The sequence below is a fragment of the Amblyomma mixtum genome, chromosome 4, assembly GCF_055824585.1.
Source record: "Amblyomma mixtum isolate Tamu chromosome 4, ASM5582458v1, whole genome shotgun sequence".
Taxonomy (NCBI): domain Eukaryota; kingdom Metazoa; phylum Arthropoda; class Arachnida; order Ixodida; family Ixodidae; genus Amblyomma; species Amblyomma mixtum.
In genome coordinates, this window is record NC_143015.1 from 24,709,773 (window position 1) to 24,853,951 (window position 144,179).

Genomic DNA, 144,179 nt, shown 5'->3' on the forward strand with positions numbered 1-144,179 from the left:
TGTCTGCCATTTTTCTGAACGAGGACCGCTCCTAAGCCCACACTGCTTGCATCGGTATGAACTTCGGTTTCGGCGTTTTCATCAAAGTGCCCGAGCACAGGAGGGGACTGTAAGCGGCGCTTCAGTTCGTTGAAAGCTTCCTCTTGCGGCCTTTCCCATTTAAAAGGCACGTCAGCCTTGGTAAGTTGGGTCAAAGGTTCAGCGATGCGCGAAAAGTTCTTGACGAATCGCCGGTAATAAGCGCATAATCCAAGGAATCTGCGTATAGCCTTCTTGTCATTAGGCTGTGGAAACTCTGCGATCGCAGCCGTCTTCTTGGGGTCTGGGCGAACTCCATCCTTGCTTACGACGTGACCAAGGAACAGCAGCTCCTCGTAGGCGAAGTGGCACTTCTCTCGTTTCAGTGTCAGGCCTGAAGACTTGATCGTTTCCAGCACTATCCGAAGCCTTCTGAGGTGGTCTTCAAAGCTTGAGGAGAAGACAACAACGTCATCTAAGTAGACTAGGCAAATCTGCCATTTCAAGCCTGCGAGCACCGTATCCATTACTCGCTGGAACGTCGCTGGGGCAGAGCAGAGGCCGAATGGCATCACCTTGAACTCGAAGAGTCCGTCTGGCGTGATGAACGCAGTCTTCTCGCGATCTCTTTCGTCGACTTCAATTTGCCAGTAGCCGCTCTTCAGGTCCATCGATGAGAAGTACTTAGCGTTGCACAGCCGGTCCAGTGTATCGTCGATGCGGGGGAGGGGGTAGACATCCTTCTTCGTAATGTTGTTCAGGCGGCGGTAATCGACGCAAAAGCGAAGGGTGCCATCTTTCTTTTTCACTAGGACGACCGGTGCTGCCCAGGGGCTCCTCGATGGCTGGATGACGTCGTCACGAAGCATTTCCTCAACTTGCTTGCGGATAGCTTGGCGTTCTAACGGCGATACGCGGTAGGGGCTCTGTCGCAGTGGTCGTGCGTGTTCGTCTGTGACAATGCGGTGCTTGGCAAGCCGGGTTCGTCGCACATTCGATGCTGATGAGAAGCAATCGGTGTACCTTTGAAGAAGACTGCGTATTTGGTCTTGTCTGCTCCGGGGTAATGCTGGGTTGATGTCGAACGTGGGTTGATGGCCTTGTTCAGATAGTTCTGCAGGTTGGTCGGGTAGGGCAAATACGTCTCTGATGTCTGCCAGCTCGTCGAGGAAAGCGATCGTCGTACCTTTGTTTAGATGCCGGTATTCTTCGGTGAAGTTGGTTAGCAACACCTGGGCTCGGCCATTTCGGATTTCGGCGACTCCCCTCGCGACGCCCAATCCTCGATCCAGGAGTAACTGGGTGTTCCCCTCGATGACACCTTCGGCATTTTCGATGTCTCCAGTACCTATGCCGACGAGAACACTTGATCGGGGCGGCACGCTCAATGCTTCATCGAGGACGTTTAAGGCAACGTGATGAGTCGCGCTCGTCGCAACAGGTATGGCTTTTTCCGTGGAAAGCTTGATCGACTTAGATCGAAGGTCGATGATCGCCCGATGTTCGTTCAGGAAGTCCATTCCCAAAATCACGTCTCTCGAGCATTGCTGTAGGATCAGGAAGGTTGTCGCATAGGTTCTCCCATTTACAGTAACTCTCGCGGTGCAGCGTCCTGACGGCGTAATCAGGTTGCCACCTGCGGTGCGGATCAGCGGGCCATCCCAGGTTGTTGTCACCTTCCTGAGTCGGACAGCGAGTGGGCCACTCATGACAGAGTAGTCAGCTCCCGTGTCCACCAAGGCAGTAACCGCGTGACCGTCGACCGTAACTTGAAGGTCACTTGTTCGCGTTCTGGTATTGTACGTTGTCTTCGGTGTCCGATCTCGGCTTCGTCGAGTAGTGAGGCTGCGGTGGGCGTACTGCGACGTTACTTCACTGGGCAGCGGTAAAAGCTTCAAGTCTGGCCGCGTCGTCGTCGGTGTCGTCGTCGTCGGTGTCGTCGTCGTCGGCGTTGTCGTCGTCGGTGTTGTCGTCGTCGGTGTTGTCGTCGTCGGTGTTGTCGTCGTCGGTGTTGTCGTCGTAGTTGAGGCATGGTCTTGAGTACTCGTCGATGGAGGATCTTTGTCATTGCGCTTAGAAGCAACCTCACCTCCAGAGGCTGCTTTATTTAGTTTAACCTTCGTGGGCTGGGGGAGCGTCCACGCACGGCGTAACCTCGGCTAGGAGAAACAAGGCGCGGGGACGATGGCGACGGGGAACGTGATAGGCGGCTCGGCGATGAGTATTCTTCCCGACGTAAAAACTCCTCGATTTCGGCTGGTCGCTGGCCGGGTCGGGGTCATGGAGCGTCGTAAGAGAACCCTCGGATGCCCAGTCTTCTGTATGGGCAGTGCCGGAGGACGTGACCGGCTTCTCCACAGTGGAAGCATAGTGGGCGGCGCTGGTCGGGAGTTCTCCACTCGTCGCATTTCCTCGGCTGCGCGCGTCGCTCGTAGGACGGGCGGGTTGGGGCGAGTGGGCGGCGGTCCAACGCAGCTGGCTGAGGGCGATAGGGGCTTGGGTCCCGTCGTCGAGGTGCAGGACGGCGCACAGCTGCGGCGTAAGTCATGGCTGGGGGCTGCAGAGGCTGCGTGGGTGTCGGCGTCACACCCAAGGCCTGTTGAACCTCGTCCCGGATGACGTCAGTGAGCGATGAAAGTTGCGGCTGCGTTCCCGTTGGCAGCAACCGTCGGAGCTCCTCTCGCACAACTTCACGTATAACCTCCCGCAGGTTATCATTGTTAGCGGTGTCCATGCAGCTTGCTGACAAAAAGCGCTGCTGGCGGTCATACTGGCGGGCTCGGGCGTCGAGAGTTTTCTCCATTGTGGATGCCTCTTCTACGAATTCAGCGACGGTTTTCGGTGGGTTGCGAACGAGGCCGGCAAATAGTTGCTCTTTAACTCCTCGCATAAGCAACTTCACCTTCTCTTCTTCCTTCAAGTTCATGTCGGCACGCCGGAAGAGACGCTTCATCTCCTCAGTATACACTGCAACGGTCTCGTTTGGGTGCTGTATGCGAGACTGTAGCAGCTGCTGGGCTCTCTCCTTTCGCACGACGTTTGTGAAGGTCTTCAGAAGCTGTTCCTTGAAGGTTTCCCAGTTGGCAAGGCTGGCTTCCTCATTCTCGAACCAGACTCTTGCTGGTCCCTCCAGGGCGAAGAAGACGTACCTAAATTTCATGGCGTCGTCCCAGTTGTTGAAGACAGCCACACGGTCGAACTGCTCCAGCCATTCCTCGGGGTCGGCGCCAGGCGAAGCGTCGAAGGTTGGTGACACCCGGGGCTGCTGCAGAATGATTGGAGTGGTCGTCTGGGGCAAGGTCATGATGGACGTTGGTACTTGCTTTCGCTTCCGGGTAGGGTCCGGCAGGGTCCCGAACTCAGGTGCGTCCCCTTGCAGGCGTCGGCTTGCGCGGTGGACTGGACTCAGGTCCTGCGGTAGATGACTCAAAGGGCTGGCGTCTCGACTTGTAGGGGGTGTCCGGAACATGGGAGGCTACCCCGCACCTCCACCAGATGTCACGTTGTAGTGACGGCAGTCCAGCGGTCAGGAAGACACCAGAAATACTTGCAAACGACGCTCTTTATTTGGGCTGACTTGCGCCCTCAAAAGAACTGAATCACTCGGCGGCGGCGTAAGCAACAGGCGTGCTCGGCGGTTTTCGAACTACGAATGTCCGCCGCTCGCGGCATCGCTCAATTTAAAGGCGGCAAGGAAACTTCCAGATAACAGGACAAGATCATCTACAGTAATCTAGAAAAACCTAGATGCAGCCCTTCATGGCTGCGATCAATCGAGATTAGTCTGGTCGCTTCTCGCGCCACGAACAAAAGTGATAACAACCCTTTCCTGCAGCCTTGAGCGTGAACGAACAAACACTACAATGATACGTGGCAATATATATATATTAAAAAAAACAAATGCCAATCGCTAGCGGGCAGCATCGTCACGCTGTTCTCAGATTGCTGCATCTTGAATACTCTGACGGGCGGCTTATATCTGCCTCTCGCTGCCGCACATGACGGAAGCCAACAATAACCGTAACACCGTGACCGTAACCAAGGAGCATAGGGGAAGTATGTTTTTTAAATAATTTGTGGTGTCCATCAATAGGAGCTTAAAGAGTAATTATTTTTAACGATAATTGATTAAACTGAAAAAAAAAACGCATGCCGCCAGTAGGATCCTAACCCTCGAATTTTGCGTCCGGTGCTCTACCAATTTAGCTACGGCGACGATTTTTTTTTCTTTATTGCATGGAAATAGGGCCGAAAAGGAAACTCGGAGTCAGCCCATGCCACAAAACACCAGTCTGTGCAATACGAGCCCACCGTACCCCTGCACGTCGCCACCTCTCTAAACAAAAAGTCTGAGAGGCACACCCATGCATAGATAGGGGAGCCAGCAAGGCGACCCTTCCAGGGCAACATATAGTCCCCGTATCAAAGCGCACTAATCACGAAACAAAGGTTTCGACGACCGCGATGATTCGGCGTGGCGGTCCATCATGCGGCTCTTCCAGAGACTAAACAGTCCCCTCAACATAATTAGATTGCACGGCACAACACTGTTTTTCTCCACTGGAAGAAAACGGGCACTAATCCGTGTGATTTCAATGTCCTTCTCAAGTGTACGTTCGCCGTAATTATGTCCCAGAAGAGCGTAGCATCATTGCACAGAATAAAAAAATGGTCAGTGGTCTTTGGCGCATTGCATAAGCGCCAATTCACCGTACATGACACAAACATCTCAGCATGAAGTCATGCCTTGGCAGGCAGCGTCTATGTGTGCACTTAAGAGAAGAACGATTTTGCAGAAGAAGAAATACATGTACATTCGCTTAACGCACTTTATAACACTGGTGTTAAGGAACTCCAGAAAAGGTTGCCAATACAACGGTACAGGAAACAAATACCCTGTAACTACCTGAGTCATCTGCATTCTGTAGAGGCTATATAGGTAGTCTAAAGAAAATAGCACAATGAGGAAATTTAAGGTTCCGCTATTTCCGCGCTGCGGCGACGCCTGTCTAATCGTTTTGGCTTTCGGGGGTATTTATGTGTAGTGCAACCGAACTATGACAATGTTCACCAGCGTCACCCTCGTCAATAGCAGCGAACGTAATGCGTCTTCTTTTACCGAGAGTGCCACATAAAAAACGTGGTCGAACGGTGAGGGCGGGAGCTGTGCGAGAACCCTCGCTTCGTGTTGTTTGTGTCTGAGGTTTGTGTTGGTTCACATGCAAGCGAATTGGTGACTGAGCGGCGCGTTCGTCCCAGCGAAAATTTCCAACTTGGAACCTCGCCGCTCACCACCGCGACGACTCAAAAACAAGTTTTTGCACTGCGGCGGCAGGATTCACTAGCGTTTTCGTTTGCATATGCAAGAGGCTTCATGTTTGTTGACGTTCGTTCTTTTGTGGAACGCTTTGCGACGGCACACGTCCAGCATTCACAGCATTCTACCTCAGGTAGATCGGCTGCAGATAGATGGGCCATTTTAGACCGCAGGTCTTATGCACCCGTACCCGCGTTCCGCGTCGTAGTCGGCGTAGTCGGCGTAACCGGTTGTCCAAGTAGCAGAGCGAATTAAACGCCACCTGGAAGGTGGCTGCCACGGGAGGACCCCAAGAGTGGCTATAGCAGCGTAATACGCCACATGCCAGGTGACGTGTGATGAGTTGCGCTTAAACCTCGCATTACCGACAATTGCAACCGTCTGTCAATTTTTTGCCAGTGAGTGCCCGGATGTGCGCTCACCAAATTATACACGCGTGTGCATACACATGCTCAGGCGCACGCATGCATGGACGCACGCACGCAAGCACACACACACACGCACGCGCACACGCACACCACAGAAATTTTTGAATTTCTGAGAAAGGAGACTAAACTGCTAACGCAGTAAAGAAAAACAACTACACTACTCTAACCCTGAGTGGAAATCGAGCCAGTGGCGGCGGGCGCAACAAAGAAGCTTCGTTTACTGATGTCTTAGGCTACTCGGCCATCCTCGAAGATTCTTTTTATTGTTGCCTCATGGAATATCAGGAACCTCCTTGACCTCGTCTTGCTTTATTTGACTGGGTCGAATTCTGCGACCTCGGCATAGGGCCTCATGCAGCTATCACTCCCTTACACTGCCCGCACATAAAGGTGCGCACGTCAAGAAAGGGCGATCAGTCACGAGTTTGAACTTTCGCAGCATATATGTTCTGAGCTAAAATGAACTGTTCTCTAAACAGTGACTTCGCTGAAAGTGTCGATTGTGCGTGTTTATTAAGCATGTAGCTTCTTCATACGCTAAGCAGTCTTATTAACAGAAAAAGTTCACACAGAATTCCGGTGTCCTTCATTACTGGCACACATCTTATAGTGTAAGGCATGACCTCAATGTCCTTTTTAAGAGACTGCTGAAGTGAGCTATGTCTCAAACTAACATAGCGTCATAAATAATTTCGTTGTTTAATAGTTCCTCGTTACTTGCAGATGTAGCAATTCACTGATCACGGCACAAACATCCAATTGGCCTTAAGTTTGTTAATGCCATTATTTTGGGAGTTGGTGCTACACGTCCACATTTAATGCCATTATCGAAAGTGACGATGACGATAACGCTTGCAAGGTAGTCAAAAGTTTCATCTGAATATAAACATTGCTAATGAGCACAATATATGGGAAATGTTGTTCAAATGCAATATAAAAGCGATTTTCCAGAAAATACGGCTGTTCGTGCTTTACAAATCGAAAAAGTAGCCATACACTCGCATGTCAGCACACAAGTCGAGAGTACCTGTCAATAAGGCTGGTTAAAATGGCGCTCTTCGCATCAAAAATGCGGTATAGTTGCCTCATCTGACTGAAAGTTAAGAATTAACTATTTCCTACAGGTTAGGAAGTTGTTACTAACAAAGCTGCATGATTTTCTGCGTGTGGAATGAAAACGAGAGTACTCATTGCACGGGCGAATGAGTTGTGGCCAACTCAGTAGGTCGCGAACGGCAGTAAGGCTAATGCCATTAAATTTATGCGTGTGGCCCCGCACGAATGCCATTAAAACTTAAGGCATTAAGCACTTAATGGCATTAAATCTGTCCATGTGGCACGGGTATAAGGAAGCTTTTTGTGGACTATTGAACGTACATTCTCTGAACTCGCCTTAACACAAGGCCGTCAAGAAAGGCTAGATAAGGCTGCACGTAGAGGAAGTAATGACCGATCAGAATCTTTGTCAGCTGCCTTCTGGAGAAGCCGTACTAAGGAAAAGCGAAAATCTAGGAAATATAATTTGTCAGCACAAAATTCCCTCGCGACTATGTACCTAAAAGACAGATGAGCATTTAGTCACCTAATATGCACAGCTGCCAGGAAGCTGTGGTTTTCGGTTTCCAAAAATTAAAATCATGAAACAGGTTATTGAACAAAAACTGCACGGAAGACTCACCAGACTGTATCAAGGTAGCAAGAAATTCTGCCCGCGCATGGGCTCCCTTTGAAAGCTCCCCAAAAAAGTCACAAAAATTATATTTAACGAATTTACAGTCCTCCTCTCGCAATGCACCAATTGCAACATTGTCACAACGTAACGTCGCATCGAAGACGTCCCAAGTGTGTGTCCGTACATGCACGAAGTGCCCCCAACCAATGCCTGCCTGCTTTTTTATCATTCTTTTCGTCAGAACAAGAGATGGCGACGACATCAGCATAGGCCAAAATCTAAATTTTACACTTTATTAGAGAGAAGCCATGAGTAGCTGTGTTTACGAAGAAACTGAGCTGTAGGTGGTCGAGATATATAACACCAGTCACAAAGGCGATGTAGAACAGGTGATGCAATTAAAATATTTTAAATATTTAGATGCATGCTGCAGGTATGCCGCCAGAGGGGGGGGGGGACTGGCTAGCCGTTTTTGGGGTGACAGAAAGATGTATTGGCTGTATTACCTGCAAATACAAGGCAACCTCCGCTCACAGTGGGCGCATGCAGCAGTCCTGACGGCGCCCGCGTAAGCACTTTGCGCCGGAGAAATTCCCGACTAGTGCTCTGCACGGGCTCGGGCCGGCCCGAAAGCCCGGGCCCGGCCGGTACATGGTTTGTTTTGCCGGGCCTGGGCCGGGCCCGGGCCTGAAGTTGCGGGCCCGGACCGGGCTCGGGCTTAAAGCTGCGGACCCGAGTCAGGCTTGGGTCCGTACGGAAACGGCTGGTGTCCGACTATTCACTCACTGTTGCACACTGAAGTACACAACTGCGGCATTGGAGCAGCGACGCGGATGAGCTATGGGCCATGGTATGCGCTGAGAAGCTTTGTTCATTGACTTATCTATTTTCTTATTTCCACTCCGCGGTGGTTTAGTGGTCAAAGCGCTTGATTACTGAGCCGGGTAACCACGGTTTGCTCCTAACCTCGACGGCCGCATTTCTATTTAGGCGGCAAGCATGACAGCCATGTATTTTTGTAGTATCATTGCTCGTTGAAGAAGTTCAGGTGGTCGAAATGATCCGGAGCCCTCTGCTTCGGTGTCTAGATCTCACAGCCTGACTTCCCTTGTGCCCTTAAGCACCAAAAACATAGCTTTTTGATCACCTGACCGGAACGTCTCGTAAATGAAATAGCCACAAAATCTCGTGAGAGTTTGTAAATCTCATCTCATAAGTCTATCCCTCCTCGCTTCTTCATCCTGATTGTCATGGCAAGTGTTATCACGCGCGGTTCGCGCGTTATCTTCTGTTCCACTAATAAGAGTAAAATTCAACCAGTCTTAATTGGCAATTTGATCGTTCGTCATCCCAAAACATGCTTATACACTAATAAAATGCATTCGGGAAGAACATATTAGTTTAGGACGCTAGTCTTCAAAACACACACCGTGAAATACCTTTCAGCATTTCGTTTCTGCTGAAAGGTGACCAGTTCGGCTATGAGTTCAGCCTCTGAGATCGCGTCCACTAAAAAAATGTCACCCACTCCTTGCTTTAATGCTTTAATGTTTATACATCCGGGCGGCAAAATATAACTGATTAAAATCATGGGGGAATGCAAAGTAGTCTACTGCGCGCGTATGCAGCCCTTTTTGTTTGGCTCTCGGAACTCCCCGAATTTATCATTGCGCACCTACACGAGATCACTGTCCAAAAGACGGGCCTGCCGAGCACAACTCTTAATCACTTCCTTCTGGGTTAAAAATAACCATCTTTCTGCAAGCCAAACTGTGGTTTCAGAACCTTTGTCGGCCAGTTTCTTATCGGTCCAGTAGCAGTCTACTTGCTCGAGTGAGCGGTATACCTCAAGCGTTACTCTGAAACGGGCCGGGCCGGGCCCGGGCTGGGCCTCACTCTGGGATTCACGGGCCGGGCCGGGCTCGCTACAGCGATAATTTAGCGGGCCTGGGCCGGGCCCGGGCTTGAAGCCGCGGGCCTGGGCCGGGCTCGGGCTTCAGGTCGCGGGCCCGGGCCGGGCTTGGGCCTCAGATTGAGGCCCGTGCAGTGCTCTATTCCCGACTGACACGACTTTCAAGAGAGACCTATTACTCGCCTGACGGGGACTCCGAAACTGCAGAAGCCGAAAGGTTTTGTAGATGAAAAATCCATCAGCTTTCCTTTTTATGTATCGCATAAGATAGTCTAGTATACATAGCCGGTGTACACAATTCTGAGTTCATTTGATTTCGCGGCTCTTGCGTAAATTTAAATCTTTTTTGCCGCGAACAGTAAAACATCGTGCATTGAGTAAATTTTGCAGTGCTGTTTTATATGCTGATATCACAAACAAAAGTGAACAGCAAGACAAGGTTGAATAAAAACCTACGTTCATAATTTTTTATAGTCTGAACCCGTTTGAACCCGTTTGAACCGGTTCGACGCGACCCGGAGCGGTTCGAACCGGAACGGAATGTCCCTCCGGAGCCGAACCCGGAACTGAACCCGAAAAGCGTGAACCCGAACCTGAACCGGACCCGAAAAAATTTCGGTTCGACACCCTGGTTTGCGGACGCTGAGTTGTGCGTTGGTGTCTCTGGCGAGGAATGCGAAACGAGTCCCGTGCTTTCGCACTGCTCTGAGCTTTGCGACTTCCCAGAAAGCAGCTGCAGTAGCGGGAACACCGCGACTGAGTGCAGAGCCAACCCTCATCCGAAATTGGCTGAAACGCGTCAGGAGCATGACGAGAGCTGCGTGTCAGCAGTAATGTCAGTAGAAAATACTGGTTCGTCTGCGCCTGAAGAAACTAAGGTGCTGGGCGACAGTGGAGAACACAACGTTCCAGACGATATAGGGGCGGTAGACGTCAACCCGTCCGGAAAAGATGAGGACGAATGCGCACTCAAAGACGCTGAGCAGGAAGAGCGTAGCTTTGAGGGACTTAGTAAAGGCGCCAAAGACAGGCCTGATCTAGGCAGCACATATGAATCGGCTGACAATCAGAGTGATATTGTCAGAGAACAGGAACCTAGGCGACAGAAGCAGCACGTGCTTCCTCAGGAGAAAATGATAGGAAAGCACGAGAAAGAAAGCTGCAACCAGAAGGAAAGTAACAGCCAGTTCCGAAAAGTGAGCTATCACCACAAGGTGACCGACAAACAGTGCTGCCGCCGAAAGGTCAGTAAAGGCAAGCTCAAGAGAGAGAGCTGTCACCGAAAGACGATGAAAGGTAGGCAAAAGAAAGAGTGGTGCCGCCGAACGATGAAAGGCAGGCAGAAGAAAGACGGGCGCCGCCGAAAAGAGAGAAAGGGCAAACGCGCGAAAACGGGTTTCCACCATCGGAAGCGCCAGCGTCGCCGGCAAAATGACTTCAGTAAAGTCAGTCACGTTGTCAGCCCTGAAACTAGCGTCAGAACCACAGCTAAAGAAAAGTGCGAGGCATTACTATCGCGCAAAGCGAAGCGCATAAGTGTGTCGGGGCACATAGGTCTGGGCAGTAGAATAAACTGCAAAAAGAAAGCATACAAGCATTCACGCGAGAAAGAGTATCTTGGGAGGAAACCGAGATACAAGAGAGCGCTGCCCGTGAGACGAAAAATTAAGGAGCGGGATAAGTGTGAATCTTGCCGCCAGCACAGAAAGAGCGAGACGCGCAAAGTCGCGTGTTCTCAGGACGGCTCTCTCTTTGCGCTGCAGTCACGGGAGCAACCGCGCTCCCACAGAAAGCGGCGCGCGCGCGCAAGGAAAACACGAGAACGGCTCAAAGAGCGAGAGATAGTACGAGGCCGCAGTGACAGGGGCAAGAAAATTGCCAAGAAGAAACCGTCGAAGCGCTCGGCCAAGCACAGTTATCGCGATAGAAAGCCGCGATTCGAAATGACGCCACTTAGTAGGCGTAAAATCAAAAGGCCGTGTAGAGGCGAGCTACACACCGAGCGGAAAGGCAAACGGATGCGCGAGAAAGTCAAGACTCGTGCAAGGTCTGACTTGCCCCCACGAACAGAGAGAAAGAAAGAACGGTCCCATCGGAAGCGTTGCGCACTCGCTATGGGACGTCGCGACTGGCGCGCGAAGCGCAAAGAAAGGGACAAGTTGCCAGTCTATGACAGCGAATCGCTCTCGTACTGTAGCTCCCGTAGAAACTGGAAAGACAAGTACAGAGAGAAAGAAAAGCGCGTCTACCGCGAAAGAGGCAGAAACGTTAGCTACCACGGTAGTAGAGAGAGAGAGGGAGAAAAGCGCAGCACAGCGAAAGAGGCAGAGTCACTAGTTTCCGCTGTAGCGGGTGTCGTTTACCGTCCGTTAGAAGCGAGGAAAACGCGAACGTAGACGCACTAAGCCGTGTGTTCTAAGCAAGGCTGGCTTCGCCTCCTCGTGACCTACATTTTGTCTCTTCGCGAACAGCTGTTAAGTTCGCTCGTAGATCCGGGAAAAATTATGTCCTCATTTGTGGCCTCAGCTGTGTGTTCTGGCCGAGTGATCTCAAGAGAGCGAATTTATTTTGCATTCATTTCATTCCGAGTGTTTCATGTGTTTGACACTTTGTTTGAGTTAATTACTTTGGAGTTCCTGTATCCCACATGTGTCTCTTGTAGAAGAGGGAACAAAAAGGGGACAGAAATATAGCCAGCAGAGTTTTTTTTTACTTGAAGTCTGGTGTATTGACGGGTGACAGAGGGCACTTGCTCGTGTTGGGTGTTGCCTGTTGTCGGTCGGTTCTTCGCAACATGCAGAAAGATCAACGACCGATGCTGAGAAGCAAGCTCTTCCGAAGGACCGAGCGAAGCTGATCCAGTCACCTGGGCGACTAAGCTGCGGAGCAGTGATCCTGTCCTGACGAGCCGGACCTGTTCATGGAGAGGAACCTGGAGCTACCTGCGGCTGAACACCGGACGAGAACTTGGAGGAGCCTGGCGTACGAGCGCGCCCCGCATCCGAGCCACGCGGAAGTAGCTCGTCTTCGTGGCGCATTGTCTGGCGGCGGTGGTGCTGTCGTGCCGGCGCCCACATTTCGCTGGCGGGCCTGTCTAAACAAGCGCTGCGCGCTCGCCGACGCTCAAAGCAGGCCCAGACTTTCTCGGACAAGTCGCGACATGCAGCGTGACTCATCCCGACGCCGCGGCGCCGACACGGACCCTTCCTCCTCTCCTCCTCTCCGTCGGTGCGAACTACTCCGCCGCTCGCTGGCTCTCGACCATTGGTCTAATTTGAAAGGTGGCCAGTGATTGGAGGATTTGAACGGCTGGCTGCCGTAACCGTTTCCAGCGGCTTTAAAAGCGGAGCCGCGCTGAACCCGAGCAGCAGACGGGCAGCAGAAGAGCCATCACGCCGGAGCTACGCTCGCCGCCGGGGCCGCCCTTCTTCTTTGTGCCTGCCCGTGGTGCTCTTGACTCTTGTATCATGTAAAAGCCCTTGTACATACTGTACATAAAGTTCATTTGACTCACCGTCGCCTCGACCGTTTCCTGGCTCGGACCACCAGTCCCAACATGGCTCTTCTGCTGCCCGTCTGCTGCTCGGGTTCAGCGCGGCTCCGTTTTTATAGCCGCTGGTAACGGTTACGGCAGCCAGCCGTTCAAATCCTCTAATCACTGGCCACCGTTCAATTTAGACCAATGGTCGAGAGCCGGCGAGCGGCGGAGGAGTTCGCACCGACGGAGAGGAGGAAGGGTCCGTGTCGGCGCCGCGGCGTCGGGAGGAGTCGCGCTGCATGTCGCGACTTGTCCGAGAAAGTCTGGGCCTGCTTTGAGTGTCGGCGAGCGCGCAGCGCTTGTTTAGACAGGCCCGCCAGCGAAATGTGGGCGCCGGCACGACAGTAGTTAAGAAGAACTTCTTGTTGGGCGAGTTGGTGCATACTGTTGTAGGTACGAATTGCGCACAAAAGACACACACAGGAAAGACACGAGGGAGACTGAAAGAGCGCAAACTATCATAGTTGATAGTTTGCGCTCTTTCAGTCTCCCTCGTGTACCTACAACGGGAAATCGTACCTACAACGGGAAATCATTTGGGCTGCAAGAAACTGTCTCCACGGATGCATCAGTGTCGTCGGCATGTTCTCTCGTGGATTACGTTTGAAACAAAATACAACTTAATTGTCGACTCATGGTAACTCCACACGATTATGTTGTATTGATTTGGTGTCCTAAACCACTGTATGCATATGTGTGTGTTTGTGTGTGTGTGTGTGTGTGTGTGTGTGTGTGTGTGTGTGTGTGTGTGTGTGTGTGTAAGAGATTATTAGCGCAGCGACAAACTTCCTATCCTCGTTTGTAAGCGGTGTTATAAACACCTAAGCCAACCCGCTATAGACTAACGGCGCCGATTTATGTGGTTCCTAAAGGGCGGAAAAGTCAGTCGCTAAGAAACCTGTCAGGTTAGCCGCTCCTCGTGAGCTGTGTGCTGGCGTATTCGTGCTGCAAGGTAGGCGCGCGGTGAGAAATATCGCTTGGCCCGTGGGTGAGAACAGAAATGGAAATATGCGCTTTAATTTGCGCCGTGTGAGCTCGATTTACTTGGCGCGTTGTGAGGTGGATTACGTATATTTTTTAAAATAACCTCTTTTTTATCACCTGTTTGTACCATGAAGTGCTATTCATTGAGAGGCGTGCATCGCTTGTCACGTTTAGACGCTAGCTTGGCCCGCATCGTGGAAAGTGACGTCTGACCAGAGCTGTTTTGTAACGCTATAGACTGGAGTACGGCACGTGAGCACGGCCCGTATGTCGAAGCTGCTGTCAAGCAGCACTGGAGGATTGATAATTGTTTGATGGTGGAATGAAGGTCGCTGCTGGCGCAAACTGTCAGCGTGTAGATATTTCTGTATTCACTGTCTACAAATGTCTACTAACAGTGCATGGCGATTAATTTATAGATAGTCTATAGACTAGTTCATCGGATCCGTCTATATAAAGTCTATAGACTTCATGGACGAAAGCCTATGGCACTATACGGACTGTCTAAAGAAATTTTTATAAGGGGAGTGTGCATACGCATGTCATAGTCATAACTCAAGACTCAATCATTCTGCAATGTAGCATCACTTAGCACTTTATAACTAACCTAAGCTAATGTGTGGAGTTTGTAAAAGGTATGCGTAGTCATGACTCGCAACAATATTCAAGACTCATGACTAATAATTATTGCGCAATGTAGTTTGACACTTGCACTTTACTTCTGCGACGCAGCTTGACAGCGCGTTACAAGTAACCAAAGGTAAGCCGTATAGAGTTTGTGTAACGTATGCATAGACTTGACGCGTAGTTTAAGTGATGGCGCATGAATTTGCACTTCTGCAATGCAGCATAACTCAGCACTTTACAGGCAACGTAATGCAGGGTGCATAGACTTTTTACAAACATGCATAGTCACGCTTCGCAGTTATAGTCATGACTCAGTCATTCTACAGTGTATCATGACTGAGGAACTTGCAGGGAACGTAACGTAGGGATCGATTTATTGGTTTGGTTTATGCGGCTTAACGTCTCAAAGCGGCTCAGGCTATGAGGGACGCCGTTGTGAAGGGCTCCGGAAATTTCGACCACCTGGGATTCTTTAACGTGCACTGACATCGCACAGTACACGGGCCTCTAGCATTTTACCACCATCGAAATGCGGCCACCACAGTCAGGATTGAACCCGCTTCTTTCGAGTCAACATCCGAGCTCCTATAAACACTGAGCCACCGCGGCGGCAAATATAAGAAGTACAGAGTTTGTGCAAAGTGTGCATATTCCTAACTCCTAGTCATTCTGCAACGTATCATAGTTCAGCACTCTAATGCTTTCGCATTATCTCACATAAGTGTTCCGAATTCTCCGTGCCTAATTTTTTGCGCCTCGCCTCCACTGAAACGCGGCCGCCGCAGCCGGGTTCGATCCTGGGTACTCCGACTCAGTAGCCGTGCGCCCTAGCAACTGAGGAACGGCAGCAAGTTCCATTCCTTAGGAGGTTTGTAAAACAGCCGTCAGAGGAGCTGCTGCTTAAATAAAGAGAAATAATCTGATGTACAGAAGTTCCACAAAGAAAAAAAACAATTTCGGTTCCACGATGCTGACATTTATATGCACACTAAATGGCATATGATGGGGATGATGACAGTTAAAAAATTAGTAAACAGGTTCATAAATATTGAAGCGGGTAGACGACGACGACAAAGAGCGATGCCACGAGTGGGAAGAGTAGAAGACGACAACGAAGTTCGGACTGTGTTCTCGGTGCCGCTCGCAGCTGTTCTTTTCTATTTGTAAATAGGTCTCTTCGATTTGGCTTGCACTGGCTGCACCAGTTCTGATAAGTGCCGCAGCGGTGCCGCCAGCGTGCAGCGCCAGTTCAAGTGCAGCGGCGACACCAGCAACACCAGCGCTGCCAAAACGAGGACTCAAGTGTAGGCCTAGCACACGCTCGGTCAGGGTGCGTGCGTCGATTCGTCGGTATCGCTTGCCGTAGCACCACCGTAATGGCCCTTTTTGAAGCCGCTTTGGAGCTGCTCGACGATGAAAGCGACGACGATGACTACAGTGACTTTCATGACGACTCCAACGACGACTGCGACGATGAGTTTGACGAAGTGTGCATTTTGGTTGCGTGCGCGTTGGTGCGGCAAGATGCCACTTGTGTGCCTGGCTACGAGGACGTTATCAATAGGTACCACGAGTACGAGTGCAAAAAGCTCTTCAGGCTATCTAGAGAGACTTTTGACTGGATCAGTGGTAAATTCACGGTTTCGGCCTTCTATCCAAGCGCAGTGCAAGGTCGTAAACAAATATCTGCCGAAAAAACGTGCCTCGTTGCAATGGTATACATCGGGTCACAGATGTCAATGTATGCCATAGGCGACAAGTTCGATGTTACGTAGTCATCCGTACACGCTTGCGTGACACGGGTCATCCACTTCCTGCACGCCATTAGCGGTGAAGTTATATGCTGGCCCAGTAGTGCGGAGATGGACCGCCTCGCCAAGAGCGGTGGCAAGGGCCCCAAGAACGCCATCGGCTGCATAGACGGGTCGCACATCCAGATCCTAACCCCCAGCGAATCTGCGCAGTCGTACTTCAACCGCAAGAAGTGGCCATCCATCATCCTACAGGCAATATGTGACGACAGGAACAAGTTCCTGAATGTGTTCATCGGCTTTCCGGGATCAGTGCACGACGCCCGCGTATTAAGGGAAAGCCCGTTTTTCGCACGTGCAGCCCTGGAATGCGGTGAACACTACATTCTCGGGGACAGTGCGTACCCCTTGATGCATTGGTTAATGACACCGTTCAGGGATAATGAGGGCTCTTTTCCATCATGGAAAAGGAACTTTAACAGACGACACAGCCAACAAAGAGTGGCAATCGAAAACACGTTCGGGTTGCTGAAGCAGCGTTTTAGAAGACTCTATCTTGTGGACGCCAAAAGTGTTGCGCAGTGCTGCTATATTGCCATGGCTGCATGTGTGCTGCATAACTTATGCAATGATGAGAGGGACTTCTTTCTGGAGATGACATCATTGCCACAGGAAGAAGACGTGGGCAACGATAACTCTGAAGGGAACTTTGACAGCAGTCTGCGAGACTACAGCCGGTCTCTCTGCGAGTTCATCGCCAAAGAGCAGTGCTAGACTTATGATTATGGGTGTGTTTTATCACATATTGCCCCATATATGAGCAATGTTTTCAAAATGAAACTTTAGCGTGCAGTGCTGTTGGAATAAATTTATTGTTTGTCAAATGTTTTAGGGGAATCCCCCAAGGTGAACAATAAATTTGTAATAAGGGAGTAATTACTCATTGACATCCACCCGAGCGCAGCCATACGGCTACAAAGGAAAGCTATACAGCTTTCTCAGAAACTTCGTAGTCAAAGAAAAATTCGTCCTGATCCGGGAAAATTCGTCCCCGTACCAGGACGAATTTTTCTTTAACTACGAAGTTTCTGAGAAAGCTGTATAGCTTTCCTTTGTAGCCGTAAGGCTGCCCTCGGGTGGATGTCAATGAGTAATTACTCCCTTATTACAAATTTATTGTTCACCTGATGTGCCTTGCTGTCGAGCCAATAAATCGGCTAGGCGGTCAAAACGATTCATGCGTTCTTCGTGTCGCTTCGCCTTCGCCTCTTCCCACTTCTTCCGAGCTTCAAATTGCTCGGCTCTCGCCTGTTGTTTTTTTCCGCGCTTCCCCAATCTTTTCCAGGGCTTCTAAGAGGGGAGCAAGCTGAGAGTGGCTGCGCCGCTTCCTCTTCGGTGTTTTGCCACCCTCAGTTGGCACTGGCAGGTGGTCGGGCATCTCCTCCGTCCTTCAACAGGAAAATGGCGCAAAAGACGTGGACAAAAGAGACAAACACGACAGGACCAGCGCCATCCTGGCGCTGGTCCTGTCGTGTTTGTCTCTTTTGTCCACGTCTTTTGCGCCATTTTCCTGTTGAATCATGAACCAACTAGCCCAAACTAGAGTTCATCTCCTCCGTCGTGCTTTCCCTGTTTAAAATGTACACAACCACCAGGTACCACATCACTTAAAGGATTCTGCGCAAACTATGTCATTTTAGCTCACCTTGGGCTTCCACTTGGAAGAATTGTTGCCCCAGGCTCCAAGAGCAATGTGGGATTCACACTATGCTGTTTATCCAGAATGTCGGCCAGCTCTCTGTGTGATGCACAAATTATTAAACCACTGAACAGGTCAAGAAACAAGTTCAACTTACTGCTCATATTCACAGGTGACACGGTTGTGCCCGGACGAACTGTTATGTTTCTTGAATTTTTTGTATGCTCTGTCGAGTGACTTCCACTTGTTCTCCACTTGAGTTGCGGTGACGTTGCATTGGAACTCCTGGTTCACTAGTTCAGCGAGCTTTTGCCACAGCTGTTTTCGTGTTCTAAACATGAAAGGGAATCATAGAGGAAAAAATGTAATTCAACTTTTCTGCAGCAACACTTGACATGTCTTGCATGCCAGTGCTGCAGTGTTTCTTTAGTATTTTTATGCTAGAAATCTACTGCTGTCAGGTACTCTTATCAGAATATTCGCATTTCGGCTGCCACACATTAAACGTACTGTGTGGGATGAAAAGTCGTGTACTAAGCTGCAAGGCACACACCGCGGGGTAATCTGGAAAACATTGCAGCAACATTGAGACTAGAAATCCGAGAAACTATGCCCAGTGCCACCGTACATTTCTCTCTTGCTCGAACTTATTTTGAACATGAAGGATATCATACCTGAGGGCTCTAGTTTTATGCGAAGCATATTACAATAGGTAACCCAAGCCCTTCGTGTCGGTTACACGCCGTGCACACCACGTGACACAATGACGTCACGACAGACGAGAGACAGGGCTCCAACTCATGCCGTCGCTGCGGTTGCACGCCGTGCAGACCACGTGGTATGGTGACGTCACACCACGTGACACAATGACGTCACGACAGATGAGAGACGGGGCTCCAACTTGTGCCGTCACTGCGGTTGCACGCCGTGCAGATTACGTGGTATGGTGACGTCACACCACGTGACACAATGACGTCACGACAGATGAGAGACGGGGCTGCAACTTGTGCCGTCGCTGCGGTTGCACGCCGTGCAGACCACGTGGTATGGTGACGTCACACCACGTGACGCAATGACGTCACGACAGATGAGAGACGGAGCTCCAACTTGTGCCGTCGCTGCGGTTGCACGCCGTGTGAATCACGTGGTATGGTGACGTCACACTCTCGCGCATTTCGAACGCGCGTTCACATTCGGTGTAGGTGAAACGCTCGCTCCACCGGGCAGGCGGACGCGGCTTCTGTGGCAATCCAGGCGCTCACCCAACGCGCGTCTCGGGGTTAGTCGGCGTTCCGCTGTAGCCATGCCGTTGTCTTCCCCCACGACGAAGGATTCTAGTGGTTGTATTAAAATGACCAAGGAAAGCCATGTCAACCAAGGAAAGCCATGTATTACCAAGCCTAGCCATCAATATGCTTCGCATCTGACTAGGCTTAACCTTAGCTAAGCCTCAGCCATTTTTTTCCAACCAAGTCCTTCATCTCCGAGTATTTGGAGAGGAAGAACTTGGTTTTTGGTCTAGCGCATAATTCTGCGTCTTCTGCGGCTGCTGCAAGACAAAGAGGGGCTAGCGGGCGCCCATCACAACTGGCGGTGGCGGAAACAGGTGTCGGAGGCTGCGTCGGAGGCTGCGCTGGAGGAAGCAAGTCCTCATCGCTGGCCGCGAACCGCAGCGTGACACAGTGCCCGTCTGCAAAGACCAATATTTCAAGTGTGTAAGCAGCACAACATGACGCCTCAGAATGACAAATGGTACCTAGCTAAAATAAGCGACAATAGCGATCTACTGCTACGCTTGGCTATTAAAAAAAAAGCCCTTCTGACCGCTAACCACGTGTTTATCATCAGCCTGCAGCCAGCTTCACTTACCTGAAGCCTGGTACACATAACCGTCCGAGTTCTCGGTCTTGGTTGCGAAGCAGCTGCACTTCTTTCTCAACACCCTGCAGAACGACGTTCAGCGTCGTCTGCTCGGGGCTGGGCGGTATGTAGCGCGCCATGTTTGCACTATCTGGCACCTCTCCTAGATACGGTGCGCGGAGGCCGAGAACTAGTGCAGCACTAGGCCTGCATCCTGACAAAACGAGGAAAAAAGTGCAGGGGCGCGCGCGGCACCGGAAAAACGAGGACGACGGTGCTGCACCCCTTGAACTGGTGCAGCTAGTGCAGCCAAATCGAAGAGACCTAATATTTGTAAATATATTCTTTCCCGCAACATATTTGGTGGAGGTGCGGTTTTCCCCTACGTCTACCGACGACGGAGCTCCGCAGCGGCCGCCAATTGCCTTCACTCATCATTACCCAAGAGGCCTCCCAGCAAACCTCAGCCCCGGCCATGACATCACTCGTTCTTTTTCCCCCTCGTGACCCTGGGACATTTTCTGGTACCGACAACACTGACGTCGACGACTGGAGCAACATGTACGAACGAGTCAGTACCTACAACCGCTGGGATCCGACCCTTATGCTCGCAAATGTAATATTCTATCTAAAAGACACCGCCCGGGTGTGGTATGAGACCCACGAAGACCATCTGACCAGCTGGGACGTGTGCAAAGAGAAACTCCGCAAATTGTTTGGACGGCCGCTCGGCCGAACGCTTGCCACTAAGAAGGACCTCGCCTCCCGAGCTCAAACATCTACGGAGTCCTATGTGTCGTACATTCAAGATGTGCTGGCCCTCTGTCACAAAGTTGACGCCAACATGCCCGAGTCTGACAAAGTCGGCCACGTGTTGAAGGGAATCGCCGACGATGCCTTCAGCTTGCTCGTATACAAGAACTGCACTACAGTCGACGGAATTATTAAGGAATGTCGACGCTTCGAGGAAGCCAAAAGCAGGCGTATTAGCCAGCCGTACACACGCCTCCCCAACAAGGCTGCGACTTCCTCATGTGAAGACCTGCGACACCGGGAATCTCCAGCGCCCCCAGAAAATGTGACCCGCATCATCCGACGCGAGCTCGAAGCTATGTCCCCCCCCCCCTACATCTACATGATGGCGACAACCGCTTGCCTACCATCTCTCTGGTACAAGCCGTCGTCCGCCAAGAGCTTGCAAACCTTGGTTTCCAGCCCGTCAGCCCTGTACGGTATTCACCACCTCCCGAAATCACTGCGATTGCTCCTGGACGACCTTCGTACTTCACTCCACGTCGGCGAAACCCTAACGACTGGCGGACAACCGACAACCGGCCCATTTGTTTCCATTGCCACCGCATTGGCCACATCTTCCGCCACTGTCGAAATTATTGGTCCCGTCGCAGCACATACCGTCCTCTCAGCTCCCACCGCGACGACGAACAGCCCAGCCACTACACGCCCCCTCCAGCCCAGCACAGTGCTACAGTCGACGGCCAGATTTCCCGCTCCAGCCGCTCCCCGTCACCCCTACGTCGACAGTCTCGTTCGCCCCAACGCCGTCGCTCCTCTCCTGGCCCCTACGGACGCTCGCAAGCGGAAAACTAGACGCTGCAGTGTCTGGAGGTGATGCTGCAGTACAGCCCCAGTCCCAAAATCCTCGATTAGCCCTTCGCGCACACCATAATTTGCTCGCCATTCATGTCGATGAAGTGCCTGTGAGAGCCCTGATCGATCCAGGCGCGCACGTATCCGTCATGAGTTCAACCCTACGACTCCGCCTCCGAAAAGTACTGATCCCTGCACCCAAAGCCGTTCTCCGCGTTGCAGACGGCGGAACGCCTCCTGTTGTTGGACTATGCACAGCCCGTGTGACCATATCCGGCCGCCATACAGCCGTTCTGTTCTCTGTTCTGGACCAGTGACCTCATGAAGTCATTCTTGGCGTCGACTTCCTGTCGGAGCATTCAGCCCTCATTGACTGTGCCACTAATGTTGTTCAGCTTGACCTTCCTCTTTCTGCTGAGTCGCCGTTCCCAGTTATACACCGTCTTTGTGCTGTCGACTTTGTCCGTCTACCGCCTCAAGCCGCAATTTACATTTCTTTCTCATCTGTTCCCCCTGTACCTGATGGTCACTACGTAGTCACTCCGGAACTTGACGTCGCCCTGACGCGCAGCATTCCTCTTCCACACACTGTATTTACAATGTCGGCCAACCGAGCGTACCTTCCGGTCCTGAACTTTGGTTCATCCATCCAACCGCTCCCGCAAGGCATCTCACTCGCCATGCTGTGCCCTGCTGTGCCCTGCTGCCGAATGTGTGATATCAGTGGTGGACAGCTGCTTACCTTCCACTCAGAAATGCCGGTTGCCTGCGGCCCCATCAACAGAGAACCCAACGGACGACTACGCCGACATGATCGCTTCTGACCTACCGCCGATGCAAGCTCGCGATCTTAGGTGCCTCTTATCATCTTTCCGCGACCCCTTCGACTTTGATAGCCGTGTTTTGGCTCGGACCTCTGTGGTGACGCATCACATGAACACCGGTGATTCCGCTCCTCTCCGCAGACGTCCGTACCGAGTGTCCAGCGCCGAACGCACCGTCATAAATCAAGAGGTGGACAAGATGCTCGCAAAAGACATCATCGAGCCCTCGTCAAGTCCTTGGGCTTCCCCAGTCGTCCTGGTGAAAAAGAAGGACGGCAGCTGGCGCTTCTGCGTTGATTATCGGCACCTCAACCTCATCACAAAAAAAGACGTATATCCACTCCCAAGAATCGATGATGCCTTAGATTGCCTCCACAGCGCCAAATATTTCTCTTCAATTGATCTTCGATCGGGGTACTGGCAAATTGCCGTTGATGAAAAGGACCGCGAGAAGACCGCCTTCGTGACGCCTGATGGCTTATACCAGTTTAAAGTCATGCCATTCGGCCTCTGTAACGCCCCGGCTACCTTCGAACGAATGATCGACTCCCTTCTTCGCGGCTTTAAATGGTCTACTTGCCTCTGTTACCTTGACGATGTTGTGGTTTTCTCGCCTACTTTTGCCACGCACCTCGAGCGCCTCTCCAATATTCTGACAGTGTTTCGTAACGCCGGACTTCAGCTGAACTCATCGAAATGCAAGTTCGGTCGTCGCCAACTGACTATTCTCGGACACCTCGTTGACGCTTCTGGTGTACGCTCAGATCCCATCAAAATTCAAGCTGTGAAGGACTTTCCTCTTCCAATGTCGTCGAAAGATGTGCGCAGCTTTGTCGGCTTGTGCTCGTATTTTCGCCGTTTTATCAAAGATTTCGCCGGCATCGCTCGTCCCCTCACCGATATTCTGAAGAACGACACCCCCTTTACCTGGGGCCCTGCTCAAGAGAACTCATTTTCATCCCTCGTCCATTTGCTAACCACTCCGCCCATCTTAGCACATTTTGACCCGTCGTCTCCCACAGAGGTTCGCACCGACGCCTCCGGATATGGCATCGGCGCCGTGCTAGCCCAACGTCAACAGGGTGAAGATCGAGTCATCGCTTATGCCAGCCGCGTACTTTCAGCCGCAGAGCAAAATTACTCCATTACTGAGCGCGAGTGTCTTGCCCTTGTCTGGGCAGTAGCTAAATTCAGACCCTACCTGTTCGGCCGTTCATTCGCTTTTGTCACTGATCACCACGCTCTCTGTTGGCTGTCTTCACTAAAAGATCCCACCGGTCGCCTTGGTCGCTGGGCTTTGCGCCTCCAAGAATACTCCTACTTCGTCGTGTACAAGTCAGGGCGCCATCACCAGGACGCTGACTGTTTATCCCGATACCCTGTGGAACCACCTGACCTAGAGGATGCTGAGACCCTGCCCTGCCTCTTAGCTATCTCTGATTTTGCCGATATTGCGAACGAACAGCGCCACGACTCATCTTTACGTCTGTAAGGAGATAGCGCCACCCAGCGGCATTCGTGAGGAGAAGAAGACAAAGCACGAGGAGCGCGTGCGGAGGGGAACGCGGGGCAGGTCGAAGAGGATTACGTGGCAGAGAAGAGAAGAGCGCGGTGGGCGACGGACGTGGACGAGTTCTGCTGGCTCCCCGAGTTCCGGGCTAGGGCCTTAGCCGCAGACGTCCGGGCCACCAGACCTGGACATCCATCGTCGAGAGCCTCAACCACCAGGCTCAGGCGCTACTCTCCTCCGTCCATCCGTCAGCTGCTCTACACAGGCCGCTTCTGGCGCCTACGTGACTTTTCCGGGATACCAGACCTGGAAACCGTGCCGGGAGCCCACGGACGCCGACGCTGCGGTAGCATTGCATCGACGTTGGAACGCCAATGGACTCCTTGACTGCCCGACACCTAGCCAGTCCTCTCCGCTCGTTGCTCGAATAAGACAAGTAGTGTGACTTTCCTCTTTGACTTTCTTTTTTCTGCATTTGTCGTAAGCACTTTGTTCTGTTCCCCCGTGTGTTTTTCCCGTGCGTTCCTGCCTTGCTCTCTTGTTCCTTTCCTTTTTTCACTCTCACTTTCCTTTTTTCACTCTCATATTGAAATTGGTTTCCTTTCCGATAAAAGCCGCCTCGTTTATTGTTTGTACTTTTGTGTTTGTTGAAAATAAGACCTGCAATCTTCACACAGATCCTCACAACGTCCTATCTTTGATGGCATCCGTTCTGCAAACCGATCTCCGTCTGTGAACCTTTATGTGCTCCAGAACGGCATTTTGTATCGCCGAAACCTACGCTCCGATGGCCCTCCGCTCCTGCTCGTGATACCCCAACGTCTACGCTCTTCTGTCCTTGAAGAACTGCACGATCTGCCGACAGCCGGTCACCTTGGCGTGTCCCGCACGTACGCTCGGGTGCGGCATCGCTTCTTTTGGCCTGGTCTCTATCGTTCCGTCAAGCGTTACTCGGCCGCTTGCGACCTGTGTCAACGTCGGGAAAGGCCCTCCACTTTGCCTGCCGGTCTTCCGCAACCCATCGACATACCTCCGGAACCTTTTCACCGTGTTGGTCTCGACCTTCTTGGCCCTTTTCCGACGTCTCTCTTCGACAAGTGGATCGCTGTCGCAACTGATTATAGGACTCGGTACGCCATCACGCGTGCTTTGCCGTCCAGCTGCGCTACCGATGTCGCCGATTTTCTTCTGCAAGACGTCATCCTTCACCACGGCGCCCCTCGTGAACTGCTCACCGACCGCGGTCGTTATTTTCTATCCAGAGTAGTTCACGACATTCTTCGTTCGTGTGACATGCAGCACCAGCTCGCGACAGCTTACCACCCACAAACCAGTGGGCTTACGGAAAGGTTCAACCACAGGCTCACCGACATGTTAGCAATGTACGTATCGCCAGACCACCGATATTGGGACGCAGCCTTGCCTTATGTGACATTTGCATATAACTCTTCCCTTCATGACAGAACAGGCTATTCTCCTTTCTACCTTTTGTTTGGTAGGCATCCCACCTTGCCTTTGGACACACTCATGCCGCCTTCTTCAGTCCCTACCACTACTTACGCTTGGGACGCCATCTCCCAGGCCACGCTGGCGCGCCAAATAGCACGTAGTAGGCTCCAAGCCTCTCAAGTTTCCCAGAAGTCAGCCTTCGACCGCCGTGACCAGGCCGTCGAATTTACCCCAGGATCACTCGTCCTTCTCTGGACGCCCTCTCGCAGCGTCGGTCTCTCCGAGAAGCTCCTTTCGCACTACCATGGCCCTTACCGTGTCGCGCGCCGTGTTACCGATGTGAACTATGAAATTGCCCCCCTTGAAACCTCGCCACGTCCTCTGGCGCCACCACCGACATTGTCCACGTCTGTCGCCTTAAACCTTATCACGACGCTCATACGTCGCCGCCCTAACGCCCAGACGGCGTTTCAGCAGCCGGGGGTCCTGAAGCGGGTAGACGACGACGACAAAGAGCGATGCCACGAGTGGGAAGAGTAGAAGACGACAACGAAGTTCGGACTGTGTTCTCGGTGCCGCTCGCAGCTGTTCTTTTCTATTTGTAAATATTTGTAAATATATTCTTTCCCGCAACAATATTGTTAAAATTTTTTATCAAATCTAGATGTAATAACTTGATGTACCCGTTTTATATGCGAGCCGTAGTTAAGTGGACAATTTTTCTCCAGATTTTTCTTTTAGTTTCTTTAGATATCTGCTTGCAAGTTTAGGAATGTGCATTTTTTATGTTGTACGAAGGTCTCGGATCACGGGAGCACGCACTTAGAAAGATAGCCTTCTGTCAATTTCATAAAGGCTCGACCAGCATGGAAGAATCATGAGTTCTTACCGAGCTCCAGCTCCAGCTCGAAGATCAAGCCCAACTTGCATTGAAGGTAAAAGGGCAGGTACGCATATTTTTTCTAATTAGATGAATATTTGATATCTTTTGGATTGAGATGCGGTCCTTTGTGTTGATATCGTCGTCATGTCAGACGGCTCGAGAAACGAAGGTCATTAATGGGTCGGTTGTCAAGATTTCCTGCTCTGCAGGTGGCTGAAAATTATTTCAAGCAATATCTTTATGCAAGAAGCACACGAAATATTAGAAAAGCCCCAGTCGGCCTTCAGTGGCAGTAAGTGGTGGTGCTGCGAGTGAAGTCGGTTACATTGTGAAAAGATCGTTGTCTGTTTCCTATTTTTGTATAGTACCGGGGAAAAATAATACCTTAACGACTGTTTAATTTACTCGAAAAATATAATGTAATAACAACTAAACTGTTTGCATTTAGAGAAAAGTTTTCTACCGAGATTGCTTTCATGAAGCAAATGGAAATGTTTATAAATAGACTTGAGTGTAGACGAGTAACTCTTGGAGTATCTGTTCTCGCTTCGACGAGCGCGGCTTCGGCCGCTTATCTGTTTTTTGAGCAGCGTCCGCTCCGGCGGACGCAGTTGTTGCTGCGACGCGCGTCGTTTCTTTCCTTTTTCTCTTTCCTCTGATCTTTTAACTCTCCTCTATCTGCACGTGGCAGCGGTGGTGGCTTGGCAAGAGCCAGTAGCAGGCCCGTGCAATTTCCTTTTCATACTTCTCTCAGTCACAACAACAACAACGAGTAACTCTAGGAATATTCATAAATTTCTGCAATGAATTAGAATTATTCATCGGACTCTTCTGAAACTTTCTGTATACGGTGCTCGAAACAAAGCATGGACCTTAATCATCTGCTCTTTTACTGACCGACGTCAGTATTTTGCCATAGATGACCATTGGTCAATGTTTAAAGAAATAAAGCCTTGTGTACCATAAGAAAATATTCTTAGTAACATATAATTTGTGCTGAAGACAAAGCTCTATTCCTGGCAGGCGCGAACGCCAACTTTACCCCTGGTCTGAAAAAAACTCCTTACTGATAAACTCATGCGAAGGGAAGCCGGTAATTTGCAGACTGAAAATTGTAAAATGCGCATTTGATACCGATTTAGTACTGAGTGCTATTATAATGAAAACAACTAATGTTCCAAAGACAACAGGCGTTCTCTGTAATGAATTTCCATTATGGTAAGATGATATCGAGGAATTCGAGGATAAACTTGCTCGCGCTGTTTGCATGCATTCTCCGAGGGATAAAGTTGTGGGTTTAAGGCTAAAAAGAAACTTTCAATGTACCATTCTCTGCTTAAACTACATGTTTAGTATTGCCATTTGGTCTAGGGAACAGCAACTCAAACTAATATTTAGAAAGTTTTAATGTTTAAAAAAACGCATTGAGGGCAATAGCAGGCGCTCCATATTTATCACATAAAAGACCATTATTTTTAAAATAATGCATAATGAAGGTGAGGATCACTAATGAATACCAGGTGACTCAATTATAGAAAGCTCCGGTACACAGGCAAACTGCATTTTTAATAGACTTTGCTAATTTACGTGAAAATACCAATCTTCACAATACAAGACGCAATTAACACTAATTTGTGCCTTGTCCGCCCAAAGGTTATGGACTTCTGGCATTAAGATACGTATCACAGTTATACCTGAACGGATACACATTCAATAATCTATCCATTCAATCCGCTCGTATAAGTTCCTGCAAGTTGATGAATAAATTGAGATCATAAAATAACGCCCCTCTATCTTAGTGATAAAGTAGCTTATAGTTTTTGTATGTGTATGTAAACTGTACAGAGACTGTACTTGCGAGTTATTGCAATGATAATGTGTGTATTGCTTAAATTTCTTCCCTTTTATTTATTTTTTTACTGCAACCTACCATAGCCACCTCGAACTGCTACGGGAGATGGGAGCGTTGTCATGCCACATGCGCGGCTTTTTGGTCTCCTTGGGCATTTTACATAACTGGACTAAAAGCCTGAGCTGAGCCATATTAGTAAGGTCTTCAGGAAAATAGCCAAGGTAGAGTAGATTTATAGTGAGTCATTACACAATTTAATGCACCCAAGCGCAGCTAATCGTTATAAGGAAAATCTATGGCGTGTTCACAGAAATACCACAGTTATTGAAAAAATCATCCTGATCCGGGTCTCGAACCCCTAACCAGGACGAATTTTTCTTCACCACAAAGTTTCTGTGAACGCTCCATAGCTTTCCATTATACAGGTGTGTATGGCTGCCGTGGGGTGGATGCAATTGAACAATGCCTCCCTCATCTCTTCAATTCATATAAGCAACATCTCAATGCTTATTCAGCCATCATTAATGACTAGCTTGGGAATCTGAACGGCTTCTTAATCTCAGCAACTTTGTATTTGCTTGTCCTAAAGTGACCGCTGCGCTCTGAAGTGCTAACAAGTGTCACCAAGGTCAGAATATAAATGCCTAATTGAAAAACACCTATAAAAACTCATTTGACACTTTGCTGAAGAGGGAGCCATTTTTATATTTTCTTGGCAATATTAAACACACTATTGGCCGTTCAAAGAACTCAGTGCCTAGGTATATTGTTCTACTGAACAGCTCCACAGCATTCTTTCTGCATCACTTCGTAGACCAAGGCGGGTTCCAAAATATGCTTGAGCAGATACCCCTCGCCACGCAGTGCACTGTGCAGCGACCAAAAAAGCATAGAGTGGCGAGGTATTTATGGCGGGAGTTGACACTTATTCGGGAGTTTTGGATGCTTCCTCTGTCCGAGAAACTGCACAGAACTTGAGCCATGGAGGGATGGAAAACAACACTGAGGGCAACCGGTGCAGCGGGAAAAAGCAACAGCGAAAATAACGGCCGTTCTAAAAGATTTGCAGCGAGAGGTGGACGCAGATGCGTAATATAGATAGAGATGGCCGTGCACAATTCCTTCTGCTAGAAGTTAATGATATAGAAAGAAGCGCCCTTCTTTCTCGTGGGGACGCCTGCTCCGTGCTGTAGTTATTTTGGACGGTTACGGGACAGCAGCAGGATCAGTTGTAAACAGTGGACCAGTATGTACATGAATGATAAACTCACTGTCAGTGGGGCAGCGCTATATTCAGAATGACAGGAAGACTGCGTCAGTAGCATTTATAGGTTGCCGATTCACATTAAAAGGGCATCCACGGACAGCTGCCGTGGCTTGCTGCTGATATATGTAGCCCCTAAATATCAAGCTGCGAAATGTCCGAGCACTTACGTCCTACTCCACGCTGACGGCAGTCGGGAAATAGCCAGGCAAAATGTCACTCGTCGCGCAAGGTATCTCGGCTGGCTTTAACAAGAAAGGTCAAATAGAGATTAAAATTCATTCAAACCTACGTGTCAGATAGATTGCTAAATATACAATAAATTAAGCGCTTTCATCACTGGAATTTCCACACTGTTTTTCCGAACGGCTGTAAGGAACTAATGCAGAACGCTGGACGAATGATGGACTCCCTGGCTTTCCTTTTAAAAGGAGAACAGGCTACGCGTAATAGCGGCATTGTGTAAAGTAGTTATGTTATTGTTTAACGCTTTGTGTAAACAATAGTAATCTTACACTATGTTTGAGCCTTGAATGTGTTTCGGTCTTCACGCATGAGACTGTAGCCGCAAAGAACTTTTTCTATTTGAGCGACGCGGGGGATAGACGCATCCTTGATGAGCTCACACGTCTTTACTATTGAGCACGTGCAAACTGTGCCAGTTTGTCAGAACTACTGCCGCGACGCAAAGTAATGGTGTGCATGAAGCAGCAACGCGACACTCTAAAAATCGTTCAATATTAAAATTCTCCTGCGGGACTTGCAGACCTTAAACTAACGCCCTTATTCCAAAAAAACTGACAGCCTTAGTTATTTTTTTTTTCCGAAAATGTAATTTCCAGTGTTCAGCCCTTACAGAGCTTCAGTAGTAGGGGCCCCGATCTTCAATGCGCGTAAGGCACCTTTGCGGAGTGTACCCTCTTCAGAAAAGGGGTCGGATGCTTCTGGACTATATGTTAGCCGTTCGCAGCGCCATTTTGGTTTAAAATTGACACGCTAAGAGCTCAACCTCAATAATTTATTTTCCTTACACTATTCCAGTTCAGAAATTAGCCATTAGAAATGATAAAATAACATATTACGTTAAATTCAGTAGTATCGAACATTTTATTTATTTATTTGCACCTGCCAGGCCGCAGTGATCATTGGGGGAGGGGACATATCAAGAAAGAAATATGCGGAATTAATAAATCCCAAATAAGGGTACAACGGACGCAGTACAAGGAAAATGCACTGAAGAAACACGCTAATCATTTATAACTTCTTGCTTGCAATAGAGGCCTCGTTTGTGCAAACTGCCCGCTGCGATGAAAACGTCTTCTCGAAGAAGCAACACGGTCCGTATGCTTCAATTGCGAACGTTATAAGTGCGTCGCAGCCCATTTATATTCATCGTGCCGACTCAAAGCATAGTAGAAAGAATCCTTAAGCAACGCATTTACTGTCTCGAAACATAAAACTGATAATGAGAAACAAACATGATTCAGGTATCACTGGCAAAGAGCCAATTCCTACGTTGTACCTGGATAAATAGCCATCAGCGTGTCTGCGTTGGCATTCCCAAAGTGGGACCTCATTGTATTAGCTCTCATCAGCCCCGCACAGTTTCAATGGGGTTCAAGTCTGCCCCCATTGGAGACCATGCCAGCTGCCGCACGCCACGAGCTTCGAAAACAGCGCTCACTCTTCGAGACATGTGTACGGGGCCCTTATCTTGTCGAAACAAGTCGAAGCCCTCCGGGAATTGCCAGTCATAGACGTATATCATTAACAGGTTCTCAATCATGCCGACGTAAGACTGCCATACGAAGGGTCCGTCAATTTTCACTAGAGGCCCGAGCCCATTCCTTGATATGACGCCTCACAAAGTCACAGAGCAGCAAACGCTTGCTGTCGAACACGTCTTGCGTGTGTCCACGTAGCTCCTGGTCCCACTGGTGATTTCCGTCAATATTCAAGGCATACTACAAAGGAGCTGAAATATTACACTTCCCAGTATGACATTTCTCTTTACGGCCTTCGGTCCCCACGTGATAATAATGACACGCACATGCTTGCTTCGCCTCATCGTACAAGGCGACGTTGCGCGGGCACTATTTCCACATAACGCCTATCGATTCTGCTTAGCGATCACCGCTCCTCGATTTATTATTGGCTAGTGATGTCCAGGATAACATCTACAACTTTATCCCAATTTTTTTTTTCCTGAAAAATGTCTTCGAGTGTGCCGATCGACGACAGGAGACTAATTGCGCGCCTGTCCGTAGGAGGTGTTCCCCAGAGAGAAATAGCCCGCCGGACTGGCCGTTCCAAATCCGCTGTAGCCCGCACCCTTCGAGGTTTCCGCAATGAAGGCAGCCTGGTTGACTCCAAGCGCCCAGCTCGATCGAGAGTCACACGAGAAGATGATGGCCTCCTCAATATAGGTAAATCGGTGGTCGACTCCTTCATGACTGCGGACAAAAAACGCATGGGACTGAAAAAAATTGGTCTGCGATCATTTAACAGCAAAACAGCGCCGGGAACGGCTTGAGTTTACCAACTCTCCGAAAGAGTGCACTCTGAGCCATTGGTGATTCCCGGACAACTCCTCATCCGCTATGACAAAACGTGCGGAATTTGGAGACCAGATAAATGCAGGTATGTTTATCTTTTGGGGTTAAACGTAAATCCTGATCTTTTATGCGTAGCGTATTGCAATCACTCAGTTCAGCCCTTGGGCGCGGCCGAGCAGCCACCAAACCACGTGACGTGACGTCACCAAACCACTTAAAAAACAAAAAACAAAAAGAAAATAAAAAAAGGAAAAAAAAGAAAAAAGAAAACGAAAAAAAGAACGGCTGAGCATGGTGGCGGTAGCCACCGCCCCGTTTCAAAGGGGGCGCTCCTATCCATCTATCCATCAATCCATACGTTACGGAGGAAAAGCTGCTGAGAAAATCGAGTGCCGCCAAGCATACCTCGCGCAAAAAGACCGCGCAATATGCAACGCATTCTTGGCTTAGCCAAGCTAAGCCTGGGCATCTTTTTTGTATGAAGAATACGATATGCAGACTTTGGCCCGCTTATCCTCTGTGGTTTCTTTCTCCGCGCTGCGTCTTGACAGTTATTTACCTTAACCGACAAAGTAGGGCGCAGGCCTTACTGCGACACGAACTCCGCGGACGGCATGGTTGCTGCGTGCAAGACGACTCACTCTTCTCCCCCACAAATGGCACATCTCTTCCACGTATAGCGCCCAATGTGGGGCTTGCTCTTGGAACAGTGGACGACAGTCTGTTCGGTGGTTCAAGGATCGCTCTTCGTCCAGACATGGCAAGTGTTAGGCCTAGCGTGAATTTTGATCGCTAGAACCTGCGGCATGTTTTCTTGAGTGCGAGGTGGATTCCGCTGCAGCACATTTGAACTCTTTTAACATGCTTATCACATTTCCTGTTGAAATTTTTCCCTGGAGGTTGTTCAGTACAAGAACCACTTGGTCCACATCGAGGGAGTGTGAGGTCTAGCGCCCGCGGATTTACCGCGCCCGAAGCGAATGAGTACGGAAGCCGCGTTTGTGGTCCGAGTTTTCAAGCATGAAATGCTTTTAGCTCCCGTTGTCGGCAGTGTGGTGACGTCACGCCAAGACCGAGAGCCAACATCCGGGCACTGAAACGAGAGCATCCGGGCACCGTAGAGATTTAACGAGACTCTCTAAGCCCTCCTACAGGACCGGCATACAAGCGCCGGTAGCTTCGCGCCGAGCGGGAGGTGGCGTTCCTCCCTTCCTGTACGGTGCGGTTCGGGTGTCCGCCGAGATGACAGAGAATTACTGCGCCATTTCCTTTCCTCAAAAATCGTTGCGTTCAAAGGGCGAGGTATCACGCCGAACAGGTGGTGGCGTACCTCCCTTCCTGTACGGTGCTGTTCGGGTGTCCACCGAGATGACAGAGAATTACTGCGCCATTTCCTTTCCTCAAAAAGCGTTGCGTTCAAAGGGCGAGGTATCACGCCGAACAGGTGGTGGCGTACCTCCCTTCCTGTAAGGTGCGGTTCGGGTGTCCACCGAGATGACAGAGAATTACTGCTCCATTTCCTTTCCTCAAAAAGGCTTGCGTTCAAAGGGCAAGGCATCACGCCGAAGGGGTGGTGGCGTACCTCCCTTCCTGTACGGTGCGGTTCGGGTCAACGTTCATGGAACTAAACTCAGTTGCCAAACCGAGAGCGGTTTCGCGGCGCCGCCACCACTGGCTGCTTTGAGTGGCGCTGCAGTCGTACCAAGCTTCAGCCGGTCCGATCAGTTGCTGTACTGCGCGCATGTCGTAGAGTGCTTTCGCGACGCGATTGCTGCTGTGATCGTTGTCTTTGTGCTACGTGCGCTTGCATGCAGAGTTTCAGGTGCTGTATCTGCCATGCCGACGTGCTGTGCGCCGGGCTGCACGAGCGGTTACAGAAACAACAAGACTGCGAGGCATTTTTTCTCAGCTCCTCGTGACGCGGATTTCCGTGCGGCATGGCATCGAGCCATTCCCCGTTTTGACAGAAAACTCAAATCACGTGTGTGCGATCTTCATTTCCATTTTGAAAGGAGCGTGGTTATAAGAGTTTCTTCACCAAAGTAGCATATTAGACATCTACTTTAAAGGTGGAGATCAGATCATCACAAGGCTCATCGTAAGTTCACTTACCAGCTTATCTAAATGCGAATGTCTGGCAGACATTGGTGCAGTGTGTTTTAAACATAAATTAACAATAGCTTTAGAGCGCAAAGCCCCGCATTTATGGCACTCCAAAGCAGACCACAAGTACCTACGATTTCTGTGGTGCAGTTTTCCAAAATAATTATTTTACGCACAGCGTTCACTTCGTGAATGACTCCGCGCGCTGCTCACAACCCGAGCTGCGAAGGCAGTGAACTTCCTCGGGTTCCTGAGTCGTCAGTTTCTCTTTCCCTGCAACAGCGAGGATGCCTGACGCCAACTCCAGACAAGAAATTTCAGAGTTTACCGCTCTCCGTGTTTTGTTCCTAGCGTGCGCTACCGTCCCAACAATATTTTTCGATCCTTCACGCAGTGCACTACAGCTAGACACAAATACCGAGATACTTTTACATTTTGTTCCCAACACATTTTGCGCACGCATCCCTCGACGAGGCTCCACTTACTCCTCTCGATTTTTGCTTCTTCCCCATTAATAACATGGGTGTACGTCTTCAGTACGTCTTCTTCGTGAAAATGAAGGTCGCACACACGCGATTTGTCGGGGAGTTTTCTGTCAACACGGGGAATGGCTCGATGCCATGCCGCACGGAGATCCGCGTCACGAGGAGCTGAGAAAAAATGCCTCGCAGTCTTGTAACCGCTCGTGCAGCCCGGCGCACAGCACGCCGGCATGGCAGATACAGCACCTGAAACTCTGCATGTAAGCGTACGTAGCACAAAGACAACGATCACAGCAGCAATCGCGTCGCGAAAGCAGTCTACGACATGCGCGCACAGTAGCAGGCAGACATTCGCGTTTAGATAAGCTGGTAAGTGAACTTTCGATGAGCCTTGCGATGATCTGATCTCCACCTTTAAAGTAGATGTCTAATATGCTACTTTGGTGAAGAAACTCTTATAACCACGCTCCTTTCAAAAATCATGACCGCCCGCAATTTCGGCCAACGGTAGCATTGGCTAGGCAGCGATTATATATCACTCGAATTGCTGCAGCAAAGATTTGTGGCATACTCGCCGCACAGGGTTCAGAACTGACTGGTTCTATGATAAACATCGGTAAGTGCGATATATGGGACGCCAGTTACTCAACATTCCCGAAGGCTGCGTGCTACGACGCTGGGCGGCCGGGCCTGCGGCGTCTGCTAGCGGCGGCCAGCGGGAGCCTGTTTCGACGGCAGCGCCCCCTCGCGCTAAAATTTGCGGGCCGCTTCTGCCGCATGGAGAAGGCGGAGAGTTTGGCAACTTAGTTTAGTTCCATTAGCGTTGGTTCGGGTGTCCACCGAGATGACAGAGCATTACTGCGTAATTTCCTTTCCTCAAAAAGCGTCGCGTTCAAAGGGCAAGGCATCGCGCCGAACCGGTGGTGGCGTTTCGTGGACTGCCTGTCAGCGCTACAACACGCGGTCGCGTTCCACTCCTAAAGGCGAAGCTTAAGCGTCATTAATTAGCAGTTAGTATTTAGTCATTAATCAGTAGTTAGTCACTAATTAGTAATTTGTCATTACTTCGTCATCAGTTATGTGTGACGTAATCCAGTGGTGACGTCGCCAGTCTCACATAGGAAAAGCGATTCAAATAACCGAGGAATGAAAACAACGATTACAAAGATGAAAGGCAAACAGAAACCGGATACAGCTGACGAGGCAGGGCGGAAGAGATTCGCCAGACACTCACAGGAAATGATTGCTTCCACATGGACCAGTACACAGTATGTGTGGTGGGTTGAACACTAGACCCATTTCTAGATTTTGACTAGTACCACCATCTACAACCAATGTGTTATGCCCGTAAACATTTCATGTTCACTCTACTCTCGGTTACGGGAGCGGCAGAGTTTTTTTTTTTGATGTGGGCACCATATTGATTAGACTAATTCCAACTGTGGGTGATCGAATGTAACATATGCAAGTTTCGAACGGAGCTAGGCGAGTTACAAAGGTTCCGGCGTATGAGACCTAACTTCCTCTGCCTTGTTGCAGACTGTAGAAATGTGAGAACATAAAAGATTGGGTGTGAACTAAACTGCGAGGTATGTGTACGACATAATCCTAGATAGGAATGTATTTAGAGAGTATTTGAAGTACTGTGTATATATATCTTGCAATAAAATTCCTATATGTATGTATGTATGTATAAGTAACACGCTTGTGGCTAAAATTATTACTTTACATTTATTAGGGTTAAGAATCATGTGCCAGGTTTTAAACAACCAACAATAGTGTCAAGATCAGGCGAGAAACAACAACCTGTTAGAAGATCTTGCGTTGTTGAGGCCGTGTACTTAATGGACTACAAACAGCGCGCAATTGGTGAGCCTGACAAATGTCGAAATACCGAAGTGACCTTAACAGTTGCGCCATTTTATGGCGACATTTTCTGGTGTGGGCATCCGGACAGAAATAGAAATCCTCATGCACCATATTTTAGCCGCAAATTCAGGATACTGCGAAGCGGAAATGACGAATTGTTCCTGAGGCGAGCGGCGACCTTATCCTGCGTTAAGGGGCCACGATATTGCGCCAATTCTGGGTTAGTGTCACCCGCTTGCGCAAAGACTCAAGGTGCGTTTGAGCACTGCACCTGCTCACTAGCGCTGCGCTATACCTGAACAGATAGAGTAACTCTTTTCTAAATATCTTTGTTATGTAACAGCCAGGCGTTTACCCAAGAAATGAAATGGGGGGATGGGGGGCAGTTAAATCTCAAGGATCAGGGAAGGATTCATGATACTGTTCACAGCGCAACAAGAACGGGAAGAAACGAAAGACGAAAGAGTAACACAAACAAGCGCTGACTATTAAATAGTTTTTATTGAAGAACACAAGGGGTATATATAGAAACACTTATCAAGCACCGATACGTTTTCTGGAAGGCACGTGGGAGTTCAGATACCTCAACTCCCTCTCTGATAAGGCGATCGAAGGGCTGCTGATACATAGACTGCCTTTCTGATGAATATAAAAGGCCTCCATAATCTCTCGTGTGGCCTTATCGCCGTGTCGGAACAGGATGCGCGTGTTACCATAATCCGGTAGGCATTTGCATTCCTTGCACAGAAACGTAGACTGTGCAAGGGGGTCACCTCTTGCCCTCCTTTCAGCATGAGCTTTCATATGCTCGCATTGGCAGTTCCTGCAATGGGCGCCTGTGTGGGAAAGGGGTTCATTTTTTCTCGTATTTTCATGCTCCAACAGGCGCTTGTTCACACACCTGCCAGTTTGGCCGATGTACATAGCACCGCATGAAAAGGGAATCTGGTACACCACCCCCACTTCGCAGGGTACCGCCGGGGACAAATGCCGCACCTGGCAGGCACCCCTCTTGCCTTCTAGCCTCTGGCTGATCTGTTTGCACATCGTGCTTAGCTTCCTGGGCGCAGAAAAGACGACGTCAATGTCGTATCTGCCTGCCACTCTCTTCAGCCCATGTGATAAGCAGTGTGCATATGGGACCACAGCCGGCCTTTTCCTCTTTTGGCCTTCTTTCGCCTGAACGCCATTCTTAAGCTGCCTGAGAAGCTTCTCCGCTGTTCTAGAAATGAGTCGATCAGGGTACCCATTCACACGTAACCTGCTTGCTTGCGCCAAAATGCTCTCTCCCATTCTTTCATGGCAAGATTTCCGGAGAGCCGATTGCAAGCAAGAAATGGCAATACCCGCTTTTATGAGCTTCGAATGACCAGACCAGAAGTTTAGCAAGGGTTTCGCTGTCCTCGGGCGATACCACCAGCACAAGTGTTTTCCCTCCCCACACAGTGCCAAATCCAAAAACTGCAGTTCACTATTGCTTGGAACCTCAGTTGTGAACTCAAGCCCGCGTCCACACTCCTTAAAAATCTTAAGAACATCGACCATACTTCTAGTCAAGCTGCCTGTTCGGGTGAACACCAAGTAGTCATCGACATATCGAAACACCCGAATAACTGACTCATCCAATGCCCTTTCAATTGCCTTATCAACCCTACCTAAAAAGATGTTGGCCAACACCGGAGCAACTCTGGAGCCTATGCAAACCCCCGACGCTTGCACAAAAGCCTGGCCCTCCCAATCAACCACTGTTGCAGACAGATAAAAAGACAATATTTCTAAAAAACTGCCAACTGAAACACCGCATTTATCTATAAAGGCACTTTCGTCATTGTCCTGTGTAATGCAAATTTTAACAGCTTCCATGAGTTCAGAATGTGGCAAGGAATAATACAGGTCCACCACATCAATGCTGAAAAACATGCAGTTACCGGGGTTATCTGCCTTCAGAAGTTCAACCAGCAATTCCGAATTGGGAATAACGAACGGGTCCGACACGCACAAAGAAGCCAGTTGTCTCTGAAGATACCCTGAGACGACATGCTGCCAAGTCCCCCGTTCAGAGACAATGGAACGAAAAGGATAGCCTGGCTTGTGCGTTTTAGCGGTGAAAAAGGCTTCCAGCTGCTGAACCGTTGACTTGCCGACAGCCTCAGCCTGCTTGTTCAAGCTGTGGCGTCTCAGCAATTCCACTGCCTGCTTCTTCACCTTGGAAGCCTTGAAGGTATGCTGCCTGAAGTTCCTCCGCAGGGCCTCCGACGCTTTCTCCGCAAAGGCCCCCGCAGGAAGAACAACAAAACACCCCTCCTTATCAGATGTCATCAACCTCAAACCGCTTTCCGCCAAGAATACAACGACATCCTTCATGCTCCCGCTGTTTCGCTGCTTACCATGTGTTCTCTCCAGCACGTCAACGCAATCCACGGTACAACGGGGGCGCATGTCCTCTGGTGCCATGCGAACAATGTTCCTCGAACACGCCAACTTCTCTGCGGGCCTCAGACTTGGGTCCCATCCTCAACACTTCCTTGTGTCTTTCCGGTATGTCCTTGCCGCTGAGGTCGATGAACCTTCCTTGCTCCCCGTTGGCCTGTTTACCCCTAGGCAGTGTTGGCCGAACGACGTTCCATAAGAAATCAGCGACGCTTTCCGACGTTGCACACCACTGATGAAAATCCCGTCCACGCTTGCAGGCCACACGCAGCTGGTCCTTGAAAATAAGTGCTTGCCGCCACAACTCGGACTTATAGATCCTACACAATCTTCTCGTGTGACTGCTTGAAGGCTCAAAGAACCCGACCGCAGCCTGCACGTCTAGGGGGCATGAGGCATGTCTAATGTGCCAAGAAAGGACCCTAGCCCTACACACGCAGAGGGCCATAAGGGATACTAAGACGGAGGGGTTAGATAGATCACAACTTCTACACACATTGTTAGAGCCCAATGTACTAGAAATAACGTTCAGCAAGGCAGAAATTTGGGCGAGTTGGTACGTATTCATGATATTGTTCACAGCGCAACAAGAACGGGAAGAAACGAAAGACGAAAGAGTAACACAAACAAGCGCTGACTATCAACTAGTTCTTATTGAAGAACACAAGGGGTATATATAGAAACACTTATCAAGCACCGATACGTTTTCTGGAAGGCACGTGGGAGTTCAGATACCTCAACTCCCTCTCTGATAAGGCGATCGAAGGGCTGCTGATACATAGACTGCCTTTCTGATGAATATAAAAGGCCTCCATAATCTCTCGTGTTACCTTATCGCCGTGTCGGAACAGGATACGCGTGTTCTTATAATCCGGTGCGCATTTGCATTCCTTGCACAGAAACGTAGACTGTGCAAGGGGGTCGCCTCTTGCCCTCCTTTCAGCATGATCTTTCATATGCTCGCATTGGCTGTTCCTGCAATGGACGCCTGTGTGGGAAAGGGGTTCATTTTTTCTCGTATTTTCATGCTCCAACAGGCGCTTGTTCACACACCTGCCAGTTTGGCCGATGTACATATCATGAATCATGATATCATGAATACGTACCAACTAGCCCAAATTTCTGCCTTGCTGAACGTTATTTCTAGTACATTGGGCTCTAATAATGTGTGTAGAAGTTGTGATCTATCTAACCCCTCCGTCTTAGTATCCCTTATGGCCCTCTGCGTGTGTAGGGCTAGGGTTCTTTCTTGGCACATTAGACATGCCTCATGCCCCCTAGACGTGCAGGCTGCGGTCGGGTTCTTTGAGCCTTCAAGCAGTCACACGAGAAGATTGTGTAGGATCTATAAGTCCGAGTTGTGGCGGCAAGCACGAATCTTCAAGGACCAGCTGCGTGTGGCCTGCAAGCGTGGACGGGATTTTCGGGAGTGGTGTGCAACGTCGGAAAGCGTCACTGATTTCTTATGGAACGTCGTTCGGCCAACACTGCCTAGGGGGAAACAGGCCAACAGGGAGCAAGGAAGGTTCAACGACCTCAGCGGCAAGGACATACCGGAAAGACACAAGGAAGTGTTGAGGATGGGACCTAAGTTCGCCTTCCAACCTCGTCTGAGGCCCGCAGAGAAGTTGGCGTGTTCGAGGAACATTGTTCGCATGGCACCAGAGGACATGCGCCCCCGTTGTACCGTGGATTGCGTTGACGTGCTGGAGAGAACACATGGTAAGCAGCGAAACAGCGGGAGCATGAAGGATGTCGTTGTATTCTTGGCGGAAAGCGGTTTGAGGTTGATGACATCTGATAAGGAGGGGTGTTTTGTTGTTCTTCCTGCGGGGGCCTTTGCGGAGAAAGCGTCGGAGGCCCTGCGGAGGAACTTCAGGCAGCATACCTTCAAGGCTTCCAAGGTGAAGAAGCAGGCAGTGGAATTGCTGAGACGCCACAGCTTGAACAAGCAGGCTGAGGCTGTCGGCAAGTCAACGGTTCAGCAGCTGGAAGCCTTTTTCACCGCTAAAACGCACAAGCCAGGCTATCCTTTTCGTTCCATTGTCTCTGAACGGGGGACTTGGCAGCATGTCGTCTCAGGGTATCTTCAGAGACAACTGGCTTTTTTGTGCGTGTCGGACCCGTTCGTTATTCCCAATTCGGAATTGCTGGTTGAACTTCTGAAGGCAGATAACCCCGGTAACTGCATGTTTTTCAGCATTGATGTGGTGGACCTGTATTATTCCTTGCCACATTCTGAACTCATGGAAGCTGTTAAAATTTGCATTACACAGGACAATGAGGAAAGTGCCTTTATAGATAAATGCGGTGTTTCAGTTGACAGTTTTTTAGAAATAATGTCTTTTTATCTGTCTGCAACAGTGGTTGCAGACAGTGGTTGCATCTGTCTGCAACAGTGGCCTTGAGAAAAATGAGGTTGTGTGTACACTGTATATACGAATTACACCATACATAACTGAACAGGTAATAAACAGTCCTCTTGAACACTCCCTAACAGAGGAAGGGCATTTTGCCCAAGTCCAGAGTTAGAATTCCATCACTAAAATTACAGACTGATACTTTTTTCAAGCGCAGCAGTTTTTCAAAAAATTTTTTTTTCAAAAAATCTAAAACCTGCAAACTATTTTTTGAAAAAACTGCTGTGCGTGCAAAAAATAGGGACATGACCACGCGAATAATAATTGATGCTGAAAGGATAAATTCTTCGGGAGAGACATGTGTAAGCACTCCCTCTATCTTTTTGTGATAAAGAACTCTCGTTTCTCATGCAACGTTACTGTTAGCACAAGTGATGACGTGTTTTTGGTGTATAAATATGTTGCATGTGTGAAATAAAATTTGTTGGAAGTTAGCGCTCGTGTTGTTCGTGTCTTCTTTTATCCTGTCCTACTCTGCGCTATATTCTCTCGCTTTGATCATGCACCAACAAGGCCTAAAAGCTACGCTTTAGAACCAGTTCTATCGCGAGAACAGGCAACTTCGCAATACTACAGAAAAATCTGTCGCAACATACAGGACTATAAAAAAAATTTTTATCGTATTTTGGGACCAGTTCGTCCAGTGTTTCTCGTCCTGTTCCCTTACTCGTCCGTGTTGGCATTTTGCGCTCTCATATCTTTCACGAAAAAAAAGAGCGACACCAAGGGAGGAATTTCTAGCATAGCGAAGTTAAATGTTAGTGCGACCTTAAAAGTTTATCACGAATGACCACCATATAAGGGCTCCTTAGATACTTAAATTTCACACGCCCGACTATCCGCCTATAGACTTACCCTTAAGTTCATTATTTCTATTCCAGCAGCAGCGACGGCAGCAGCGACGGTGGTGATCGGACGCCCCCTTATCTGCTTTGTTTTCGTCTTACAGATTTCAGCGACGAACCCTGCTGCGCTGGCCTCAAGACAGCTCTAAGTGTGACGTCACAGACTTCTGCGCCACCGCGCTTCTACCGGCCAAGCTGTAAACGGGTCACACGGGCAGCAGCGACGGTGGTGATCGGACGCCCCCTTATCTGCTTTGTTTTCGTCTTACAGGTTGGTGAAAAAACTACTTTTCTGCTTGCCATTTTTTTCTTTCACCACCGCTGCTGCTGCCGTGTTGCTCGCTGCCGCCTTGTTTCCTACCGTGCTCTCGGTTGTAGTGTTAGGAGAAGGATTTCTCGAAAGATTCTTTTTTTTTTCTAAACTACTGTCTGCAACGCACGATGTCGACAGACTTTTGTTCCTCGTGTGATAACAAGTTTACGCCCGATGAAATTTCTGTCACCTGTGTTGAATGTGACCAGTTGTACCATCTCGGAACCTGTGCCGGGCTGACCCCAAAGCAGTACAAAAGTAAATCTGAGTCAGCCAAGCAGAAATGGGTATGTCCCACATGCAAAGATGGAAAGAGCAAAGGAGACAATCAAGGTGACAAGCTGGCTAGTGACGAGATAGCTGACATTAAAGCCCTACTCGTTACTATAAATGGAAAATTAGATGAGCTGATGCCGCTTAAAGAAACTGTAGCTGGCATTGAAACTGCTGTGGAGCTAATGTCCGAAAAGTATGATGAAGTACTAGAAAGACTAACTACTCAGGAAAAAGACACAAAGGACATTCAAAAGAGATTGGAAGTTTTGGAGCAAAAGATCCAAAATAACGAAGAAGAAAATGAAACGTTGCGAAATGAAGTAAATGATCTAGAATGGAGGAGCAGAAAGCTGAATCTAGAATTCCATGGAATTCAGGTCAGTGAACCTGAAAATCTGCTAGATAAAGTAAACGCAGTGGCCGACACGATAGGAGTCCCAAGGCTTTCGAGCGCAGACGTCGATGCAATTCACCGCCTACCTGCAAGGGCCGATAAGATCCAAGGAATATTAGTCAGATACACCAGGCAAGCTGTCAGAGATGAGTGGCTCGACAAAAGGTCTAAACTGAGGGATGAAAAAAGCGACATTGCCATTATGGAAAACATGACTGGTCATAACCGACATCTGCTGCGACTGGCAAAGGACTGGGCAAAACAAAATGCATATCAGTATGTCTGGCACAGGAATGGAAAGGTATTCCTGCGCAAAGCAAATGGCCAGTCGGCAATCGTCGTGCGCAATATGCGTGACTTTCCGTCATAGCATGTTCCAATCTGTCCAACAAATGGGTTTAAAATGTGTTGTCGGAGTTTGAAATGGCTAATGACAGTTACTTTCTTCCAAAAGATGTAAACGTAGTTGCAACGAACCACCACCAAAGTTCACTAAAATGCCTTCATTTAAACGTTCGCTCACTTTGCAACAAAGAGGCAGAATTGGATTGTTTTATCTCTAGTTTTTCCTTTTTGTTTGACGCTGTCATGTTGACTGAAACTTGGTGTAAAGACGATCAAGACAACTTTCGGTTTTCCTGTTATCAGTCCTTCGGCTTAAATCGAAAAAATCGTCGTGGTGGTGGAGTCATGCTGTTGATGAAACCGAATGTAAACTGTGAACTGCTTCCTTCTTTTTGTGTGCTATGTGATGATTTTGAAATATTATCAGTTCGTGTAAATAAGCATGTGTTTTCTGTTTGTTATCGGCCCCCAGATGGAAATGTGTCAAGTTTTTTCTCATTTTACGGGCAGTTTCTCGATTTTATTTCTGCAAATAGTTACTTTGTCACCTCGGCCGGCGACTTTAATATAGATATGTTGGCTAACACTAACGAACAAAAAAACATGCAAATGCTTATTACATCAAACGGTTTCGATAATGCAATCACATTACCAACTCGAATTACGAAAGACAATAAAACACTACTAGACCTTTTTGTGACAAATTTTGACAACACAAACATCACAGCGGGAGCTATATCATGCAGTCTTAGCGACCATCTTCCGATATTTGTTATGGTAAAGAAGCAGAATTTAGGAGGGTGCAAAAGCCGACCACCCATTTTTTTTCAGCCTATCACTATGTCAAATTTAGACAGCTTCAAAACTGAAGTACTGAAGTCAGATTTTACATGGGTAATGGAGATAAAGAATGCCGATGAAGGGTACGAGAGGTTTATGAACCAATTCCTGGAAATTTACAAGCGACATTTTCCAATAAAAACTTTTAAGCTAGGTAAAAAAATCCGAAAGCCTTGGATAACTCCCACCCTGCGCCGAAAGATCAACGAAAAAAATAGGCTTTACCACCAGTTTATCAAAACAAAAGATCCTGATACCTTAAAGAAATTTAAGACGTACCGAAATAAGTTAAACAAGGAGGTTAAAATAAGCAGATCTAGTTACATTCACTCTGAATTCCAGAGTTGCCTAAAGAAAAGTGACCTCGTATGGAAAAAGTTTAACACTATTTTCAAACGCACGAAACTGTCACCTAGGATCGAGAAGTTGTCAATAAATGACTGTGAAGTGTCTGGTTGCGCCCTAGCAGAATCTTTCAATGAGCATTTACTTCATTATTCTGATCATGGTATACTTGAAGATATTTACAATTTTATGCCAGTTAGAAATAATTCCTCTGCTTTCCTAAGCCCTGTAACAGAAGATCAAGTTACATCAGTTTTTTCTTCTCTAAATAATAGTTCAAGTTGCGATGCTGAAGGAGTTCAGACACGTCCGGTGAAATATGTGTTGGATGTCTTATGTCCATATTTAACTCATATTTTTAACCTTTGCTTGACAAGTGCATGTTTTCCAAAACGAATGCAAATCGCCAAAGTAACTATGCTCTTTAAAAAGGGTGATCCCAATGATATGAATAATTACCGACCCATATCCGTCTTACCCATATTTTCGAAAGGCTTGGAGAAGCTTATCCATAATCAGCTCTGCTCGTTCTTTGATGTACACAAACTAATTTCAGATGCTCAATATGGATTTAGGAAGAATAAATCGACCGAATTAGCTTTGCTGGAACAGAAAGAGTTTATTTTGTCCGAATTTGAAAAAAAGAACTTTATACTTGGTATTTATGTCGACTTTTCTAAAGCATTCGATTGTATTCATCACTTAAATTTGCTGAAGAAACTGGAAATCTATGGAATCCGAGGACATTTTCTCGAACTTATTAAATCATATCTCAGTCTTCGGCAGCAGTTCGTCCAAATTGAACAGTATCGTTCTGAATTAAAATCCATAATCAAAGGTGTTCCTCAGGGCAGCATTCTTGGTCCGCTTCTTTTTAACATTTACATCAATGATCTCACTAACCTCTCTACTGAGCCTAAGTATGTTTTATATGCCGACGACGCTAGCATATTTCTTTCCGCTCCAGATTGCCACATCTTACACAGGGACGCGAACTCTCTCCTTACCAAGCTTAATACGTGGTCAATAGCGAACCATTTAAGCATAAATGTTAATAAGACGAAAGCTGTAATATTTAGACCTAAATCTAGGCAGTTAAATTTTCAAGTAAGCTTAATTTATAGTGGAGCACCAATACAAATCACAAATAATATCAAAATTCTGGGTGTTACATTTTCTCAGAGTATGCTATGGGATGGTCACATTGATGCTGTTTTAACCAAGTTATCTCGAGCAGTTGGCATTATTTCCCGTTACAGAGCTTTTCTTCCGTATCAAGTAAAGATTTTGCTTTATAATTCCCTGTTTTACTCTCATCTTAATTACTGTTTTTTAATCTGGGGCACAACCACGTATACAAATTTGCAAAAGATCTTCATACTTCAAAAAAAACTTATCAGAATACTTTTCAATCAATCATACAACAGTCACTCGCAAGGTCTTTTCCCAAAAGCAAACATAATACCAGTATTCAATCTATACAATTATAAGCTACCACTTGCATTCCAGCGCGAATTAAAAAGTCATCTTGAATCTTTGCATGAGTTGTCTTTACTGGAAAAAAGAACTGTTTGTTACCCTACACGTCATAAAGAGGAGTGGATTGTACCAACTCCTAGAACCAACTATGCAATGGAAAAATTATCCTTCACCCTTCCAACACTATTAAATAACTATAAAAAATCCGGGACTGACCTGTTTAATATATCTAAACGCGAATTACGACAGCTTCACTGCATAAACTCCTAAAAATTGTACCTGTGTTCCTATGATATGTATATTTAATCTTTTGTTTATTGTACCTCTTTGTGCCCTCTGTATTTATTGCATTGTTGTTGTTTTTTCTTTTTTCTTTCTACTGTATTTTATTTTGGCTCTGCTAAATCGCGAAGAGTTTAGATGTGTATATTTGTTGTTCCATGCCTTGCTGCTGTTGCCCTGTACAGGGGGGCTGTGGGCCTTTGTCAAGCTGCCGTTTACGAGCAGCTTTTACCCACAACCTCCTCCATCATACCGATGGAAATAAAGATTATTATTATTATTATAAGTGGGACAACACCACCACCACGTCATCTCTGTCGTCTCCTCTCCTTCATCTATTCCAGGCGCTTTATTAAGGGTAGCGTACGGGAGATGTGTACAATGAACCGCAGTGCCTTTCCTTCCTCTCCTCTCTCACTCTAAGAAGGCACCCTAGCTTCACAGAATGATGGATCAATCATTTATTTTTATTCCGGCTTCTGCCCTGCACACACGATACCACCTCCTAGACAGATTAAGCAGTGAATTACAGCTCAATAAATACATCATGATTGTGGGGGAGATGAAGGGACAGAATGATCACAACCGCAATTTCGGTGCGTCGCTGTCCGATGGTGGCGCTCAGGGCAGCGGTATAATAAACTTTATGAGCTGCGCTTCTTGAAAACACAGCCTTGCGAAATGCAGAGATGCAGAGTCGGCGGCGGACAGGCATCTTTGCATTGAAACAGAATAACGTAGAAAACAATGTTTGAATTTATTTATTGATGCGACAAACCATGAGCCGGCAGCGTTTGATGATGATGACGTCCTTGGGCTTAGTGCGTATGTGCCATTAAGCCTGAGGACATCATCATCACCATCATCATATGCGACGGGCTCATGGTTTGTTATCGCTGATCCGTGCCGAGTGAATCACAAGCCACGGATGAAGGTGCCAAATAAACATTTTTCGGCTTCGCACAGCGGCTTATTTCCATGATGTTGGAAACACTTGCGTTTATGTTTCTGCAGCTGGCGCAGTGAGTGCCCTGAAAACAAATTAGCTGTGATATCCACCTATTTGTCATCCACAGGGCCCTTTAGGGTGTTGCAGCCCGCACTGCGCATTGACAGCAATAAGTTCAGAACGTGTAAACGCTGCCATCTCTTTGTTCTCAAGCGTGCTCTTTGCTTTGATGTTTCGTCCTTAAAGAGATATTCACAACACTGATAACTCGTGGATGAATTCTTCATATCACGCCAACGTAACGGACCATACTCCTCAAAGCAAAATTGCTCGAGGGATCAAACAGCTTACGACAGAGCAGTGGAACAGTATGAGAAAAACGGCACAGCCCGTGGGACAAACTCGGCTGACTTGGATAAAAGTATGAACGATTTCTGGACGCCGAATTACCACAGCCTTTCTAATGCGACAATAAAAAACGTAGACAATACAAATTATGTTTATTTAGAATAATTTGAGCAATTTTTTGCTTCTGGCATCGTCGTACATTTCTGAACGAATTCCTCGTCTTGCCTCTTTTCATCCCTTCATAACATAGCAAAGGCTTAAGTTTTTGGCCAGAGCTGTGGCACAGAAGTTCGAGTAGCCACCTCTTATTCGGGTATGGTAGGGGCTGAGGTGCACGTTAACGAACTCCAGATGGTGGAAATTTAACGAGCCCATCATTAAGGCGTCCCTCATAGCCTGAGTCGCTTTGGGACGTTAAACCCCCATAAAACCAGAAAACCATAAATCATTACCAAGCGACGCTGGGCACCATAGGTTTGCAATGGGTACAATTGCTCTCCGTCGGCCCTGTTCTCGGCTTTTTTCTTAGGCGAAACGCTTGGGCAAATAGTATTCGACGTAACCTTTGCTGTGATGGGTCTTTAGTTTATAGAATTTGAATCCACCGGTTCGTTAAAGCCCAGCTGTGGTCATTTCTCGTTGCCTATTGGGCTGTGGGGAAATTCAAGGCACAGACAACCTTCCACATGTGGCGCTTCTCTGAAGAGACTAAATGGTAGCCTGGGAGACCGCCTGTTAACCCTGCGGAGATCTGCCAACACTCCACCAGCCGAGACGTGCGCTCGCACAGAAGTTCGTACACTTGACCGCTCATTACTTTGCACGTTGCATTTTCGGTATAAAAGAGGTACTACGTCAAACTTAAGGAATGAGTGCACCATATATGTGATCGGTCTCCAGGTCCGACTACATGTAAATAACGTAAAATCCTTCCAATGCAGAAGGGCAGAGAACTGCCACTGGAGGGCATTGAAAGAAAGCCGCACGTGACATGAAATAGCCATGCGTACCCCTCCCGGAAATGGTAGGCTCTCTTTTTTTTTCTTCGTTAACGGCTCTCCTATCTAAAACAGATCGGTTTCGCCCTTGCATGGGCAGTACAAGTACTGAGTTGTCGAAGATGATGGAAACCGTGAGCAAGAGCTTGGGGACCTGCATCACGTGTGAAATATAGAACCTCAATAAAGCTGTAAAAGTAAGGTTTTAATAAAGGTGACTGGTTCAGGCTTGTGCACAGAAGTCCACATGATCGTGTGTTGCAACGCTAAGAAGGTGCAGGTCACGTGTCCTAGAGTGACCGCACCTCTACTTCACAGACCAACAGGCCTTCAACCATGTAAGCCAGCAGGAGAAAACACCAATGGCGTAACAGCAGTAGGAAAAAAGCAGTGGACCAATACAAATAGGACAATAGCGATAGGCCAATACCACTAGATCGGCACCAGTAGGCCGACGCCATCAGGGTGACACCATCAGGACGGCAAAAGCAGGTCGGCGCTAAAATGGTCCCAGAGTAAACAAAAAGTCAGTGCACGTACAGCCAACAGACCGATAGCCTGTCGGATTTTATGATGGGGATTCTGTTCTGACTGCTTTCTTGCTATGTAAAAGGTTACGCAGGACAGAAAAAGAAACATATAGGAGCAGTTCTGGCAAAATATGTTCACAGGCTGTCTTCTTGGCGTGTATTCTGAATATTTTGCTCCGCATACAAGGCAGTTTGTTGTGTGTTATTAGATTTGGCGACATTATGAGCTCATCCAACACTACTACTGGCATTCATGCCTAATATATTTATAGCCGCTTATTGTTGTTGGGTTACTGGCGCCTATGACCAAAAGACTACCAGTCAGAATATCTGCCATTCAAATCACTCCATTGCTCTCGGCATACTTCCCTGTTTCACCAACGCAACATCTGTCAGGAATCTATTGGTGTTGGCTACTAACTTGTTCGAGAAACAGTGTCAAGAACCATTCTTTTTTGCCACCCAAGAGCGAACTGGGAGAGACTAGTTGATTATTTTTATGGGGTTGGAAATTTAGGGCGCTCATCAGGTTTAGTTTTATAACAACCTAGACTCAATCAACAACCATGCAGCTCAATCCATCTTTAACGACTATTATTAAATTATTGCCGCGGCACCTAAATCTAATGCTCATCTGCTCAACCTAGATGAAAAACGAAAATAACCAGCCGCTGTGCCGTGAGTTTAATCATGTTTCAAGCTGTAATACCGTATCATTGGCAGCTCACCGCCACTTTTCGAACTGATGTCATGCAAGAGTCAATACACCTTCCGCACTAGAGAACATCAGCGCATTTTGCCAGAGGAAGCTGAAGAATAAGATGGCCGACCTGAATTGTCGGTCACCATACCAGTGGTTCTCTATGGAATCATCGTGCGTGTATATTTTAGCTTGAACGGTACGAGCTTTGTAAGCAAACATTAGGGTGTGCCGGATACCAACGAGCGTGATTGTTTTCCCTTTTTTATAGGACCACAGTTTATGAGACAATGACGCCAGGCTGGTCGATATTTGTGCTGACCGGCCTCCATGCTGTCGAACTGAGCATGATCACAATAAGCGCAAGGACTATCCACAGTCGACTACATGCACAAAGAACGACACCAGCGTATGCGTGAGTGCTATTGAGAACTTATGTGCCGGCAAATGAAGAGCAGAAGTTTCCTGCTTTCGAGGCAGAAGCCACTTAGTCAAAGCCCTGAGACACGGAATGGCTGGGTATAGATCGCGAGTCAACAATGAAAGGGTACGAATCAAAGCCCAAGTACTTAGTGTCAACGGGTACATGTATGGTGTTCATACAGTGTGCAAAGAATTCGTAACTCTGGTTTTCATAGAGCGTTTCACCTAAAACCGTTCGGCAATACATTTATGGAAGCTGCTAGGAATCGCTAGTTGCAGTAGCTGATCATGTTTTTTAAATAATAATTTCTGGCACAGATCACACTTGGCCTGATAATTATGCTGGTGAAACAAGAAGAAATCGAACTTTCTTTCAAAAACGCTAAACTATCAAGCTCACAAAGAGCTCCTTGCATCAGGAAAGTTTGTCTCTTTCCATGCAGTACATGTTGAGTTTTGTACAAAGCAGGAAGAGGAGTTCAACCATTTATTAAAGCATGTGTTGTGCGCACAGCGCTGCCTTTGTTCGCGGCCTTGCGGAGCAGGTACGCGTCAAGGCCCAAGATTAGGCCTCGTCGCAACTTCGGTCTTGCTCCTGAAAGCACCATCACGGCCCCCTTGCGTAGTGTACTGAAGGCAACCTCTCCGGCTCCAGAGTGACGTCCTTCTCAGATGGAGTAGTCACATTCACAGACGCCAGGCCCATTCTCGGGCTCCACGTTCAGGCCACGCCTGCATACACACAATGCACATAGTCATGTTTTCTCCTTTCCCTTTTATTGCGAAAGCAAATACTACTCGCACTTCCAAGCCTTCGCGTGACCCGGCCGCAGTTACGTTTGACCTTTATCGGAGTGAATACGGGCGACAAACTCGCTCCTTCAGATAGCCCGGCTGCAGTTACGGTGTGTGTTTGCCGCGCTGCGCACCTGTGGTGCTACTGCCGCTGTGACGTCATACCAGACGATACACATTCATTAAGAAAATTACCGAAGACGCTTTGAGTCGTCGCGCAGCGCCGGCCGGTAGCCACGCGTGACCTGTAGACGCGGCGCACTGCGTTCCTTCAGTTGGAGGCGCTGCGCTTTTGCTTTCGCAACCTACCAGGCTTAACCAAAGCCAAGCCCCTGCCAATTTTTTTTCCCCCATTTCCTATACCTTGAGAGATAAGTAGCTCTCTTCACTAACCGCTTCCGCAAGCAAAACCTTTCGTGAGTGTAGTCTGGCGCATGAAATGAGCGGGGCGATAGTAGCGGAGCGACATTCATGGTCCGAACGCTGATGACTTAGACCCCAGGAAGCAAGCAGCGTACATGATACAGTTGCTTACAGGGACGTACGCGGCCCTAAAAGAGGGCTAAACCTCTCCATTCTTAATAACTTTCGATTAAGCAACATTTATACTGGTAGAGACGCTAGCCGTGCCAAATACATCAAGCTACAAGTAGCTATACGTACATGCACACCGTATTCAGCTTGGTGCCACTGTTGGTTGACTGTGGCTGTTTTCTATGACTCGAGAAAGCGCGAGAGCGCCAGTAGAACAGCCACGTAATGCAGAATTGCCTTGCAACCGACGAGGTAGCGCGCACGAAATCGCGCTGCTGTCATAGTCGCTATTCCCTTGCCCCAGTAGCTCCATTGTTAGGTTCTGCATTTGTGCGGTACGTTGAAAACCTGGAATTTTCTTTATAAGACACCATAATAGAGGTTCTAGAAAATGAGGAGCATTTTGACGCGGTGGTAACTCTTTATCGCAAATATTCCGATTACCCAGCAAAAAAGCATCTTTAATATTAATTTCGTAACAAACGGATTGATACAGAATGAAAGCTACAGCCATTCGCTGGCAGCTCGTTCCAGAAAGAAGTGTTTTCAATTTCGTAACATTCTCCTTGTTCTGCATTAACCCCTGTCGCACCCTCAGTGACAAGGAATGACATATCAGTGACAGCTACAAATACCTCAGCGACCTGACTTTCTTATTTTGCAGATATATTATGCAGGCCGAGCCCGCACTACACATGGGAATTACGCAATCCTTTATTAAGAGCAAGTGGGCTACAAAATGCAACTGCGCCGCCGGACAGTAACTATTACGGGCAAATGTGAAGTTCGCATTTGAAACTTCGACAGCAAGCGCAAAATCTGTCCTTTGTTTTATTCGGACGCAACGAAAAAAAATACTAACAAACTACGGATCAAGGGTTTCTTATTCTACTGAGTTTATTGGATTAAAATAACTTGCTGTTGGGCTAGTTGGTTTAGGTTCATATTTAAATGTTTAACGGCGCAAAAAAAAGAACAGACAAAACACATAAGTACACGACTAGAAAAAGCGCCAACTCCCAACTGCAAACTTCCAGTTGGAAGTAGGCGCTTCGTTTGCTCGTCTACTCATGTGTTTTGTCTTTTTTTGCGCCGTTAAATATTTAAATATGAGTTTATTGAACGTCAAAATAAGGAAACACTGATCAGACACGCTGTTATCGTTTGCAGCAGCACCCCATGCACTTCAGTAATACGCATGCGCACAGACTGAGAGTGAAAACTACAGCTGTGCAAATGATGACGTAATGACAATGCAATTAACTGGGGCTTGAGGCAAGCCAGAACATTTTGCGGTAATTTGCGAGCTTATGATTTAAGGAGGATCGATTGGCCGCAGTGGGCAGCGCCTTCCTTTCTTTAGTACTGATCAGTTACCTACGATTGAGAACAGAGTATAGAAATACTCACCAGACAGCACCGAGTTTAAAAACAAGCTGTTAAAATTGATTAATTTGGGCTGGCTTTACCGCCATTTTATAGAAATACTCACCAGACAGCACCAAGTTGAAAAACAAGCTGTTCAAATGTATTAATTTGGGCTGGCTTTACCGCCATTTTATAGAAATACTCACCAGACAGCACAGAGTTGAAAAACAAGCTGTTCAAATTTATTAATTTGGGCTGGCTTTACCGCCATTGGGTACGCAAATAATAATTTTGCTAAAAATTTACTTACTGCCTGCACGTTGTCTGCTTTGTTTTTTTAGAACGATGAAAAAATACAGAAAGCCCGCTGCCGCACGTAGGTTATGCGGCTGGGTGGACAAAGAGTGAACGACTAAGTGGGGCCCTTAATCGGTTAATTAGTTTCTGAAATATCTAAAAACTTTAAAGCCATTGAGATTATCATGAAATATTTATATTCGAATTTAGTGGCAGTCACGCTCCTACCAAAATATTTTGTAGAAATCTCTTAGGACACGCGTGTTTCTAGAAATTCCTCTCAAATGATTCAATAAAACACTACTACTTATACAAGTTACTTGGTGGTGATCGACGCGGAAATCCTCCCCATAGTGACGGAGCGGTTGCGGATGGCGTATCCAAGATTTTTCAAGCCTACACTTAAACTGAAGAATTTGTCGCCTTCGCTTACTGTTGCATGTTATTGGCAGAAAAAACAAACACGAATCTTCCCCACGCCAGTATTGTTACGTCGGCCAAACGTCCAGTATTAGCAGTTACGTGGACTGGTTTTAATATGGGGAGCCAAATGCCTCAGAACACGCAGGTGTTATCGCAGGATTCTTGAGAATGGATTGGTGTAGAAACGCGACCGCCTCCAAATGTGCATTACAAATATGCATGCTGGTGGAATGTGCAAAAACTTTTTATTTCATTTTAGGTAATTACTCGGTTCACGACAAGGCTTCACCATTCTGTTTGTGTCCATCTACCTGGAGGAACAAATTACGCACGAAAACGTCTTTCAGGCACTGCCCGTCGCATGTTTTTTTTTTTATGAGTCAAGAACCACCAATTATAAACCGTCTTTACATCACAAAGATGTCATAGTTGAAGCGTACGTTGACCCCTTAATGAGATAGTCACAACGTTATTTCGAAAAGCAGTTGCTCATAACTTTTGCAATGTCTGATTGGTTATGTAGAGAATTAGAATTGCAGTTAAGGCACAATTTATAGTGTTCAATAGCCTTGATATATCTAGCTAAGCTAGAAATTTGTTTCATTCTATTTACACGCGTCCTCAAATTTGTTTATTTTTGAATAGTCTTAGAGCTGCCGTGTTTTTCTTTATATTCATATATATATCTGCTGCACACTTTATTTATCACAGTATTGCAGTTCTTCAAAGAAATGTGCTCTCTCCTCTTCTCTACGCAACATGTTATTCTATTCACACTTCTATCTTTACAGACTACTGTCTGCACAGTTATTTATTCCGCACAGTTCGATTAAAATTGTCCACACTAGGCACATATATTGAAGGTGCCATCCCTAGAACATGTTAGCTGCATCATTCGCAGAAGACCATAGAGGTTTGAATGCTCTTCCTTTCAAAGGCATCACAGCCGTTTTCCTACTGACATATTTCAGTGTTTTCTTGATTCCTGAACGAAACACACAACTGGACGAGAATTACAAGTGAGACGCCTATGATCAGCCGCGTGCAACATTGTTTTTAGGACATGTCAGGTGAAAAATAATGTAAACATAAAAGCCGTCAGCTATGGAAATGCGACTTATTTATTTATTTATATGTGACGCTGAGTGTGCCGAGCGGCATAAAAGGTGGTGTTAGTGACGAACGGTATAATACGTTACAAAAACGCATGAAGCCCGGTTGCGCGTAAAAGTCACATAAGCTTCGGGCGTAAATGTTTTTAGTTAGCCACACGTGCAAAGTAGAGTCATTGTTTGAAGACAGGCCTGCCTCTAGAAGAACAGGAGCACGCACCAGCGAAGTTCCTGGGCATGTCCACAGTAGGTGGTGGACATTAGTGTCGGAAGCGGGTGCTTCGCAGTGAGGGCATTTTTGCGGTGACTTAAAATCAGTGCAAGTTTGCTGGCGAAAAAAAGATAGTGAGGATTATGGTGGAAAGGACATGTCATGATAGTCAAGTATGGAAACATGATCTACTCCTTCACATAGACCGCAAAGCACAAGAACGTATTCCTCGTATTTTATACCCAGCAAACGCCAATAATATTAGATTATAGAATACTATTTCTTAATTTAATTTCTGTTTCTTTCATTTCATTCAGTGTAATTACATCTTTATTGCTGTATCTAGCGGTGACAGGGCTACAGTGTAGTACATTTTTAAGATCGTAAAGAAATTGCACCTTGTAAATAAACCTTTCCGCCTGCAAGCCCTTCGTCCTGCGCACATAACGCTGAGACATTTAAATGTTAAATAAGCGTCGTCACCTCAGCATCCGGCACCGCTGCTCCTCAAACCTCGCCGCTGCCTTCGCAGGGCTCTTCACGGAGGCGGGGCTCCAGAGTTTTTCAGCCGGGGCACTCGCTCGGGGCCTGCGATGTACAAGAGTACCTCATTTAGAGATGCTGACGAGAAATTCAAAGTACAAGTGTCTAATCAGGTGCTACAATATGCCTTTTACCAAGCTCCTGAGGCAGGATATTCGCCAGTTATGTAAGTAAGTATACATGCGTTCGCATTCCTTTAGTCTGTCGAAATGCATAACCGAATAATGAAACGCAAATATGATGCCGCATAGCACACTTGTGAACATGAGTGCATTCTAGAGGAATCATACCTGGTTTCAAATAATTGAGAAATTCGCTGTTTATAATTCATCAGTAGCGTAAGCCTTCTGAGGCCCGTATCAGCACGAGAACTGGGTTGCGGGAGCTCGTAACCCGCAGCTTGACGAAACTTATGAATGCAAATAAACCCACATAAGTAAGAAGAGCACACTATGTCACAAGAGGAAAACAGCATGTCAGGCATTCAAAACAGTATTTGAAAATGAATATTTGCATTGCGTGATCCTGCCTTTCCGGTGATACTGTCCCAATACATGTTCAGCAGTGGGACAGTGACGACACCGGCTAGAACGTTTTGTTCCGTAAAGCATACACACCCCGGTGTAGTTTACACATCACAGTCTCTTCCGCCACTAGTCAAGGTCCTAGCATTGCCACTTCACATGGGAATGCCCCTGTCCTCCCTCAGTACCTACTATACCCACCCCTACCCATCCCAGTGGGAAGCCGTCCTGTCTAGCGCAGCCTTGGACGACCATCGTAACGAGATAGCCCAGGCCATCGATATAGTTATGGCAAATAAGGGCTCCACGCTCTAAGGGCTTCCTCCCTTTTCATTGCTCAAAATAAATAGTTTTTTCTCTTTTACTGCGTCACCATAGCCATCACTTTATTGTAGAAATCCGTCTTCTTCATCCCCAGATTTCAGGTGAGAAAAGCGCCTAAATTATGCATGACTAGAACAGTCTTAATGCCACTGAGGCTAGTGCCGTTCAATACTGCTGCGCTTAGATGCTCCAGACGTTGTTCGTAACAAGAAAGAGCAAAACGTATCGCTGAATAGCGCACTTTAGCCGAAGTGGTCGCGGCTCATTAAGGACCAAGTATCCTACGGTATTTAAATGCGTCCATAATACTGTCATGGTATTGATTTCGGTTTTCACTGAACTTCAGCTGGCAAAGAGTAATCTTGCAGGCCCGCTGAACAGAAGTGGTGCCCGGGGTAAAAGAGGAAGAACGATGTCAGGTCGTTCCTCTAAGCAAATGTTGGCGGTATTCAGTTAACCTCGATCGGTACCCATCGTTCGCCGCCCCCTTTTTAAAACGTATATCGCTTGCTGAAATATCAAACCAGCTTAATGTTATTATAAGTGCGTAATTTCGCCCTCATAATTCATCACAGATCATAAAAGAGCACTGAAAAGCCTTTGGAGGAGAAAATAGAAGCAGAACATAGGGGCATGAAGCGGTAAAACGACAAGATTGCAGCGAATACACGCCGCCTGCCGTGCCTCGAAGGAAAAAAACAAGTGCTCGCGATAAACACAAATGTATCGTTAACTGCGGGGGATTCGTTCTGTAATTTTGTTCTCAGTTATAGTTTATAACACTGCCGGAACATCCTTACTAAACTCTATGTATTCATCTGTGTTCAGTGATCTTGTTTTGCCTAATGAAGCTCAGAATCTACTAGCCCAACATAAATCTTTATCAATTTAAGAGCACAAAACTCTGTATGATTTTACCAGTACTGTGGAGACTGGTGATCAGCGTTTCCAACTCACCACGTGCGACTAATTAGATTTGTTCCATCCACGAACTCTCCCCATATGCAAGCTTCTCCACCAAGGACAAGAGCCTTCTGCTCGGGTGTACCTGCAAAGATGTCAGAAAGACATTGCTATGAATGTTATGCGAGGTAACTGCTAACATTTTACACAGTCATTTATTCTGTGCACATCTATCAAGTTGTTAAGAACTCATGATATAACAATTCGCACATCTGTATTCACGCTGTTTCAGAGCATTTAATCGCAAAAGTTACGTTATGGTTTGTAGCATCCTGACTGTTCCTAGTACCGCACAATGTGCAGGATTGTGTTCCTATCATCCAGCATAATGGCGGTAAGGAATATACACGAGATGAGATGAATGCGTGAATGGTGTTATGTACTCTCGGGGGCAAGAGTCTCCAGGACGTGTCATCGGGAACCGCTGCTTATAGCTCTGTGATTAGCCACTGGCTGGAGGTCGTACTTGTCGAGATGCGAGTCGGAACCGCGTGCTGTTATATATGCTGGTGACAGCCGGTGATCGCTGAGAAACTAACAATCATAACAGCTATTACCGAAAATCCCTTGTCGCGCGTCCTGGAGAATTTTGTTCCAATTTGTACATGGTTTCAGGGGCTGTCTCATTTTTCTTCCATTTTCGATCCAGAACTAATGCGATATAGACTTGTCTAGGGTATACAAAAGCATGAGGACATGAGAAATGTTCCGTATATAGAAAGCCTTCTAGTGTGTTTAGTTCCTTAGACATATTTTTTTCCCACCCAAAGTAACCTTCACAAAACGAAGATTATTTAATTTGATTTGATCTTTATTCAACATCAGGTAATATTAGGTGCACCGGCAAAACGCTAGAAATGCTTGACTATGCCTGTGCATCCAATGCCAGCATCTAATCTTCGGTGACAGTCCAGACCATTGCGCCATGGCTGCAATTCGGACTATCAGAGATATCTGAATGTTAAGTAGAGAAAGCCCAATTCTGCATATATGAGCATTAAGTCATTAGCTATCGCATCATATCCATAAGGCGGATCGAGGTCCGCGGTTAGCATGCAGATCAGAAGGGATGTGGCAGCGTCGCGGCAGCGGCTTCGTAGAGCCATGCAGAGGTAGAATTGCCAACTGCGTGGCATCGGGTTACGTAGAGCCGCAGAGCACGGCGACTGCGTTCAAAAAGTTAGCAGGCAGACTTACGCGCTCTCGAGCGAGCAGTCTTAAGTGTTTCTGCCGAATTTCATTTTCTTATTGGCTGCCTGTAACCGAGAAGGTGCCTGTACCACGTTATTCTAGACGAAATGTGAGGCGCTGTGCCTCACACTTCTCATAGTGCTCTCCGCTCAAGAGAACACATTTCCTTCTGTTTACATCATAACCGTGGCAAAAATTGCAGTTCTTTCACCAGGGTGTGTACCAGAAAAAAAAAACCAAAAAGCTTTAAATGTTTGATCATGTCCTGAAATAAACCCTTCTTCCGCCATTGAGCTGAAGACATCCTGGTATCGATTGAGTACCCATTTGTGCTTTGCTCTCCATGCGATGATTATGTGGTTGGTCATGCCGGTAAAATATTTGCGCGACCGGCGTCTCGAACCAGGTTTTTGTAGAACTCCACATTTAATAGCAGCACTGAATGGTAACAAGGGCATAGACATTTTTCGTTGCTGCCGCCTGTTTCGCATCGTCTTAAGTACGACTCCTAGTCAATTACGCCCACTTCTTATTTTTCCACTTCTTATATGAAAAGTCCGTTCAAGAAGACCTGCTGTCACCTGTGAAGTTGAGCGGGTCACAGTCATAATAGATCTTCCAGTCGGCGCCGTAATCAATGTAGTCAAGGTACCAGCAGCTTGACAGCAGGGTCTGGAAACCGGCCGCTGTGACGGCTTTCAACTCGGGCAAGTACGGCTGCTTCCACACGTGCACTACTGTGTCTGGCGCCACCTGCATCAAATGCATCAAAAACATTTTTCTTGTCTGTCGAGAGCTGTGGGACTAAATGCGTTTGTGTTTGGTTTTGTACATTTCACAATATGTTTTGTTTTTCAGAATACGTTTGCGCTTTACGTATTTGCCATGCCGCGATTGTAGTATCTCACGCCCTTTTGTACATGTAGTTCGAATGACTGCCATTTCTTTTGTGAATATCTTGAATTTGGCCCTTTCACTAGCCGAGCTGGTTATGGGTCCAATCAAGTTCTGATGCATTGGTTTCACAAAATAAAATGATGATGATGATTAAAAAAAATACGAACTGGGTGATTCAGAAGAGTGTTGCTGGCAATGGGTTATGTGAGGGCTACCAAGCTGAGTGCTGACCTTATTAGGGGAATAGCAATTTGAATTGTCGGGAAGCAGGGGCGAATTTTTGCAACCAGTTTTACAGCTGCAGTAAACATCCTTTATGTCGTGGCACGACCAGACGCACAAGGAGAATGGAAATAGGTAGTGCTGTCTTCATGTCAGTCTTGTGTATCCGCAAAATAATTCAACCTAACCTAGTCGTCCAAATTTTCACCCTTTGTGAACATCCTCATCTGTAGAAGAAGGGGCTCCTTAAATTTTGGCACATTTTGTGGCGTGAAGAAGCTTCTAAGTATCGGAGGATGAATCGAGTTAATAGCAGAGGAGAAGGGTGGTGGTAGGCCGGGTTAAAAATTTCACCCGCAGTTTCGCTTGCCCAATGAATGGTGAAAAAATGCATCTCTCGTGAGCAGAACCTGATGGTAAGGCCTCCTTATATCATAAGCTTAGCTCTATTTACTTGAAAACATTGCGTTTCGCCTCTTGGGGCCACAAATAGAGGCCCTTCTTTTCCCATATCGTGCAAATTGTTTTCGCTAACGAGTGACGGAGATAGCAGATGGGAACCTCCTTTAAATGAATATCTGTGTCGGCTCTTTGCGGGCGCTGAAACAGCAGTGAAGTGTTGGCGCTGTGTTTGTCACAAGTGCTGCTAACGTCCGAATACTGTAGACGGGCCAGCGTATTTTTTGAACGGAACAATGCCACATGATAATCCCCTCTTCTCGGTGCTTGCTATGGTTTGGGCTTCGTAAAGTTGACGTTCCCGCAGTCTTCATGCCGGGATGCGTAAACACGTAGTTTGAATGAGGGTGTCACTACACAGCTTATCGCGGATTGCAGAAAAATGAAGGTCTAAGGTGGTTCGATATGGGATCACGTTTTCAGGTGATCCTTGATGTACAGGCTACACCGGCTGTTAAAGTAGTGCCGGTAAGCTGCAGGCCCAATGCCTAGGCCGCCTCCAAGTAGCAGCTCGGTTACGGCTGCGACAAACTCGCACGTTATTAGAGCAGCTTCGCGGTTTATGCAAATATTCGCGTTCCTCTACGTGATGCTGGCATATTTTAGAGCGTAAATGATTGCAGTCAGCTGCAACTGACGTGCTGAATGTGCTCATTGCGGTAAAGGCCTCTAGGTCGCTGCGGAGTCGCGACAATGTCCTTGGTATTTCTGTGACTTGTGGCAGGGACTGTGTTAGTGGCTCTATGTGGACCTTTGTCCAGTTCTTTCACACAGATGCTTTCACTAGCATCTGTTTTCACTCTACCTAGCACTCGCCAGGTCGAGAGTAGAGCGTAATAGTCTTAAACCAAATATGTGCTGAATGGGAAATTAAGGGACGATTCGATAGTTAGCAGCGCGATCGGTATAGGATGTGCCTCTCGGGCTCTGTTGCCTCTAAACCTTGACTCTCATAACGATATTAATTTCTGCGCAATCTGCGATAGTATCACATAGGAAGTGCAAGTAAAAGTGGTGTGTTTTACCGTAATTGCGAAGAAAGGAAATTAGTCACAGTACCTCCGCTTGAGCTTTTTACCTACGAGCTATTGCCATTTCTAGGCCTTTCGTAATACGCTGCTGAGATTCGGAGAGAGAATAAGTACTTTAGAAGTGCTCTGCAGAATTTTTTCAATCGGTTTCAGCAACATGAAAAAAGCCACAATAAACTTGATAAAACATGTGTTTTCGGCGCTTACGTGTTTCAATTATGCAATACTTTTTTCATTGCCTTTGAAGGTGGAGAATGCGCCGTATTCTGACGCTATGCGGCTTTTAATTGCTATGAATATTTATGTCGAGCTTTACTATAGAGTAAGCTGTGCAAACTGAAGCAGTTACATTACAAACATCCAAATTTCTGTTCTTATGAAACAGTCTCAGTAGTGTTCTAGGCATTTTTTGTGATCTAACGATTGCTGACGAATGCTATCTTCGTTCATGGAGTGACATCGTTGACGAAGATTTACTTTAAAAGCTCTCTGCTGCACTCTCTAAATGCGGTGGAAGGTGTGAAGTGATCATAAAACTTTGTGTTCTATTTGCTCAGCGACAGCAGCTGCAAACATGAAATGCATCCCAAGAAAGGCATAGCATTATCAAGGATGCGTCAGAGATGTTAGCCCCACTTAGTTTTCGGCCAGTCTTTGGGTTCTTCCCAAACCATCGCCTTCATCAAATGTTCAAGAGTCATCGAAGGAGGCCAGCAAGCTTCCTGAGTCGCAAGCAGAACTGAACGACCTTATAAGTATAATATACATCCATACCATCTGCCGCACCACTCGGACGCCAAATGCAATGCCGGACCGCATAATTTTTGGTCCCTGTCTCCCCCCTCCCCACCATCCATTACTTTTGCAGACACCCTGCGTCTGTTCTTTGTTGAGCCCATAAGCTCAGGCGTCACGAATTGCCAGAAATGGCGAGATCGAGTTTTTGAACACACCGTGGCATGTGCTGCCTCAGCTAATCCGATCTTGGCTGTGAATACACAGCCTTCGGAGATCGACGCGAAGCGCCTGTTCCATTAAGACGCATACCATTGGGAAAAAAAAACTTCCCTGAGTGCGTTTTAGGTTTACCTCGCATTATCTGCCGTTTCAGCGTGATGTGCTTTGGATCGAGGTCACGTACTCCCTCCATTTTACCGCTGCTCCCGGATGGCATTCGGCCGAGTTTTCCGAGAACGGAAGTTGAAGCATTTCGCACCCATTACGTTTGTAGATAGGATGGCTACCCTAAGAACTTCGAGGCACATTGGCACCCTTTGACGTAAGGTATTGCATATTTGCGATCTCCATGGTCAGTCTTTGACGAGCACATCTATAAAATATAGCACTGGGTGATCAGACTGGACAGGGAACGTAGAAAAGAAAATGACAGTTGTCCTATCTGATTAGCGCAGGCCTACCGTTTATTTTAATTTCTGCAGGGATCCAAAGTAATGATTTTGCGAAAAAGCAAAATATACATTTCCAGCCTAGTGTGATACACGATCTATATAAAAAAAAATTTACAGCGTTTCTTGAAAAACTAAATACGGTTCCTTTGTGGCCCATCTCATATAAAAATTTCGGTTTGGTTTGGTTTGGTTTATTGGGGTTTAACGTCCGAAAGTAACTCAGGCTATGAGGGACGCCGTAGTGAAGGGCTCCGGGAATTTCGACCACCTGGGATTCTTTAACGTGCACCGACATCGCACAGCACACGGGCCTATATAAAAATTTCATTGAAAAAAAAGTAGTTATGGGGACCTCGATTAATGTTCTTATCTGAACGCACCCATGTCCATTTTGTAACACATTAACAGCCACACTTCTAGCGCATGATCCGTCGAGTCCATAACAGACTCGTTTAGACTCGCCATATGCCCATGAGCCACTAACTGTCGCTACATCTGGCCTTCAACGCTGTAGTCGCTTCAACTCCCTCTCGAAAATTCTTTCTCTCTTCTTCCTTCCTTTTTCTCCTTGGCACTCTTGGCGCAGGTTTCAAAATAATCATCATCATCCTGAGTGTGCCCACTGCAGGACAAAGGCCTCTCTCATATCTTTCCAGTTAAACCTGTCCTCTGCCAGCTGCGGCCTGACTATCCCCGAAAACTAAATCTCTTCTGCTAACCTAATAGTTTGCCGTCTCCTGCTACGCTTCCCGCCACTTGGAATCGAATCTGTTACCCTTAAAGACCATTGGCTATCTTGCATGCAAGGCTGCGCGAATCAGACATAACGAAAGACGGCACTACGGGCGCAGACTTTCGATTGCTTATTCATGAGTGAAAGCACATGCTATATAAGCGAGAGACCGAAGCGCTCAACTACCTTTGTCGTTCGCAGAGGTATGGTTATTAGATAGCACACAGTGATCATACGTTTCCTTTATTAGGTAAACAAAAGCACAAACGCATCATTACAGGACGCCAAATTAATCGCCTCACCTTTAATTGCGGTGAGATGTTTTTCTTTCACTTGTTTATTCTATGCTCCAGCAATGATATGATTTTGCTATTTTTTTACCAAAGAAAAGTCCGACCAGTGTGTGCCGTCTCTTAATAGTATCTGTGTCAACGGCAAAGGTGATTGCGCGCGTTAGTTTCGCGCTTATATAGCATGTACATTCACTCATGAACAAGCAAGTCCGTGCAGTCATTTTCGTTTTTATGTGTCCGGTGCTGTCTGATTCGCGCAGTTATACCTTTTATTGAAATGAACCAACTCGCCCACAGGAGCGTTCTACTTTGCGCATCCGTTTCCACTTCTCTCTTTCGTTCTCTTTTCTTCGCTCGTTCTTACCTTCTGTACATCCTTGGCGAGGGCTTACTCGAGGGCCGTTTATGGCCGTCATGGGGCTTCTACTGCTTCACAGCATAAAAAGCAGCAATACAGGCTGACCAAAAGTAGTGGTGACATATCGTTGCTCTGTAAAGTATTCCTAACGGTTTTGTTTTGACATGCTTACCACACCAGAGTTTTGGTCGCATGGTGGAGTGGTTGTATGCTTTATGGACGGGTAAATGTCCATATACAATTTGATTTCCTGTGTTGCAATAATTTTAATCCCTGAAGTGCCGACTTGCGAATCACACTCTGATGCCATCTGTGCTGGGGAACTTTGACCTCTTCAGCCTCACCGCCTTTAGTGATGACTTTCTGTTCGCTTTGAGAATGAAAAAAAACTAAAATATTATTCAGGGTAAACTTAGCCGGCACGCTAAGGTCTTTAAAGAGTAGTTTGCTTTTATCCCCCTAAAGAGAAAAATACAATACAGTTGTATCGTGCTACCACTCACATAGAGGAACGAAATTCTAGCCCATCAGCAGCTTTTTGAAATGAACTGTGGATGGCATAGAAGCCCATTGGCGGAAATATAAGTGAACTGAAGTTAGTAGATGCAATATCTCCAGCAGGAGTTGCTGGTGAAATTCAAGTTTATCGTATATAGTTGTTCAAGAGGCAAATGTGAAAGAGGGACAACATGGGAAGGGTGAACCTAAAAACATGTAGAATAGGTTATCTTAGCTTCTCTGGTCTCCGTGCCAGAGGTATGAGAGATGAAATAGGACGAAATTGAGTTAGCAGGGACCACTCTTCGAAAAATAATGCCCTTATTGCGAAAGTACCGACTAAATGAATTAGTCCAACACGGCGTGGCTGAAAATGCCCACGCTGTCTTAAGCCGAAAAGTTGAAAATTCTTGCGGTCGCCATGGTCTTGCTTCGCGCTAGTTGCGAAGAAGTTCTCATTGGACTTAAATGAGATGTAGCGGCCTGTTTCTGCTTTGAAAAGATTTCTATTAAATATAAGCTTTGGTGCAAAAGTTTTAGTATACGGTTTCTTTTCGTTTAACGACTGATGCAAAGTCAAGTACAGGTTCATCCGAAGTCATGTAAGAAAAGCATTGGCTCCCCTCTCTTCCTGCCGATGTCTCCATTTGGCGCTTGGCTTGGCTTTCTTGGCTATCCCCGGAATAGCAAGGCGCACACATGGGAGCCGCAGACACCACAGTGGAGAGGGAGGTAGTGCTGCCGGGGTGAACTGTTTTGGGATCGACGACTGTTGCATTGCTATTATCTTTGCAAATGCAGAGTGAGGTCTCTGCAGTGGCACAGGCGCAAGGTGATGCTGTGTAACCCTTGAAATAGGACGTATGTGCATTCGCAAGTAGTCTGGGGCAATTTACGTCCATATCGTGTAGTATTCGGAGAGTGCATTTCTTCCCAGTGTTGATGCGCTCCGAGGGAGACCCAGGCATGTGCGAAGGGCCTGACCCCGCACTCTCAGGAGGGAACGCATATTAGCCTTGCACGTGTTTGAAAGTACAGGCGTACTGCACCACAAGAATCCCAGAAATAGATCTCTGTATAACTCCTGCATTAGTGGACCGACGAGGCCCATAATTTTCCAAGAGAAGGAAAATGTAGCAAGGAGCAGCAAAAAGTTAGGTGGGCGGATGAGATTAAGAAGTTGGCGGGGGTACAGTGGCCGCAACTGGCCAAGGACAGGGTTATCTGGAGAGATATGAGAGAGGCCTTTGCCGTGCAGTGGGCGTATTCAGGCTGATGGTGATGAAACAAAATAAAAAGGAGATCTCTACTGGGGGGGCACCAATCATTGTGGGTGAATGAGAATACGAATAGAAGATTCCGTGGTATAAAGAAGCCTCGGGCAGGCGCGCGACTAATCTCAAAGCAGAACAGAAAACGGTGCAGTGCGCGACGGATATACAATGAGCGCAAGTAAACGTTTTGTGGGAGCAGTAAACATTTATTTTGGGGAGATAAGCCAAGCACTGATACTTCAGTTCACTCACCTCCACCTTGTTGTCGAACACCTCTTGCCACACCATGTAGCTCTTGCCGGTGCGCCGTACAATTCCAAGCAACCTGCGAACACAGCGAACGGTCAGTTTGAGGCTCTCAGGGAGGTAAAAACTGTAGCTGTAATTGCCATGGGATCGTATACTATATACAGGAAAAAGTATCGGTACGTTTTCGAAGCCGTTCGCTAATGGAGTTCGCAAAGAAAACTAGTGCTTGTCGTGTGAAATATAACGGGCGTGCTGTGTTTTCTTCATGTGAAAGCGGCATGCTATATCACAGAATATTTCATTCACTGCAGAGATCTTCATGACAAAGGCTTCTACGGTACCTGTTCTAATTGAAGCAACATCCAAGAAAGTGTTCCAAGCGCCTATAGCCATTGCGCTGGCAGGCAGAACGGTGCGACGGGTTACTCTAGAAAATTCTTCAGAATTTTAGAGGTCGTATCGTGCCACAGTGATCTTCATCCACTTTCAAGAGAAAATGAGATTCTTGGTTGTCGAGCACATGTCGCCACGCCCTGCTTGCGGGCAAAGTAGCAGATGCGCAGTGTCGATTAAAAAAATAGCTTTGCATTGCTTTCTAACTACTGCAGAAAAAATGAGCCCCGTGACCTACTTAACTCTTTTTATGTGTGTTATAGCCAGTCTTCTGCGCCCCATGAGCCGGCCAAACTGACTGCCGTGTTACGTGCCAAGGTCTCTAGGTGCCAAGTAAGCTAGGCCTCGTGTCTCTTACGGGGGAAAAAAAACCAGTCACAAAAGACAAGGGACAAGAGAAGGAGTGTTTACGCCACAACGACTGGACTATCAACGGAAGTTTATTAGAAAAAACATAGTCTCAGCAAGGCCAGCAGAGCATGCGCCCCAGCAGCATCACAAATCACAGTGCAAAGGAGACACAAGAAATCACGTCTACCGTGACCGACCAAAAAAAGGGAATTCTTTCTCGATTACGCGCACCGAGGTTGTGCTAATACAATCAGCGCCTGACAAACCGATATCATACGCTTCCAAGGTTTCTCGCTCTTGTTTTTCCTTGCCTCTGCCAAGAATCGCGACAGTGCTGAACAAAGGATAGCAGCCACATTCATTGCAATGGCGGGGCAAGTTTGCACCGCCATCGGACCCCAGGGAGGAGTGGTGCTCACGCAGCCGGTCATTGATACACCGACCAATGTGACCTATGTATACTCCCTCGTATGTGAGGGGAAACTTGTAAACGACCTGTCCGACACACGCCGTGAAACGGTTCTCGTGCTGCGTTGTGCAAACGTGGTTCCATTCCCTGCCTCGAGAAATGCGCGAGCACAGACCCGAAAGCTTGCTAGGAGCAGAAAACACCACACTCAGTCCCTGCTTGGCCGCAACTTTTTTGATGCTATGGCTCACTTTATGCACGTACGGAATGACCTCTGATTATGTATTTTCTAATAAATTTCAGTTGATAGTCCAGTCGTTGTGGCGTGAACACCATTCTCTTGCCTCTTGTAATTTGTGACTTTTTTTTTTTCAAATTACAACGTACCAACTGGCCCACATTTCAACCCTTCTCCCAAGTGTTCTGATCTGAAATGAATTTAAACGACCTAATTAGCACGCGGCTCACATATGCATGCCAGAAGCCTAGCTGAGGAAGTAAGTAAACAAAAGAAAAATGTAATGGTGGAACAGAGAGATAATTCGAGAAATAAGGAAAAAGCTGAAAGGAGGGCTGAGAGAGAAAATAGAGGCTTTTACAAGCACCTAAAAGTGGAAAAGGCTCAGAGAGCAAGAGAACTAGGAGTGTGGTGAGAAAGCAGAACTCGGCAGATCACCCTTTTGTGGTATGCTATGTGGTAACTTAGAGCGTGATCAATATCCTTCACCTGTTGTTTGGACTACCACGTTTAAACAACGATCCAACTTTATTCCGCCGCGATAGAGAAGAAAGCAGCACATTGAGGTTGGCACACACGGTGAAAGGGAAGAAAGTCTAGAGGCTAATACCCTGCGCTTCAGAGGGACCACACACAGCCAAAATTGGCGACAAGAACGGTTCGCTACCGCTTTTCCCGCCTCCTTTTCGTCCTATCCTTAAGTTTCTCATGGTACGCTGCCCTTTTTGGCACCAGAAAATGAGTAAGGAAGAATCGCTACTTTTCACTACATTAAATAATCTGGACACCAGAAGAATCAGTACTTTAAAGAATCTACAACTTTTAGCAGACCCAGATGTTTTTAATGTCCGACCACAGCTACGGAAGCACTAGCTACCCAGGCAACATGGAATCTCATGATATTTGCGGTTACCAGATGAGATAGCTGCAGGGCTACTGTGCAATGTCAGCGCACATTAAAGAACCCGAGGTGGTCGAAATTTCTGGAGCCCTTTACTACGGCGTCCCTCGTAGCCTGAGTCGCTTTGGGACATTAAACTCCTATAAACCATAAACCATACAGCTCCACACAACTTGGCACCGGGACGAGAGTAGGACAGAACGTTTGCAAATTATCGTTAATGCAGGCCATCATCTGACATCGTGAAGTAAAGATAGCCGACAAGCTGCGGCCACACCTCCTTAGAGAAGTGTAATATGCATTCTACAATAAGTACTTTCTTCTGGGCGAGTTGGTTCATAATTTCCAAAGGTAAAAACTTGCGCAAACAGTAGAAGAACTGTTTGCGCAAGTTTTTACCTTTGGAAATGCATTCTACGCTGAGGTGAGATGAGGTAGCGCCCCACATTTGTTTCCGTCTACTGCAGCGCCAGGCACGATGGAATTGCTGACAGGTGCTTACCGCCAGTGCCAACGTTTGCACTTGTCTGCTGCGTGACTGGCGACAATTAAGGGCCTACATACCGAACGTGTAGTGTTTTCGAGCCGTTATCACTCGGCGCAGTGAGAAAACAGACATCTAGAAGCGTAGACTCGTTGAGGAGTCTAGTTAAACTCACTTCTGGATGTAGTAGTCTTCCAGCTTCTTGTATTTGCCAGCGATGCCCATTTTCCGCATGAAGCTAGTGATGTTCGGGTTGGACTTCCTGAAACAAGAACGCGCCTTTTTAGCATTTCAAAAACTTAAAACATTCAGCAAAAGGCTATCGGACGTGCCTTGTTAGGTGCCGTTTCACAAAAGGTTGTTCTAGAATAGAAGTTCTTTTTTTTTAACGAAAGTACAGATATCGCGCATGTTACGCGAACTGGCGGAAGAAATATGAGAGAATAATTGTTGTGGCCTCTAATGTCTGACAAAACTAAGTCCGATAACATCAAAAGATGTCACTGCATTTAGTGTACATGCTTGTAAGGAAATTTTTGGTTTTGAGCCCCCTTAAAGTATTTGATTTTCTAGAATAATTGCAGCACCCAATCTTCTCAGATAAACAATTGGAAATTTCCAGCCAAACCCGTGGAATTGCTAATATAAGGCAGTGAAGATCTACTCGGAATAACTCGCTTGCTTGACCCAGGTGCAATGCACTGCATTTCTTCGATTTCCTTAGCCGTATTGTTAGCAGAACAGTTGTCATCTTCGACTGCCGCTGTAAGCTATAGTCAGACGAAAAGGAACGCGCAACGACCGAGTGACACGTGGAGAAATTTTGCGGCAATCTTTATCGCTTTCCATGCATGAGTACTGGGATAGAGTAAAATATTTAGATGCGAAAATCGCGGACCACATGTAGGCTAAAAGAAATCTACCATATCGAGGGATCGAGAAAAAGCTTTACCTGCACGTTAAAATAAAAAGCAGCCGTGAAAATTTCAATGCCTTAGAAAGCTTTCAGATTATTTCAAGCAATTAGAATATTAACAATGGCCATTAACGTCATAATTTGTGTCCTTTTGATCTCATCATCGACGTCAGGGTGGTATGGTGGAGGTAGTGTTTTTTTAAAGAAAAAAAGAGAGAAGTGGAGGAAAAAAACGTTTCCGGCCATCGCAATTGCTATTTAATATCTTAAGCACCCGAGCTGCAGCCGGCGGAGATGAGAGGGAAGGGAGCGGATAGCGAGGAGAAGTATAGAGGGGAGCGATAGCAAGAAAGGACAGGGAAGAGATTTGTGCGCTATTTACAAAGTACACAAAGTAATCAAGTTCGCGCCGCTCGAGCGCAAATATCCAGGGGCTGTCGTAAAAGAAGTGCGCGCAAGCGGCCACTGTGCACTATCATTTGTGCTGGTAATCTAGCTTTTGAAGCGAAAAGCTCCACTAGGCTATCAGTCTAGGCTACCACTAGGCTATCTCTGTCAGTCTTACAACTGTGTGCTTGTTGGCTGACCAAGAATTGCAAAGCGGCAACTAGTATGGGTAGAGCCACGCAATAGTCAGACAGCGAAAACTGAACCTACGAAAGCGAAGCCCCTCCTCAGTGTTGGCGAATGCACCCGGTTTGCTTTTCATGAGATAGTTTCCGGCACTGGTATTCTGGAGCACAATCCCCGCTTTTTGTTCAGCGTTCTTCAGTATGTACAGTCTTTGGCAAAAGTAACCAGGCTGCATGGTTTGCTTCTCATTCGTATAACAGAGCCCTCACGGCTCCCCTCAAAAAGTTCTCGGAAGGTGAGGACAGGGGGTTCTCCTTCACATACAGAGAATTACAGCTTGAGGGCTGGCATAATAGCTTCAATATACGACTGAGAAGAAAACCATGCAGCCTGGTTACTTTTGGCAAAGACTATACGTTCTTGGTAAAAAGCCTTAAGGCCAAAGACGTTTCGCTTGAGCCGTATAATAGAGCCATTACGGCAGTATTAAAGACCGAATGACCTTGAAATGCTAGCAGAAGGTTTCTTTTTGCGGTACCTTAGAGAAGCTTCGTGCTTTACTTGTGTGTTGAATGATTCGCTACACAGAGCATTCTAGGAACATTCATTTTGCTGCAGCTCAACACTGTGGCCTTCAGAAATTTGGCCAAGACTGCACGAAACTACACGCAGCGCTAAACTGGCGCCAGGCCTGTGGCACCTGCCTACCGGCAACGGCTGCCGCGGCACATCTCTGACGGCACTGCTAATCCCGAATTCATTGTCTCTTGAAGCTCGATTTAAATAATGCAACTTGTCTAAGCTCTCGGCTTGTGTCGTTCACCTACCAGCAGTCGAAGCTGACTTCATCTCCGCCCAGGTGGACATACTGATCAGGGAACACATCCGCGACCTCCTTGAAGAGCCGCGCCAGAAAAGCGTACGACCCGTTCTTGGTGGGGTCTATCGGGCCGAGTTCGCCATCGGGTTCCGAGCCTTTGTAGCAGGTCGTCAGGATGTCAGGATACGCTGCTCCCCATGAGCGGGTGTGTCCTGCAGAATGTGAAAAGCCATGGAGTATTTCTGTTTATTATTCACAACAACGCTCGAAACACGGACAAAAGAGGGAGAGTCGACAACACAAGCGCTGACTTCAACTGAAATTTATTACGGGAAGGGAAGAGTATATATACATCTTCGAAAAAAAAAAACAAACACAAACGGAGCCGTCATACAAGGCGTGAGCTAATAAGCCCGTGTTCAACAACGAAACCAAGAACAAACTCTGGCCAGAGGAAGATAACACTGAACGCGTCCTTAATCACGCTATTAATCAAGATGGGCACAACTGAGGAAATCGAGTTCAGTCTGTGACACCACTACAGAAGGCCGACTGACACAAGTGGTTCCAGACTTATGCATGTGATAGGCTTCCATTATTCCTCTAGCCAATTGGTCTTTATGTCTAAAAAGAATGGTTGTGGCAGAAAATGCCGGGGTGCAACCGCAACAACGACGGTGCAGTACGAGGTCAACAGAAGACTTTGTCGAGTTGTTATCGCAGGAATTGGAGTGTTCCTGAAGCTTTTTATTAACGAATCGTCCGGTCTGGCTATTATACACGGCACCGCAAGAAAGCGGAAACATATAAACAACTCTAACACTGCATGAAATGAACTTCGGTCGATCCTTGACCTGACATCCACTCGTTTTACCACGTAGGCTAATGTCAGATCTCCTTTGTTGTGCTCAGATGCCACTAAACTTATTTGGTGCGGAAAAAACAACCTTCACACTGTGCTTTCCCCCTATCTTCTTTAACCCATCGGACAACCTATGGGCATACCTTCCCAATGTTCATATAAGGCGAATTAGCGAAGGCTGTTAACGCATCGCAAAACGGTGCCTATTATTCCGCAGCTGCTTTCTTTTTCGCCTTTAGTCGCATCGTAAAGAGCACAACGGTGGACGGAAGCGCTTCCGCTCCTGTCACCCTGCTTTTGCCTAGTTCATTGAGTTTCTTGCTGCTGTTCATCAAATCATGGAAGACCAACAGCAACTTTTGGTGCGTAATCATTTGTATGCTTAACCAGGTGGTTAGTAAGCTAACAAAAACGCAAAGGCCTTTGTGTGTTCTCTGGTTAACTCTTTGCAGTCATTCTCGGCATTTCGCGTATTTTACGTGGCAGCCTCTTCAGGTGGCACGTGGCAGTTGAAATTATTTTCGATACTTATGCACAAATTTCATCACATTTGGCAGCATTATGAAAATTTTTATGCTGATATCAGAATCGCATTTCAAATTTGGCTGGCTTGTATAATGAAGTAATCATATCGAACACCCTCATCAAGTTATCAGCGAGGTGTTAAATATTTAAAGAGAAGTGCACAAGTTATTTATGCCAGCCTTATCACGAAGACCTGTTATGCGCAATAAAGCTTTAACTCCTTTTTTTTGGATCCCAAGTACTCGATTAAATAAAAGTTAACATCAGCAAGCATATATGTTCAATAAATGTCTTACAAAAATAATTTTCAAATATCATTGCGCATATGCATAGAAAAATGCAGAGCGTCATTGAAAATCTTATCACATTATGATTCTTGATCAAAAATTGTATCATTCCACTACTAATCCTTACTAAATGCTGAAAGGATTAGTGATAAAAATCCCTGAGAAAGTGATAGCTCTGAGAAGAGTTTATTCCTCGTTTGCGCCATTTGTAGCTTGCATGATTTTGCCTTTGATCAGAGAAATACGGCAACGCAACCAACACAATAGCTGATTTCTGATCTTTACTGTTCATAGCGACACTATAATGGCGATGCTTTGTTATCTGAGTCGAGCTGATTGAGCGACGTTCCAGGAACATCAGAAGTGCGCTTCGTGTACAATTTTTGACGATCACACATAGAAAAGACAATTTCTGAACGTATACTACCTATTTTGGTATAACGTTTGTCCGGACAGAAATAAAGACCTAAGGGTTAGGGAAAAAAATAAATCTGAAATTTGGACCGAATTCTTCACTCATTTTGCCACGTTCCTATAAAGTACAAATATGTAAGGTGGGACAAATATGTAAGGTAACACACGTCTAACCTTACATAAGACTGCCGTCTCAAGTTGGATCTTTGGGCATAAAGTACTTCTCTAGTGTGCAAGTCGACAGCGTTTAATAGTCCCTCGAATTAACAATTAGTTTTTAGAAAATTCATTCTCGCTCTTCATATCCTAATGCATTGCAAGAAAGCGGCTGTCATTAGCATCAAAAAGCCCGTAGGTTATAGAACTCCCATTTCACCACGGCAATTGCGTGCTCCTCGTCTTCATCATCAACAGCAGCAGCATCAACCTGACTATCACTGCAAGACAAAGACCTCTCCCACATCTCTCTAGTTAATATTGCCCTGGGCCAGCAATGCCAACCTTATATCCCCAACTTATTAAACTCATCCGCCCATCTAACTTTCTGCCACTACCTGCCACGCTTGCCTTCTCTCGGAATCCAATGCATTAACCTTAACAACCATTGGTTATCTTGCCTTCGTTTTACACTCCCAGCCTAAGCCCATTTATTCTCTTTGATTTCGACTTGAATGTAATGAACTCGTATTTGTTCTGTCACCCACTCAGCTCCCTTTAACAAAATGAACAAAGGAGGGGAAAACCTCACGGCAGTTGCTATGGCAAGCACCCTGAGGCTTTCGCCTCTCTTATTCAGTTTGTGTGTCTAGAAACCATCTGCTCAGTCTTTCCACCAGTCTCTCTCCACCAGTCTCTCTTCAGTCTGTTAACGTTACATCAATATTTTTCATTTCCATAGCTAGCTCTGATGTCCTCATTTTAAGTTAAAATTTTTTGTTCGGCCTGTACTTCACCCCATAGGTGAGTATCGGTGCGTTCCTCACGTGTCCCAAAATATATTCACCTCCGTGAGCTAACTTTGCAATCTACAGTATTATACGGAGCAGTAAAATTGTTCGCGAGACTCCCGTCCAAATCATTTACTCCTCTTGTAAGCGTTTGATCAATAAACAGCGTCGTAGGACTAAAGGAGGTCGTTTCCTCAATGCATAATAAGCGCCAACGTTTACCCTGCGGATAGCATCTCAGGAACGCAGTAAGTACCTAAACGCTGGGTGAGGTCGCACAATGAGATGTACTGGATATTCAGTGATACCTCTCACTGCATGTTGTTCTCAAAAATACCATGCCCCAATATATCTTCGATAGCTACTATCTCCGTATCGAAACCTTCAATAAATTGATATGCGCTTGCTGCGAATTATATGCAATATCGATCTTGTATCGTAGATTCGTCCCAGCACCTTTACGTGCCCTGCTGCTAATCCTAGGTGGAAATTCTTAGAATTTTTTTTTAATTTCTCTTTTCTCTGCGTACCCGGCGTGTCGAACTCGGCCATTACACGGATGCCCCTGGCCGAAGCTTCGCTGATGACTCGTTGGACGTCTTCTGGCTGGTAGACATGCGTCTCCGGGTGGTAGGCGCCCTGCGAGGTGAGTCGTTCATTGGGAACAGTGTTACTGAAATTGGTCCAATGATTCCATGAAATGGAAAGCGGGAAGTTCTAGCACCAAGGAGGCAAAAGAAAAAGTAAACCTATAGGAATCACCTCAAGCTCATCACAAATGTTTATTTTCAGATGGTGAGATCTATACCGGGCAAGGAAGCAAAGTTCTACGGTCAACTACGTCACAAAGACTGCCGCGCCATCTATATATCGGCGGTGGCGCTTGTGTCAAGACTGCCCCCGTTCAGTACTTGAATGGTTGCTGCAACCCCACAAAGCCTTCCTTCCAAGGAGTCGCCAGGATGGCTTCTTCTCTTCTCGGGAAGGGATCACGGTTTAGAATGTGAACATGACGATAGGAAATAAACATTACAAGTTGAAGACAAGAAACGATCCTTATAGGGAATATGTGTATTGGGCCAGAAAACCAAGCGAGTATCTTTTATAATTGCGACTAAACGTCCCTTGAAACTATGTATACTTCGGTGGAATCGGTGGAATCGAGGTGCCGTGCGAGTTAAGAAATTTGACCTATTGCTTCGTTAGCAATTTTTCCCTAGTAATTTCCCTTGTCAAAGTGTATATTTTTCTCTAAGCGTGAAATGGCAAAGAATCTTTGCTGGTCATTATTATTATAAGCCACAGATACTGGGAAACATCTCAGAAGGTAGTTTCTCAAGCGAGCCGAATATTTGTTTTTGTGGCCTTCTTCAATGGTGCTGGTATGTTCCTATTTTCTAATTTATGCTGGTAATGTCAAAGCAATTTACCGATCTACGTAATCCTTGGTATCAGTGAATTTGGAAGCATTACTGCAGCTCTTTGTTAACAGGGCATTCACTGAGTTCCGCAACAAATTGTTTTGTATGATTTTAAGAACAAAATCATTCACATGTCGAAACGGGAGACGGTACAGGTACGAGTGGCATGCGACAAGGTTTAGCGACCATGACTTTAAAGCCCCAATGATGACCAGAAATCTGGTTTAGTAAACATATCTCTAGCTCGCAAAATGGAGCGCACCATCTCCCTTTCTTCTTATTTTTTCTAAGGGACACGCTAGTATAGCATTGAAAACAAACTGCATCAAGCCACTGTGTACGCTCAGGTTGAGAAATTTTTTTATAAAGGCATCTGCTCTAATACACCTCTAGGACAACGGTAATATCTTGAAGCTCTTTGCCAAATTTATATAGATATTAGAAAATTTGAATGAAACGCTATTAGGGTACATTGGAACAGTGACCTATATTTATTTATGGTTAGTGAGAAAAGAATATCAATTATTCGTGCGCCGTCACGACTGATTTTAAAGTTCACTTTTATCGTTTCTGGTACGTTTGTGCCTTGCACACGCAGATTTACATTCGTTTGTTTCGCCCGCCATTTATCCCGCCAAAAGTCTCCTACTGAGGCTAATAGCAAATATGACTAATTATGAGACGGGTTTAATAAATTTGTCCTTGAAGAAACACCACGGCTGCAGCGAAGAACACGGACGAAGAGTGCTGATTGTTAACTGAGGCCGCCTAAGGCTCCTTCAGATGCAGTGTGCATATTTGAAGGTGTGTACTAACGGGCGTTTTAGGTCTGGTCTCTATCAAACTGTAGAGTCGCTACGACCGGGGTCATATCTGTGGATTCGCGCATGAGTCTGAACTTCGCAGCGTTAGAGTCACTACAGCTGGTGATCAGGGGTGATGCTAAGAAACAATAAGAAAGAAAAGTGCTCACCTTCTTACTCAAACTTGGAAACGTCTTGCTTACGTACGGGAAGGACTGGTCATCCACGATGTGCCAATGAAGAACATTCAACTTGTTGTATGCCATTGCATCCTGCGTGCAGAAAGTGGCGTATTTAACTCTTTATGCAACCTACAGCTTGTCTGTGTAGCACTTGAACGGACCTATTTAAAATGTTAACCGATGGAAATCGGCAAACTGAGTTTTGCTCTACGTTAACAGATGCTCTACTCCTATAGGAAATAGAGGTTTCATGAGCTCGCTTAGTAAAGTGACTGAAATAAACAAGACATGCAGTCATGGCCTAAGCAAGTCTCGAAGACGGTGGCTGAGCATACAGTAATTTATTGGTCACGACTGGTTAGTCACTTAATTCAGAATTATTCTCCACAGCTATCGTTCAAGCAAGACAAAACCAACGATGCGGCGCTTGTTGAGATAATACAAGACGCAGTATTGCTAGCCTCGCATGACCCGAGGGAAGTATTCGCACGCCGAACATTTACTAGCACAAGGTCTCAGAGCCATTCGTACTCTGCGTTGCTTGTCTGGTAGGCAGGCCAGGCCGTTAAACTTTTTTCAGATCCCGTGATCGGTTGCTTCCCACAGGGAAAAGAGCGGAATAAAAAAGCACTGAAAAACTGTGGCATTCCAGCCTTCAAACTTTTTGCTCTGCGTGTAGAATGTAAGAGAGACAAAACATACATTGTGTGAAATGCACTATGCACAACCGTATAAACAACTGTTCTTTATGGGTTTGCGACTGCGACATCTATACAAAACTGCTTCACACAGCGAAGGAGAAGAGAATCAGGCAGGCGCAAAAAGGAACATGTAAAGAACTGCTGAAGGGGACAATTGAAAGCTCCACCACGCCCGATTTCCTGTCATCCTTTCTCCTCTGTTTGGTGGCGCTTCACTTGACGAAATAGAAATAAAACTTAAGTCCACGGCCTAAATGCAACCCATCCTAGAGAGCGCTGGTACTGAGAAGCATTCCATACATGCATTTACTCTCAATGATAAGAGAGTCTGCATTTTTTTCCCGCTGGGCATAAACTTGTAAACGGTCAAGGCCACGCAGGCTGACGAATAGACTCAATTCTGGGGTGACAAATTCTAAACCGGAAGCGATGAATGACGCGGCAGAAAATGAGCCGACTCTTAGGCAGAGGTCGAATATCGAGCGTTAACACACCTAACATTGATCGCCGGTTCGAATCCCTGCCGCGAGCTAGAGGCCCCTGTACTGTGAGATGTCAGTGTACGTTAAAGAACCACACGTGACCAAAATTATCCGGAGCCTTAAGCTACGATACCCCTCATAGACACAGGCTCTTTGACTCAGGCTTTAAATTTAAACTAAAGTCATTGTTGTTCGATTTCCGCATTTTCAGGTTTTCCTAGGATTCCATACAAGTTTTCGTCCAAGTCTTGACCGCATCGTTCCTGCTACAGCGGCTTCGAAGCAACTCTCAGAAAGAATTCCAGCATTCAAAACACAGTATCGTGGCATTATAATGTGTCGCGTCTAACACTTTGTCAGGCAATGCATATCAGAAAATTACCTCCAACAGCACTACGCCGGCCCACTTACCAAGGTTTCGACGATGACATGGAGCGGAAGGAAGTGCCTCGATGTGTCGATAAGAAGGCCACGGTGTGGGAACCGGGGCTTGTCGTAGATCACCGTCTCGTTCACGACAAACTGCGCATGAGAATGAGCCGTTAATTAAAAGGTATACCAAGAGGGCGCGTTGTGTCGAGGTATAGAGGCTTGCTATTCTTTCCATAGATTCGCTTAGTACGTTAGATGTAATTAAAATGCCAAAACTGCTAGCCAGAATCTTTGCGAACGGTGCCTAAACTGTGGCGCCTAGGCAGAACGTTGCCAAACTTGAGGGGTCGGATGGTCAGTGGGCGGTCACGTCAGGTGTGAAGGATAAAAGAGTGGTGGGATCATTTTGTGTCGGGCACAGTTCACAGGCGTGAGGAACTGCTGATATTCGTATAAAGCGCTGGACACAGAAGGTTGAGTTTCGGCTAAAGCTGTACGAATGTCAAAAGTTTGGTTCCGAAGCGACTATGAGCATTAAAAATTGGCTTCGAATCAAATTGACTTCTCTCGAATATCTTCGAATCATTTCATATGTGAGTACAAGCGGCTCTTTCTAAAGAAAAATGGTTTTACACAATACATAGCGATGAACAAAAGCATAAATGTTGAAGAAAATTTCGTTAGAAAAACCCGTCAACTAAATTCACTGTACCTATAAGCCCAACCAGGTATTAAATAAGATAATGGGGGGAGAGGGTAGTCAAATAACAGTAAGCAGTAATTAACTTTGTTTTCTGGACTAATTCCATGTTTACATTTTTTTCGATGACAGCTGCATTTACCGAAAACAGTCTTATTCTCAGTTTGTCCTAATGCTCTCATGACAAAAGAGCTTGATCAATGCACTCCTGAAGCACAGTAAGCTGGCCTTAAAGATACCTCCTTATTGGTGGAATGCCGTCATTCCTTAATTATCGAATGGGCAAGGCGCAAAATTTTGTTGGCAAAACGTAACCGGACGGCTTGTGAAAGAGACTTAAGGGGCCGAACTATCTCTTCCACACTCCTTTGCTACGCCTGAAGACAAAGCGCTGGTCGTGGAATACCACCCAAAACGCATCGTTCACGACAAAACGTAGCCGCTTGACACCAACGTAATCGTTCGTTGGGCCACAAGGCACATGAGAGGCACGAACGCTGTCGCAATCGAAGGTGCGAAGACGGTGCGGTAGCGTGCGGGATCGCTGTGAGCCCGATTACTTTAACGTAAGTTCTTTTCTTGCCCTCTGCGTTCCTAAGATAGTTGTTTATAGATTGGAAGTGGCGAAAATTTAGAGCAAAGCGGGCGCTGCGAAACAAACGCAGCAGCGCCCACGGACCACAACTTCGCCTATTCTACTGTCATCCACAAGCCAGGCCGCTTCAGTGAAGCGTGTCCCTTAATTTAGCACTTAAGCAGATACGTTTACTGCCACCCAAGATCACAGCCGGTTTCCAACGCATCGTGGCGCAACCCAATGATGTACAGCGTAGGGACGCACTTCATTCGACACCTTTAACATCCCAGGTAGCACCGAAACATTGCGATAATGTTAGATTTTTGTTACGCTCAAATGTTATTTCAATGTCCTTAATGTCCTTTTTTTGTAATGTTTTTGTAATGGTACATATAAATGTTCGAATAACCTTCCCCAAACCTTAATGAAACATGTAAACAACATAAATGCAACATTCTCGAAAATGCTGAAGCAGCCCCGCACAAGCATGCAGGCCTGCCAGAGGTGACGGCACACAACTTACAACACTTTGCAAGAACCAACAACAAGAGCGACACCTTCTCCACTACACTACAGCACAACAACTCGTATTCACTCACCTCCAAACGGATATGTTGTTGTTGTTGTTGTGACTGAGAGAAGTATGAAAAGGAAATTGCACGGGCCTGCTACTGGCTCTAGCCAAGCCACCACCGCTGCCAACGTGCAGATAGAGGAGAGGTAAGAGATCAGAGGAAAGAGAAAAAGGCAAGAAAAGGCGCGCGTCGCAGCAACAACTGCGTCCGCCGGAGCGGACGCTGCTGAAAAAATCAGATAAGCGGCCGAAGCCGCGCTCGCCGAAGCGAGATCAGATACTCCCAACGGATATCATGCCGCCGAGCTTATATACTCGCTACTGCGGGATGTCCCATGAGTGACAGTGGGGAATGGGTAATAACTAAAGTTTTGTGACAAAATAATGGTGCTCTTCATGTAATCTATGGCGAGTACTATCTAAGAGATGTGGTTACAAGGTACTGTTAGTTGAAAAACATCTTTACTCTAAGAACAGTGAGAAAATTTCTGGAAATCCGTGCTCGAAATATATTTGCAATGTTGTTTTATAGTTGCGACTCTAACATTATAATAAAATTTAGAAGATTATATTAAAACAACGTTTGTTTAGAATGTGAAAGTAACGTTTCCTATGTAACTTATAACGTTATATGTTAATTTTTAATGTTAATGTAAAGTTACTATGCAACATGTAACATTACTCCAACTTACATAACATTTTTATAACACTATTCTAATGTTCGGTGCTACCTGGGATGCAGTGCACTGTGTTACCGCTACCGTTGCCGTCACCAAAGTACCATCATCCCGCACGCCATCTATGCGCAGATGCGAGATCTAGCGTCGGACGCGAGATGGTCATCTATGCGAGATCTAGCGTCAGATGGCGCCAGGTAGCCAGAAGCTGCACGGACGCCTGCCTCATCGGGACCAATCAGTGCGTGCGAACTGGTGGTGGGCGAGCTCCCGGTACTCCAGTAACGGTAACAGTGTATGCTAATGACGGGGATTTTCCGACTCGGAGCGCGACGCGGCCGTGCCGTGACAGCAATCGGTGGCTCTCGGTGCAATGATATTATCCAAGTCCTTACACTTGCTCGTGCCGGCTGTCCGTTCTAGGAGGAAAGAGCAAGTTGATTGGTGTTAATGACGCGATGTTTCGCTACAGGTTTAGATGAATTGAAGGTGGCAATTCATGAATATCAATGAGGTTGCAGCAGTGAAAGTGTGGTGCGAATCGAATCGAGTAGTAAATACTATTCGATGTTTCGAATATTCGCACACTCTTTGTTTCAGCACCTTTCGATAAAGAGATTGCAGCTAGAACCCGTATGTATGCAAGCTGTCCCAGCCCTATGTAACCGAAGTTTAAAAATATGCCAGAGCGCAATAACTCAACGCCACGCGTGCTTAAAAGCTGCGCTGTAAAAATGTTTCGCTGCGTCATGATGCCAGCCTTCCCGGCTCGTGCCTTATTCCGAAAAAAAAGTGTATGAATGTACGGGGTTACACTTGCCAAACGCCTTGCCTATTCTATAAACCTTGCCTACAACGAACTCAGAAAAGTCCGAAAGTGTAAACACTGCTTCAAAACATATGGCTTAAAATGCACATAAGAGAGAGGTAAAAAAATACAGGGCAAGCCTGCTGTCAACATGTAAACAAAGGAATTGTCTCCGGAGTAGAAACTATGCAAGCCGTGATGAAGAGGTACAGTGGTATCGGCGGGAGGAACGTCTGTTTGCGTAGCTGGATATTTCTCGATTCAGTAGTTCTCGCTACAGGGTTATGCACAACACTTTTTCAACTTTTCCGGCAGAATGAATGAATCTTGGAAATTTAATAATAATCAGAACACCAGTGTCAATTGCTTCACATGATGATTGCTTCAATGCCGCAACGCATTACTGGCGCCGCCTAGTAGTCGCGCTCAGGAGGCTGGCGCGCGCTCTTCTTCGCCTGAGAGCTCGCTCGCTAGTCGGTTAGCCGGCCGGGCCGTTTCCGCTGGCGTTTGGACGTAGTGGCAAATATAACCCTGCCTACCTGCTTCTGTGACAATTTTTTCAAGCAATCTGTACCAACCGTCACTGAAATAACTGATGACGGGAAGTTAACAGAAAGAAAGTATTATCGTAAGTATCTGTCGCTGGGAACTCACCTCACCACTTTCCTGCGTGTAGACAAGCTGGCTGAAGGTCTCCAGGGCCCTCAGTGCTCCCCAGACTGTTTCAGCAGTGAGAAAAGAGTCCGACTGCGCTCTCACCAGGAGCTTATCTGAAAAATAATTTACGCCGGCTGTAAGCTATGTGCTTTTCTTGGGGCTTGCCTATTTATCGGGGTTCGGCGTCTCGCGCTTACCTTGATCTTGAAAAACCCTCTTACTGAAAAAAACCCTCTATGTGCCGGAATATGGAAGATAAAAATGAGGCTCAGGCAATTAACTGCGGTCTTGAAGTAACTACAAACCATAGTATTGTCTCTACGACTCATCTTTCGTAAGGTCTAGGCCGAGGCGAACTACTTAATCCAGTGCCTGATTAGGTTTATGATAATCGTATCTCAGGCTTGGTACTGGCCTCTGAGTGCTGGAAGGCATTCACTGCTGATGACGGAAATACATCCCTGTGCTGAATGCGAAAAAATGAATGCACAAATGGGAACAAATTAACAACAAATGGGTAAAAAACTTGAAAGAAAAGCCGGCTTAACAGGCGGACTCACTTTCAACATCGCAGCCGCGTACGCTGACCTTTGCACTCACCCTGAATTCGCAGTTCTCGAAAGCCCCTCTGACTCACAGTGCGACTGGAATACTCCATATATTGTGCGGTATTTGATGGCATTAATGATAAACATTGGCAATATGGTCGTGACAACTAAGTTATCGAAATTTCAAGAGCTTTTACGTTCATCCACTGCCATCTAAAAGGCTTTTTTACGTTTTCATTATCACTTTGACTTCTAATGCGGCCTGTTGCTATTGATGCATTCATGTATATGATTGTATCTTGATGTTTTGCATTCTGTCCTGATTTATATTTTTTTGGAAGTTCTCGCGCTTAATTTTTGCTTTTTAGTTGTTCTGCTTAACGATCATATTGTTTTAATTTGGGAATTTTGATTCGCGTTTATTCTTATGAACATGCATGCATTTTAAGTTGTCCTGTGCACTTTACTCCCATTTCTTGGTGCCTACGAGTATTCCTGTTGAATTTTGCCCCTCCCATAATACCCTCCAATTGGGGGAACTTGAGAACATTGTGAACGAAAGAACGAACGAACGAACGAGTGGACGGACGGACGGACAGACGGACGGACGGACGAACGAACGGACGGACGAACGAACGAACGAACGGACGGACGGACGGACGGACGGACGGACGGACGGATGAACGAACGAACGAACGAACGAACGAACGAACGAACGTACGAACGAACGAACGAACGAACGAACGAACGAACGAACGAACGAACGAACGAACGAACGAACGAACGAATGAAGCCTTTATTGCAAGGAAGGGATGGCTCACGGCCTCTCGTGGGGAATTAGAAGGGATGAGATAAATTTGATGAGGCAACATCTAGTAGGTCGTTTTCATCGCGTTCAGAGCGGGCGCCGTAAATCAGTATATTACTCGAACCAGGCCTTTCTCACTATCTTATTCCGCAATGGTATGTTGTGCTGCGGTGCTTGATCTCATCTGGTCTGCCAGGGTGGCCATATCTTCACGTGGTATGTGCTAAATTTTGTGAACAAAAAAAACATGAAATTCAGCGACAACCAGAGCGTACTCGTGCACTCGTGGGACCTTCTCTCCACATATCGCACCGTTAGCGACACGCTTTCAACTACCGGTTTCCAAATATGGCTCCCGTCTTCCAACATATCGCGCTTTACGCCTAGAAAACGCAAAGCCTTCCCAAATACCTCCTAGCGAAAATCTCGAAGCCACTATGCTGACATTTTAGTAATTGTAACGTTGAATCGAAAGGATATTGCCGGCGCGAGCTTATTTATAGCTCATTTTGGCACGAGCCTTTGGATGCACCTTCGTGCCCCTTATAAAAATGGTCTTAGACAGACTCTAGACTTCTTTTTGACTCTATTGACTTCCTATAGATATTGCTTTTTATCTATTCATAGTCTGTAGACTGTCTATAGACAAAAATCTACTAAAAGTGTACGGCCATAAATCTATAGATTGTCTGTAGACTCTCTATGGCATTTTTATTACCTATAGACTGTTCTCTAGGACTTGTCTATAGACAGTCTATAGCCTTTATAGACAGAAATCTATAGACAGTCTATAGACTGTCTAAAACTTTTTTTGTAAAGGTGAAAGGCGTAGGTGCTCCTCTCGTAAGTGCTTTTACGTAGTGAGATCGGTCGGTGCAGAAGAACTCGCGATTTATTTCCACACGGCAGAACCCAGATGCCTGCACAGTGGGCGTAAATGGACAGGTATGCCCCGAAGTATTCTCAAGAGCTGACGCAGATTAGGAAAATCAGCGACATAGAACTAAGCGTGTGGGGAGACCATGAGCCCCTTCTGCAGGTTTTGAGGCAGCCTTGAACTTCTTGTGTGGGACTCTTAGCTATTACATGAGATCACACGAATACACGCGGTTCCGGCATTTAGGGTGGTACAAATATTATTAGGAACAATGCTCAGGTATGAAAATGTTGTACTTTATTTGCGGTTTGACTGGACTGGTTCGAATTTCGTTGCTAAGCACTACATTAACTGGCGATTTTTGTGAAAGGATTTTCTTGAATGGCAGGCCGAGTGCGCGCCCCTCCTAGCTGTAATGATCCGGCATTCATTGAATGATTATTTTAGGTAAAATATCTCTGATGAATGAAGCCCATGCAGCGCTGAGACTGTTTATAAGTGCACGCGCCATTTTGGACAGATTTGTGCGTTGTCGGCGTCCAAATGCCGACTGATTCAACTGTGGGTGCAGCATTTGCACCCTCTTCAGACTGCTAAGCCTTTTATTAGCCGCCCCTTAGAAGAATGTTTTAGACACTCTACAGAGTGTCTATAGACTTTTCTCCATAAAGTCTATAGACTGTCTATAGACAAAAGTCTAAAGGTAATAGAAGTGCCATAGACAGTCTATAGATAATCTATAGATCTATGGCCATACACTTTTAGTAGATTTTTTGCCTATAAAAAGTATATAGACTGTGAATAGACAAAAAGCAATATCTATAGGAAGTCAATAGAGCCAATAAAAAGTTCATAGACGGTCTATAGACCATTTTTATAACTGGGCTATGAACTATAGAAGCACGCATGCACCCGACAAACCAGCCAGAGGCGTCTCCTCTACAACGAGCACTCACAGCTCTCGTCCATGTCTGGGTGTGGCCTTTCTTCGCACTCTCCAGTGACCGTCACGGTGAGGACGTCGAGGGCAGAGGCAGCCACCCTCCGCCCGGGAGTGCCCTGGCCTCTGCGGGCCCTTGGAGCCTTGCAGCTCGCGAATAGGATGCGGTCGCGGTAGCGCTCGATCGCCTGCTGGACCACATCGCAGGGGCCGTCGTATTGGAAGGAAAACTGATCCGGGTCCAAGGACAGGAGCTCATCCCACGTAGTCTGGTTCAAGGGCAGAGGCCACACACCGCCGCGAGTTGGAACAACCTGCAGGTGAAAGAACAAAGATCGTGTCGCGCAAAATGTTCGTCTCAGGATTACGAACGTGGTTCAGGGGACCGGCCTAACAGCTGGGCCACTCTTCTATTCTAATCTGGAAAGTCTTTCTTGTAATAATCGGCAATTGATTACTGCAGCAGTGGACTTCTCTTCCTACAAAACAAGGTGCGGTTCTAGTTATACACGAAAGTATATGGTTCTAAATTGCCGCAAAAAGAGAGCATTAGAAGATATTGATGCCTTTAACAGAAGTGAGGTCACTTACGCTCTGATGACATCCCTTTATTCTTCCCAGTGGGGAATTATCAGCTCTGATGACGTCACTTCTCTCTAGCCTATGGGTGAATTTTATACTAGACGGCCCGTTTCTTTCCCACTGAATCTTTTAGTGCTATAGTATTAAAATATAAAAATGTATTCAGCACTATGAGGCTGCAAAATTATGCATGTATCACAACCCTGCTTGCGAATAGATTTGTTAGCCGGTAAGAGCCAGCGTTGCTGTTGGTGCCCATATGTACAGATCTTCCTTCCTGAAGTTTGTACTCATTAGCATTGAGCTTAGGGAGTAACCATCTGTCACTCGGGCGATTCCACAAAACATTGGCTCACACTTGCTTTTGGGTGGACTTGTGATCAATTTCTAAAGCGATAAATTACTTGTTTTGTAGTTGAGACGAACAGATAGAGGTAGACGAGGGCAAGAAGTGTGACTGCCGGTAGACTACGAGCTGCCGAACCAATAAAACACTGCTCCATTTCCGATGGCTACTAGTGGATTAAATCCCACCGTACAGTATGATAAAACTGCGGCTAATGGACTCAGTGCTTAATTCGAAACATTCCTAATTCCAGCTAGTTTGAAGACGGAAACTGTGGTGGAAGGCATGGGGCTTTGAGAGCGACGTAGTAGGCTGGCGCTAATGTCTGAGGTAACGGCACCAAGAGGCCGTAATTAAAAAAAAAACTACAGAGAATGTTTACTACATTCGAGTCGGAGCGAAAGCACGGATTTGTGCTACGTAGAAGACGACGGTGAGCAGGCAGTGTCGCGGAACAGAGCAGATGGAAGTTGATGAAGACGACGCTCTAGTGCACAGCGCGAGAATGTGGTGCAGTATAACACGAGGCGGGTTGGCTGCGGCGATAGCCTAGTCCATTATGTGGCTCTTCCCTGATGGACTAGGCTGCCACGCCAAATCACCACGCTCCTTGAAATCTTTCTTCCGCTTTCGTGCGGGGAGTATGTGCTGCCCTGCAAGAGCGGCCTAGCTGGCTCCCCTATCTTGATGCATGCGTGTGCCTCCCAGACTTTTGATGTTTTGGACGCTGGGGTCACGTAGGGGTATGGTGGCCAGGTGTTTCGTGGTGTAAGCATGCTGCGATTTTTCTTTTCCGCAGTATTTCCGTGCAAGAAAGGAAAACAAAAATGCGGCGATAGCTTAGTGGTCTCACTGAGCGACCCTTAAACGAAACCTGCTCGCGCAGCCGCGGGTTCTTCTCCCAGTTATGAATATTGATACAATTTCTTTTTCTCTTTTTCATGGTATGGTCTCTAACTCAGCTGGAAGTCAAAACTAGGCACCCGGCGATCGAAGCACGAGGTCCCGTAGTAAAGCTTTCACTTCAAAATCTTGGTCAAGCGCACAACTCCATTATGTGGCTTAACAACAGTTACACTGAGCGGTCTCAGTGCCGGACCTGTGGCTTAGCAAGTTTATTAAAGAGAGGATTAGCCAGTTGACCATTAGGTGAACTGCTTAGTGCTGTTCAGCAGCCATCATGCCTGGACAAGATTCACGCTCCCCATCCTAACACCGTTCTCACTTTACGCCCTCCTCACCCTCGCCCGGCATTCCTCCTACGAATGAAGGCTTCGCTAATGATGAGCGATTTTCCCAAACGAAGCCAAGTCCTCTTGCGAATCGTTGGCAAGCACCCATAGGCTTTCCACTCCGTTGTTCATTCTGTGTGTACCTTCTGTCATTGTTATTCGATGCGCACGTAGTCGCAAAGGTTACGCCTGGTGAGTTTTTCTGTTAACTCCCTAGGGTTTTCCGGAACCTCTTTATGGACGTCCCGCCAGCCAGATTAATCTTAATGTTACATTTCGGAGAGCGCATTCCACTACAGTTCTGCGAATTTCCTGTGAGAATGCATGCTTGTACTCGAAAACGTTTTCAATAGCTCTGCCATAGATTTCTGTGGCCTAATTTGTCAAATTTGGAAACGTATGCGCTACTTAGAAACACAAAGAAATTAAATGACAAACGACACAAGCGCAGACTTACAACTGTTCATTTCTCAGCGAAGAGGCGTATATATACATACAGACATAAACAGTCTCGGAACCACAAACACTTCTGTCATTCAAGCACATCACTATGACCACGACTCCGCATCTGCACTTCTATCATATCAATTTCGTATGTCGTGAGCGCAACAGATGGTGTACATACATGTGTCCCTTTATCCGCTGTTTCGATCAAAAAGCTTCCTCAATTTTTTTTAAATTCATTTTTTCTTCTTGCCTACTATTTCCTTGCAGAATAATGGTTTGCAAGTGTGTTCGCGCCGACAACAGTGCTGCGCTAAATTTCCAGGCAAACAAAGAAAGAATTGAAAGAGAAATTCTGGAAGCTTTTTTTTATAATCTGTAGAATCACTTTCGAAAACGTGATGAATAAGACTTGATGGAATAGATCTGAGCAATAAGGTATCAGACGAATACTCGGGCAGAAAATTCTGGAACAAAAATTCCAAACTCGTAGAAAATGTTTTACAATTTGGTTGGCCCAATCTACACTTATATACATATTCTATCTAGCTCGGAATCGGTACCACTAGATGTGAAATAAACGCCGTCTGGAGCGTGCGTTTCTAGCGAGAATAATGTGAACCACCCCTCTCATAGCCTTAGTCGCTTTGGGACGTTAAACCCCATAAACCTTGTGAACATGCCTTCACACTTCTGTCTTCGATATGATCACGACAGTGCACACTAGTAAGGCTTTCTGACGGGCTAGTTGGTACATATTCATAATTTGAAAGGCTGTGCGCTAAAAAGACGTTCACAGGAAAAAGAACAGAGACGACAGGAAAGAAGCGCTTCTTTCCTGTCGTCTCTATCCTTTTTCCTGTGAACGTCTTTTTAGCGCTCAGCCTTTCAAATTATGCACACTAGAAGACAAACGTCTTCAGCAGTGATATCTACTAATCACATTTTAGGTCCGTTCGCGTCCTCATTTGCAGTGATTTTCCCATTCTCCTCTCTCTACCTGAGTTCCTGCCGCCATAGTTTCACCTTTCGTCCCCTCTTTCTTTTTCTGCCACTTTCACATGCCATGTTTGGTGGAATCCATGTCCTGGCCAAATCAGTTTGTTCGCCATTATTTATTCTTGAATACCGTAGTGTCTTTGTTGTTACAAACGGTTTTGGCTATTATCTCTTCATGTTGCTCCTGTCTTTTTCTCGACATGTACGGCAGCGCCACCGTCAGTATAATGAAATCAAATAGTCACATATAGTCTTAAATAATCATAGTCGCAGTCATTATACTGTATTTCACAATTGTTATTGTTTTTCCTTCAATAAGTACTGTATAATATTCGATCAAAGTCATGGAAACCTCATTTATAATTTATTCTTACCTCATAAGTAATATGCATAATCAGATAGGCAAAGTGTGTACTTCTTTTAACATTTTAGTTCAATATCCTTCTCTTTGTATAGCTGAAGATGTGTTTTGATTTTTTAAAAAAGTTTTAGACGAAATTCGCATTGCCACAATTTGCGATAAAATTTTTCTTTATCCGCATTAATTCTGTGCGGGCACCAACACCAGCGTGTAACTCCTCAACAGTACAGACGATTCGTTATGAGAATTATGCGAACGTATTTCGAACAAGACAAGTTTCAACGCTCACTCCACGTGCACCTTTTGTGCCGCTACTTACAGGTCCCGGGTAATACCACAGCTGCGTTGGTTTTTAGTAAGCAGGTTACAATTTGTTTTATAGCTCTTGTAGAAATGATGCTAGTAGGCTGATGTCGACAACTTGAGGGTGCCAGTGAAATGAATTCGAACTGTTTATTTCGCTGTTTTGGCGCCACGTGTTCTATACACAATACACATAGTGCCAGGCGGCACCTTGCATATTGTGTGTCGGAAGATATATTCCTCTTCTTCACCTTACTACACACAGAATAACGTGCAAATTTGTTTCGGTAGGCACCAGACAATAAATTATGCCCCGCAACTTGCTTACTGATGGAAATAAACACAGATTCAGAATAGCCATGTCAATAAATACATTATTGGCAGTTTTGTAGTGCAGCATTTTTGGCTTTGATTCCCACTCCACACTTTTGAGTAGTGGCGACGTCGCAGTTCCTGCCCATGCAAGTGCCCGGCAGTGTGGTGCAAGAGCCTCGGGCACTCACCACGTGAGGCCTCCAGGACAGATCAGGGTTCCACCCACGCGAGCGGTGACCGGCGGCCGCAGATGACCAGCAGGCCAGCAGCAGCAAGGGGAACAAGTTGCTCCAATTCATTGCCTGCAAAAGAAGACAAGTGAGTCAGAAGGGAGCCATCTCATGTGCCGTATTCAAGCTTGACATTGCCTTTTGCATGTACGGCTTCCAAGTTTGTTTTTTCTTCAAACAAAACCTGCAAATCACTAAACAACAATGTCGTAGGGGAGAATGGATGTCGCACATGTGCGATTGCTCCAAGCCCGAACGTTGTATGACAGGGATGGACGGGTCTACAGGCGCTAGCCGTGCGCTGTGACGAGGGACTCGCTGCCTGCTGGAGAGCTCGGTCATTCACACCGTTCGCATTGAGCAAAGCTACTACGCGGGGATACTCCCTTCTGTGTCTAACGGTCTCTCGTTTTGAATCGCCCCGGTAACGGCAGCTGCGAACACTTATTCCTCTAAACACAGTTTCTACACGCTAAAAGTACGGTCGAACTCTGGACTTTTGACATCGCATGCGTAAGCTCTTTAAAACAGCCTGGATGTCCTCACCGGGACCGCTTCGCGTTTCACACACGACACAACGCTTCGGACCACATTAGCGGGAGGAAGCCTTACTGCGAACGGATGTCACAGAGGGCAGTAGCTGTGATCACCAGAGACAAGTTTTACTCGGTCTACGGATCGTTCTTGATGAATAGCAGTCTCGATATGGTATGGTCTTTGAGATCACAATGAGAATCTTAGCGCAGTTATAGGCATCGAATGGCACAGCTGGAGGGGACACTTAATCTATCACGGCACACACAAAAGTGGATGAAGTAAACTTTTTCTCACAGTAGGCTACAGATAGCACCGGTTTTTTTTATGTTCCTTACACATCATCAAATAAGCTGGTTTTTAAGTGCATCATCAAATGACGAACATCATCAAATATATTTATCATAAAATAAACTAGTTAGAGTGAGCAGGACAGCATGTCATCCGCCATTGTGTGCAGGTCTGTTTCGCCAGAAGTAGTACAATCACTTTTTTCGCAATTGCAAGTGTAATGCGTACATTGGAAACAAATTATTTCCATAAGCTTCAGATCGTTTACTTTATTTTTCGCGGCGTTTCAATGTTGGTATTTTCAATAATTTTGACAGTCTGTGCAAAATTTTGCACATCATTGCAAGAAATCACCTACTGGTATTTTGCGCTGGGAAACAAACTGCCTTTCTTAAAGCCCCAATATACCACTTCGGCGGAAAAAAAAAATCATTTGAAACAAAAATGGCGCGTCAAAAGATTGAAGGGGCCGTGATATGGTCATTCTTCATATTGCCTGTGAGCCTGTGATTTAAGAGCCTGTGATTCAATTTCTAAAATTTGGGTGCTCAGGACACGCTGTATATTCCAAAAAAGACCTGAATTCAGGCCGTGAAACTTCTTCCATCGGCAGCGACCGCGATAATGAATGCTCTCGTGATGTCACAAAGACATACACGGAGCAACGTTTTCTATTATCGTTGCTACAACGCTCGCAGCGAGCTCTCTTGTCCCCTGTAGTTTCGCGGGCTATCGAAGTACCAGTTGTCCCTCATATATGAGTGACTGGTACCGTCAAAGCGATAACAGCATGTAGGTTTTCTTCGGTATAATTAGGCTCCGGCCTCACTAGGCCGATGGGACGCCGATCAGCGGTCGGCATGCAGATGCCATCGCTGAAGCAACGGTCTGTCATGCTAGACAGACAACGACGCCAGCACGTCAATGACCGCGTATCGGAGTATAGTGAAAAGAGTGAGCGTAGTGGGAACCAGAAGAGTGTGGTCGGGGCTCGTGGGGTGACATTCTATAAACTTAATTTTTTTTTAATTTGTGGGCCTCATGTTAGCCACGTTGAAATATGCCACGTGCGTGCACCAGCGAAGATGTGCGTTCAGTCAGTACCTGCGCATAGAACCGAACGGCGAGGCAAGCGATACGGGCAAAAAACACCTCACGACGCTGCCGTTCGCCGCCGTCGCCTGGTCTCATGCAGCCGAACGAAAGCTTCACACTCGCTTAGGCGACGGAATGAAAAACTGCGCTTGTGTGTACCTTACCCGCATCGAAAAAAGCAAAACGACTGCATTTGATTTCTTGACACTTTAATAGTAATCAGTGGTGGACTTTTCCAGATCTTAGATTTTGGTTTGCGGGACCTACAGCCCCAATTTTGACGAGGGCTAGCGACTCCGCAAGATTCATGTGTGTGATTTCTTCGATTGCGTAGAGCGAATTCACAAGTTTTAGCGCATGAAAATAGCCGTCGAGTACAGTCTTGGCTACAGTGATCTCAAAGCGAGGACTGTCTACACCACGGGACGCGCTTACAATAAGGGAGAAGTGTCGATGTGACTCGGTCTGCAGAGCACGAGCTGAAGGCGGCCGGCAGCAGTCGTCGGCGTCGACTATGGACTACACACTTGGCTGTTTTCATTTATGCAAGTGGCATCCGAACCTATATTTAGGTAAAGCGGTTTAAAAGTCGGAACAAGCAACGATTGGCGTGAAGCGCCAGTCATACGCGAAGCGTTTCCCAATCGGCGCTTATTTTCCAGTGCTATCGTAGTGTGTAAGCTAGTAAAACTACGATTTCGTAGCATCTGAGCAAGATTAGATAACATTTAATATAAGGAGGGCCCACCTTGCGTTTCAAGCCAAGCAAACGGGCAGTAGTATTAGCGAGCAGCTATATAAACGACCTCAGCACGGCGCCGCAGTTGTCCTAATCGTTCCATTCCTGGGGTACTTCGAGTTGCGTTCGGTTTTTCCAGCGGCCAGTGGTTCTGAAAAGGGGTTTTACGGGCCGAAAGGAATGCATGTTCGATTTACACACGCACACATGCAGCGGGGAAGCATGCGGCATTTTTCTCTGCTCCTTTAGTGCCGCAAGCTCTCCAGTGCTACCTTGTGATAATTTCAGTTTGTTTATCGAGCCGACGAATAGCGGGCAAGGACTTCGTAGCCAGCGAATGAACGCCACGCCTCGCACATCAGCGAAGGCATGCACGCTAGCTTAGTGATCCCAAAGATCTCTAAGTTCGCGTGCTAAGCTGAATTCCGAAAAGAAAACACGGAAAATACATTTTATTACGCTAAGCTAAAAAAAGAAACTTTTTGAGCGACCGTCGTCTACGGTGTGCATGCAAACACCTCAATGCATCCAACAACGCGCAGCAGACGACGCGGTGCGGGTATGTCCTTGTGACGTCAGCGATCAGAGGTTGGCACATCAGCAAGCAGTTCACAAAAGGAACGAAAAAATTTCTTTTAAAGATATCTACCGCACATAATAAACTGAAACTTGGGGGAATTGTAATTTAACGTGTTTGCAATTAGTTTCAAATAAGCAGGATAGCGCAAAAATAGGCTGGCATGGCCCCTTAAAGTTCCGCCTTAGCGGCATGACGCGACGGCGTTAATGGGTTAATGCTCGTATATTCTGCACTGGTCATTCTGTGCTTGGCATTCATATATTACTGCGAGTCCTCACACCGCGCAATGGAGCAGCGGCTAAGCGATGCGCCCCTCCCTTATAAGCGGCTCTTTCAAACAGAACCGCCGCTGGGGCAGTAAGATCTGCAGGTTGCTCTTCCCAAACAACCGCTTGCGAGATATGATGAATTTCACTGCCACCTGCCGCAGTGGGCAATTTGATAACAATACGGTCGGCAGTTTGGGATGACGTTACAAAGTCCAGTGACCATGGTGTCATATGGACCACTTGCTTTTTTGCTCACGCTGCCAGCGCCGCCGCTGCCGGTGACGGCGGATTTTCTGCAGGACTGGAGTATAAAGTTACTGCGTCAAAATTCAGATATAGCCGCGATCGAACTTTGTGGTCTTCCCTGCGCACTACGAATTGATGAAACAGAAGATCGAAAAATGACAGCGAGTTCATCGCGAAGCCCAGATTGATGACACTGTGGCGGAGTTTAATACCGTATTAGTGACGATGTTTAATGACGCATTAGCAGAAGAGCCGTAATGGATAAATGTATTTGTGTGGCACTTCCACAATTGTGTCCTTGGCATGATGGCACCGCAGCTAGCGAACATGCACAACTCTGAATCAAGAGCGTACACGCTACCGTGCAACACGATCAATAGATAATGAAACCGCTGTGCTGCAAGAGCCGTTTAACAAAATTTTAACTGCTTTGCTAGTATTTTGCTGCAGGCCTCACTGATCTTTGGTGGCTAGACTTTAGTGGCTAGGCTTCTCACGGCAGTTGTTATTTTATCGCTAATTATTCTACACGCTTCTTTACAATTTGCCCCTGAGGTGAGTGTTGGCTACAGAAGAAGAAAAAAATTATGTATTTATTTCAGAGTGTGGCCGGGCTATGCTTGACGCAAGAATACTGAATACGTAAACTCGGAATATAATGAAAGGAATAAAAGCATACAATTTTAGCAGAACACAATAATTGATAGTCTGCGGCCGTGTCGTGTCTCCTTGCTCGTTTTGTCGTTTTTCGCGCCGCACAATTATCAATACTATTTTACTATTTTAGTGCTGCTACAAGAGAAACTAAATGTTATTTATTTATTTCTAAGTGCGGCTGGCTTACGCTTGATCCAAGCAGGAGTGAATACGTAAATTCAGAATACAATTAGAGGAACAAAAAAGTACTATTTTGGAGCAAACAAATCCAGAACATGCAGAAACGTACTAATTTAGCGGGTTAAGAGACACTAGATCACCAATAAAATGTTGTGATCAAAAAAATATTTGCAGCACAAATTCTACTCCCCCACCTTGCTGGGAAAAAGCTATGGGAAGCTGTTAGTATTAGCGAAAATTGGAGAAACTGATCGTTTATGAACGTTACGAGTCCTTCTCAGTGGAGGAGGTTTTATTTGGCCTGAAATTGCTTAGGTGTATTTCTTCCTGACAAGTTACTGTTAATAAATACCAAATGGACCACTCTTGACACAAATTTGCAGCGTTTCAATGGTGTCTAAATGTATTAAAGGTGGCGGGGAGTCGTCTCTCTTCTAGATTTGCCAAATGTAAAACTGACAGCTTTCTCATTGAATACGATGAGGATGATGATGTCCTCAGGTTTAATGGCACATACCTACGGCGGGGGATTGGCCAGGGTGCATTGAATACGCTCTCACGCTTCATGTTTTTTTTTTTTCGTTTACGGGTCCCACACTGGTGAAGCTTATTCGAATAAAACCTGTACGCAAGTATTGTAAGGTAGTTTCTTGATGTGTGCGGGAGAAGTTTTTAGTTTTCTTCGAAAAGCACGTAACTTTACCAGCGCATCGGTACAAATACAATATGCTGAGCAGTTTAACCTGTTGTCAAGTGGAATAGATATGTGCGTATATTTCTCAAGAGAGTGAGAGAAGTTTATTGACTGTAAGGGCGATAAAATTCTCGCGCAAATTCCACAAGGATACTGCCGTGAAGAAAAGTACACAAGTGGGGCGATTTTTCTGCCGTTATTCATAAAAAATTTCTGTCTTCAGCTCCATTACCTCTTTATATACTACTCATTAATGGCAGAATTAATTTTTGTACTTACTTCTGACCATGTTCGAATGAAATTGTTTTAAACACCACATAATCGGCCACGAATAAATTTACTGATATATCGTCAGGAACAACCGCAACTAAATAAAATACAAATAACAGTCCAAGCACACTTCCCTGCGCGAGTATTTAAGCCAGAGTTGCTCAGAAGCACTCTACGTTGACCACAGCCTGCCAATTGTTCGAAGAGATGATGTAAGGCCTTTCATAGGGTGTAGTAGGCTAGCGCAATGCTCAGCTTCTCTTCAAAATATTTCAGCTCCTGTTCAGACAAACATCATAAACTTTCCAATCTGCCTTTTAGGTGCTCGAGTTCTCACAGGTGGACTATTATGAAGAAAAACCTAAGCATATTCGCGAAGACGGCCAGCAGGCACCGAGACTAGGGAGCACAAGTGAATACTAAATGTTTTAGATAGTAGTATTATTCAATGAAAAATAATAGTCTAGTATTTTATTGCTCAAAGATAACGGATTAGAAAGCATAAGAAAAACAACAGCATGAAGTAGGCTAGATTCGAACCCACTAACTTCGAATTTCGCGTCCGGTGCTCTACTGACTGAGCTACGTATACGGCCGCGGCTGTCCAATATTCAGCTTTCGGGAATATATAACTCGCGTGGAAACTAACCTTGAGAGTGTTTACCAGGGCCACCTTCTTCCTTTGAGCATATCTTTAAGGAGAAATAAATTGGTGAATTCTTTCGGTTCCGGAACATATCGGCCGCCGCAACAACTTTAAAGCAAGAGCGTTTTTCTTTTGTACAGAACCTCGGCTTTCTCTGAACGGTTACATAAGTGATTTTTTTAACGTTTTTTAAATTAACTTTTTAGCCCGGTTTTCCAATTTTATGCTTTTTCCCTGGAAGAAGTATATTTTATAATGAAACATGCTCATTCAAATGAAATGTTCTTGGTTTTATACATGCAAGCAAGAGTTTTTTGAAGAAACGTCAATTGAGCAGTGGCGCGAAGCTACAACCCAAGATTGAGTGTGTTGCGGGGTCTTCAACGTCGTTTTCTTCGAATTGTGTAACGAAACTTTTGTTGAACGATGCCTTAATTTTCTTCATCTTCTTCCTCTTGGTGTAGGCCTGAAAATCTGTCCTTTTTTCAGGTTTTTTTGCATGTGAATCATCACCACATCCGCAAATACACCTATTTTAACGAACTTCTTTCCGCACGGTTAAAACATTATTCGCTCATTAGAACGAATACGAGCCATATCTGTCTTCGCAATGTACATGTGGCGTAGAAAGCAGCTGGGAGTTTTCGTAAACTTCAAAAACTACGGTGCATGTACCACCACCGCACCCATCCTTATCGATCCGTGAAGCTCGCATTCTTCGCCGAATACAGTTTAATCTCCTACATACACCAGCCAAACTTTACCTATACCGGTACACTTCCACACCTCAGTGCCCAAACTGTCCCCACACATATGCAGACATAGAACACTGCCTTACAGAGTGCCACGCAGCCTTCCAGTCCCCCGCCTATCCTTTCCCCCCACCCCCACCGTGGCCCATCGGACTCGGCTTCCTGGATCTGGGACTGCAACGTGCCCTCGTCGCCTTGGCCCAGGATGTACTGAACGCCTAACAGAAAGGATGTTCGAATAAAAATGTCACACCACCACCACCACCACCACGGTGCATGAGAAGAAAAATCTAATGGACCTCCAGTCCAACACTGACGAATTATGCAAGAGAGCACGAAATGTAATATTAAAAGTAAATACTGTTCATGTATTTTGTTTTAATTAGGTTCTGAACTTGAAAATGGGTTTTCAAGTCTTTTGCTTTTGTTTTGAAGCCAGAACAGCAAAGTTAATTGCTGGATCCCTGAAGTGATTGCAATTAAAAAAGCACATTGGCGTAGTTTACGTTATTTTTAAATACCTTATAGAGGTCATAAGAGCACGCTATACTCAGGTGTTCTTCAGAATCCCTAAAGTTTTTAACATAAAAATTAAGGCATAACTTTTTAGAGCATTTTAACCTGACATCACTCCTCAAACCCTTGCCCAGCAGAATAGCTACAATAGCGCTCGCAAGAATGCCAATGCACGTGCCCGAGAGCAACTTCGACATCACTGCCCTTCAACGTACAGAGGAAGGCCAACAGATACCTTTATTAGGCATCAGGAGCTCGCAACATTGTATTTGCTGTGCATACATTCCGCGGCTGTACTACGATGTAAATAATATTTTCAGCCGTACGAGCACATTGAAGGAAGGATGAGGTGGAATAGGCGGCATGTGTGTAGTAATGGGTTATTTTCAAGAATCGGCGGCGTCCGCTAATAGCAGGGGTCTTAGAGAATTCTCTTCTTCTGGGATCTGGCTCTGTTATAATGAAGTTTTAAAGGTTGAGTTCACTATTCATTGAACATCCTGCACAGACTTTTGACATTAATTGATCTGCAAAATGGGAGGACATCCTTCGGCACCTTGGGTCTTGTTAGGAAAAAAATAAAGCAGACAAAAAGCATCAGCTTACGTCTTCAGTAGTCACAACACAAGCCATTTCAAGCAAAGTAAGCTTAAACTAAGGTGAATATGAACTTATTTTCTCGGCTCTTTTCAAGTACTCGAATAGCACTGAACATCGGCTGCATCCTCGCATTATCAGAAAACTGACATTTCTCAGTGTGGTTTGCACTAGAAAAATCCCAGGAAATCTCAACAAACGCTGCTATAGTTGCAACGGCTGGCAGCACCTGCCGTCAGGTGCTGTGAACTAAAAATTACCCCGGGATAAGTCGAACAGCAGGCCGGTGGAAAGCTCGTGCTCTCTGTGTCTCCGGTGTGTACCCGGCGGCACTGGGGGTGGAGCCTCGAACTTCTTGCATATGGTCAGCCATTTCATTTGAACAGCACTTGAGCAGATGTTCTCTCACAAGAAACGTGTCCGTGCTGACGGATGAGCCCTTGCGGTCGCCCTTTGTTTGACATGCAAGAAAGCTGTGTTGACGCTTCAATAAAAGCAGCCGAGAGTGAGCACCACGCCTGGTTTTGCTCGTCTCTGCGAAGCTTTGGGTCTTTTTCTTTTCCACTGCTACTTATTTTGCATTAACTCTCTTAGGGGTGGGCACAAACCCCTGAAGCCTGTTATATGGTCCCTATTCTTCATCGTCCTTCTATTACCATCTAGAGATTTTATCTGTAGCCGATCCTGGTTTATTTCTCTTATTACTCACCGACACCCATTTCACGTTGATGTCGTGGATGTTGAACGCTTTGTAGAAAAAATAATTATGCTCGAAAAGGTTAACTCCAAGGGCTGCAGAAATGGCCTGGCGTTGATGGATGCTTTCAGCGTTTGTCTACACTTGGTCATATAAGCGTAGACGTCGTAGTGAATTGCCGTTCAGGTATCTGCTATTCTCATCCCAGTGTGCGTACTCTTAAAATATTAGGCGTAGCACCGGTTTCTCCGCCGTTAGGCGTCAGGTAGCGACGGGCTTCCACAATTGAGAACGTCGTTTTGCGTTATTCCTCCGGTCTGTAATGCTCTATATATTTCAGAGCGTCTGCGGGGATGATGCGCTCCGAAGGACACATGCGTAGCAGCACGGCTCACAATTGTTCGTTCTTTTAGGCTGTAAGAAAGAAGCGAAATATTGTTTCGTTTATAAAATACCTTAGAGAGCATTCCGGCGCGACAGTACAAAGGAACTTGTCTTTTTTCGCTAGAACCTGACTTGCGTCACGCGGACTTTATTCAATAGGATTAAAAGTCACCCTTCAGCGTGGACAGTGATAAGCGCCGATAAGCCTCCGCAGCATTGATGAGAATAACGGAAGAACGAAGCATTCAGGCGAGCAGGTTGGATTCTTTTTTTGTCAAGATATTTTTCTCTTGTGTACCGTTCATACAGAAAGCTAAAACATGGTAAATGCAAAATGACCAGAAGTTTCTTGTTATTTTTGCTGTTGAAACAACTTGGATTTGAGAAGCAAGGCGTACAACAAAGTGCTATTGAGAATTTTACTTGAAAAGTGTTATCATCGATCGCTTCATGCAACAGGCGAAATTTTTTTGATTATCATCCTCACTGCTGTCATCATCATCATCATCCGCCTAACTAAGACCGCTGCAGAGTAAATACCTTCCCACCTAACTCCAGTCAACTGTGCCCTTCTGCACCTGCAGCCGCCCTATCTCCGCAACCTTGACAGCCTTGGTTTGTAATTACTACTGGTAGGCATTCCCTGAAAGACCATACTAATCGCCATACATGAAAGGTACGCTAATTAAGATCATCGCTTTTTTGTTTTCAAATGCTCTTGCGCTCTCATTGAAACCTGCGAATGGTGAATTCCGTGCATATTTTTCCTTCTTCATCACGTAAGTGATGAACAAAATGCCACGAAACTAATCCAATTTTGTGGACTGCGGAATTAACTAAGTAGTGGCTCCGCCTTGCCTCTGAACGCTAGTTTGCTTTTTTTTTTCCCCACTGACATATAGACACATATAAAACTGAATTCTGGATGAGATGATATGCATTCATACTTTACTGCGCTTTGTCCTGTCTTGAAGTGTTTCGTAAGTGTTTCTTTTTTTTCTTAAGTATGTATCAATTAACCCAGATTTCAACTCTCCTGTTTCTTTCAAGCCTGCGTATTTTCCGCCTAAATAAAAATTAGGAGGATAAGGACAAGTTGGGCTATGCTTGAGCACATAATTCACAACAAAACAAAACAAAGCGAACGCAGCGCAGGCAGCAGAAATGTAAATAGAAAATAAACACTAACCTCTGAACAGTCATAACCACCTCATGTGAAAAAGAACCTCTTACTGCTGGAGAAGGTTTTTTTTTTCTATGCAAATCTACCTTCTACAAACGTTGCCTGCACTTAATTTTCGTAAATATGCAGATCTATGCATGAAAGGTCGACGCTCAGATTAGTCCGGTCCTCTATATTTTTCACATCCAATACGAGGGGGATAGGAGCATCTATGGCGTTACTCTACGGACTTGAAGGACTTTAAAATGCGTCGATTCCAGGGCTACACCTCTTACTACCATGCCAGCCTCTAAGAGTTATTGGAAAGATATTAGTGAGCCACCGATACCCAGAGCGGCCTCTGAAACGAGAACTTAATTACGAAAAATTTAGTTTAATTGCGTCGCGATTCCCACACAACCCTCGTACACACCAGCGCCTCCGTGGCCTGCTTTAATCACTATGTGGAGGTGGGCCTTAGGACGACAGCATGTCGACGAATGCTGGACGCCTGCCCGCCACTATCGGCCATTGACACTTGATCGAGCGTGGTCGCCTCTCATGCATGACTGCACAAATATTCTTGCATTTATTTCCCTTCAAAAGTTTCGGCCGTATAGTGTCCGCCCCAGCTGCCTTTGTTCAGACATCTTTACTAACGTTGAGGAAAACAAAAAGCACAGGCGCAAATGACTTCTTTCGCGCTGAACCCAAATGGGCTTTGGAGCTTTGTTGAGGGACAAAGGGAAAATATTTTCTCCACAAGCTGCGTCATATCAGGTGATAAAAACGCCCGATTTGTGCACAAACACTTCAACGCCCCAGCCAACGACCGTGACATCCGGCAACGAGTTGGAGAGTTCTCCGACAAAGTGAACAGATATTTAACAATCAGTGATAAGTATTTCCTAGCACTGTCGTAAAGAGCACATATTTTATAGTACTGCGTTAGCATGCAATAGCGAATGGACCCGATTTTTCATTTTTATTCTAACAGTGGGACAAATGCTTGCCTAATAGGTTTGTTCAAAAACCGTAGTCACTTCAGAACTATCGCTGAAAATTTTGACTGCTTATAGGCATGAAATGGTACCGGTGTCTTCTGGCTACTTCCGAGGAGGAGATGGATGTTCTGGAAAGCTAGAACACTTGTATTCCTTCCCGCACTGAAGCTGGTGCAGAAGAGCCGTTGTAATCTCTGGAGTGACGCATTTTAAGAGCATTAACTCTTACTTCTTACGTTTGTCAATCACGCGTATGTCTGTCTGCAGTGAAAGTGAAATTGACAAAACAGTAACCACGTGACGACATCTTGCTATAAAGCAACAGCTGGCGCATAGCTCCTCAATTTGTGCATATGCTTTGGATCCGTTAAACAGGGTGCGTCATTTAAGACTTTACACAGTTTTTAAAAATATGCTTTTTGAGTTAAAAGACCGCTTTTTCTGCATAGCATTGTCAGTGGTGTAGTACATCAGAATACAGCTGAGACATGCTGGTTAACTAATATTCAATATTTAGCTTTTAAGTATTATTGTTAGACTCCTTAATTACTCAGAAACGCGTAATTACCGCGTAATTACGCGAAACGCGTAAGCCTACCGTAATAATATCCATATCAGCTTTTAGACTTTCGAAAACTCTGTTACCCTCCACGCGGTGGTCCAACAAATTGTGGCTATTTCACGAGGTGCGTACGCTGGAAAGGTTGCTTTGCCTGCAAGCTTCTCGAAAGCGCATGTATTTTGGCGCGATGCAGCTGAACTTTGTTGTGGCACTGCGTTGACTGTAACCGCGTTTTCGAAATTCTAAAAACTGATATGGCTATCACTTACGCTGTACTACGCCCTATCAATTACTAAGGAGCCTAAGTGTAATAGTTAAAAAGTTACCTATTCAATATTAGTTGACCATCCTGCTAGTTATTACTTCTTAGCTGCTTTCTGATGTACTACATCACTGAAAATGCTATGCCGAAAGAAACTTCTTTTTTAAAATTATGTCAAGTCTTAGATGAAGCATTCTATACATGCGCGAGTAAAGCGGACATCGCAGTGCGATAGCCCCGGGGCCACCATTTGCGTAAAATTTGGGGGCCACCCGTTTAATGAAGAGTGTTCGAAGTGGTGTCAAATGACATGTTCAGGAGGATAAGTTACTAGTTGAGATGAAGCCGAAAACATCTGCCGGATTCGAACCGACGACCTTTCAGCCCGCTGCATTCTGAGGAACTTCAGACGGCCATTACGGACGAACCGTTTGTCGCAGTGCGATCCAGATGGTGTCAAATGATTCGTTGTATTGTGATCCACACGTATATAAAATTTGTTAACTGATATAATCAGCAAATATACTGAATATAGCCAAGGGGGGTGTAAATCGCAATAGTAGTGCAAAATCCTTGAGGTAGATAGCGCTGCTTGTTTCTTAGAAGTAGTGCGGTAAATGTGGTCGCGTCCTTGCTGAAAAAGACAGGTTGCCTGCGTTGAGAAGTGAACGGTGGTGCAGCGTAGCCCCTGGGATACGCGTGAAAAGAACGGCGTCGACACATGTATTTTACCTGCGAAATGAGCTGTTGATGGTGAGATCTGTATTTAGTTTTGCTTCTTCTTCGCTGGGTTTAGCTTTCTCAATAATAAAGGTACTTTATTATTGAGAAAGATAGCTTTCTGATTAGAACGCGGTAGCCTAAAAACAGAGGCCAAATTCAATTTGTCCCCAATCTCCCTTTAACCGTTGGAGGTACCGTACATGGGACACATATGTGCCAGAAATTAAAACCGGTGTTACGAAAGAACTACCGCGTGCATAAGCGTATAGCTTGCTCAGCTGACGCTCTTGGGTGCACTTTAATCGAACGTCAAGTTTCGGTCGTCTGTAAAACGGACACCGTCGCTCTCTCTAAACGAGGTAGTTTTGCGCCCAGAACGTAGCGGTATTCGCCCGACAAATTAAGTGTATTTTTGTGTATTTGTCGTCTGTTATGAATCAAGCGAATACAAGATTAGGTTCTTTAGATCGTATAATTTCCGGGAAAACAAAAGGAACGGTTGTGTCAGCGCATATCAGCTTTCAATAGTAGAAAAACTGTATTGGGACATTTGTGTCCCTATGTGCCACAAGAGAATCTCGGTTCTGCTTTCAATCCGTGGACGTGAACCAGGCAGGTGCTATTTCACTTTCACGAATGTGACATAAGAAAAATAAACAGTAATTTTTTTCGCTTAGTGTGTGTCTGTCAGCTATCCTTTATCTTTTTTCTAACCGCTGCTTTCTGCCTCGCTGTAGGATGGCAGTAAGACTGCGTATATTTTTAGTCGCAGGAAGAGAGACTAAAATCTTGTTTGCCGAGACAGAGATCGTAAAGTCAAGTTGCAATTTTACCCTGAAGATTTGAACGTCTTGGAGGAGGACATGCGTAACGTCAGGACAGAGATTGACACTCAGCGCTTAGATAAGGAGGGGCTATTCAATCCTCCTTGTAGACGCTTCAGGTGTCTGGGCAGAGAGCGCTCAGCTCTATTGTCATGCACCGAATGAAAGCTACATAGAAAATGACACGGAAAAGTCTCACAAAACAGGGAATTTACAAATGACGCCGGAGAGGAGCACGGGTTAGTGCTGTGCATACCAAGCCAGCATAAACTTAGTGTCGTCACCCCACTTGTGACGATGCTCTCCTAATTGACTGAGGAAGTATCTGCCTTCGGTAGTCCTGCCAGTTAGTTATGGGATGGAGTATAAGACTTTTGCACTTCTCTTGGCTTTTTTACGCCCACGACAGATGTTAGCGCTAGGCCTCTGGTGTAAGACCCAACACAGAAAGTCACAACTTCAGTGTCACTAGCAGTCAGCAACATACATGGCAGTAACTTTACATCTATTAAAATGACAGATGTGTGTCTAATTCCTGATTTAAACCATTTTCCTGCCGTAGCGCCCTCGGGCTAAGTACGGTAATGATTGAATAAAGAATAAAGACATTTGGGACGACGATACTGATGCCGTATTGTGTCACCAATAGATGGCGTCGCTCTGGCTAAATCGCAACGCCTTTTTGCAGGCGCGAAAACTGCGAGAAGAGGGCGAAGAATGCATTTCACAATTAAGAATAAAAGAGACATAACAACGTTTGCAATCTTCTTCCGCGTGACACCGACATATATAGCGGAAATGTCAACTCAAACGCTGTTGTGGGGTTTCCGCCGAGCAAAAGACAATGAGCGTAGAGAGGATGCAGGAGATGCAGACGGCATGTGCCGGTGCATTGGAGGGGAGCGCAGCAGACTGTCAGCCTGTCTTCCATACATAGGGATTCGAAAAAAGCAAGGAAGCAAGTAGAGGACAATGCATCGAGGGAACAGCCAACCACCTGGAAAGTAAACAGCGCTCATAAAAACGGTGAGAAACAAATTTCATTCGATGAGAGTGCTCTCTGTCTGCTCTTCTTTGTCACTGACTATATGTGCGCTTTTTTCTTCGTTATTTTCTAAAAAAACTCACCAAGAAACCAAAGATTGTGCAATCTGGAAATCCTATCTCTACAGTTGGCGGAGCTTTCGACGAAATGGCAAGTTGACTCCAAAAGGCGCTTGAGCTGCTTGCATGAAAGAATCAAAACGCGTGCTCTTTGGATTGTCGTGAACGCTTACCGTGAGCTCTGCCTACCTTCTGCTGTGTGCTTCCGACGAGTGGGCGGAATGTTCCAGTGAGCGACATAATGATGCGCCAGTGCCTCCTTCTTACAAAAGACAATGAAGTCCCAACGAAGGAGTATGAAACCAGGGCAACACAGTAAGAGACGCAATTCTGGAGTAATAGACCTGCATGCTTGATTGGATGGTTTTGTAGAGAAGGAAGAAGTGTTAGTACGAAGTCCACACGAAGAATACTTGCTCAGTGAACGGCAAGGCGGATTTACAAAGAAGTATAAGGAAAAGAAACGAGAAAGTATAGGGTTGGTCAAAAGTTACCAGGCCACAGGGACTGCTTTTCTTCGATATATCCTGGCACTTAATATTCCGATAAAGCTATCAAGCTTGTAGAAGGCTAGTACGATGCTTCTTTTACCCTATAGAGATAATATGAGCTTCGCGGGTGTCGTAACTGCCTGACTGTACTGTTCAAAAGCAGACCCTGTGGCCTGGGAACTTTTGCACGACCCTGTACCAGTTGCAGATCGACGCTGTACATATCCTCCCTATACCTGACAAAGAAAATTCGTCCAGTACAAAGGACAACGGAATCGCATGCGCAGCCGTCCAAGAAACAGGTTTGCTGTCCTCTAAAGATATTTATTGGCTTCATTTAAGACCTGCGTCCTACCTGAAGAGCGTGGTTAAAAACGGATTGTTTCTCGGTTTTTCAAGCGCTTGCAGAGAGGTGGGAGTTAATCAGCGCAGGGGACGTGTTACGGAGGTGGATAAAAAAAGTAAGCGTAGACATCTACTGTCGAACAGACGTGAGAGCACTTATTAGCACTCGTAGCAGCGCAACCCCCCCCCCCCCCCCCCCACACACACACACAAGCACACAAGTGACTCCAATATTCTTAGGCGCTGCAAGATTTTATACGTATAGCACAAAATTCCCAGCCCAGCTAAACTATTTCAAACAATTCCTCGCCACCTCATTTTCAAATCCCAAGCATTTAAGCAAATACCGAGGCACGGTATTCTTCCTGGTTTCAGGAAGATATAGAGAAGTTAAAATATGTTGACATTGCTTTTACACTCTCCTGTTTAAAATTGACGTCCATCTCTCCCTACTAGCAGCAGGTATGTAAGGTAGTAAACTTTTCATTTTGCTAGATCGATGCCACTCACCCTAGTCTCTGTTCATTTAGGGGTAAGAGGAGTGAATACAGCGAAAGGGTTACTCGTACCTTTGACAGAAGATGCCACTCTCCCGCGTTGCATAGGGATCATATCAAACGCAAGACATACTTCATAAAGCACTCTTGGATTGAGTAGGTTGGACGGGATCGCGTTGTCTCTTTAAAGTGCCAGTTAAGAACAACACGTCAAAGTAACTCCATCTACCAGGGAAGGGCAAGTGGACTGCTTCGTAACAGAACGTTTTAGAGCCAGCACACTGCATCGTCCAGGCTTGAGGGCTGACTTGGTTCCCGAGGCCCATTCCGTAACCATTCACTATTGATGTGTTGTATTTCTCTTTGAACATGGCGATTTCGTGTTTTTTTCACACGGGCACCGCAAGCATTGCAGTACAAAAGTAGAGACAGCTGAAGCGACTAACATCCTGCAAGCCGCAAGCAGTAGTATGACTGCTGTGAAAAGTGATGTCCAGAAATGCCGCGCCACCGTGGATTGAAATGAAATGACTTTCTCCTGTACTTCCCACCGCGCGCTTTTGCGGAGAATTCGTTTGAAGGCTGCTTGATGTTTTCAGGAAAAAGGGTGCGACACGCTTGGTTCACCAAATATACTACACGTTATCGGCTAATATATGTCATTCCGCTTCAAGATAGAGTTCAGCTGTGGCTTCATATTCTTGGCACTGCGAGATGCCACTAGAAGACACGGACGACCCCCATGTGGAAAGTTCAATCAAGTGTATGACTTAAGGCATGTTAGTCTGTAATCTTCTATATTGTAGCTTGTTGCCTAAAATGTTTCAGTGAAAGGCTTACAGAACGCATGCCTCGGCAGTGTGTTCGGCAATTTGAGGCCTAGTTTGCTTGTCGCTGCTTGTCATAAAACAGTGCGACATTGTTTTAGGTTTCATCAAGAAGTATACATTTTCGGGAAAATCTCTTAGCATCTCATCGTCACTCATGTCCAAGCTACTAATGACGATTTTACACTGACCGGTTACCGGGCCTTCTTCCCCGCTTTACACATAAACCCTTTCTGTTCGCGCCATTTCTCGGCGCTCAATGCGCGCCTTGCGTTGCGCATATGCGTCTGTAGTTGAACGTTGTAAGATTGCACATGGAGCATGTGCGATTTTCATTAGACATCACTGCTCTCTTTCTTCTCGTTGAATATTTAAGGATGTGCCGATTGGAAATATTGAGCCAACACATAGATGCACCGGGCGGAGGTTGTAATGCAGACTCCCCAAAAAATTCCCGTAAACTTGAGGCAAGAGGCCGTGAATGCAAGCTAACAGCTATTATTCTTAATTATTCTTATTCTTAATTAAAAATAGAAGTAAATCAGCAATGCTGAGAAAGAAATGCCCCTTGGCAATGTCTATATTCTGCTACACACAGCAGATGCTTGAATTCGGAGGGACCGGCAGTTAAAGCGGCTAGAAAAGTGCGGCTAAGCATGAATCAAGCGGCTGTACTCACTCGGAGGCCGCTGCGTCTCTAGACGAGACAAGAAATGCCCCGGGATCGCCGCCAGCACCGATAGTCTATCGCGCCGCCGGCTGATTGCCGAGGGGCGGTGCCGCACGCGCGTGATGGTCCTAGACGGCGACCGCTCTGTGAGTCCAGGGGAGACATGCAGCAGGCAAACGACAACAAGCGCAGAAATCTAGCCCAGCTGGCACGGCATAAATGACGGGAAACGACTCAAAAGACAAGCCGAAGGCTAGATATGCGTTATTAACAAATTTACCCCCACGCTTAATAGAGCTGACGTTTGTGTGTCTTTTTCGTAACATTTTCCCTGCGACAATCTTGTTTCTCTTCCAGTGTACTGAGGAGGAAATAAGAAAACATAAAAACAGGAATATTCATAACAGGCTTCACTTTCTTAAACATGACATCATTCACATCACAGCTTGCTCTAACGAAGCAGTGCCTGAAGTATATGAAGCAAAATAATTCTAAACAAGACGAACTACCAATGATAATTCCTCACCAAGAGTAAAGTGATTCGCAATGCGTAGTTCGATCAAAGCAGTCCTCGATTACACTTGTGCGATACGTTATATGATACGTGCGCGTTAACGTCCAGTACCTGCCAGCTTTCATCGAAGAATAAAGTAGAGACTGAGAAGGAAGACGCAGCATGCGTTCTTCCGGGCGCTGTTTCGAAGACCATGCCACACGGAAAGGACGACTAAGCTGAGAAAATGACATTCAGCCTTTTTTTCTTGTGCTTACTAATTACCTGCAGGAGCTTCTTTAGCAAGCGGGTCAAGAACTTCACGTCACTGTCGTCTCCCTCTCGCTTTTATTTACACCGGCCGCAGCTGGGGTGCTTAAGATAATAGCAATTCTCGTGGCCTTTAGCATTTTCCCCTCTCCTTTTCATTTCATTTATTGCATAATAACCAGCGATAAAGAGCCCTGTCAGCCTCCGCTAGGGCATCCCGCATTAAGCCGACTAATTTTTTTTTTACTTCTGAATTAAGTATTCTTGTCTCACACATCCGTCATCTAAAGGACGCACATTACTAGTGATAATAATGTACAGTCTTTGTCAAAAGTAACCAGGCTGCATTGTTTGCTTGTAGCTCGAACAGTGGAGTCCTTACAGCTTCCCTCAAGCTGAAATGGCCGTTAAAGGGAAGTACTGGGGGTCTTCTTACCTTCCGCCAACACATTTAGATCTTTAGGAAAGCCACAAGGGCTCCACTATACAAGCTATGAGCAAACCATGCAGCCTGGTTACTTTTGACAACGACTGTACATGACGTTTGGTGGGGTCACTCTCTGACCACGAAGACGCGGTTATGCATTGCATGTGCCCACTGTTAAGAGGCACAGCGTATGAACACCCGCTGAAAATAAAATATTTCTATTATCGGCTAAACAGGTTGGTTATTGAACCATCTGAAGCGAATTCAGTTCTTCCTCCCTATCTCCATAGCTTTTAACTTAATTCCGACGGACGAGAGCCAGCGAGTTATGGTTGTCACTGAAGCAATCCGCGGGTAACACCCAGAAATCGCTTCTGGTAGCCGCGGTTGGCTCTTCCTTTCTCAAAAAAAAAAAAAAAAACGCCATGCGCCGCACATCATCCTTCAGAGTCTACCCCAGATCGGTACCGTTGAATACCGGCGGAATTGTTCTATACTATTCCACAGTGCAGCAAGAGGATAATGAGCCTCGGTGACGACATGCCGCAAACCTGCGCTGAGTAATATGTGACTACGACCCTCTAATGTAATGCCCCTTGTGACATACAGGATTGTGTCGCCAGCGTTTTGGTTACCTGTGCTCAGCTTCTACGTCTTTGCAGAGAGTCCAAGTAGCAACCTTACGATGATTCATAACAGAGCCCGAATTCAAACAGGGAGCTGTCGCAGTGGTGATGTATATCCCGTGGAAATGTATCACCCATAAAAAGTTTTTAATCTCACCGTTTTGCTTTCATATAACACTTATCGCGAATATTGCCAGTATGAATAGTACATGTAGCCCTAAGAGAGCATCGCTTCAGGAATGAGAATTTGAGGGTTGAAAGTGCGCAACAAAATAGGCTACCACTCCTGATATTAGGGTTAGGGAAGGGGTGAGAAGCCTGCAGCTTGATTGCTACATTTGTATTTCTTTTCTTGTGTTCTGTGTTGTTTACTTCGGCAAGCTGATGCATTTAAAATGGCACAACAAAACAATGCAGGGTCGGTTTGAACGCGGGCGGTGGCAGAGACAGAGAACATGCCACCTCTTTCATTTAAACATTCCCTAAGGTTATATACCTGCTGATTAAATCACTCGATAGATGCTTTTAGTTTGTGAGCTGAGGTGGGTTGAGCTGTAGGTGGGTTGCTTGGCAAGACGGACGTTTGTTATTTACGCTAAGGATTAAATGATCACTAATGTACAGCCTTTGTCAAAAGTTTGGAGCCCAGGGGGTTTTCTTTTGAGCCACACTGTGTCGTTCTTAATGGATCTCTAGCGCTCCAAATTTCCTGGACATGAGAAGATTTCTGGTACTGCCTCCTGTAATAGGTAGGACTTCCATGAATGCTCCTGGAGTCCCAATACGAAGCTTAGAAGTGAACCCGCTGGGCTCTAAACTTTTGACAAAGACTGTACGTAAATATGAGTAATAAACTTCTAAACTTCGGTTTTTAGACCACTTGGTTATATTGTGAAATGGAAGGCTGGCAATATCCAAAGTGAGCTCAGTTTTAAATTGACGGATTAGGCCTCGCTCTTGGAGATATAGAATGTGAGAAACATGCTTCTGAGGACTCTCTGGGTTGGTTATCCCATGCACCACATTAAAAAATTGCGGCGCTCGTATTTTTGATGCCGAAAATCCTCAGGCACTTCATATGGTTTATTTCCGCAAAAGAAACCGGCATTTCCGGAACGACAACGAGTGTACAGACGTTAAATTATAAACCGGAATGGTGGGAAAGCCAAGTTCAGGACCACTTAAACTCATCTTTTTTCTAGTTTTGTATCTGCAGCCATGTTGGCGATTCTGAAAATTAAAAAGAAAAGCGGCTTACTTTCAGTATTGGCGGAGTTCAATTTCGCAATATAATATTTCGCCCTAAAAGCAATATAAGTAGCGCAATATTTATTTTAGAAAGTTAATCGTGTTATTTGGGCTACATTATGGAATTATGTGGACGTTGCCGTACAATTCACCTGAAATTTCTCTAGCAACGCATCTCCTTTAAAACAAAATTGACTGTCTACTCTAGTACACTTTAGTATGCTTTAGTGTAACTTAGTACAGTATAGTGTAATCTAGTGTAGTGAAGTGCAGTGCAGTGTATTGTAGTGTAGTGTAATCCAGTGTACTCTTAGTACACTCTGGTACTACAGGAAGCCGCATAGGACTTTCGTTTAAAGAGTTACAATATTCTTTTGCAATTATGGATGACGCCCTGCTACAGGCAACTTTGCAGCAAAGCTCTCCTTGAAATGCACACTTTGCATTATGGGAAGCATTTCAAATGTTTCCTTTTTTAATTATGCCATATCCGATGTCTTTTGGAAAACTGAATGCCTATTTATAAGCCCTTGGATTATACTGCCATGCGACGAGGACAACTGACAGAGAAGTAGCTGACTGCAAAGACTGGCACAGAACTAAAACTAACGGCTTGTTAAGCGAAACTGTGCTGATGAAAGGGAAAACCACTCAGTGGCGGCGATGCGGCACGAACACTCGGCGGCCGCCGCGATAAGATACATCACGGGTCTCCATCGTGGCGTAATGATTGCTGGGAATACTGAGACATTCCCAGTCACCTCCTGCTTACGTCGTCGCGGCGACCATGCTATCGTAGAATGCGCCGGCCGCGCGTGATCACCGTCCTGACGAATGAATCGGTCGTGTGCAGCGAACCTCCCGCATGATGATAATTAGCCCGTGTGCCGAATGTAAAAGCGCAAGGCCATCCAGAAGTGCAAATAACAAAAGGGCTGCGATAAAAAATAATTGGGAGGCATCGGCTTTCCTCGCGCTCTTTCGTTATCAGCGTAAGTCTTCCTATCGCAGCCGCGCGCTTGGACAGCGAGAGTAGGGTAAGTTATCAGTCTCCGCGACGCTTCTACGCCCGCAAGACACTGTGGTGGCTTGTGGCTGGTATCTAGCAGCAAAAAAAATGGGTAAGGGGGCGGGAAGGCAAAGAGCACACACCGCAGAAGCGCATCACTTCGCCAAGTAGGTCACCATGGTGGCTGAGTGGTTATGGCGCTCGGTTCCTGACTCGAAGGACTCGGGTTCGATCCATGTCACGGCGGTCGAATTTCAATGGAGGCGAAATTCTGGAGCCTCGTGTACCGTGTGATGTCAGAGCAAGTCAAAGAGCCCCAGGAGGTCGTAATTTCCGGAGACCTCCACTACGGCGTCCTTTATAGCCTCGGTTGCTTTGGGACGTTAAAGTCCCCTAAACCTCAATTAACCAAGGGACACAATTGTAATTTCTGGTGTGGTTGTTTGAAGTTGTAGTTTCTCTTCTCCTGGCGTGATTTGCGGTGGTGGGACCTAGATTGCTGACGCATTGGCGAATGCAAGCCGGGCTATACTTTAATTAAATGAAGGATGATAAGCATGGAACTTCAATGTTTTCAGTCTTTACGTTCTGATAATGAGGCAGTCTTAACGTGCAGTTTTAACTTTACTGATTACAAACTCGCCCAATCTGGCGTTCTTCTACAGTTTGTCTTATACATGGGATTTGATTTTTTCTAAAGACCTCGTCAGCGCCATGCTTGTCTCTTCTTGTTCTATGTACTGCTGCCTAGCGCCGTTGAAAAACCTCTTGATGTATTACTAACTCACTAAAATCTTCCGCTATTAAAGTTTGCACCACCGTTGTGGGAAAGAACCGAGTCGCGCTCTCTTCCAGCGATGTGGTCAAGAAGTAAAAGTGTAATTGTTTCTGGCTTCCTTGTTATCACAGCAAGCGCGATGCCGAAAGGTGTGTTTTGACACAATGCCGTGCGGTGAAATATTGCAAACAATAATGAAGAATAACACCGATACATGAAGAATCGCCCTTATTCCCTCGCTTCGCGAGCCAGAACTGGGATGAAATTGCTTATAGCTTCGCTTTCCGTGCCAAGTCGTTAGGCGTCCCTAATTGATTTGTTGAGATTGTCTCCTATCTTGTATTGTACAATAGTGTTCGCCATGAAGTGCTTCTTCGCCGCGAGTATTAACAACGTAACAACTAGGGCACTCTACTGCATAAGCTTAACTTCTACAAAGTTGCAAAGACATGTTAAAATGAGCTAAACTATTTCTGTACAGGCTAGAGAAACTATCAGTATTCCCATTATATACTCAAAAGGCTCCCACGTCAAGGTTGAGCGTCGTGTGATAATTCCTCTAAGTTTGGCGCAGCAAGAAGGAAACCTGTTGCTATAGCTCTATGCGCCGTCCTTGCTCTTAGAACTAACAATTTCAATCGGCTGGAATGTTTTCGAGCAGTCGCAAACAGCATATTTTTGAAATTGCTATCTCAGCCAACCGTTGAAAGTTTCTATTAGCATATTCTGTCTTAAGCAGCCTACGACAGACAAGTGCAGGTAAGCTCACCTCGAGCTCGCGCCGATGTCACGCATCAGCCGGTCCCAGTGGGCCGTGACGCCATGCGAAATGCAAGGACGGTGCTATTTACATCTCTGACGCTGCAGATTTGTATTTAAGGAAGCAAGTAGGCATTTTGAAGGAAATGGCGTGTTTGTGAACGATTTCTTTTGAGGATACAATAAATGAGCGCGTTATTCCGTAGCATAGTAACTGCATGAAATATCTTGCAGTCATGCGACTCACTGTGTCCTTTCTGGACTAGTGGCTAGGTTGCACCGCAATAAACGTGCTTTTCTTTTGCTTTGTTTGCACCAAGAAACTTAATCTGATAGCACCGCACCTCTTATCGCAATGCTGGTTAAAAATGTGAAGCGCACTTCCGTTTTGAAGGACAAAATATCGAGCAATCAATGTAGACTTGCATTTACATTTCCTGCCCTTGGATATATTAGCCGGTGAACTTACTCCTCTACTCCCGGCAACCAATTTAAAGAGCCTCTGACCAGCTTTTTCTATACTGAATAAATAAGCGCATTCCTGAGTTCAGGCAGTTATGATCGTCTCTCAAATATTTTAGATTCATCCACGGCCTCAAAAGCTGTGAAATTTTAACTGCTGTTCGCTGTTTCTGTCGGCAAACTGACATTCTTTGTCCACTCCACATGCATTGCAGCCACGTCTGTAACAGGACAGGCCCAAAAAGTACATCATTTCCTCATTGATTTTGTTAATGGGCGAATGGTGTGCGACATCCTCGTCGTCTCTACCTCACGCTGGCTCTTTTTATGCGAAGCATACTACTTTAGCTACCACTTCAGCCCTTCACCATGGTTATGCGCCTCCAAATCACATGATACATGACGTCACACCACGTGACACGATGACTTCACGACAGTAGAGAAACGGGGGCCCACCTCGCGCCGTCGCTGTGGTTGTGCGCCTCCAAATCACGTGATACATGACGTCACACCACGTGACACGATGACGTCACGAAAGTGGAGAAACGGGGGCCCACCTCGCGCCGTCGCTGTGGTTGTGCGCCTCCAAATCACATGATACATGACGTCGCACCACGTGACACGATGACGTCACGACAGTGGAGACACGGGGGCCCACCTCGCGCCGTCGCTGTGGTTGTGCGCCTCCAAATTACGCGACACGATGATGCTTCGCATTCTCCAGGCTTAACCAAGTTAAGCCTCAGCCATTTTTTCTTGTGCCATTTTTTTTGGCCCATATAATGAAATGGAAGAAAAATAAAACCGGTTTTGGTAGTTTTCCAAGACCGTTTAGATCTCGAAGTCGTCTAGGTGCGCTGTCGTTCGCTCGCCGCGTACGCCACTTATTGCATTTTATTTTGCTGGCCTAGCGGGCGCTCCTTCGCAGAAAGCAGCTGGCGCGTCTCCTCGCCCCCCATTGCAACTCTTCTAATCATTTAGTAGAACGTTATTGCGGGCTAGTTGCTTCATTTTCGAGGAAGGCTAGATACTGCAAGACGAGTACAAGGAGAGGAGGTAAAGTAACGAATACGACACCACGGCCGCTCACAGTACACCACGGGCGTAGATAAACAGTTGGATGTCTGCGAACAAGTAAAACTCCGCAAAAAGACGGAACGAAGGAAGATAAACGAATGTCCCAGGAACGGGTTTATAAACTCTTTAAATGAACGACGCTGAAGACTGGGCATCAGTCACACATCAGGACTTCGACTGCGCGAGCAAATTTTAGAGGGGAATTTCTTGAGATCTATTTTTTTTTGTATTGAAGAAACCTGTTGTCGACCTTTGGACAAAATAAAGTAAAACTCTGGGCATTGTTAAATATATGCTCATACAAGTAGAGAAACCAAGAAACCAATTACAGCGTTCACATAAATACTTATATGACTGAAGTAGAGAAAAGAAGATTCCAGTAAAAGGTATTAATTCAATATTTCAATCGCTGAAGAATGTGTGGTAAACTGAATGTCGAAATTGAATATTCTTTTTTAGCAAAAATCTCATCTATGCGGAATTATTCCATTGCAGTCAATACTACTAATGTACAGTGGTGTATTCGAGGCTCAGTTGGGTGGGCGCTGACCGAAGAGCTTCCCAACGTAGACACTACGAGGCGCCACTCAGGATGCCAAGTGCTCTTCGTCTACCTCTTCGTTGCGTCGCTTGACCTGTTGCCGGCCGATCCCATTAGTTACCTCCCCACCGAAAGAGCCATCCGGGCAACTGACGAGGAGGAAATAGGGGGCGGATCAAAATAAGGCTTAAGGCACTCGACGTGTACCGTTTCGGGCCTCCGGCGATGGTGGTCCGGAGATGGGGCGAGAGACGCGACTGTGTAATTCATGGGGGAAGTTTGTTACTGAACGCGGTAAGGTGTGTAATAGCGAGAATAGTGATCCAATAATCGTTCAGTTGTTCGGAAAGCACGTAAGGGACGTCGAAAAAGAAGTCAACCAAAGCATGGAGTGCCTTTCAGGCAGGCGCGTGGCGGCTTTCCTTCCGAGTTTATTTAGTTTTTTTTTTAGGTTTTTCCGTGAATAAATAGATCTAGACAGCGACTACATAGGTGCTAATTAGGCCCACAGAACTGAAAATACGCGTGGACTCTGCTTTCGCCGATCACTACTTATCACACCGCCGAGGTCAGAGAGGCAAGCCGCCACGGATGAAAGTTTGGTCGGCTCCTCCAACCGTTTGTGGGGAATTCAAATAGAAAATGGCGGGAGCCGGGAGGTTTAGCCGAATCTAAATTAGGGAAATCGTCTGCAGAGGGCAATAATTTGAAGTTTCTAAGAACGCTTGGAACGTGTAGGTGGAGGTCCAGCGATAAAAAACGAGTTAAGAATCCTCTTCAGTGCACATTTAAGCAAGGAGCGAAGAGGCTTGAGAAAGAGCTCGAAGAGAATTTTGTTTCTCTATATGAGTTGGAAGGCAAGAGCCTTAAGCTGCCCATGCTTTTCTTGCGCGCGCATAACAGTGTCACTGTACACTTTTGAGATAGCACACTTTTGAGACAGCATAAAAAGATAAATGCCGATTGCGAGATTCTTTGCAAAACGCTGAGCCTGCTCCACCAAGCAGGTTTAACTTATCCTCTACAGGAAAGGGAGGTAGGAGGTCGCCGCCGGTTATACCAAGCAATGCGATAAGCAGTGGAGAGAATCCGGTGGATGTGCGCATCGTTAGGAACCGCATAGCAGGCAGGGTCGCACCAGCCAGGTTAAACCATAACGTCGTACTATATACCACTCCTACGACATGCAGGCTGCAACGCGAAAGCTCAGACGTTTGAGGCCAAGTGGGAAAGGTAAAATACCCGTGCAACCTCTATAGAATCATTTGTGCTGAGTTTCTTTCGTTTGGTTTATCAGGCATAATTGAAACCTTGCAAGAAGATTAAACGCGAAATAAGCAAGTAACGTGTGCTTTCTAATGCGCTTAGGAAACAATAGATATTTGCGGGGGCGGGGGGGGGGCGCTGACGAACTTTGTTCTGAATCACAGTTATAGTAACAGCTACCGTGTCTTCTGTTTCCTTCCTTCCTTCCTTCCTTCCTTCCTTCCTTCCTTCCTTCCTTCCTTCCTTCCTTCCTTCCTTCCTTCCTTCCTTCCTTCCTTCCTTCCTTCCTTCCTTCCTTCCTTCCTTCCTTCCTTCCTTCCTTCCTTCCTTCCTTCCTTCCTTTCTTCCTTCCTTCCTTCCTTATTTCTTTCGTTCATTTCTTCTTTCTTTCTTTTTTCCTTTCCTTCTCTCTCTCTTCCTTTCTTCTTTCCTTCCTTTCTTTCTATCATCCTTTCTTTCTGTCCTTCTTTCTCTGTCTTTCTTCCTTTCTTTTTCCTCACCTCACCTCACCTCACCTCACCTCACCTCACCTCACCTCACACCCCTTCCGTTCATATATAGCGAACAACTAGAGACATGTTAACCGACCGCAGAGGATACCGTAAATCGCGCTAAAGCTAAGCACAGCATATGCTGCAGCCTGGAGGCAAATAGAGGCAAACTCATTTCGAAACCTACCTAAATAGAGTAAAATGAACCTTACTCAATACCCTGACGGTTACTCCAGGGGTGACAAAAGTCCAACACTTTTCCGCGTTTCGACGGGGAGTGCGGCCATGCCTGGACCTTTAAAGACTACACACTCGTTTTACGAGCAGTGGGAGGCTCAAGTGACTCCCGTATGCACGGAAGATCAGCTAAACCTCATCTATCAGGCTGGTGAAGCAGATCGGCCCACTGCAGTTCTGGAATGAGGAACACACATATGATCGTCAAGCCATTCTCAAGACCAGATTTTCAATAAAGTTTATTCTATCCCTCTCCTCTGTGGCCGTCCTGTACACGCTGTTACAAAACTATGAAACCGTACCTTCAAGCCACAATCTTGGCTGGACAGAGGCACGCGCGCTTTCCAAGGAAAAGAATTCGAGGTCCCGCTCCATCTCGGGTCGTTGATTATACATACCAGCGCATGCACACAATCGGATCTATCTGAACTTCCTCTGTAGTATGGGTTCATGGGGGTTTAACGTCCCAAAGCAGCTCGGGCTATCGGGACGCCGTAGTGAAAGGCTCCAGAAATTTCGACCTCTGGGGTTCTTCAACGTGCGCTGACACCGTGCAGCACTCGCGCCTCTAGAATTTCGTCTCCGTTGAAATTCCTCTATAGTATAATACAACTTTAAAAAAAAAACAGCAGCTGCTAACTCGTTCGTGGAAGCCGGGGAGGCAAGACCACCGCCGAGGCCCACGCCGCTGACATCACTGTGAATTTCCGTGCGTTGACTGGGCTCGAAATGGCGAAGGATTTGAGGAGACACCAGAAGGTGCGAAGCATGGAGAAGGTTGCATCAGAGGCAGGTGTCCAAGACGTGAGGTTGAGGTTGCCGGTAAACAGCTCAGTCAGAGGAGAAAGGATGGCAACGTAACTCAGCACAAAGTGACAGAAATAAGGGCATAGGGCTATAAAACTACACAGCTCTTTAAGTGAAGTGGGTCGAGAGAACTTGGCTTTTGCACGCAGTCAGGCGGGATCGGGAAAAACGCTGCCTTTGGAGACAACGTGGCCCAGAATGGTAAGCCGCCGGGCAGCGAAGCAACACTTCTCCAGGTTCAGTTGCAGGCCAAACCTCGCTCAGACATTCCAGGACATGCTCGAGGTGGACCAGATGGCACGAAAAGTCTCTGGAAAAGACGATGACACCTTCGAGGTAATCCAGACACGTGTGCCGCTTGAATCCAAGAATTAATTCTATCATGGTCTGGAATGTGGCCGTCGCGTTGCACAAGCCGAACTGCATGGTGTTAAATTCTCAAAAACTGCCTGGCGTAACGAAAGCCGTTTTCTGCCGGTCAGCAGCTGCCGCGGGCGCCTTCTGGTAGACCGAGAGCAGGTAAAGTGAGGATAAGATGATGATGGTGATGATGTCCTCAGGCTGAATGGCACATACCCACGGTGGGGGATCCGCGCCTCTCACGCAGTCAACGGCATCTTCAATTTGGTGACACATATTTTCGTGTAATCTTGTTTCGGCACACGTTGTCAACACAAATTCGGATGGATCAGCACTTCCGAACGAGAAATTCGGGGTAGGCCTGTAGGCTGTGGAAAGCGTTCGGTCAGCAAGCGAGCTTCATACTTCTGGGTCGTCGTCTTCTTTTACCACCGAAACTGATCGGGATTGCCAGGCTACTGATCGGGATCATGAAACTGATTTGGATTGCCCGTCAGCAGGCTTGCATTTCTTTTTGCTATTAACGTTTTTGCTATCGTGAAAAGCGTTCCCTGAAGGCTTTATATGGGTATCTTGACTGCTAGATGCGATTGATGGAAAAGCAGTGAAAGAGATTTTGCTACACATCGCAAGAATGGACCATTACCTTCAATAGTTCTATAACAGCACCTTACATTTTTCTACAATTCGAAAATTTTGCCCGCGGATGTTAGACATGCCCTTCCCTTTTGGTTTTCTAAGGCAGTGTTAAGTTGAAAGGAGTGTTAAAAGTTTAAAAGGAATATTTTGCTATTCATCATAAAAATGGACCTAACCTCCAATATTTCCATAGGGGCACTTGAGAATTTTTCGATATGCAATATTTTTGTCCAATAATCATGAACATGGTAGTTCGAGTGTGGAATTCAAGGTCTAGATGGCGCAGGAACGTCAACACCGAGAAGCGGCAACAGTATCGAGAGCTCGAAACGCAAAGGCGCCCGTCTGGTGTGCGATGTCAGTGCACGATAAAGATCCCCAGATGGTCGAAATTATTCCGGAGCCTTCCACCAAGGCACCTTTTGCTCTTTCTTCTTTCAATCCCACCTTCCTCCTTTCCCTTAGAGTGCGGTTCTGGTGTCCACCGAGATATGCGACAAATGCGGCGCCATTTCCTTTCCTCAAAAACCAATTTCACTTCCGGCTCTTGCCTCCATCGAAATGCGGCTGCCGCGGTTGGGATGGTTCTATCAATTTGAGAAGTGGCGGTGGTGGAAACATTTATTGCTAAGCAATGTCGTGGGGGCAAACCCTGCCTCCCCTTACGTCCTTAGAGGGCTATCCGCTTCAAGGCGTCGGTAATTATCCGGCGCTGGTCAGCAGCAGCGGAGCTGACCGGGAGAGTCTCCCAGTATGACTCCGCCGTGGTTGGGGATGGAGGGCGCGGGAAAGTAGGACATGTGAGAAAGACATGAATAAAGTCTCCCGGTTTCCCGCAGAGCTTACAGGAGGAATTGGTCGGGGTAGCGGGCATAAAGAAGAATAGGGTAGGGAGCAGTACGGGTCTGGAGTCGGCGCCATTGGGAGGCCTGGGTTAGGGTTAGAGAGGGATCCGGCGGTGCGTAAACGCGCCTGGTATCTCGGTAGTAGGTAAGGATATCTCTGAAGGTAAGAAGACGCTCCTGGGATGGCGAAGGGGTCCAACTTCAGCCCTGAAAGGGAGACGTCGGGAGAGGGAGTGGACCTGCTCGTTACCGGGGAGGCCTGCGTGGGCGGGGTCCAGATAAGGGTTACACGGCGAGTGGGGTGCCATAAGCGTAGAAGCCGAGCCGCGGTGCGAGATATCAGGCCTTAGCGAAATTGGTTAGGGCGGATTTTGAGTCGGAAAGAATTTTGGTGGCAGAGGTGGAGATGAGAACGAGCGCAATGGCTGCTTCCTCTGTAATTTCTGATGAGTCTGTGGGGATGGAGCCTGATGCGAGTAATCGGGCCTGATTGTTAGCGACGGCAACGACCATGCGGGAGCACGACGAGTACGCTGCCACGTCCGCATAGGCTGCCTCGGAATTGTCGCCGTACAGCTTGTGCAGGGCTTTGGCGCGAGCTGCCCTGCGTTCTCCGTCGTGCTCCGAGTGCATGTTCTTAGGGATGGAATGGATGATGGGATGGGAGCGTAGGTCTGAAGGTAGGGGGGGCCTCCTCTGTAGGATGGATGATCGGGGCGATGCCTAGCTGTCAGAGCAGAGTGCGGCCTGTCGCGGTCCCCGACAGGTGAGTCAGCTGTGCCGTTAGAGTGGCTTCTGCCAGCTCCTCAAATGTGTTGTGGGTACCGTGGTTGAGGAGCCGGGCAGTAGAGGTGCTGGGGGGGGGGGGGGGGGGGGTAGGCGAAGGGCGACCTTCCTGCAGCTCCTGAGGAGTGCGTTTATGCGGCACGATCCTTCTACTTTAGGGGGAGGCAGGGGAATGAGTACGCCGTGCTGCTCGTGATGTACGCTCGCGTCAGGCGGAGAGGGTTCCACTCTCGCAGACCTGCGCGCCGGTTCCCCACGCGCCGGATTAAACGGGTGACTTGCTGGGTTTTTGTGCGGAGAACTTGGATGGTGTCACCGTGCGTGCCGTGGGAGTGAAGCACGAGGTACAGGATGCGAATCTTTGAGACGAGGGGAATGGGATGGTTCTCTAGTTTAAGTGAGATGGGAGGGTTGGCGGGGTCGTGCGGCCTGGGGCGGTAAAGGAAGAGTTCCGATTTGGAAAGGGAGCAGGCTAGGCCGCGCGCCCGAACGCACGAGTCGATGATGTTGAGGGCCTACTGTAGGTTGTGTTGCATGTCGCCATCACTGCCACGACTAGCCCAGACAGTGATGCCGTCAGCATAGAACATATCTAGTGAAGCAGCGCAACGGCACAGGGTCAAAGGGAAAAAATGGACGAACACAGCGCTTAACTGACATCAAAGGTTTATTCCGGATGCTAAGAGCATATATATACACCTTTGTACCTTACAAAAACAAAAGAAACAGAGAAGGCCTGAAAGTATCAAACCCAGTCATTATGCGCATGCAGCTGTATTCCTTGTACATCGATCATTTGATATCAGATAATTGTGCTCTTTCAACGGAAGGGCAACGGAAGGAGTGCTGATACAATTCGCACCCAGCTTCACAATCTCAGATGCCTCGATAATCTCTCGCGTGAGCTTATCCTTGTGTTTAGTAACTACATTGTGGACGGAGTTTACATACCGGAGGAAGTTCAACGAGTCCTACGCCTCGGCCCAAAGTTTGCTGTTGAGCCTAAGATGAGTGTACCTGAACTACTGGCAATGGTAAGGCGCTTGTCCCGGCGAGCTGATGAACCAAATGCTAGTACGTGCGTTTCGGATGGAGTGGATGTTGTGCTGCGCTCGAGAGTACGTGGAATAGATTTGCCAATAGATAAGACCGTTAGATACCTACGTGAAAATGGTCTAGTAATGTTGACTGCAGACAAAGAAGAGGGTTTGCTGTACTTTCCAAGGATAGCTTCCAGCAAAAAGCAGGTGATGTGGTCAGCTCACTCCTCAAAGTAATGCAGACGAGTTTTCCTGGCAGAAGCTAAATTAAAGACAAAACAGTTGTGCGAACAGCCACATTTAGAGGCGCTTTTATCCTCTATTGAGAAGTGCAAAAAATGGAGCCTCGACATGTTTTTAGCGCGAAAACACACAAAGTAGACGCGCCTTTACGAGTGATCGGTTTTGAGAAGGGCACGTGGCAGAAGAGCTTTGGGAAGTTTTTACAAAATAACCTAGGTCACCTAATTATTGACGACCGTTATCAGGTAAAGAAGTCGGACGAAGTAATTGAATTTCTAAAAACTGATCAGGTCAAGCCACTCCGCGCATTTTACATTGATGTAAAAGACCCATATTATTCCATCCCTCATGACAAGCTGTTAAAGTGCATTAGTGAAGCAGTTGACGACTACGGAGTGGTAGCATTTCAGAACACTTGTGGCATTTCTGCAGAAAGCTTTTTAGACCTGCTGCAAGTGTATCTTCAGTCAACCTATGCAGAATGGGAAGGTACTGTTTTTATTCAAAAGAATGGGATCTGCATAGGGTCTTGCATCGCTCCATTGCTAAATGACATATTTATTGCTAAGCTTGACAGGGCACTCTAACAGTTGCTCATGAGCTCTACAGTAGCAAGAGTGTTCCGATATGTAGCTGATTACCTTATTTTACTAGATTGTGACCCGGCTAGCTCCGCTTCGGAAGTGAATGACCTGTGCGCGATATTCTCTGAAGTGCTTTCGCCGCTGCAAATTACACATGAAGTGGCTGAGAATGATCGCATTAAGTTCCTTGACCTGACCTTATATTTTACTGATTTACATGTATGCTGGGCATTTGAACCTAGGGGTAAAAAGCCCTTACTTCCGTATAGCTCATCCCATTCGAAGCTCATGAAAAGAGGCATTGAGGCGTCATGCTCTGAAAATGCCATGAAAAAATCCTGCCCACACAAGCTTGATGTTAGTTTCTCCAATCAGGTTGATAGGCTAACAGACGCAAAATACCCCCTTCATATTCTGGCATCAGTAGCAGAAAAGATTTCGAAAAAGCTGAAGGAGGGCAACGCTGTCCCTCATTCCAAACAAAGAAATCTAGCAGTCCATGTTGTCCAGCAGTCCTATGACCATGTTGTGTCCCACAGTTTGAAGAGAATAGGTAAAAAGGCTGGAGTAGATGTTGTGTTTTCGACCCCTGTGAGACTAGTGGCTTGTGTACGAGGGTAAATGTCCCGGATAAAAGATCGGAGTCTGCTCATAATTTCAAGAAAAACCACAGGATGAAATATGTGCCATGCGAAGATAACGTGGTGTATTCAGTCCCGTTGACGTGTGGTGGTTCATACATCAGCCAAACTGGCCGGTGTCTTAATGAAAGACTTAGGGAGCATGGAAACAATGTTAAGAACGCGGCCCGCCACATAGGTATTCACTGTCGTGAGTGTTCATGTTACCCACTGTTCAAAAACAGCGAAGTAGTTACTAAACACAATGATAAGCTTACACGAGAGATTATCGCGGCATCTGAGATCATGAAGCTGGGTGCGAATTGTATCAGCACTCCTTCCGTTGCTATCTCGTTGAAAGAGCACAACTATCTGATATCAAATGATCGATGTACACGCGATACAGCTGCATGCGCATAGTGACTGGGTTTGATACTTTCCGCTCTTCTCTGTTTCTTTTGTTTTTTTTTCTAAGGTACAAAGTGTATATAATAACAATAATAATAATAATAATAATGTTTATTGCCACTTTGTAGCTAATACAATAAGGTTCAGGCCCGTCAAAGCCAACAAGAGGCTTGAGTGACTGGGCCCGGCAGTTACGGCCAGGACTACAAAAAAGGCAATAGATACAGTAACGCTTCTCGTTACACCCAAACACCCAATAATAATAATAATAATAATAATAATAATAATAATAATAATAATAATAATAATAATAATAATAATAATAATAATAATAATAATAATAATAATAATAATAATAATAATAATAATAAATGTTTTATTGCACACAATAATACACAGATCAAGGAGCGGGCCTGTCAAAGCCAGCAGTGGCTTGAGGGACTAGGCCCGGCTAAGTCAGCGGACGAGGGTGCAATAATTCAAATCGGCATGCAAAAAAAAGTGTTGAATGACGGTTAACAGTTGGGACGATTAATGTCAACATGTGGTGAACCGCACACACATATACAAAAAAACAACAACATAAAAACAGACAACGCGTACAGATTACAGAAATGAGAACATACACACTACTTTACAAAGATCCAAGCATGCTTTTTAATACATTTTTTGATGTTACCGAAAATACCTCATCTGGCAAATCATTCAAAATTTTCGGCACATAAGCACAACGCCTAGCTTCGCCGAATCTTGTTGAAGATCGCCGAACAATAAAACGAACACTGTTACGAAGGCTTCGGGGGGCAGTGTAATTTATTTTAAATTCACTAAACCAGAGATGCCGTAAAACCACAGTTTGTACGAACAGATTCCAGAAGCATGGAAGACGAAGTGCAGAAAAGATGTTAGGATTAGCGATTGCTGGAGTATTGTAGGCTATATTTCTTAATATGGTCTTTAACAAAGAATCAACACGGTTTTGCCATCGAGTGGAGCAAAAAGCAAAAACAGTGATCCCATATCTGAGAGTGCTGTAGACTACAGCATGCGCAATAGTTTTTTTTATTTGAAACGGAACGATAGATTTCATGTGGAAAAATAACCAAGCAGCGCTCCTAAGCTTATTGCAGATATGCGATAGGTGATTGTGCCATGACATATCACTATCGAAGAATATAATAATATTATTATTAATATAATAATAATAATAATAATAATAATAATAATAATAATAATAATAATAATAATAATAATAATAATAATAATGATAATAATAATAATAATAATAATAATAATAATGTTTTATTGCACATAATGATACATAGTTCCAGGAGCGGGCCTGTCAAAGCCAGCAGTGGCTTGAGGGACTAGGCCCGGCCAAGCCAGCAAGTCAGCGGATTATTATTATTACTATTATTAATAATAATAGTAGTAATAATAATAATAATAACAATAATATTAATACTTTATTTCCATCAAATCAAATACAATTTGATGGAGGAGGGGAGAATAAAAGCGGCTATCCGCTTGACGGAGTTCTCCTCTCCTGTTCAGACCGCAGTGACAGAAAACGAGGAACTAAATTGAACATCAAGTCATTAAGAACATCAAAGGAGGAACTAAACTGAATATCAAGTCATACATGAATAAAAACATCAATACGCGGTCTGTTAGAAAAGTATCCGACTTTATTTTTTGTTGCGAACACCTGATGGATATGAAACAAGCGCGCTTGCACCAGGCGACCTTGAACCTTCATGCGCATGCACGAATTTTTTCCCGCCTGCCGATAGCGTCAGTCGCTGGGGCGCAGCATTTGAGTGAGGCAGTGCGCAGTGCTCTCGTCGGTTTTTTATTGCAAGGAAAATGGCGGAGTGAAAGGAGCAGCGCTACTACATCAAATTTTACCATAAACTGGGCGACAGCCAAGTGGAAACCATTCGAAATATTCAGACGGCTTTTGGTGACGATGCTACGAGCAGCACACAGATGAAGCAGTGGTACAATTGATTTAAAGATGGCCGCACATCGGTGGAGAACCAGCCACGCTCCAATCGGCCATCAAGATGCCAAAATGATCAGGTCGTTGCCGAACTGAATGCTATGGTGATGCGGGACCGTCGCGTGACTATCCGAGAAATTAAGGAAGAGGTGGAAATGAGCAATTTCTCCGCACATTCCATTATCACCGAAGATTTGGCCATGGAGAGAGTTGCGGCGAAATTCGTGCCGAAGCTGCTCACGGTGGAGCAAAAGCAGCTTCGGGTTGAAGTCTCACAGGACATGCTGGATTCCGCAAACAGTGACCCCGACTTCATCAACATCATAATCACTTGTGACGAGTCTTGGGTGTACAGGTACGAACCGGAAACCAGATCCCAGTCGTCACAGTGGGAGCATTCCATGTCACCAAGACTTAAGAAGGCCGCCATGTGCGCAGCAATGTGAAAGTGATGCTGACTGCTTTCTTTGACACCCTCTGTGTGGCAGACCACGAGTACGCACTCCACAGGGTCAAACAATGTCCAAAGAGTACTACAGGAATGTCCTCCGTTGCCTACGTGATACTGTGCGGCGCAAGAACCCGGAGCTGTGGTCAACAGGAAATTGGCGCACCCATCGCGACAATGCTCCTGCACATTCCTCGCACTTGATTCAGATTTCTTGGCGAAAAACCAGGCTCCTGTAGTTCAGGAGACTCCTTACTGTCCTGATATGGCCCCTGCAATTTCTGGCTGGTTCCCAAAATCAAAAGGTCATTGAAAGGAGCGCGATTTCAGACAAGGAAGAACATTATGACTGCAACGACAGCTGAGCTAAACTCCATTCTGAAAGGGGCCTTTTCGGAATACTTCCCACAATGGCAGCACCGCTGGGAGAAGTATGTGGAGTCCCAAGTAGACTACATTGAAGGTGATTAGGTTTGCAACGCTCCAGTTATGCAAGTTTTTTTTCTACGGCCAAAGGTCGGATACACTTCTAACAGACCTCGTATAAGCAATGTCTATAACCGAACAGAATACGCAGAAATTAACAAGAGGTATCAGCGACAAAAGGGGTATCAGCACAGTAGACGACCAGTGATCAAATAACAAAAAGGGTGGAGAGCAATTCATAAAACAGGAATTGATGTATTAGCATTTAACCTCATACTATGCAGAGAGGAGATGGTGATTTCACGAAGGTTTACGCCTGCTTCAATTAACTGGTTTTGTAAATACGGTAGTTGGTAATTAATTCTTTGACGACCGTAGCTAGTTCTAGTGAATGGTAAAACCCATTGTGGTTTGTGACGATGCGGATATGGTGAATCGGACTGATGCAAAGGAGCCATAGAGGAAATAGTGTCAATATGGCGCTTTTGCTCAACTGTATACACGCGCAGCAGTCTCTAAGCATAGAGGTTTAATATGGTGATAATGTTGAGGTTAATTATCAAATCCTGAGTTGTGTGTCTAACGGGCAAGTCATAAACTATACGAAGGATTTTTTTCTGAAGTACTAATATCTTGTGTAAGTTAGTATGTGTTCTTGTTGCCCACACTAATGTGCCGTAATTTAGGTGTGAACAGAATAGGGATTTATATAAGACAAGTTTGACTGTTTGTGGTAAAATATGTCTGTGTCGTGATAGAAAACCTATAGCCTTGGATGTCTTCAACATGACATGACTGACATGGTCATCCCACAGCATATTTTCGTGAAAGTAAACACCAAGTGATTCGAATGATTTTACTATTTCAATTTCTTGTGACTTATAAAAGAGAGCTAGTTCTGCACTACGAGTTTTATTCTTCGGACGGAAAATTACAGCTTTGGATTTTGACACATTTATTGAAAGAAAATTTGAGTCTCACCATTGCTCTAGATTCTTTAATATGCGATTAGCATGCATGTTTAGATCGTCACAGGTATCACCAGATATAAGGATAGTAGTGTCATCGGCATAAATGATAAAGCAGGCGGAAGGGTCAATAGTTACAATATCATTAATATAGAGAAATAGAGATATGCTGTTAGCATCCGGAATAAACATTTGTTGTCACTTCAGCGCTGTGTTCGTCCCTTTCTTCCCTTTGGCCCTTTGCCGTTGCGCTGCTTCAGTAGATATATCAGACCAATTCGCCCACCAGTTCATGTTGTCAGCATAGAAGCTGAAATATATGTCAGGAACTTGGGCGAGTTGTTGGGGGAGTTGGAGAAGGGCTATGTTGAAGAGGATAGGAGACAGCAAAGCACCCTGAGGCTTTCCCCGTGATTCCATTGAGACACCGGGGAGGTGGTGATCGCCCAAGGTGAGTGTGGCTGTGCGTTCGGAGAGGAAGTCGCGGACGTAATTGTACATCCGCGGACCTACGCCTAGGGTGTGGAGGCCTTCTAGGACGGCTGCGTGGGTAAGGTTATCGAAAGATTTTATCAGGTCGACACCGATGATATCACTTCGAGAAAGCCAGGGGACGCAAGCTGGCGGAGCTTGTCTCCACCCTTCGTCTTACGTTGCTCACGGATCCGGCTTGCCCTACACGTGTGGGCCACTCGGTCACCCGTGACGCGTGTCCTGACTTCATCGAGCGGTTTGAAATTCACGCATGAACGTGCAGATCATGGTCGACTCCAGTTTCTTGACCTACAGCTTATTGTTACAAATGCTCATGTGTGTTGGGCTTATCAGCCGCGCTCAAAGATGTCACTTTTACCGTATGATAGTGCCCACTCCAAGCTGGTAAAGCGTGGCATAGTAGCTCTTTGCATAAAATCTGCATTAGAAAAATCCTGCGCCCACAAGATAGGTGAAAGTTACCAGTGCCAGATCGACCGAAATTCCTCTGCAGATTACCCTGCACATCTGGTCACTAACATGTCTGAAAAAACTTTTGCAAATAATTAAAAAATCGAACCATGCTAAACATTTAAACATCAGACAGAACAGAAACCTGTGCAGGTTATGCCTTACCTGCACGGTATTTCACACAATTTGAAGAAAGTTGCGTCTCGTAATGGGGTTAAGCTGGTTTTTTCGGCTCCTTGCAAACTGGCGAAATTATCTCCGATGGTGACCAAGAAGCGTGTTATGAAGGCCTCTAATATCAAGCATCAAACAGTGTACAAACAATGCACTGCCAATGTTGTGTACGAGATTCCTTTGACGTGCGGCAAAGTGAATGTGGGTCAAACCGGGAAATGTTTCAATGAGCGCGCCCCCAGGCACAACGTCAGCCTGAAGAACAAATCTGGACGTAACCTTCCGTTACACTGCCGCAGTTGCCATAACTGCTACCCGAAGTTTAATAAAACTAAATACAGTTGATAGTCAGGGCTTGTCTTGTCGTTGTCCCGCCTTTTTGCGCTGTTCACCAGTATGAATGCATACCAACTCGCCCAGATCTCAGCTTTACTTAATGAAACTAAGTTTCTAGCTAAGGCTGAGGACAAGACCGAAAGAGAAGTAATTGAGGCCTTTTTCATTGACATAAGGAAAGAGAAGTGCGTTAGCATGCCTTCTATTAACCTTTCTAGGAATGAACTTACCTTTCGGGATGGTTACACCTGGACTCTAAACCCATTCGCTTCTCCATGTTTTAGTGTCCTGGCTTCTTCTATCGTCATTAAAAGTTGAAAGTGGCGCTTCTTTTCTGTCGTCTCTATCCGTTTTCCTGTGAACGTCTTTTTAGCGCACAGCCTTTTAAATATGACTTATCTCTGGTGGGTGGGTGGGTGGGTAGGTGGGTGGGTGGATGGATGGATGGACGGACGGACGGACGGACGGACGGACGGACGGACGGACGGACGGACGGACGGACGGATGGATGGATGGATGGATGGATGGATGGATGGGAGCACCCCCTTTGAAACGGGGTGGTGGCCATTGCCACCATGCTCAGCTTTTCTTTCTTTATAATTTTTTTGTTTACTGTGTTGGAAATTCTCATTAAGAATCGCCATCATCTTTACCTACGGTTCCTACAATTCTAACCTTATGCCACATCTCTGTTTTTCAGCCACCAATCCTCCAATCGCGTTTTGCTAACGTCCACAGCAGATTTTTTTACATGACCATTGTTATCTTTAAACCCTAGGGCCTCAGAAAGAGTGACTGCGCCTGCATCGACATCCGGATGGATATCATCACATTTGATTATGAGGTGTTCAATTGTTTCCACAGATCTACCACACACTGCACATGTGTCATCTTCTTCGTTAAATTTCTTTTTATAGCTGCGCGTTCTAAGATACCCTGACCTAGCTTCAAAAAGTAGGGCACTGCCTCTTGAGTTATCATAGAAAAATTCCTTCCTGATCTGCCTTTTCCAGTATCGATACAGTTCTACACTATGTTTCTTTTTATTGAATTCATTCAATTTTTAACTTCCGCGTTTTTAACCTGTCGTTTAATGCTCTTTCTTTCTCCGTCCTCATGACCGGCATACTTACTGGTTAGTTTTCTAGTTCTTTTCCGCCACTGTGAGGCAGCGCTCTTTCTGTATAAATATTTAAATACCTTAGCTGCCCACCTGTTATCGTCGAATTTCCTCAGGCGTTGTTCATATAGTATTTTACTCTTAGCTTCCCGTGCTTCGAACGATGCCCAGCCCATATCCCCTTCTACTGCCTCGTTTGTGGTTTTGCAGTGGGCACCTAGTGCTAATCTTCCAACAGCTCTCTGATTTACGTCTAATCTCGACTGAACTTCTGCCCTTAAGCACAGAACCGTATTGCCGAAAGTAAGTCCCGGCGCCATTATTCCTTTCCAAACACCTCTTAGTACTTCATATTTGTTGTACCCCCATAATGCCCTATGTTTCATTATCCCGGCGTCTCTTCGTCCTTTTGCCCTAAGAGCCTGTTCGTGCTTTTCTGTGTATATCTGCCCTTCGCTTAGCCATATCCCGAGATATTTGTAGTCAGCCGCTTTGCGTATTTCGTGGCCTTGTATTGTAAGCACCTGGTCAGTTGTATCGTTAAAAATCATCACACCTGATTTAGTTGCGCTAAAACTGAATCCTAGATCGTCTCCTTCGTCTCCACAGCAATTAACCAAAGTTTGTAAAGCTTTCTGGCCATCTGCTAACAGTACAATATTGTCCGCATACATTAAACCCGGGAGTCGCTGCTCAACTACATTTCCGCCTAATCTGTACGACAGATTATAACCTAGATTACTTTCTTCTAGCCTTCTTTCCATATTAATCACATAAAGCATGAAGAGCAGCGGTGATAGAGGACAACCTGGCCTTAATCCTTTGTGCACCCCCACAGTTGTGGTACTTTTTTTCCGTTCCCGTGTAATTTCCTCTGTAGATTTCGCGTAGAAAATCAATTACCTCATGACCGATACCTAAATCTTTCAATATTCTCCACAGGTGTTCCCTGTTCACGTTATCGTACACACCGCTTATTTTATTTTATTTTTATTTCAATACCCTAAAGGCCCAATGCGGGAATTACATAGGGGGGATTCATGAAAGAAAACAACAGATATAAAACACAGAATACAAACGGCTGAAAACAGAAGTAAACAAGTTAAGAAGGCAGGTACAAGTTAATAAGAGGAACAAAAAATGAGGTATTTGAAAAAAATTCACATGTAGCAAACCGCGCAAAAAAAAAAACAAGAAAAATCCCGGCTTCGAAAGTTGCTAAACACAGCATCTAACATTTTGCGGAACGTTACGGCCAGCACACACACACACTAGAGCAACCAAGAAAAAACAAAACAAAAAAAGCAAAAAAAAGAACGCACATCAACATATGTTAGAATTTTCTAAATAGGACCAAAGAGCTGTTTGAAATGAGGATGTTTCAGCGATAGTCGCAATGCTAGAAGGAAGCGAATTCCACTCTTCGATAGACAAGACCAATGGTGAGTATTTGTATCGTTCTGTCCGAGCGAAAATAGGTTTAATCTTCTGCATGTGATCTACACGAGCCGATGTGTGCGGTGCCGGGAGAGGATGAGAGCTTGAAAATGGTGTGTTGCTGTGGTAGATAGTATGGAAAAAGGATAAACGGCTGAATTTTCTGCGCATGACCAGAGGCGAGAGATGGAGCGATAGTTTCAGTGCTGTTACACTTTGATACCGAGAGTAAGGGGAAAGGATGAAACGAGCAGCTTTGTTTTGAATAGATTCCAACATGTTGATGATGTCCAGAAAGGCTAAAAACAGAGGTCTGTTTTCCGCCTTAGCTATTTCTATGCATTGGGTAAGCACGAACAGGCTATCATCTAAACGCCTACACCTTCTGAACCCATTCTGAAATTCTCCGAGTATCTGATTACCTTCTACCCATGACTGCATTTTTAATTTCACCGCCTGCATTGCCAGTCTGTACATAACAGACGTTATCGTAATCGGACGGAAGGTTTTGATGTTCATCTTATCTCCTTTCCCTTTGTAAATCAAATTCATTTAACTCTGTCTCCAGCTGTGCGGAATTTGCTGATTTGTTGTGACAGTCTCCAATGCTTTTATCAGCGCTTCCTTGCTTCTTGGGTCAAGTTCATTAATCAGCTTAATTGGAATTTCGTCTATCCCTGCGGATGTGGTTTTAGGAATATTCGCTTCCGCCTTTTCCCAGTTAAGACTGGTCAGTTCTAAGCTGTCCTGTGTTGCCGCCTCACTTGGGGAGATTACCCCATTGTCGTTGCTAAAAGACGCAGCTATAAATTACGTAATGTAGTTCACAGCTTCGTCTCCCTCTAAACATTCTCCCTCAGCATCTATAATCTGTTCCTGCGTTCTTTGATTTGTTTTTCCCAACCAGCTTATATGGTTCCAGAATTTTCTTGGCCCCCTTTATTTGCCTTGCGAACTTTAACCAGCCATTTAAAAGAGGACTGCTTCATTTTAGCCTGGACTAGGACCGGAACTTGCTGTTTCTTTTGTCGATAAGCTTCCCATTTCTCGCCTATTTCCTCTTCAGATAAATACGCCTTCTTTGCTTCTCTGTGTTTCCTTGAAGCCACCCGTCGTTGTTCGATGGCCTCCTTAATTTCCATGTTCCACCAGCTTCGTGGCTTCCTCTTTCCTCTCCAGCGGTTTACTCCTTTCACTTGTTTCATTTTTGTAGTGATGAGCAGTTCTAACGGATTATAATCCCACTTTTCCACGGGGCGTTTCTCGATTACTTCTTGTATTTCGGCTGATATTAGCGCTATTTGTTCATCGTTTAATTCTGCGTTGTCTTTTTGACTTCGCTGTATTTTTCTTTTGACTAGGGCTCCCAACTGTAGACTAATATGTTTATGATCACTTCCTAGGCTGTTGCCGGTTGCCGGTGTATCAATGAGCGTTTAGCTGAACACCGGAGATCATTGAAAGGTGCTGTGTCTTCCAACCTCTCCTTGCATTGCAGAAGTTGCAAAGACTGCTTTCCCCACCTAGATAGGACAAACATCTTGTTCAGGAACAGCGATAAGGTTTGCCGGGAACTGATGGAAGCTTACTTGATTAAAAAAGAAGGAGACGCGTGTGCCGCATCACCGTCGGTCAGCCTGCAGGAAAAGGAGGTTCCTTTTCTGCGCAGGTTCTTGAGTATGAGCAGACAGTACGGGGGGTTGGCTTGATGTGATTCCACTTGTTATCCTGTTATTGTTCGTTTTCACGCAGGAATGATATGTCATAGCTTTCCTTGCACGCGCGGTAGTGGTTGTTGTGTTTCAATTTTGTATTTTCCAACGCCTTTAAAAGCTTCCCTTTAGTGAATAAAAATTCAATTGATAGTCTGCGCTTTTGTTGTGTCTCCTCGTTCGCTTTGGTCCTCGTTTTTTGCGCTGCTAAGTATGATTACAGAGCATACTTTGTCGATGAAACCTTTCTCGAGGTTTAACCAATTAAAATTTATTTATTTTATTTATTTATTTATACAGAATACCCCTAAAGGCCCTCGAGAGGGTATTACATAGGGGGGGGGGGCACAGGCAATTGAACAGAATAAAAGAAAAACCACAAATATAAAACAAACAACAAAAGCACAAATAAGACACACTGGATGAAATAAGTAAGCAAAAGAATCAATCAAAAGCACAAATAAGACACTTTGCATGACATATAAGTAAGCAAAAGAATCAAAAGAATGGCAGCGCGGCAAAGAACGAAGATTACTGCATTATTAAAATTATACAAACAGAACACTAATACAATGAATCTTTTTAGTCACAAACCCTGCAAAAAAGGAAGCCATGAACAAATAAAATAACAATGTATGCGAAGAGTTAAGCAGTAGTTATTGAAGATATAAGTTTAAAATATTTATCAGGATCAGTGGTGGTTGCGATATGTGAAGGGCGTACTTTATAAGATCGTTGTCACAATCCACTGGCGCATTCGCGTGTAAACCCAAGAAACCATAATATCTTCTCTATGGAACTTACGATGAACTTTTAAACATTGAAGCGTGCTCCGGGATATTTTGGTTGCAGCTGTACGTCATTAATCGCACTCACTACAAAAAGAAAAAGGACAGATGTGATGTGATGCAGGGTAGTGGACAATATGCAATGTAGCCCTTCAAGGACGGTAGGTTCTTGTGATTACGATAGCGGATGTGTATAAATGCGTCTATTCGGCAAATAATAAACCGTTGTCAGTTGGTGCCTGTGTCGTTTGCCATTTCGTCCTGTTGTTTTTTTTTTAAGGTAGAGCGTACGTTTGTGAGGGTGATCGACCAACTGATTTCTGTGTTAGCATTGTTTCCAGAGATCGGCTCTTAAATGCTGTCGCTTCGCCAGACGCAGCCACATAGCGTAACCTGCGTTTCGTCATAAACGAATTGTTGATTTTATTTCTCAGTTTCCACTGCCTGATGAATCGGCCTTGTATTCTGCATGCAACCTCGCGCTCACAATAACCTCGCCGCTGTGCTCTTCCTTCACCGCGGTCCCTTCATTGGCTTGGAGCAGCTGCTGCTTGTATCCATACATTTCTCGCTTCATACCTTACGCCCGAGCAGCGCTATATGTTCGCGAGGCACTTCCTGTTTTGTTCTCTCCCCGTGAGTTGCATTCAGAACGGCCGTGCTATAGGCGAGTTTCTTTGTTCTTTTATTTTTAGCGGTTTCTACACCCATGTTCAATACGACCGACGTGTTCCAACAGCTGGAACAGCCGAGCCATTCGGAGGCGCATCGCTGACAGAGAATCGGGCCCCATAAAAGGAAGCCTGGTTGCAATGAGAAAGCGTATGAACAGAAGTCCGTGCCTGACTCTGACACAGTTGCGGCCAGTGGAGCGCTGTATTTGCCAGTGTGGAACGAAGGCATTTAAATCTGTGCTGTGCGATGTGAGTGCACGTTAAAGGACCCCAGGTGGCCGAAATTATCCGCACCACATTACTACGGCGTCCCTATTAGCCTTCGTCGCTTTGGGACGCTAAACTTCCATAAACCATAAACCATTCAATTCCGTGTTGACACTAAGCTGCACTTGATTTCAAAATATTTCAGCGTACCTTCCATATGTACCGCAATGATCTCAGTGCACGTCCTTTTTGCTCATTTTCCGAACAGTGTGTTTTCATATCAAGAAGGCGCAAAAACATTGGAAAAGCTTGGTCAGACGAGAAAGCTGTTTACCATTTAGGCGGCCATATTAGCGGTGGTTGTGTTAACGGCCACCACAGTATTATATGAATGTATTGGCTACCCAGTTGAATTTGTGGTTCTATTGCCATTAAATGGCATGCTTGCCTCTCTTTTTGTTGTAATTCATAAGAGGCATCCTGTCTCAGCTGCGCAAAAATTTTTCAAATCAGCCAGCATCTGCCCTCCCTAGCAAAAAGCAACTTCATGGGCTCGGTCTCGAGCGAGGAAGAAGACGATCTTTTAGCACCTCGAATGCCCAAGGCTTGGCAAGTCCCAGCTTAAACAGTTCGGCCGCGGTACGGCGCCACTGATTGGTTCGGACGGTGGCATTGCTCCCCCTCTCTGAAGGGCACCGACTCGGTGCCGCAGCAATGAGCAGCACGAAGAGTAGGGACGCTGCATGTGTCCGGCGGCAGGTGTAGACACGCTTGAAGCGCTAGCGGGCGTGGTATGGCTTCATCCGGGCGACATGGATGATTTCGGAGGTCGGCCGTCTGGAGGAGCGAACTGTTCCTTGGGGAAGAACTTCGTAGTTCACCTCACTGACTTTGCGGAGTACCTCGTAGGGGCCGAAATATCTGCGCAGACGCTTTTCGGAGCGTCCACGCATGCGGATTGGGCTCCAAACCCAGACTTGTTCGCCGGGCTGGTAACTAACAGCTCTGTGGCGGAGGTTATAGCGGCGAGCGTCGTGGGCTTGCTGGTGCCGGATGCGCTGTCCACCGAGTTGGCGGGTGGCCTCGGCGTGACGAACGAAGTGGTCAGCACCCACAACAGTTGAGGGAGTACTGCTCGGAAGCAACATTGCTTCCAGCATGGTGGTGGCTTCGCGACCATGCACTAAACGAAATGGAGTGAAACGCGTCGTTTCTTGCAGAGCAGTATTATAGGCGAATGTTACGTAAGGGAGTATGGCGTCCCAGTTCCGGTGGTCTGCGTCAACATACATGGAGATCATGTCGGCGATCGTCTTGTTGAGCCGTTCGGGGAGTCCGTTCGTTTGAGGGTGGTAAGCGGTTGTTTTGCGGTGACAGGTGCCGCTAAGGCGCATAACCTCCTGCGTAAGAGCCGAGGTGAACTCCGTTCCCCTGTGAGTTACAACGGTGGTCGGTGCTCGGTACTGGTGCTTTTTACTGCCGTAAAACAGTGCCTAGAATGATCACACTTTTATTACATGCGTGTTTGAAAAACATTGTATTCATAAACAGAATAATGCGTTAAAAACGGCCTACTGGCTGACTGACGATAACTTGAAAGTTTTTCGGGAAGATGAGCAATAAAGATTAAAGCAAAGCCTCGAAATAAACTAACCATTGCAAGTTTGCGTCATTGGATATTTTTCAAAATGGGCCGTTGCAGCCCTGTCCTGTTCCGTAATAGATGTGCCATGCGAATTCCATGCAGCGCTTTAGTTTTGTTTTCAATGTATATCTGCAATACGTTTTATTTCCATTTGCATTTTCTTTTTGCAGGATTTGGATACAGCGAGTTCTTGGGTTTCCAAATATATAGCATAAAGAACAGTCTAGCTATACTGTACAAGTTTTCGGGATACTAGCTAAAATTTAATTATTTTTTCTGTCGTTAGCAGTGAAATCGATTCTAGCGCTTAAGCTGCAGTAAAAATCAGCTTAGCCTCTTACTTGGATAATATAATTTAATTTTTATTTTAGAAGCCAAATGAGAATGTGTCTTTTCTGCTCTTATTTTTCATGGACGTATTTTATGTGCAATGAGCACAACTGTTCTCTGAAATAACACAGTTTGCCTTGTTGTCATAGACACATTTTCATTATATTATAACCTGTGGGCTCATTTGGTCGATTTGCTTCATTGCACCAAAAAGCTCATGCTCGTTTTCTTATGTAAAACTAGAGCTAATATAACGGACCACCAAGTGAGTTACTTTTATTTTTTAAAGAAACAGTTTTGAACGCAAATGTAGTTTGCATCAAGTTACAGTCGGTACAAAATAACCGTGGGATTCCCCTTTTAACGTTTAGGACGTTCGATTGTTCGCAATAAATCATAGATGTGAGGTAGCACTGCAGTTTCTGTAATGAATCTCGGTTGAACAGAATTGCAGTTTAACGACATCAGAAATATATTTAGAGAATTTTTGAGAATTTCAATGAGTTTAAATGTTAATTTTAATAATGATCGAAGAAATATCACTCATAAAGCCACAAATTGAAAATTGGCTGCCTCGGAACGTAGTTTAAAAGAGAAGTGACTGGTCAGTTTTCAAAAAATCCCAGTAGAGCCACAATGCGGCCACAATGGCACCAGAACAAAATTTCTATATAGTATGTAAGATGGAGCAACACAGCCTCAATGAATTTTCAAACAAAATTTTTGTGAGGAAAGAAGGAACCATGCTAGAAATATTTTGCAGAAAACCTGAACGGGCAATTCTCATTAGAATTCTCAACTTTACATCTAAATTTTGAGCTGTAAGTAAAGGTTAAAAAGTTATTTGGCCTATGCCGAGTAGGAAATCAGTCATAGCTGCAATTACATTTGGATGAAATTCCTCCCTACGTGACACTACCTGCTGCTCGTGTTTCTACTTCTTGTACTGCCGCGAGTCACAGTTGCCTCTGTACACGCTGCTCCTTTCACCTGCTGCTAAGCCTTGTGAGTACCCCCTCGACTCTATTAGCCCGAGCTAACCAAGCCCGCAATATAGCACGCTCCCGACTACTAACCTCACATGCCTGGCAGCAGAAATACTACAACCGCCTCGTGTTCCTTCCTTCTTCACTTAGCCGTTTCGTCATCACCGAATAAGTTCTGCCTCGTTATGTGGCCCATGTCGTCTGCTGCGAGAGGTTACCACAGTGACCTACGAGGTCCCTCCGACCTTTTCGGAGACCACCTGTGGTCAAATTGAACCTGACAGCATACAAGTCTTGTGCGTTCAGCCCTGCCACTGGCCGTACTCTGAAACGCCCTAATCGCAACGGAGGCATTGCTTTTGGAATCGATAATATCGGCAATGACGTGAACGAAGCGTCTCGCACGTGCTCTGAAACCTGGATTTTGCCGGTTGCTCCCTTGTGCGCATTGCCTTCATTCGTACCCTGCCAATCACAAATTATGGTGAGGAGGGAGTAACTAGATCCGTGCACTAGTCTAATATCAGTGGAGCTTTTAATTACAATTCAATTTCAATTTTATTTCAGTAGAATAGAGCTGCTTTATTTTAATGCTTCCTCATGCAGGCTGAAGTGACCACTATAGAATTTTGTATTCTTGTCGCTTATGGCTTCTTGCTTAATTTCCTTACCGTAGAATATTTCTATGCCTGTTTCCGATCAGTTAACTTAAAGCTCATACGTTCAGACCATTTACTGCTGCCAGATTGTCATCGTTTCAGTATGGTCATCACGAAGCTTGTCCTCTTTTATAAACGTCGCCAAAATACATGCAGTGATCACAAGCAGATATCGAAACTCAACATCAACTATAAGGGATAAATTACTTTTCCTTATTACAGCGGGTTGACAATGTGTTCCTTTGTGGTGCTACTAGTTAACCTTATTTTTTTACCCCTTACTCCTTTCCTGGCTTCCCGTCCATTATCAGGAGTCGGCATATGAAAAAAAAAACTGAAACAAAAAGTGCAGGACGCTCAAGCTCCGCCTTTAAGAGTGGAACGCGACGGCGTGTTACTGGTGATGGCGGTGTAAATGAACGCATTTTTTTGTGTTTTATATTGTTTCAGTTAAGTAATTGATCGCCTACACACTCCAAGTTTCCTTAATTATCATTATGGAGTATTGCCTTTTGATTATTAGCATTGAATCCCTTTTCCAATTTTTCATTTTTCATTTCTTTAATTATGGAAATAATTAAAATGATTTCATTAACTCGTCATCGCCTGCCACACACCAGTCAGTCATCAAGCACTATAAGCACAAATTACCATGATACGATTTTTTTTTACGCAGCCTCCGATTAATGTCGACACGCGCTGCTGCCTACTACTACGCCGACGGCTTTTCGACCAAAGGAGCTGTATATGCTGTCGTGTACAAGCAGAACATAACGTTCCAGACGCTTTGAAATTGCAGTTATGACTAGTGCTAACGCTATTATTGTCTCACTTGGTAGCAGCTATAAAAGCCGGCGCTTTCTTTAGTTCTTAGCCAGAGAATATCCATAATTGACTGCGAAAATTAGGCATTTACCTTTTAGTTAGCAATTTCTTGGACGTTTATCTTCAGTACCGAGCAGCCGTCGTCTTCCGTTCCCCAGACAGAAAGGCATTGACACGCGACAATAAATTCGTGCTCGCACTGACATACACGGTGCCTCTGCCGCTGCCGTGACGGTGGGTGATCACTTCATTCTTGTTCGATCATCAGAGGTCCCTGCCTTGGCGGTCGGGCAGCGAGGCACTGCACTCAAAACCAAGCGATGCATAGAAACAGGAGCCGTTGAACTCTGCCGGCACTGAACCTACAATGGTGCGGCCAGTTTTTTAACAAGGCTAGGTTCTCCATAAGAAATATTTTAAAAGAACTCTTGATGACTGGTACTATAGGAAACTGTAAAAACACTTTTTAATACGTAGTTATTAGCAAGGCATAACGTATTTATGTCTCTCAAAGTACACGTGAGAGGACCCACAGAGTGGTGTTACCTGAGTGAAGCCGGCCTAAGCCCTGTTTGTTCGACGTTTTTCATTCTCACCGCCCGATGAGTGGCACGAAGTGCATCGACCCGCATGCATGCACCGCCATATTCAAGAATAAGCCTGCACTCACACAGACTTGTCTAGGCAATGAACCTTGTGATTGAAAAGGAGGGGACTGACTTACAGCTCGGTGGAATACGCAGGACGGTCGCTGATTGTGCGGGCAGAGAAATTTGCCAAGGAAGAGGCCCACGCACGCTGTTCGCTTGCACCCGCCGGCTTTTGCGGACCGACAGACGGTTGCCTTGAGGGCGGAGATTGTAAGGCCCTCCTTTCATGAGTTGTCTGCTTGGGAGAGCAGACCCGATGCGCCGACGCCCGTTCGGTGTGATGAGCGCGGTACAAGATTTACATCTCCATCTTGTCGCCCCATGGAACGTCTCCAGTGGAGGCCCATATTTCCCTGCTTTTGTCACGAGTGTCGCATGCCAGCCAGCGCGCACTGTTTGCGCTCGCAAGAGAGGTTTCCGCCAGTAGCATCAAAGTTATGATGGCGCCCTCTCGATTCACACAGAACCACGCCACGCCGTCAGCTATACGTGCTCTTCGGTACGCTGCGCCTGATGTAGGCAACTTCGCGACGGTAGGCTGCAGGATCTTGCTGAAACGAGAGCCCAGACCGTGCAACACTTTGTACATTGCCTCTAAGCTGGCAGTTCTGCTATGTTGGGTAACTCGTGCCGAACGAAGCGTTTTATAGTTGATACGAATGCTCCCTGCCACGTTCCACGGATGTTACATCGAAAAATCGATGACCTATTGCCCTTTAGCATTATAGTTATTTTTAATCTTTACAGAATTTATTTCAACAATCACAGAGATACGTCGGTGCAGACTGTGCAGCTGGATTGTGCACCAAGACTTAAGATAATACGTGAACGAGCTCAACAAAAAAAAGCAAATAGTTAACTAAAAATAACAGGCCAACTTTTCAAAATTTGATTCTGGTACAGAATACTATACTGCGAGATTGAAGGAAGTGAAAATTGAAGGTTCAGCTAGCTTTCTCGCGTCGCACATTGCGACAGTGCGCTGACCGTCTCCGGAGGGCCGCTATCTCTGCCGACATCTTCCCTTTGTGGGACCACGGAGGCGATTGAGGAAGAGACTGTATGGCGCCAGGAATGCTCAGGTGTCGGGGACGAATGCGCACTACCTGTCCGAAGGCCGGCAGCATGGCCGTCAGCTTTATTCGCACGTCGACAAGCATTCAACTGGTCAAGTAAACCCCGCAGGAGTGACAAAGGCGCCGGCACACTGGAGAAGGGACCCAAGCCGGCGGGTGGAGGGGGGGAGACGGGGAATGCCACAGGTGCGCCGCCGCTGATAGGAATGTGAGGGAGAGGCTCCAGCCTGGAAAGGAGCAAAACCCGGATAGACAGAAGAAAAAAAACACGAGGAAAGCTAGCGAGAGGGGTGACGAGCAGAGCTCGAGGCAACACCGCTGGCAGACGGTCCTCCTGCGCGCCAAGCGCCCAAGCCATCGTGAGGCTGAGCCTGAGCGAACAACCACGGCCAACTCCGCAGTCCCTCCGTTCCTTCTGACGAAGACTACAGCGCCAACGCAGCGGCATGTCAGCTTAGGCACTCCAGCCTTGGCATCATGCACTCGTTAACACGTAATCATTGAATATATCCGTTTTGTTCAGACAGAGTCTACCGGTGTCTGTGTGCCTCTTCGTCCCGTGTGGACACGCGCAGTATTTAATATCATCACAACATTGATGACATAACGGCGCTCTCATTTGTGCACAAGTGCACAAGCAGTTTGTGATTGCGTATTTTATTATGCAGAAGAAGTTAAGGTGGCTTCGAGGGCGATGCCAGGCCAGCGATGCCATTTTGTAAATGTGCAATGCGGGAAAACCAACTCAGTGGCCCGCGGTGGCTTAGCGGTTGTTGTGCTCGTCTGCTGACCCGAAGTGCGTGGACTCAGTCTCATCAGCGGCGGTCGCATTTCGATAGAAGTGCTATAGGCCCGTGTATTGTGCGATGTCAGTGCTTGTTAAAGATGTCATTTTGTACTTGCTGTGTCATGCCTTGTTGTATTGCTTTTTTTTTCTTCCTCTTTTTTTTCCGGCCTAATCTTCTGTTATGTATCCTCATCCTCCCTGCAATAATGCCTTCGGGCGCTGCAGGTATTTCCAATAAATAAATAAATAAATAAAGAATGCCAAGGTGGACGAAATTATATGGCGCCCTCCTTTATGGCGTCCCTCATAACCTGTGTCGCTTTGGGACGTTAAACCCAATAAAACTGAATCAAACTGACTCAATGTGCATTTTAAAGAATATTGGCAACATCATCTTGCTTCTAAGAGCAGTACGGTGCCTCTTGAGTTATCATAAAATTGTTAACTCCTAATTTCCCTTTTACAATTCGGTATTCTTCCCCAGCATGTTTATTTTACATTGAATTAATGCAGGTCTTACCTTCTGCATAATTACCTCTCGTTTAAAGCCCTTTAGTTCTCCGTCTTTGTTTCCTGTATGCTTACTGCCTTCTGTCCTAGTCCTTTTCCGCTGCTGTGATTCAACGACTTTTAAATGAGTCGACGAAACTGGTATAGCTTCGCATAGCCCATAAATGTATCCAGAATTCATCGGTCATGGCTGCTCGCAACGTCCATCTTGCTTTTCTGGTAGCGGGCCACTGTTTCGGGCTCGGGAAGATCCAAGCAGGAAGTACGTGCTATAGCTATTGAAATTGGCTTCCTTAGGTCGTTTCCCGAGGAATACCACAAGCAGACATTTCATAAAAGTTTCCGCTACCTGTATGAACCGGAATGTGAAGCACCTCTCTTATGTACGGATGAAATCTCTAGTGTCAAATGTCAATTACGAAAGCAAGATCCAACGACACAGATGCGCCTGAGTTCGATCTCGTGCAAAGAGCTCTCTGGGGTGTCAAAGTCCTACACTAAAAGCTTTAGTCGATGACCACCGCTACATTACTGCTAAGCTGACACCAGAGAATCATTCTCCCTGAAAAAGATTGTCCTTTTAATGTTGTAAATTTCTACTTTCATCGTATCATAGTCCTGAACTTTGTTCAAATTGCATTTTTTTAACATTTTTGTATGGTAATTTCTGCTCCTCCCCTCTGAACGCCACACGGCCTTGAGGTTATAAAAAATGAAATATGCAATGGCACTCTTGTCAGCAGCATCAGCTAGATCATCTCCGCGCTCGAGTATTAGTACACGACGTTGACTAGTGCTGCTCCTAGCTGATCTTCATAATCCGGGCCTTCTAACGCAATTCGGGCACCTTGTGACCCCTTGATAAGAAGATTGCACGATTATTAGTGGCCCTTTTAGCAGCAGTAGATAGAACTAAGAATTGATCAGTTGCTTATCTCTAAAACACCTGGTACTGATGGCCTTTCGTGCGAATCTTACCATAGCCGTGTTTGCACAACGTTTTTGAAAAAACAAAGTGTTTATCTAAAAGATTAACGATAAAAAATTGCCGTGTCGAAGATTACAAGCACATTAGGTTGGCAAATGCGGATTGCATTGTTTTTGCAAAGATTTTATCAAATCGTCGTGATTATGTTTTTTGTTGCTCTCTTCTACAATATAATAGGGCACTGTGTACACTTCTCTCGTCCTCTTTAATGACTTGTTACGTGTACAATGCGCGTGATGATAGATTTGTTGGTATTTTTGCTTTCTTTTTTTTCCTACCACTCCTGTAATGACCCTTCAATAGGGTTAACAGTATCAATAAACAAACAAACAAACAAACAAACAAACAAACAAACAGGCAATGGCAGCACTCACTGGCCCTCATCAGACGTGCAGTCTGAAAGGCCGCTTCATTCAAAGTAATGTACATATTGCACGCACAGGTGCCGTCAAAAGTAAATGGAAGGCAATATTCACGAAAAAAATTAATCATTGGCCCCCCTATTCATGCATCCTTGAATACATATTTGCAGCCTAATTTGATTTTGCGAATTCCACTGTGCACCAACAAGCATGGACCATTATGCTTTATATTTAAAGAAATTAAATTTTTTTGACAAAGTCGCCGTCTATTTACTTTTGCCTGCGCGTGTTCAATTCTTGCATTCTTATTTTGATCAAATATGTAAAACACTCGCGGAAAAAGTTTTGAAAATTGGCAGATTGTAAGACACTCTTAAGGAGAAATTGAATGTTATGGTGCATTCTTCTGACATGGAGCAAAATCTTTCTTTTAAAGTGTTCCATCGATCGCAATGAATTGTGAATTTCACATTGTGTGAAAAAGTTTCGCTCACCAAAGCTTTCCCGCTCAAACTGCTTTTGTTCAGAAATGTTGGGTATCAATCACCACGCTTTCCTTCAAATCTACCTTGCGAAGGCCTTTGATCGAGTTGGCCATTCA

General features: G+C 46.0%; 1 protein-coding gene and 1 pseudogene across 1 annotated transcript; both read right to left on the minus strand.

The window, feature by feature from the left end:
- Positions 1-17,397: 17,397 nt before the first annotated feature.
- Positions 17,398-19,946, minus strand: LOC149345915 (uncharacterized; annotated as a pseudogene).
- Positions 19,947-50,594: 30,648 nt separating this feature from the next.
- Positions 50,595-107,640, minus strand: LOC149345916 (beta-hexosaminidase subunit alpha-like). Its single transcript, XM_089586278.1, has 14 exons — positions 107,517-107,640; positions 89,848-89,961; positions 85,094-85,391; positions 81,902-82,017; positions 77,951-78,061; positions 76,345-76,446; positions 74,481-74,589; positions 70,923-71,127; positions 68,782-68,868; positions 65,834-65,906; positions 58,989-59,160; positions 57,211-57,301; positions 55,346-55,450; positions 50,595-50,854 (listed from the first exon to the last, which is right to left on the minus strand). Exons 2-14 carry the CDS (start codon positions 89,956-89,958, stop codon positions 50,791-50,793), a joined length of 1,644 nt encoding a protein of 547 aa, XP_089442404.1. The 5' UTR covers positions 89,959-89,961; positions 107,517-107,640; the 3' UTR covers positions 50,595-50,790.
- Between the last annotated feature and the right edge of the window lie 36,539 nt (positions 107,641-144,179).

Bases quoted from the DNA above. Each gene is read 5' to 3' on its own strand.
- LOC149345916 (XM_089586278.1), bottom strand. From the start codon at position 89,958: ATGAATTGGAGCAACTTGTTCCCCTTGCTGCTGCTGGCCTGCTGGTCA. The intron at 85,392-89,847 runs GTGAGTGCCCGA...TTTCACCTGCAG, and splicing joins TGTCCTGGAGGCCTCACGTG to GTTGTTCCAACTCGCGGCGG. The intron at 68,869-70,922 runs GTAGGTGAACGA...TTCTTGTTTCAG, and splicing joins GAAGTCAGCTTCGACTGCTG to GAAGTCCAACCCGAACATCA.